At 43.0% G+C, this 144179-nt stretch overlaps 2 protein-coding genes across 3 annotated transcripts; both read left to right on the top strand.

Moving 5' to 3' along the window:
* Window positions 1–44184: 44184 nt before the first annotated feature.
* RAPGEF3 (Rap guanine nucleotide exchange factor 3) lies at window positions 44185–106835 on the top strand. Of its 2 annotated transcripts, XM_075265796.1 has the most exons (27): window positions 44185–45226; window positions 76112–76165; window positions 80069–80175; window positions 85817–85938; window positions 86353–86530; window positions 87173–87257; window positions 88193–88253; window positions 89594–89670; window positions 90096–90242; window positions 90342–90457; window positions 90550–90638; window positions 90761–90839; window positions 93542–93692; window positions 93819–93901; window positions 94672–94711; window positions 95090–95171; window positions 95627–95773; window positions 95880–95977; window positions 96295–96420; window positions 100749–100930; window positions 101395–101485; window positions 101712–101762; window positions 102328–102415; window positions 103773–103837; window positions 104093–104147; window positions 104905–104976; window positions 106206–106835. In XM_075265796.1, the coding sequence occupies exons 1-27, from the start codon at window positions 45068–45070 to the stop codon at window positions 106325–106327; spliced, it is 2727 nt and encodes a 908-aa protein (XP_075121897.1). In that variant the 5' UTR covers window positions 44185–45067; the 3' UTR covers window positions 106328–106835. The 2 variants fall into 2 exon arrangements, with proteins under 2 accessions (XP_075121897.1, XP_075121898.1); XM_075265797.1 differs by lacking the exons at window positions 44185–45226; window positions 76112–76165; window positions 80069–80175 and adding an exon at window positions 84368–84443.
* A 14354-nt stretch (window positions 106836–121189) lies between these two features.
* LOC142193900 (baculoviral IAP repeat-containing protein 5.1-like) lies at window positions 121190–126225 on the top strand. The gene is made up of 4 exons (XM_075262915.1): window positions 121190–121327; window positions 122679–122788; window positions 124318–124435; window positions 126103–126225. Exons 1-4 carry the CDS (start codon window positions 121190–121192, stop codon window positions 126223–126225), a joined length of 489 nt encoding a protein of 162 aa, XP_075119016.1.
* The last annotated feature ends 17954 nt before the right edge of the window (window positions 126226–144179 follow it).

Raw genomic sequence — 144179 nt, 5'->3', positions numbered from 1 at the left:
TTATGCTTCTATAATTGTGATATCACAGACATCCATGCAAGCAAAACTTGTTACACAAGTCTGGAATGGTGGCCTGAAAAAAGGTGAAGAAGCCAATATTGTCATAAGAACCATTGGCTCAAGTATGCAAAAAAGTACAAAAAGTGGACGGTAGAAGACTGGATATAGGTGACATGGAGAGATGAGACAAAAGTCAATAGACTGATGGGTGCATGTGGGTCTGGAAGAAATTAGGGAAAAGGGGGCTAACGGATTGAGAAATTGAGGGAATTGTCAAGTTTGATGGAGAAAGCCTGACATGGCCAATGGCATTAGATCACTTGATCAGGATCGATGGTGCTGAGCTATATGTGAGTATCATACAGCATGAGTTACTTTGTACACTGAAGTACTATGGATATGAAAAGGACAACATGGTATTCCAGCAGGACAGTGACTCGAAGCATATGTCAAGATTAGCAAGAAATGGGTCAATGACAATGAAGCAGAGGTGCTGGATTGGCTCCCACAGTCCCCAGACCTCAACCCAATCGAACACTTGTGGGTAGAGTCACAAACACGAGTTTTGCAACATTTTTATCCCAGATTTCTGGCACAAACATAATAAATTTACACCTACATGTCTTCATACAGTCCTATGAAAAAGTTTGAGCACCCCTATTAATCTTAATCATTTTTAGTTCTAAATATTTTGGTATTTGCAACAGCCATGTCAGTTTGATATATCTAATAACTGATGGACACAGTAATATTTCAGGATTGAAATGAGGTTTATTGTACTAACAGAAAATGTGCAATATGCATTAAACCAAAATTTGACCGGTGCAAAAGTATGGGCACCTCAACAGAAAAGTGACATTAATATTTAGTAGATCCTCCTTTTGCAAAGATAACAGCCTCTAGTCGCTTCCTGTAGCTTTTAATCAGTTCCTGGATCCTGGATAAAGGTATTTTGGACAAACAATTCAAGTTCAGTTAAGTTAGATGGTCGCCGAGCATGGACAGCCCGCTTCAAATCATCCCACAGATGTTCAATGATATTCAGGTCTGGGGACTGGGATGGCCATTCCAGAACATTGTAATTGTTCCTCTGCATGAATGCCTGAGGATTTGGAGCGGTGTTTTGGATCATTGTCTTGCTGAAATATCCATCCCCGGCGTAACTTCAACTTCGTCACTGATTCTTGAACATTATTCTCAAGAATCTGCTGATACTGAGTGGAATCCATGCGACTCTCAACTTTAACAAGATTCCCGATGCCGGCATTGGCCACACAGCCCCAAAGCATGATGGAACCTCCACCAAATTTTACAGTGGGTAGCATGTGTTTTTCTTGGAATGCTGTTTCTTTTTGGACGCCATGCATAACGCCTTTTTTTTATAACCAAACAACTCAATTTTTGTTTCCAAAATGAAGCTGGCTTGTCCAAATGTGCTTTTGCATACCTCAGGCAACTCTATTTGTGGCGTGCTTGCAGAAACGGCTTCTTTCTCATCACTCTCCCATATAGCTTCTATTTGTGCAAAGTGCGCTGTATAGTTGACCGATGCACAGTGACACCATCTGCAGCAAGATGATGCTGCAGCTCTTTGGAGGTGGTCTGTGGATTGTCCTTGACTGTTCTCACCATTCTTCTTCTCTGCCTTTCTGATATTTTTCTTGGCCTGCCACTTCTGGGCTTAACAAGAACTGTCCCTGTGGTCTTCCATTTCCTTACTATGTTCCTCACAGTGGAAACTGACAGGTTAAATCTCTGAGACAACGTTTTGTATCCTTCCCCTGAACAACTATGTTGAACAATCTTTGTTTTCAGATCATTTGAGAGCGGGCTGTCCATGTTCGGCGACCATCAAACTTAACTGAACTTGAATTGTTTTGTAGAAAGAAATGGTCCAAAATACCTTCATCCAGGATCCAGGAACTGATTAAAAGCTACAGGAAGCGACTAGAGGCTGTTATCTTTGCAAAAGGAGGATCTACTAAATATTAATGTCACTTTTCTGTTGAGGTGCCCATACTTTTGCACCGGTCAAATTTTGGTTTAATGCATATTGCGCATTTTCTGTTAGTACAATAAACCTCATTTCAATCCTGAAATATTACTGTGTCCATCAGTTATTAGATATATCAAACTGAAATGGCTGTTGCAAACACCAAAATATTTAGAACTAAAAATGATTAAGATTAATAGGGGTGCCCAAACTTTTTCATAGGACTGTAGTTCCTGACTACAAAGCAGTTCTATTTTATCTCATCCAATAGTCGCACTCCACATGGCCTGTATTTTTCTTTCCATTCTGACATATTCAGTATTTGTATAACACTCTCATATGCAAAGTGTAAAACCAATGTACACTATAATTTCATAATACAGAGATATATGGGTTAAGTTCAGGGCCGGCGTCAGCACGCGGCATAGTCGGGCAAGTGCCGGGGCCCACAGAGCCTCTGGGGCCCCCCGGCACTTGCCCACCCCAGCACTTGCCTGTCCCAGCACAGAACGCAGGTGCAGCGTTCTGTGCTGATGCATACCTCCCAACCGTCCCGAATTCTGCGGGACATTCAAGATTTTGGTGTCCTGTCCCACGGTCCCGGTCTGCGGGAGGTATGTCCCGATTTCAACTCAGATCTGCATTGAATACATACGCCACTAAAGCAAGGAGCTGTCACAGCTCAGCTCCTTGCTTTGTGGCGGCGGTACGACTAGTGACTGTGTAAGCGCGATGTGATGACGTCACATTGTGCCTACAACTCTGTTAGTGACACTGCGGTGATAGCGGTGGGGGAGCGTTGGAAGGTGAGATGGGGGGACATGATTCTGGGGGAAGAGATGGGGGACATGATTCTGGGGGCAGAGATGGGGGGACATGATTCTGGGGGGCAGAGATGGGGGGACATGATTCTGGGGGCAGAGATGGGGGGACATGATTTTGGGGGCAGAGATGGAGGGACATGATTCTGGAGACAGAGATGGGGGGACATGATTCTGGGGGCAGAGATGGGGGGACATAAATTTGTGGGCATAGATGGGGGGACATGAATTTGTGGGCAGAGATGAAGGGGGGACATGAAACTGTGGGCAGAGATGAAGGGGGGACATATAATCAGGGTCGGACTGGGGTGACTAGGGCCCACCAGTGGGATTATTTCCAGGGGCCCACCCTACTGCCATATGTAATATCGCCCGTCCAGTTTTTGCCATTATACATGTTTAAAGTGCATTTTCACGCACAATACAGTGTGCAAAACAGCTATGGCTACACAACTACTTCTTTCATGCAACCAAAGATCGCAGTGTCCCTTTGGGACTCTTTCACATTAGTGAATGGAGTCGCATTGGGTCCCTCAGGTTGCAATGTGACTCCATTCACTAACATGAGTGAAAGAATCACAGGGCGACACATCTTTGGTTGTATGACAGAAGTTATAGTGTAGCCATAGCCTTATGCTAGGTTCACAACAGCGGCAAGCTCTCCGTCATACAGGTCCACAATGGGACCAGAATGACGGAGAGGTGGACTATCAAAATGGCGGTTACACACAGACAGTGGCAGACCTCATTAACATAATGAGGTCTGCCAGGTGTCAGCCATTTTCAGGCATTGTCAGGCAGATAAGGGTATGTTCACACATCAGTATGCCATCCGTCCGTTTGAATTCAGTTTGACACTTCAAAACGGACTGAGGCACAAACTGATTGTATACTGACACCTTTTTATGCTGATAGCAAACGTTCTCCATCCCCTAGAGGACAGATAAGGGGATTACAAGTAGCAATTGTAAACAGAGTAGAGATCAGTATGTGTACCAGTCCGTTTTGAAGTGTCAAACTGAATTCAAACGAACGGATGGCATACTGATGTGTGAACATATCCTAAGTCCTCAGCGTTTCTGAAACTTGGATATTGTTATGCTGGAGCTCTAGAAAAGGGCACCAGCATAACAATAGAGTGGGACATTATCTATGGGGTGGGTGGACTACAACTCTCAACAGTTCCAGGGCATCTGGAGCTGCTGGGAGTTGTAGTAATTGAAAGATTTGGGGGCATCTCTCGATTGTCCACCTCAGACAGCGGGGGGATTGGGGGTGCTAGCAGTACCATTACAATAAATCACAACATTACAATAAATACAATGCAGTAATATTTTGTGCAGTAATACTCACAGGAGACGTCTTCCCACATTTCCCGTCTCTTCCCTTTGGACCGCCATGACCACTTCTTCCAGCTGTGACTTGACTCTGTAAAGTTTGAAACACAGACATCTTTGACTCCTCACTTCTCCATGTACCCAACCCATATATATGTATATAATATATACAGCCCCTGCAGCCTATATAATACCCCACAGTGGCACAATAGACTGTGGGGCATGATAGAGGTTGCAGGGGGGCCACTGTAGGGCATAATAGAGGTTACAGGGGCCACAGTGGACCCTTCAAGCTCTATTATGCCCCACAGTTGCACACCCATGAACTATTATTATACTCGGGGGTCTTTTCAGTCCCTGAGTATAATAATCGGAGCCCCAGGGGAGGTGAGGGAACATAATAAACACTGTTACTCACCTCGCCGGGATCCGATTTTACTCCTAGCAGACTATGGGCCTATATGGTAATGTGTCAGACGTCACGTGGTCTGGGATAATACCATATAGGCCCAAAGCCTGTGCTAGCAGTAACATATAGGCCCAAAGCCTGTGCTAGCAGTACCATACAGGCCCAAAGCCTGTGCTCGCAGTAACAGGTTATTACTACTACCACAGGCTTCGGGCCTATATGTTACTGCTAGAACAGGCTTCGGGCCTATATGGTAATATTCCAGCTAGGAGTAACACCGGATCCCGGAGAGGTGAGTAACACTGTTTATTATGTTCTCTCACCTCCCCTGGGGCTCCGATTATTATACTCAGGGGTCTGAAAAGACCCCCGAGTATAATATCAGCGGCAGTGGGTCACGGCCTGGCCCGGGCCTATTCACTACCGCCCGCCGCGGCATAAAGTACAAGGGGAAGCGGGGGCGGCAGTGAGCAGGTCCGGGTTGGTAATAGGCCGCTGCCTGCTGGTAGATACTCCAGCAGGCAGCGGCCTATTATACAACAAAAAAAAGTTATTATACTTACCGTCCGACCGCGCGCGGCTGCTGCTCCCGCTGCCGCATCCTCTTCTGTCAGACGTCTCTGTATCAGCGTAGGCGGTGTGATGACGCCGCCTATGCTGATATGTAGATGGCTGAACAAGCGCAAGGAGAGCAAGCTCTCCTTGCGCTGGTTCTTAGGATTAGGGCCCTAAGCGCCTCCCCTAATCCTCCTCTGACATGGGCAGGGGCCCGATTGAAATGTCAGGGGCCCGATCGGGCCCCTAACCACCCAATCCACCCCATTGATGATCGGGCCCCTGCCTATGCTAAAATGATTAGCAGTATAGTCGGGGCCCGGGGGCCCACCGGGGGATCCCCCGGTGCTCCGGCGGGCTAGTCCGACCCTGCATATAATTTATGGGTGACTGTAGGAGGATTATACTGTGTGGGGGCACATGAAAAATGAATTAGAATGGGCGGAGTCAACATAAAAGTGGGTGGAGCTAAATTTGCTGCACCGCACACTTTGTCCCTCTTTCGGTTCTTCAAAAGTTGAGAGGTATGCTGATGCCTGGCTGCCATCAGCAGCCTTCACCCCCGCTGACTCACTCATCGCTCCGGAGCGTCTTTGCCGGCCGGCTGCATAGGTGACGCCGCGCTCCTGCGTGACGTCACTCACTTCGTCCGGCTGCAGCGGCGCACAGTGTCCCGACTCCTGCCTCCTACAAGCAAGAAGGACAGGACCGGGCTCCCCTCTGGTGAGTATTCTTCAAGGGGGAGAGGGAGGAAGAGGGGGAGAGAGGCATGGGGAAGATGGGGGGGGTTATGAAATTTTCAGCTGTTTTTATTAGGGGGTCTCCGTACAGGCTGGGGAGAGCAAAATCCTCTGCTGAGACCCTTTAATAGTGTCTCATCAGAGGCTGTGCCTAAGAAAAGTAACTACTGTTAAAAATCTAGCAAAACAGCATAAAATGTTTAAAATTGTTTAGAAGTTTACAACTTACAGAGAAGCAAATTTTTCAAAAGTTTCCCTGGTATCTTGCACCTTCTCTATTTTGCACTAGTGTTTTTCTAAGTTTACATATTTTTTTTTCTAAATAAAATATTTGGGTCTCTGTGGTACCTGCTGTTTTACTGTCGCCACATGATTTGCTCCACAAGGGGCCCACTGAGGCTCTGTCGCCCAAGGGCCCATAAAAACCTGGAGCCGGCCCTGGTTAAGATACATTCACATCTGCATTGGTTAGTCCTATGATGGAGTATATGGTGATGGTTAAAGGTCCTCTTTAAAGACACAATGATATAACATAATTGAAATAATGACTTTTATTAGATATGAGCACATTGTTTTCCATGCTTCTCCAGCAACAAAGGTGTTAAGTTGTGTATATACATTCCTTTGTATGCACTACTGGCACGCTAATCCCAGCATTATTTACTCAACTGTGTATTGTCTCATCCAGTAGGGTTTGGAAAGGTTAATGGGTGATGGCGGAGGCTGTTATTTGAATAAGGAGAAGCTGCAGGCAGAGGCGGAGACGACTAACTCCCATTGTGGTGTTATTCTTAGAATTTTCCATCATCTACCCTGCCCCCCAGCTCCTTAAGGCCCTTAAGATCCTTCATGTTGGATATGACAATCTGTAAAATATATGAACCGAAAGCTACAACAGAAGAAAAGTGTGAAACAAGGAAATGTTGTGGTAAAAAGTGAAAATCCAGTTCAATCCAACAAATAACTGTTTATATGTGATACTGCCACGTGGCGATCTTGGAGCTTAGCTTGGTTGTCTTGAGCAATATATGACACTTCCAGCACATGCATGATCACAATACGTACAGCATTGGAGGAGCCAGCTCTGTGAAGGTGCTGATGGAGGTCTCTAACTTTAAAGGGAACCTGTTCGGTGGATTTTCTGCTCTAACCTGATTCTAAACAGCATCAAGTAATGATTTTCCTATAGTGCCCCTCGCTAAGATTTCTGCTACTGAAAAGTCAAGTTATAAGCTCTTAAAACCTTAGCTTGGCATATAAAAATGTACCTTAACTAGTCATAGGGGCAGGGAGAGGCTTCATCTAGTCATGTAGTCATTGCGCTAAGTCCCACCCTGTGTGGCTGGACTAACTTGACTTTCACTGTCAGACCTCAGCCCGATACCTACCTAACAGCCGGCCGTACAGGGTGGGATTTAGCACAATGTCTACGTGACTAGATAAAGCTGTTCCCCAACCCCGGGAAGCCAAGGTAAATCTGCATAAGGTTTCTGAAGTTTATAACTTGACTTTTCAGAAAAAGAAAACTTTCTTAGGAACACCATAGAGAAGGGTATTACTTGATGAGGGACATAAAAGGGTCAGTTTAGGCTGAATTAAAAAAAAAACACCTAACAGGTTCCCTAAAAGATGATTATAAGGAAAATGTTTGATCTCGTACCATGTTAGCCAGTGGGTAGGAAATATGAAAAAACCCAAAATTTTATAGTCTTCAGTAGTTGATACCTTTTTAATGGCTAACTAATAATGATGACAGATTACAATGTTTCGGAATTCTCGGCTCCTTTCTCAAGTAAATTTAAAAACCATTTCTGAAGGATGCATATTTATGTACAAAAGGACACATAGGGATAGAATTCTAGGAGGAAAGGGGGAAAGAGGGTTATTAGTAATTGGTAGAAACAATGTAAGAACAATGTAAACAATTCCAGGTTCTTATCAGTTCTCAGGGTCTCAGGTCAGTGATTTCTGTAGGATGCCATAAATCCATGTGACAGATTTAACCCCTTCTCCAGTGTTTGAAGCAGGGTCATAAATTTATACTCATAAATCCGTCACTCTTTCTTTGATTTAAAATTCCCTCTTAAAACCAAAATTTTCATGTGATCGGTGATATTATGATCCTCATTGCAGAAATGTTTTGATACGGGAAGGTGCATTCTTCATTCTCTAATTGTATGGCGATGATTAAAAGATGATTATACAAGTAACTGTCGCATGTGTACGGTAGTCAGTCCCGTTTCTGGAAACAGACATTGCTATATTCCATATAATATAGCTTTATATCTTATAGTTTATTATATATTTATTATATAAATTATATAAACATTATACACGTATTATGTCACTAAACATCTTTTCCCATTCAACAGTGGATGCACAAGCACGTCCTAACACTTGGGTCACACTAGCATTTGAGTCTCAGTATCATCCCCTTAACAAAGACATATAGAAAAGTCCTGCAAGCACCTGCAAACCCATTGAACCCATTATAGTCAGGTAACCGCTTTTTAAGAGGATAGGGTTTCAGAAACATAAGATAAGATAATCCTTTAATAGTCCCACAGTGGGGAAATTTCAGAACACTGAACATGAACACTAGTGTGAACCTATCCTAACATATATAAAGATGCCCATACTCATAACTTCATAGTCAGTTGAATATGCTGATTTTGGTGGGACCCATTTAATATAATATGTATATGGAGGTGTCCCCGTCCCTACCCCAATACCAGACAATTAATAAATTGTATACTATTCATTGGCTATTGGCCATATTGATTTCCTGGGTTGGATATTTGTGTTTCATGTATTTCTATAATAGACTTTATGTTGATTCTTTGATTAAGGCTAGGTTTACATCTCCATAGCAGACTCCACTTAAAATTGTCGGAGAGAAAAATACTACACGGAAGACTTTCTCTTTGCCAGTTTCAGAATAAGAGCAACTATAATGTCCACGGGTAACTGCTTCTTAACATCTCAGTAAATAGAGCAGGGTAGAAGAATTTATGATACTTGGACCTTCACAGGCGCTATAGAAATCACCTACCTTGCCTCCATGTTAGGTACACCGATCCATTGCTATGGTTTGTGGTGTAAGATGAAAGGTTTTGATGTAGCCCTAGCCTATTCCTTGTCTTTGCTCTGGGGCAACCAATGTAACCCATGTAGTTACACCTCATGTGTTGTCATAGATATCAGGGTCCTAGGTCCCCGAAGTTCTTCAATCCTCTTAATAAATGTATTATATAATCAAGGTAAAGACTGGTCAACACTTAGTCAATACGAGCTCTTTTCAGTACATTCATTCTGATGTGTCGGATTTGTTCTCCTTTACCTGTAGCAGTGTTTATCTAGTTGTGTAACGTACCTGGTTGACCTTGTTGGCTTGCACGATATGAAGGTGACTCATATGCACTGATCTGCCATTGCGGAGACATTGCATTCAGTTCCAGAGCATTAGACCATGAGGGTAATCATCTTATCCATGGCTCTTAGTTCTGCATCTTAAGTTTTGCTATGTTTTAGTTGCTATACACAAGGGGATACCAGCAGACCACCATCTCTATACTGTACATACCATGCTATAGAAAAGGCGTCACATCTGTTTCTTTTGCATGTTTGTAGGCCTCATTTACGCCTGTGTGGTTTGGTCACTATTTGTAATCCGAAGGGATGAGGAGAGGATCCAAAAAACAGAAGAAGTAACAATCTTCTGTTTTTTATGTTTCGGTTTGTAATAGAAGAGGTAACGTGACGGTGTGAAATTGGCAACAACTTGGATATGTTCTTAAGTAAAATAGAATTAGCCAAAGTGGGCAGAGATTTTTGTTTTTAGTTTTGGATGTACTGGGCTATGTTTATAGCAGTGGTCAGAGCCTTGGGGTTATCACTTGAACACGGGCTTATGGCTTCTTAAACAGCTATAAACATTAGCAAACAAATAACTCCTCATTCCATATTAAGGCCTTATTCACACGTCCATTTAATATGGTGTGGTTATTCAGACGTCAGTATTTTTTGGCGGACATGAAAAGTTGGTCAACCATAGACAGCACAAACCCGCAAATGAGCAGAATAGGGTGCTGACCATGGATGAGGCCTAAGACATTATAGTGAAATGAAATAAGGGACAATTATCTGTATAATATTCACGGTCCTTCCCATATTACCGTATATACTCGAGTATAAGCCAACCCAAATATAAGCTGAGGCCCCTAATTTTACCACAAAAAAACTGGGAAAACTTATTGACTCGAGAATAAGCCTGGGGGGGGGGGGAATGCAGCAGCTACTGGAAAATTTAAAAAATTAAAATGGTCGGAGTTTTTGGGTGCAGTAGTTGGTGGGTGATGGGAAAAGGGAGGGGGTGTTTTGGTTGTCTGTCTGCCCCTTCCCTGAGCTTGAGGACTGTTTTTTTTCCCCCACTTGGAATTCAGCCTGGCTGACTATAGGGTATCTGCAGGGCTCCTATTAACCCCTTTCTGACAGAACAGGAGCACTGCAGATACCCTATATTCAGTAGACCGGGCACTGTCAGACACAGGGATAACTAATGTGTATGTGTGTCACAGTAATTTTCTACTTTTGTGTCTATTCTAGGGAAAGGAGTGATTCAGAACTTTAAATTTTTTTTAAAGCTTCTTTTTTTTTTTTTTTTTTTTTCCACTGTTTTATGGCAGATTCTATACATTGATATTGGTGCTGGTCATAGACCTCCCCCCCTAAAAAAAAATATATATATATAATTTTTTTTTTTTTTTTTGCTGACTCGAGTATAAGCCAAGGGGGGATTTTTCAGCACAAAAACTATGCTGAAAAATTCAGCTTATACTTGAGTATATACGGTACTTCACCTCTCTGCTGTATAAGAACAAGCACTTAACAGGACAATAAGAAGCGAGTGTGTGCAGAAGTTCGTAGGCCTCTGTGTTTTTTCACCCTTTTATTTCACAAATGATTTGCTTGTTTATGAACCTACCAATATCCACCCAAAAATAATGCCGAATGCTACACTCTTTTTTTCTGGTAAAATTCCAAACCTCATGTCAAGCGACCCAAAGGCTCTGTGTTATTTGTCCACATCTTTTATAAAGCAAATTTGACACTTCGTTTTTATTGCTCTGCTCCTCTAATGGCCAAGAAGGTACCTGTAGTCCTGTATCGCCTTATCTTGCCTGTTTTGTATTATTATAAGCACTGCACCTTCTGATTTAAAGCTAACAACTATAACAAGTTTGGGCTTTGTATATGCCAAAGAATCCAAAGTCTTTCTTAGACCATATACCAACAGTACTGCTGACCTGTATAGATGAAAAAAATCACCGAAAATAAAACTGAAAATAGTAATACCATTTATATTATTTATAGTCAACCAAATATGAATGTGGTGACATTCTCTTTATCTCTTGTGATTATCTATATTATTGTTTGTCTTCTAAATATATCCATCTCTCTGTTACAGGGTGGACCCTGTTTCTCCATTGTGTAGCATGTAATAGCAGGAAATGCTGATTTATTTTTTTTTTTAACAATCTCTTTACAATTCTGCAAAAAAGTTCACTCTCTGAGTACTGAGTATTTCTAAGCTTTAAAATGTAAGTAAAATTGTATTCCTTTATTTTTTCTTAAATCAATAGTACAGGTAAAGGGAATAAGCATTGTAATATACCGGTATTTCACCTAAGAAAAGTGTCTGTGTCTTATTACTCCTGTCTTTACTTCTTATCTGAGTGATTTTGTCTGTACTCCATACGCAAGCAGTGTCAGCTTACAATGAAGTACATGGAGAAGAGAGAGAAGAGGGAGAGAGATACAGAATGAAATTAGCATAGTAATTCTTTATAGTAATTCCTGATAACCCAGCTGTGTTGTAAAGGAAAACTGTCTCTCTGTAGTGCAGATATCTCTCTGACTCCTCCTCCCCACTCCATAGTCTTCTATTGTATAGATTTGATCAGTGGCAGATGGAGGCACATAAGTGAAGGGACAGATACTTATCTTAAATAAAGTATATTACAAATTGTTTTGTTTTCACCTGCACTATGGATTTATGGAAAAATAAATATTCACTATTTAAACCCGTGGAAACCTGAGCAAACATGTGTATGGGGGTTTGGAAAAGATGTATTTTGAGATGCCATTGTTCAAACAATTATTGGGTGTCCCAGTAGTCAGACACTTAATACATTTTTAGGGGAATGCAGTGAAGTAACTAAAGTCTTCTGGGCACTGGTGCAAACTTTTGTCCGGGGTTTCCTACCCCTTCCCTAGAGCGAATTCTTGATAGTGGCAGTTATGGGTGCTGCAGTAATATCTCAAAAACTTGAAAAGAATACAACTTTAGTACCCACAACTGCAGTTATCAAGAATACGGTGAGTGTACCACATACTCCACAGTGGCCCCCACACAGTATTACAAGCTCCACAGTGGTCCCCACACAGAATTACATGCTCCACAGTGGCCCACACACAGTATTATGTGCTCCACAATGGCGTCCACACAGCATTTTATGCTGCACAGTGGACCCCCACACAGTATTATATGCTGAACAGAGGGCCCCCAGACACTATTATATGCCCACAGTGGGGCCCCCCTCAGAGCTGGTGCTATTATTATACTCTGGGGTCTCCTCAGACCCCAAAGTATAATAAGTAGAGGCCCAGGAGAAATGATTAAAAATAACAAACTGCTATTCTCACCTTCCATCACCTCTCCTCAGCATCCTTGCTCAGCCTGCTGCTTGCTGCAACTTCCTGCATCCTCTTCTGTTTGGCAACTGAGGTTTCGCACTCCAGACGTCTTTGCTGGGGCCTGTGATTGGGCCTCAGTGGTATCATTGAGCGCAATGACGTCATTACAGCGGCGTGCCCCATGTGACCACAGGCCCCAGCAATGAGGTCTGGAGCACATGACCTCAGTTACAGACTGGAAGAGCCCTGGAGTGGATGCTGAACCCAGGACAGGTGAGAATAATTTTTTTTTTGTCACCGTTCCTGGGCTGACATCGAATTGAAAGGGGTCTTGGTTGTCCTGAGCCCTGTCCATTTCCAGCTGGCCGCGGGCCCATACCCCTCCAGGCCCAGTTGCTGTCGCACCCCTTACGACCACAATCGTGACACCACTGGGGGAATGTATTATTTGGGTCGTTTTTGCACCTTTCTAGTTGTGTGTTCCTTTTTTAATCAGATGTATTCTGCCTAGTTTACTAAAAAGGGAAACACTGTGTAATAAAAAGTCATGAAAATAGGGGTAAAAGAAAGATGAATCCTGCCCATATGACATAATAAATTAACAAAATGGAAAGAAGAAGTAGGAAAGAGGAGAGGAATAAGAATAAGAAGAAAAGGCAGCATAAGCTTCATAAATCTCCCCACATTGAAGACATATGTTAGGAATAGTCAATCGATAACAGTGAGAAACCACTCTAAGAAATGTGAATCCTTTTTGCTTTTATTCCTTCCTGCTATGAAGAAGGGCCAATGTAATGTATAAATGTAATGTATAAATTGGAGTTAAATATTTTGCAGTATCCCTGGGAACAAAGCAATTGAAATTGCTATATGTAGATAAGTACTCATCATAGAAAAGGAAGGATGCATATAAAAGGCAGCACTCCAAAAATCTTTATATCACACAGGCAGTGTTCTAAGCTAAAAACCACATCACATTTACACGCCTGCATCTTTAAATTCTGTCCAAATGCTTTGTGTTGAGTCATAAAACACAGACTTGTACTGATCTGTTGTGCGATACATGAGTACTGTGCTAGAACTGATAAGGTGGAAAATACATTAGAAACAGGAGAGTAAACATGTCCAGCATTTTTGTCTTGAGACTGGCGTATGCTATAGGAAACACCATAAGGGTAATAGGGTTAAGGGTCTATAGCAACTAACTAAATTGTCCCTATTATCTAGAAATTATAAAGTTCCTAAAGTTGCCAAGTGCTGTTCCACAAACTTCACCATGTATATGCAAACTTTACAATTTGAAGTAAAGGTGGCCATACACCAGTAGATTGTTTTACCAACAACTATTCCTCCTGACTTCTTCAATCACGTGCATATCTTCTTGGCCAACCATGCGTGTCTTCTGAATAGGAAAAGGAGGTGAGGTGCTTCATGTAGAACAAAAAGATTGGGCATATATATAAGATTTAATGGGGGGAATTTAGTAAAGTTTTTATGCAAATTTTTTTGTCAAAAGTTTACGCCACTTTGTCCATTTTTAAAAACGTGGGAGCGTTCACAATACTAGACATGATGCATCACTTGTATGGTGGAAGAACTGCCCTCTGCCACCAAATCCTTCCAAGCCGGGTAGTGATGGCCTCCCAGCAAAGCCGGGAGGCCACCATACACCGGACCTAATAGATCTCTACAAGGAGATGGTGGTGGAGAGCAACGTCGCTGAGGGAAGGTATGATCAAGATCTTATACAAGCGGAAGGTAGAGAGATACAACCTAAAGAATTGGTGCCCCATCTCTCTGGTGAACTTGGACTTGAACTTGCCAGCATCTTAGCCAGCATCCTGGCTAAGATGCTGGCAAACAGGCTGAAGGTTCTCATCAGCCATCCAGACAAGACTTGCGGCATTCCTGGTCACAGGATTTTGGACAGCCTTGTAATGGTCCATTACATTTTAGATTGTTTTTCTGCTATTGATTCATGGGGTCTTGTGAAAATGAATATCATAGTGAATTCAGCTAGATTTTCAAATATGCCCCAGTCAGAAGTCTGATATTTGCATGTGGTTAGATGAACTTTTTATTTTGGCAGCATGAGGCCTAACAAAGGACCCCATGACCGTACAGCATCAGTTAACAAAAGGATTAAAAAGAAAGTAAATTTAATAAATAACAATTAAAAAAACTATGAGAAATAAAATAATAAACTTGAAAAAATTGCATTTTTATTAAATAAAGATTGTGGAACTAGTAAGAAAAAACATACCCTGGCACTGGTCAATAACTGAATATTCACATTGCCTAAACCTGTGATCATCAATAAGTGTTTTTTTTTTTTTTTTTTTTTTGCACAGGCCTTATTGTACACGGTGATCCAAACGGAATAGATGAGGAATGATCAGGTTGATCACAAGACAATTTGCAACCTATCTCTTGTAAATGCCCTGAATAGCATGTCTTCTAACAGATCCTTAAACTGTCTTGTAGCATCTACTACACAATCTCCACCAACCTCCTTCTAGGTGAGATCCTTCCTTACTAAACTAAGGCAGATACTTCTTTCTACCCCTCCTACCATTGAAATCCGCAACATCTCTGGAATCCTCCCTTTCTCCCGCCTGCTTCTTCCCCTGAGAGGGTATTTCTCAGTGACTGCAGCCTATATGAGATCGGATACAGGATCAATTACCAGAATCCAGGGCGTAACTTGAAGTTCCTGGGCCCTGATGCAGAATTTGTAATTGGGCCCCTACCTTGTGCCCATTAGAAGAGTTGTATATTTTATGTATTAGAGGTATCTTTAGGGCCCCTTCAGGCTCCAGGGCCTGTTAGCAACTCTTACCACTGTACCCCTTTCAGCTATGCCCCTGCCAGAATCTGTTTGCCCAGTAGCCATGGAATAACAACTTCTGATAGAACCTGACTACAGTGTGGGCTGCTTGTAGTCAGTATCCTTTAGGGCTAGTTCACATGGAGTAAAATGGTCAGGATTACATCGTCAAAATCCTGCTCAAAAAACGCCTCCCATTGAAATCAATGCGAGCCAGTCATTACCGCTCGCAGAAAAAAGAAGCGAGCTGCCCTTTCTTCAGGCAGATTCCGCGGCTGATTAAGCCGCGGACATTCGCCTCGCGACATAACCCTCCTGACTAGACCCATTCATTTGGGCCTAATCTGGAGCGGAAAGCCACGACTGTCGGAAGCCGCAACAGTTACGGCTAGCAGCGGCAGGTGCATTTTGGTCCAGATTCTGATGCGACTTCCTGCGTCAGTATCCAGACCATTTTACTCTGTGTGAACTAGCCCTTAGCTAACCTCTAAATTCTGTATACCAGCTGTGAAATTGAACAGGCTCATCTTCCCTGTATGATACAGGAGACCATCTCTGTACTCACAATGAGATTTCTGCTTTAGAAAGTGGATTTATAAAAATATATTACAGCATTAATAATGTCACACATCCTGTCAGAATATCAAAAGTGGTTTTAAAGTTTAATTACACTTTAAGACAATATGTAAATTTGCTTCATTTAATATTTTAGATGCATTGAGCAATATCATTGTGTACAAATCTGGTTGACACATTTATTAAAGATATCAATAAAAAATGGATATAGGTCATTGCCCGCACAGATTTTCTTCATGCAGTGTTTCCGTCAGTATTTGACAATTGTTACACTTGGCTATTAAAGGGGTTGTTATTTTATAGAAACAGTACTAAAATCCACTAACTAGTAATATATCTAAGCACATCCAGATTGAGCTAAATTTTTTCTTTAGCTCAAACTGGTTAGATATGTGGCATAAATGCAACAAAATGTGGCCAAATTGTTTCAAAATTTTGGCCTGAAATTATGACTCAAAGTAAACCAACTAAAAGGTGGCTTAAACTTAGACTAGATAGTCTAAAAATATGCAGTCTAAATTTACTAACTACTAACTAACTAACTAATTTACTAATTTTCTAACTACTAGTAAACTGAGGCCAATGTGGCAAATTTACTGATAAAAATACACCAGAATTTTGGCAAAATTTATGTCACGAGATTGGCGCACATGACTTCTACCACACTTGGTAATTGTTTTAGATCCTTTTTGAGCTTTGTCTTACAATAGGGCATGGACTAGAGCAGACCTGGGCAATGTGCAGGCCGCAGGCCACATCCGGCCCTCTGACTGCTTCTGTTCGGCCCGCATAGCAAGTGGAAGGTTTTTGAAGGACCTGTGAAGATGTCATCACAGCCGATCACCAGGATAGGCTATGACTCGTTAGTGGGTGGACTGTGTGCTCTCTGCAATCTGCCGGCAATGGAGGCTGCTGGATGATAAAGAGAGAAGAGACAGAATGTGTGAGCAAGAGAGAAGACTAGGGGCAGATATTAGGGGGGCAGTTAAACTTAATGCACATGTAGGGGGGGACATTAAACTAGGGGGCAGATGGAGGAGGATATTAAACCACGGGGGGTAGCTGCAGGGGGACATGTCTGCCTCTAATTGCCACCAGTTTAATGTCCCCCTCCAGCTACCCCAGTTTAATGTCCCCTCTAGTTTCTGCTGGTTTATACTGGGGCACCAGGAGAGGGACTTAATACTGTGGGACATTTGGAGGAAAACGTTATAATGTTAGGGTGACTGTAGGAGGATTTTACTTTGTGGGGCACATGGAAAAATGATTGAGAATGGGCGGAGTCAGCACAGAAGTGTGTGGAGCTAAATTTGCCGCGTGGCCCTCTAGAACCGTTACAATTTCTCATGTGACCCCATGGGAAAATTAATTGCCCACCCCTGGACTAGAGGGAAGGACTATAACCTAACAGGAAAGGTGAGTAACTTAATGGGCCATTCACACATAGGAATTTGATATTGATTTGGAGGCGGATTCTGCCCCCAAATCAATGACACATTCTGCCTCCCATTGTTTGCAATCAAAGAGGCAGAGATTGGAGCAGGGTACTGAAAAAACAAGCGTCCTGCTCGATCTTGCCGCAGAGTCTGTGGCTCCAGACTCTGTGCTGGTTAGGCCCATTCACCTGGACCTATGAAAAGTAAATTCCTCTTTATTTTCTGCCATGTGAACGGCCCCTAAGATGCAAAACTGCGTGCGCCAATAGTACTCCTCTATTTTGGTGTATTTTTTGGTGTTAGCTGAGTGGTGTAACATTAGAGCAGAAAGGCTGAAGAAGTGTCGGATTTGTTATTTAGCATCAGTCACTGTGATAAATCTGGCACATATAACTTTCAGGTCTAAGTTCACACTGTCTGACTACGAGACAGTATTAGTAAATCTGCCCTGTAGAACCTGTTAGGCCGTGTTTACATGATGGTGCGTGCTGAATTGTGAAATCCACAACCCACATTTAGCATTTAGCCCCTGGTCCCTGAAGTGGAAGCTCTCAAAGTGCTCAGTAAACTATTAACACCGCAGGCTAAAATCTACCACTAAATGTTACTGGGATATTTTGGCAAAGCTGCTAACGCTTCTCTAAAATCACGCAGTGCTACTCAGATAGGGACTGAAGCCGAAAGGGTTTTCCATTTGGATGGCCATGTTAGGTTATTGCAACTGAGTTCCTATTAACTTAAATGGGGCACGAGCTGCAATAACCAGAGAGGAACATCCATTTTGGACCTAGTTCTAACCAACAAAGAGCACATGGTTAAGGGACTACGGGTAGCAGGGACACTGGGATTCAGCGATCATGCTATACTTGAGTTTGGGGTTGCAAGAAGAAGAAGACCTGAGAAGACACAGACTTCAAGGCTCGACTTTAGCAGGGCAGACTTCAAGAGCCTGAAGGCAAGGGTTAGCAGAATTCCATGGTGCAAAATTCTTAAGCACAAAAATGCACATGAAGGGTGGGAAATCTTCCGTAGGGAAATCATTAAAGCACAGGAACTAACAATACCTAGAAGGAAGAAAAATGGGAAGCACCTAAAAATATCAGGATGGATGACCAAAAAATTACATAACCTGCTAAAAAGGAAAAAGGAAACATACAAAAAGTGGAAGATGGGAACTATACCTAAGGAAGAGTACACAGCAGTCTGCAGACTCTGCAAGACAAGCATCAAAGGAGCTAAGGCTGAACACGAATTGAAGCTTGCAAAAGAGGCAAAGAGTAAGGTAAAAGGATTTTGGGGATATGTTAAAAGCAAAAGAAAAGTGAAGGAGACCATTGGAGTCCTGAAGAATGACAAAGGAGAAACAGTTAACATGGTGGAACAGCAGGTGGAGCTAGTAAATTCATATTTTGTATCAGTCTTCTCCCAAGAAACTAATGGAAATATCAACATTAATGGTGATGTAGATGAGGGGAAGGAGGACTCCAAGCTGACTATAAGCGAAGGTCTGGTAAGAGAGCACTTAGCCAAGTTACAGGAAACCAAGTCCCCAGGACCAGATGATTTACACCCTAGAGTCCTGAAAGAGATAGCAGAAGAAATAACAGAACCCCTTGCTATAATCTTCGGTAAGTCATGGGAAACAGGAGTGGTCCCTTTAGATTGGAAAAGGGCAAATGTTGTCCCCATCTACAAAAAGGGGAAAAGGGACGATCCAGGAAATTACAGGCCGGTAAGTCTGACCTCGATAGTAGGAAAAATCTTTGAGCAAATTGTCAAGGAACATTTACTTTGGTACCTGGATGGGAAGGCATTAATTAACCAGAGCCAGCACGGCTTTAGGACCAATAAATCTTGTCAGACTAACCTGATTTCCTTCTACAACAAAATCACTGAATGGTTGGACCAAGGGAATGCCGTGGACATAGTATATCTTGACTTCAGTAAGGCATTTGATAAAGTATCACATAACCTTCTTATTGAAAAAATGATTAAGTATGGCTTTGACAAAAAATCAGTTCGGTGGATTCACAACTGGCTTAATGATCGGGCACAACGAGTAATACTAAATGGCTACACATCGAACTGGAAGAAAGTCAAAAGCGGGTGCCGCAGGGCTCTGTCCTGGGCCCAGTACTTTTTAATATCTTTATAAATGATCTGGACGATGGAATTATTGGGGAACTCATAAAATTTGCAGATGATACGAAGATAGGAGGAATAGCCAACACTAGAGAGGAGAGAGAGTGTATTCAAAAGGACTTAGACACACTGGAACAATGGGCTGAGGCGAACAAAATAGTATTTAACAGGGACAAATGCAAAGTTCTACATCTGGGTAACAGAAATGTAAAAAACATATATAGTATGGGAGGAATAGAACTAAGTGATAGCATAGGGGAAAAGGACTTGGGCATAATAGTAGATCACAAATTCAACATGAGCCAACAGTGCGGTGCTGCTGCAAAAAAGGCGAATAAAATTCTGGGATGTATTAAGACAAGCATTGAATCTAGATCAAGAGAGGTCATTATTCCGCTGTACTCTTCCCTGGTCAGACCACACCTGGAATACTGTGTACAGTTCTGGGCGCCTCAATTCAAGAAAGACATCGATATATTGGAGCAAGTCCAGAGAAGAGCAACCAAAATGGTGGAAGGTCTGCAAACCATGTCCTATGAGGAGCGGCTAAAAGAACTGGGATTGTTTAGTTTGCAGAAGAGAAGGCTGAGGGGAGATTTAATAGCAGTCTACAAATATCTGAAAGGTAGTCACAGTGCAGAAGGATCTACCCTATTCTCATTAGCACAAGGAAGTACAAGAAGCAATGGGATGAAACTAAAGGGAAAGAGATACAGATTAGACATTAGGAAAAACTTTCTGACAGTGAGGGTAGTGAGAGAGTGGAATAGGCTGCCACGGGAGGTGGTGGGCGCTCCATCAATGGAAATCTTCAAGCGGAATCTGGATAAACATATAGCTGGAATGATTTAGGAAAACCTGCACTCGCAGGGGGTTGGACCCGATGGCCCTTGAGGTCCCTTCCAACTCTACCAAAAAGTAAAGTAAAGTAAAGGAGTGGTCACTACACAGTGTACTGAGCTGCCTGCTTCTATTTCCAAATACTGCAACTTCTGGTTGTACACAATATCAGATGAATAAAGGGAGTGCTGTGAGTCTTAACCCCCACGGATCTAATACTGATATCCTATTCTCAAGATGGATCATCAGTATCTACAGTAAATCCCGGAGAGACCCTTCAGCCACAGGAACTTTCTGCTCTGCCTACCCTTGCCCACTCTGAACATACATTAATACTGGTAATATTCACCAAATACTCAGCTGTGAGGGCCGTCTACTACCAAAGACTCTCTGCCCACATCCCAGACTTCAGATCTGCAGACGAGAAGAGGAAACTCTACATCCTACTGGGAGAAGAAGAAGCCACTGTGGAGATCGCTGCCCAATACGTGTCCAGCTGTCACCAAACCAGAGGAAGATGAGACTCCATGGACTGTTATATTTATCCCAAAACACCCGCCCCGCCCCCACCTCCCCATATAGCAGTCACCAACGAAGAGGAAGACGAGACTCCACGGACTGTTATACCCCAAACCAACCGCCCTGCCCCACCCCACCTCCAACCCCCCCCCCCCCATATAGCAGTCACCAACGAAGAGGAAGATGAGACTCCATGGACTGTTATAACCCAAACCCCCCCCCATACCCACCACCCACCCAACCCAACTCCCCCCCCCACACACACACTTTACTAGCTTTGGCAATGCCAAATACCTATTCGGACGTGCCAATAAAGCATTTTTTGATTTGATTTGATTTGATTATTCAGAGCCATTTTTGAGATAATTCTATCAACTTTTTGGTCCAAATACTAAGGAAACAGTGAAATATAGCAGAAGATCCAGCAAGAGCTGAAATCACTGAACAGGTTTCACCCGACCCTGTTCTCGCAAGCTGTGGAGATCTCAGAGCTAGGGCCCACATCTATCCGGCTGTTATAGCATAACCTGCAGATCACGGGAATATCTTTTTGAAATAAAATTTACATATAATATTATTATTATTGTTTATTTATATAGCACCATTAATTCCATGGTGTTCTACATTATTATATTAATTCCATGGTGCTGTACATTATTATGTTATTTCCATGGTGCTGTATATTATTACATTAATTCCATGGTGCTGTACATTATTATATTAATTCCATTGTGCTGTACATTATTATATTAATCCCATGGCGCGGTACATTATTATATTAATTCCATGTTGCTGTACAATATTATATTAATCCCATGGTGCTGTACATTATTATATTAATTCCCTGGTGCTGTACATTATTATATTAATTCCATGGTGCTATATATTATTATATTAATTCCATGGTGCTGTACATTATTATATTAATCCCAAGGTGCTGTACATTATTATATTAATTCCATGGTTCTGTACATTGTTTCATTAATTCCATGGTGCTGTATATTATTATATTAATTCCATGGTGCTTTACATTATTATATTAATTCCATCTTGCTGTAAATTATTATATTAATCCCATGGTTGCTGTACATTATTATATTAATCCCATGGTGCTGTACATTATTACGTTAATTCCATGGTGATGTACATTATTATATTAATTCCATGGTGCTGTAGATTATTATATTAATTCCATGGTGCTTTACATTATTATATTAATTCCATCGTGCTGTATATTATTATATTAATCCCATGGTGCTGTACATTATATTAATTCCATGGTGCTGTACATTATTATATTAATTCCATGGTTCTGTACATTGTTCCATTAATTCTATGGTGCTGTACATTATTATATTAATTCCATGGTGCTTTACATTATTATATTAATTCCATGGTGTTCTGTACATTATCATATTAATTCCATGGTGCCCTATATTATAATATTAATTCCATGGTGCTGTACATTATTATATTAATTCCATCGTGCTGCACATTATTATATTAATCCCATGGTGCTGTACAATATATTAATTCCATGGTGCTTTACATTATTATATTAATTCCATGGTTCTGTACATTGTTTCATTAATTCTATGGTGCTGTACATTATTATCTTAATTCCATGGTGCTTTACATTATCATATTAATTCTATGGTGTTATACATTATTATATTAATTCCATGGTGCTGTACATTATTATATTTATTCCATGGTGCTTTACATTATTATATTAATTCCATGGTGCTTTACATTTGAGGGTTTACTTATGATACACAAAATATACTAAACAAATATAATACTAACAATGACCCAATGGCACAGTGGGATAGAGGGCCCTGCCCACAAGGGCTTGCAATCTATGAGATGTGATAATAAAGAACAATGAAATGCCTGCAATGTATCTCGAATCATGAATATTAGTATGTCTGTTTCTATAAATGAAGCAGCATTGAAATTCCTAACTGAGCCCAAAATCTGTCCCTGGATGAGACCCTAGCTGTCATTATTGACCATCTGTGTGATGCAGAGCGCTGAATCTGTTTGGAGACAGAATATACAGAAGGGATCTGTAGCTTACAGATGGTCAGTGATTCAGCTATAATACAGGAGTTATTACAATGCTCCTGTTTGTGGCAGTGGGCAAGTATGTAGCATCTATTATATTCACTGACAGAAAACAGAGAGAGGATTTGTTAGTTCTCCTGACCTGTTTTTTCTTTCAGTAAATACCTGTATTTCCAAAATTTCTTCATTGTACAATTCACCTGTTATTTCTCCTAGAAATGTATGAACAAGTTGACAACTGTTACCCTGCACACTGTCCACTCAGTGCTGCCACTGTCAAATTGTGGTGACATGGCACATTGCAGATTTATAGCATTTAGTCAGGACAGCTGGCTAGTCCTCAGTATCCCTTTAAGGATGCAGGGTAGTTTTCGCGTTAATGTTTAGCTCCTTTTTTTTTTCAATAGTAGTTTTTATTACATTTTGTACAATTTTGTAAAACAAGCACAAAATTATACACATGGATGACTATTAAAGAGAAATTCATGGCAATTATATGGCATAAAAAAAAGAAGAGAAGAGAAAACAGTGCTTGTACACAGATACTGGCGACTTTATAGTTTCCACATCCACCTTCCAAAATTCAAGTTTTTAATTTTCCATTGACATAGCTATGAGGGCTTATTTTTTGCGTGATGAGTTGTACTTTTATTTGGCACCGTTTGGGGGTACATATAGTGTTACAATGAGCTTTTATTAATATTTTTGGGGGAGCTGTGTGAAAAAAACCCACAATTCAATTATTATTTTTTTTGTATTTTTTGGCAACTTTGTATGGCAGTCCCATAGGGACTATTAAAGGGTTATCTTATCTTATTACTATTATGGTGATACAGTATATATTGGTTTTATTATCTTTTACCACTTTTACTAAATATAATGTTATTTTTCAAAAATGAATTATTTTCCCTGTGGCTATTTTTGTGGGGAGCCAAAGTCATGAAAATATATCAATTTCCATATTGCAGTATTTTTTTATTTTATTTTTTTACGGATTTCATCATATGGGATAAATAATGCTATTTTTGGATAGATTGGACTTATGCACACATGGGGATACTTAAGAGGGTAAAAAATGTTTAAAAAAAAAATGCGTGGATGCGCAGGTGAATTATCGGCAGCAGTGCGCACAGTTAGAGATGAGCGAACACTAAAATGTTCGAGGTTCGAAATTCGATTCGAACAGCCGCTCAATGTTCGTGTGTTCGAACGGGTTTCGAACCCCATTATAGTCTATGGGGAACAGATACTCGTTAAGGGGGAAACCCAAATCCGTGTCTGGAGGGTCACCAAGTCCACTATGACACCCCAGGAAATGATGCCAACACCTCTGGAATGACACTGGGACAGCAGGGGAAGCATGTCTGGGGGCATCTAACACACCAAAGACCCTCTATTACCCCAACATCACAGCCTAACAACTACACACTTTACACACTCAATACCACCTCTCTGACAGTAGGAAAACACCTTGAAACATGTGTATTTGGCACTTGCAGTGAGGAGAGCTTGTCACCAGCAGTGAATTTGGCCCTTGTAGTAAGTTGAGGTTGGCACCAACATTTGTTTTGAAAATCAGGGTGGATTGAGCCTCTAACCAGCAGAGTTTGGGCAAATTCATAGTGGAGGGAGCCTCTAAAAACCCCAGTTTGGACCAATTCATGGTGGAGGGAGCCTCTAACCAGCCCAGTTTGGGCAAATTCATGGTGGAGGGAGCCTCTAAAAAACCCAGTTTGGACCAATTCATGGTGGAGGGAGCCTCTAACCAGCCCAGTTTGGGCAAATTCATGGTGGAGGGAGCCTCTAACCAGCCCAGTTTGGACCAATTAATGGTGGAGGGAGCCTCTAACCAGCCCAGTTTGGACCAATTAATGGTGGAGGGAGCCTCTAACCACCCCAGTTTGGACCAATTCATGGTGGAGGGAGCCTCTAAACAGCCCAGTTTGGGCAAATTCATGGTGGAGGGAGCCTCTAAAAAACCCAGTTTGGACCAATTCATGGTGGAGGGAGCCTCTAACCAGCCCAGTTTGGACCAATTAATGGTGGAGGGAGCCTCTAAACAGCCAAGTTTGGACCAATTCATGGTGGAGGGAGCCTCTAAAAACCCCAGTTTGGACCAATTCATGGTGGAGGGAGCCTCTAACCAGCCCAGTTTGGGCAAATTCATGGTGGAGGGAGCCTCTAAACAGCCCAGATTGGGCAAATTCATGGTGGAGGGAGCCTCTAACCAGCCCAGTTTGGACCAATTAATGGTGGAGGGAGCCTCTAACCAGCCCAGTTTGGACCAATTAATGGTGGAGGGAGCCTCTAACCAGCCCAGTTTGGACCAATTAATGGTGGAGGGAGCCTCTAACCACCCCAGTTTGGACCAATTCATGGTGGAGGGAGCCTCTAACCAGCCCAGTTTGGACCAATTCATGGTGGAGGGAGCCTCTAAAAAACCCAGTTTGGACCAATTCATGGTGGAGGGAGCCTCTAAACAGCCCAGTTTGGGCAAATTCATGGTGGAGGGAGCCTCTAAACAGCCCAGTTTGGGCAAATTCATGGTGGAGGGAGCCTCTAACCAGCCCAGTTTGGACCAATTAATGGTGGAGGGAGCCTCTAAACAGCCAAGTTTTGGGAAATTCATGGTGGAGGGAGCCTCTAACCAGCCCAGTTTGGACCAATTCATGGTGGAGGGAGCCTCTAAACAGCCAAGTTTTGGGAAATTCATGGTGGAGGGAGCCTCTAACCAGCCCAGTTTGGACCAATTCATGGTGGAGGGAGCCTCTAAACAGCCCAGTTTGGGCAAATTCATGGTGGAGGGAGCCTCTAAAAAACCCAGTTTGGACCAATTCATGGTGGAGGGAGCCTCTAACCAGCCCAGTTTGGACCAATTAATGGTGGAGGGAGCCTCTAAACAGCCAAGTTTGGACCAATTCCTGGTGGAGGGAGCCTCTAAAAACCCCAGTTTGGACCAATTAATGGTGGAGGGAGCCTCTAACCAGCCCAGTTTGGACCAATTAATGGTGGAGGGAGCCTCTAACCAGCCCAGTTTGGACCAATTAATGGTGGAGGGAGCCTCTAACCACCCCAGTTTGGACCAATTCATGGTGGAGGGAGCCTCTAAACAGCCAAGTTTGGACCAATTCATGGTGGAGGGAGCCTCTAAAAACCCGTTTGGACCAATTCATGGTGGAGGGAGCCTCTAACCAGCCCAGTTTGGGCAAATTCATGGTGGAGGGAGCCTCTAAACAGCCCAGTTTGGGCAAATTCATGGTGGAGGGAGCCTCTAACCAGCCCAGTTTGGACCAATTAATGGTGGAGGGAGCCTCTAACCAGCCCAGTTTGGACCAATTAATGGTGGAGGGAGCCTCTAACCACCCCAGTTTGGACCAATTCATGGTGGAGGGAGCCTCTAAACAGCCAAGTTTGGACCAATTCATGGTGGAGGGAGCCTCTAAAAACCCCAGTTTGGACCAATTCATGGTGGAGGGAGCCTCTAACCAGCCCAGTTTGGGCAAATTCATGGTGGAGGGAGCCTCTAAACAGGCCAGTTTGGGCAAATTCATGGTGGAGGGAGCCTCTAACCAGCCCAGTTTGGACCAATTCATGGTGGAGGGAGCCTCTAAACAGCCAAGTTTTGGGAAATTCATGGTGGAGGGAGCCTCTAACCAGCCCAGTTTGGACCAATTCATGGTGGAGGGAGCCTCTAAACAGCCCAGTTTGGGCAAATTCATGGTGGAGGGAGCCTCTAAAAAACCCAGTTTGGACCAATTCATGGTGGAGGGAGCCTCTAACCAGCCCAGTTTGGACCAATTAATGGTGGAGGGAGCCTCTAACCAGCCCAGTTTGGACCAATTAATGGTGGAGGGAGCCTCTAACCACCCCAGTTTGGACCAATTCATGGTGGAGGGAGCCTCTAAACAGCCAAGTTTGGACCAATTCATGGTGGAGGGAGCCTCTAAAAACCCCAGTTTGGACTAATTCATGGTGGAGGGAGCCTCTAACCAGCCCAGTTTGGGCAAATTCATGGTGGAGGGAGCCTCTAAACAGCCCAGTTTGGGCAAATTCATGGTGGAGGGAGCCTCTAAAAAACCCAGTTTGGACCAATTCATGGTGGAGGGAGCCTCTAACCAGCCCAGTTTGGACCAATTAATGGTGGAGGGAGCCTCTAAACAGCCAAGTTTGGACCAATTCATGGTGGAGGGAGCCTCTAAAAACCCCAGGTTGGACCAATTCATGGTGGAGGGAGCCTCTAACCAGCCCAGTTTGGGCAAATTCATGGTGGAGGGAGCCTCTAAACAGCCCAGTTTGGGCAAATTCATGGTGGAGGGAGCCTCTAACCAGCCCAGTTTGGACCAATTAATGGTGGAGGGAGCCTCTAACCAGCCCAGTTTGGACCAATTAATGGTGGAGGGAGCCTCTAACCAGCCCAGTTTGGACCAATTAATGGTGGAGGGAGCCTCTAACCACCCCAGTTTGGACCAATTCATGGTGGAGGGAGCCTCTAACCAGCCCAGTTTGGACCAATTCATGGTGGAGGGAGCCTCTAAAAAACCCAGTTTGGACCAATTCATGGTGGAGGGAGCCTCTAAACAGCCCAGTTTGGGCAAATTCATGGTGGAGGGAGCCTCTAAACAGCCCAGTTTGGGCAAATTCATGGTGGAGGGAGCCTCTAACCAGCCCAGTTTGGACCAATTAATGGTGGAGGGAGCCTCTAACCAGCCCAGTTTGGACCAATTCATGGTGGAGGGAGCCTCTAAACAGCCCAGTTTGGGCAAATTCATGGTGGAGGGAGCCTCTAAAAAACCCAGTTTGGACCAATTCATGGTGGAGGGAGCCTCTAACCAGCCCAGTTTGGACCAATTAATGGTGGAGGGAGCCTCTAACCAGCCCAGTTTGGACCAATTAATGGTGGAGGGAGCCTCTAACCACCCCAGTTTGGACCAATTCATGGTGGAGGGAGCCTCTAAACAGCCAAGTTTGGACCAATTCATGGTGGAGGGAGCCTCTAAAAACCCCAGTTTGGACCAATTCATGGTGGAGGGAGCCTCTAACCAGCCCAGTTTGGGCAAATTCATGGTGGAGGGAGCCTCTAAACAGCCCAGTTTGGGCAAATTCATGGTGGAGGGAGCCTCTAAAAAACCCAGTTTGGACCAATTCATGGTGGAGGGAGCCTCTAACCAGCCCAGTTTGGACCAATTAATGGTGGAGGGAGCCTCTAAACAGCCAAGTTTGGACCAATTCATGGTGGAGGGAGCCTCTAAAAACCCCAGTTTGGACCAATTCATGGTGGAGGGAGCCTCTAACCAGCCCAGTTTGGGCAAATTCATGGTGGAGGGAGCCTCTAAACAGCCCAGTTTGGGCAAATTCATGGTGGAGGGAGCCTCTAACCAGCCCAGTTTGGACCAATTAATGGTGGAGGGAGCCTCTAACCAGCCCAGTTTGGACCAATTAATGGTGGAGGGAGCCTCTAACCAGCCCAGTTTGGACCAATTAATGGTGGAGGGAGCCTCTAACCACCCCAGTTTGGAGCAATTCATGGTGGAGGGAGCCTCTAACCAGCCCAGTTTGGACCAATTCATGGTGGAGGGAGCCTCTAAAAAACCCAGTTTGGACCAATTCATGGTGGAGGGAGCCTCTAAACAGCCCAGTTTGGGCAAATTCATGGTGGAGGGAGCCTCTAAACAGCCCAGTTTGGGCAAATTTATGGTGGAGGGAGCCTCTAACCAGCCCAGTTTGGACCAATTAATGGTGGAGGGAGCCTCTAACCAGCCCAGTTTGGACCAATTCATGGTGGAGGGAGCCTCTAAACAGCCCAGTTTGGGCAAATTCATGGTGGAAGGAGCCTCTAACCAGCAGAGTTGTGGGAAAGCAGGGTGGAGGGAGCCTCTAACCAGCAGAGTTGGTGGAAATCAGGGTGGAGGGAGCCTCTAACCAGCAGAGTTGGGGGAAATCATGTTGGAGGGAGCCTAGTATTAGCAGAATTGTGCAACGCTTATGGTGGATGAGTATGAGGATGCGGAGGAATTGGAGAGGTTGAGTACAGACATGGAGTTTCATGTTGGGGTGCTTTACACAGGTGGGCACAAAAATGAAGGCTCTATCCAGTGGTGGTTCATTTTTATCAAAGTGAGCTGGTCGGCACTCTCAGCTGACAGACGGGTGCGCTTGTCAGTGATGATGCCACCGGCTGCACTGAACACCCTCTCAGATAGGACGCTGGCGGCAGGACAGGACAGCACCTCCAAGGCATATAGGGCAAGTTCAAGCCACAGGTCCAACTTCGACACCCAATACGTGTAGGGCGCAGAGGGGTCGGAGAGGACAGGGCTGTGGTCGGAAAGGTATTCCCGCAACATGCGCCTATACTTCTCACGCCTGGTGACACTAGGACCCTCCGTGGCGGCACTTTGGCGAGGGGGTGCCATCAAGGTGTCCCAGACCTTAGACAGTGTGCCCCTCGTTTGTGTGGACCGGTGAGAACTTGGTTGCCTACTGGAGGAACTGCCCTCCCTGCCGCCAACGTCACATGCTGGAAACATCTCCATCATATTCTGCACCAATTGCCTGTGGCAAGCATTGATGCGATTGGCCCTCCCCTCTACCGGAATAAAAGACGAGATGTTGTTTTTATACCGGGGGTCAAGGATAGCAAAGATCCAGTACTGGTTGTCCTCCATGATTTTGACAATACGCTTGTCGGTTGTAAAGCACCCCAACATGAACTCAGCCATGTCTGCCACAGTGTTAGTTGGCATGACTCCTCTGGCCCCACCGGAAAGTTCAATCTCCATTTCCTCCTCATCCTCCATGTCTACCCATCCGCGCTGCAACAATGGGACGATTCGAAGTTGCCCGGAAGCCTCCTGTATCACCATCACATCATCGGACAACTCTTCTTCCTCCTCCTCCTCCTCCTCCTCCTCCATTAAACGCAGTGAAGCGGACAGATGTGTGGACCTACTCTCCAGCTGTGACGGATCGGATGCTATCCCTAACTCCTCTGTGTGATCTGAGTTATCCCTGATGTCAATCAGGGATTCTCTCAGAACACACAAGAGCGGGATTGTAAGGCTCACCATCGCATCCTCAGAGCTCACCCTCCTTGTGGACTCCTCAAAGACCCGTAGGATGTCACAAAGGTCTCTCATCCATGGCCACTCATGGATGTGAAACTGAGGCAGCTGACTTTGTGGCACCCTAGGGTTTTGTAGCTGGTATTCCATCAAAGGTCTCTGCTGCTCAACCACTCTATTCAACATCTGAAACGTTGAGTTCCAGCGTGTGGGGACGTCGCACAAAAGCCGGTGTTGTGGCACATGCAGGCGTTGCTGGAGAGATTTTAAGCTAGCAGCGGCTACTGTCGACTTGCGAAAGTGGGCGCACATGCGCCGCACTTTCACCAGTAGCTCTGGAACATTGAGGTAGCTCTTTAGGAAATGTTGCACCACTAGGTTGAAGACGTGGGCCAGGCATGGAACATGTTGGAGTCCGGCAAGCTCCAGAGCTGCTACCAGGTTCCGGCCGTTATCACAAACGACCATGCCTGGGCCCAGGTGCAGCGGCTCAAACCATATTGCCGTCTCATCGAGGAGGGCATCCCTCACCTCGGAGGCAGTGTGCTGTCTGTCCCCCAAGCTGATCAGCTTCAGCACAGCCTGCTGACGTCTACCGACGCCAGTGCTGCAACGTTTCCAACTCGTAGCTGGGGTCAATCTAACAGCGGAGGAGGAGGCGGTGGCGGAGGAGGAGGCGGTGGCGGAGGAGGAGGCGGTAGAGGAGGAGGAGGAGGGGGGTGTTCTTCTCGTGTCCCTGCCAGGAATGTTAGGCGGGGAGACGAGGTACACCGGGCCAGTTTGGGAAGCAGTCCCAGCCTCAACTACATTCACCCAGTGTGCCGTCAGTGAAATGTAGCGTCCCTGTCCGCATGCACTTGTCCACGCGTCGGTGGTCAAGTGGACCTTTGTGCAAAGCGCGGAACTAAGGGCCCGCCTGATGTTGAGTGACACGTGCTGGTGCAAGGCGGGGACGGCACACCGGGAGAAGTAGTGACGGCTAGGGACGGCATAGCGAGGTGCCGCAGTTGCCATCAGGTCCAGGAAGGCGGGAGTTTCAACAAGCCGGAACGCCAACATCTCCTGGGCCAGCAGTTTAGCGATGTTGGCGTTCAAGGCTTGCGCGTGTGGGTGGTTAGCAGTGTATTTCTGCCGCCGCTCCAATGTCTGAGAGATGGTGGGTTGTTGTAAAGAAACGCCTGATGGTGCCTTTGATGGTGCAGGAGAAGGAGATAAGACAGGACCAGGGGAGGATGAGGTAGAAGTCAACAAAGTGGCGGAGGCAGATGAAGTGGTGTCCTGGCTCGTCCTCTGGAGTGCATCGCCAGCACAGTCAGCAGTGGCAGTGGCAGAGGCAGAGGCAGTGGCAGAGGCAGTGGCAGTGGCGTGAACGGCAGGCGGCCTTTGTCCTGCCGTTGCTGCCTGCCACTGATTCCAGTGCTTGGATTCCAAATGACGGCGCATTGAAGTGGTGGACAGGTTGCTCTTCTCAGAGCCCCTAATCAATTTCGAGAGGCAAATTGTGCAGACAACACTATATCTGTCCTCGGCGCATTCCTTGAAAAAACTCCACACCTTCGAGAAACGTGCCCTCGAGGTGGGAGTTTTTCGGGGCTGGGTACGAACTGGAACATCTTGGGAGATTCCGGGTGTGGCCTGGCTTCGCCTAAGCTGCTGACCTCTGCCTCTGCCTCTAGCTACCCTTTTTGGTGCTGCACCTGCCTCAACATCCACACTACTTTCCCCGCTTGACATCCCCCCTGTCCAGGTCGGGTCAGTGTCCTCATCATCCACCACTTCCTCTTCCAACTCCTGTCTCATCTCCTCCTCCCGCACAATGCGCCGGTCAACTGGATGCCCTGACGGCAACTGCGTCACATCATCGTCGATGAGGGTGGGTTGCTGGTCATCCACCACCAAATCGAACGGAGATGGAGGAGACTCTAGTGTTTGAGCATCTGGACACAGATGCTCCTCTGTTAGGTTCGTGGAATCGTGACGTGGAGAGGCAGGTTGAGGGACAATGAAAGGAGCGGAGAACAGCTCTGGGGAGCAGGGACAGTTTGGGTTATTGTTCTGTAAAGCTTCGGAATTTTGGGAGGAAGGAAGACAAGACTGTTGGGTAATAGGAGGAGAGGAGGCAGAGTCTGACTGGCTGCTGGACAATGTGCTGTAAGCGTTCTCTGACAGCCATTGCAAGACCTGTTCCTGGTTCTCGGGCCTACTAAGGTTTGTACCCTGCAGTTTAGTTAATGTGGCAAGCAACCCTGGCACTGTGGAGTGGCGCAATGCTTGCTGCCCCACAGGAGTAGGCACGGGACGCCCTGTGGCTTCACTGCTACCTTGCTCCCCAGAACCATTCCCCCGACCTCGCCCACGGCCTCGTCCACGTCCCTTTCCGGGAGCCTTGCGCATTTTGAATTCCTAGTTAGAAATTGGCACTGTATACCAGTAGTAAAAATTGTGGGTGCACGTAACCCCAATATATTCTTTGAATTCCCAGTCAGACACTGGCACTATATGGCAGTAGCAAGAAATGAGGGTATTTGTATTCCCAATATACTCTTTGAATTCCCAGTCAGACAATGGCACTGTATACCAGTAGTAAAAATTGTGGGTGCACGTAACCCCAATATATTCTTTGAATTACCAGTCAGAAACTGGCACTATATGGCAGTAGCAAGAAATGAGGGTATTTATAACCCCAATATATTCTTTGAATTCCCAGTCAGACAATGGCACTGTATACCAGTAGTAAAAATTGTGGGTGCACGTAACCCCAATATATTCTTTGAATTACCAGTCAGAAACTGGCACTATATGGCAGTAGCAAGAAATGAGGGTATTTGTATTCCCAATATACTCTTTGAATTCCCAGTCAGACAATGGCACTGTATACCAGTAGTAAAAATTGTGGGTGCACGTAACCCCAATATATTCTTTGAATTACCAGTCAGAAACTGGCACTATATGGCAGTAGCAAGAAATGAGGGTATTTGTATTCCCAATATACTCTTTGAATTCCCAGTCAGACAATGGCACTGTATACCAGTAGTAAAAATTGTGGGTGCACGTAACCCCAATATATTCTTTGAATTACCAGTCAGAAACTGGCACTATATGGCAGTAGCAAGAAATGAGGGTATTTATAACCCCAATATATTCTTTGAATTCCCAGTCAGACAATGGCACTGTATACCAGTAGTAAAAATTGTGGGTGCACGTAACCCCAATATATTCTTTGAATTCCCAGTCAGAAACTGGCACTATATGGCAGTAGCAAGAAATGAGGGTATTTGTATTCCCAATATACTCTTTGAATTCCCAGTCAGACAATGGCACTGTATACCAGTAGTAAAAATTGTGGGTGCACGTAACCCCAATATATTCTTTGAATTACCAGTCAGAAACTGGCACTATATGGCAGTAGCAAGAAATGAGGGTATTTATAACCCCAATATATTCTTTGAATTCCCAGTCAGACAATGGCACTGTATACCAGTAGTAAAAATTGTGGGTGCACGTAACCCCAATATATTCTTTGAATTACCAGTCAGAAACTGGCACTATATGGCAGTAGCAAGAAATGAGGGTATTTGTATTCCCAATATACTCTTTGAATTCCCAGTCAGACAATGGCACTGTATACCAGTAGTAAAAATTGTGGGTGCACGTAACCCCAATATATTCTTTGAATTACCAGTCAGAAACTGGCACTATATGGCAGTAGCAAGAAATGAGGGTATTTATAACCCCAATATATTCTTTGAATTCCCAGTCAGACAATGGCACTGTATACCAGTAGTAAAAATTGTGGGTGCACGTAACCCCAATATATTCTTTGAATTACCAGTCAGAAACTGGCACTATATGGCAGTAGCAAGAAATGAGGGTATTTGTATTCCCAATATACTCTTTGAATTCCCAGTCAGACAATGGCACTGTATACCAGTAGTAAAAATTGTGGGTGCACGTAACCCCAATATATTCTTTGAATTACCAGTCAGAAACTGGCACTATATGGCAGTAGCAAGAAATGAGGGTATTTATAACCCCAATATATTCTTTGAATTCCCAGTCAGACAATGGCACTGTATACCAGTAGTAAAAATTGTGGGTGCACGTAACCCCAATATATTCTTTGAATTCCCAGTCAGAAACTGGCACTATATGGCAGTAGCAAGAAATGAGGGTATTTGTATTCCCAATATACTCTTTGAATTCCCAGTCAGACAATGGCACTGTATACCAGTAGTAAAAATTGTGGGTGCACGTAACCCCAATATATTCTTTGAATTACCAGTCAGAAACTGGCACTATATGGCAGTAGCAAGAAATGAGGGTATTTATAACCCCAATATATTCTTTGAATTCCCAGTCAGACAATGGCACTGTATACCAGTAGTAAAAATTGTGGGTGCACGTAACCCCAATATATTCTTTGAATTCCCAGTCAGACACTGGCACTATATGGCAGTAGCAAGAAATGAGGGTATTTGTATTCCCAATATATTCTTTGAATTCCCAGTCAGACAATGGCACTGTATACCAGTAGTAAAAATTGTGGGTGCACGTAACCCCAATATATTCTTTGAATTACCAGTCAGAAACTGGCACTATATGGCAGTAGCAAGAAATGAGGGTATTTATAACCCCAATATATTCTTTGAATTCCCAGTCAGACAATGGCACTGTATACCAGTAGTAAAAATTGTGGGTGCACGTAACCCCAATATATTCTTTGAATTACCAGTCAGAAACTGGCACTATATGGCAGTAGCAAGAAATGAGGGTATTTATAACCCCAATATATTCTTTGAATTCCCAGTCAGACAATGGCACTGTATACCAGTAGTAAAAATTGTGGGTGCACGTAACCCCAATATATTCTTTGAATTCCCAGTCAGACACTGGCACTATATGGCAGTAGCAAGAAATGAGGGTATTTGTATTCCCAATATATTCTTTGAATTCCCAGTCAGACAATGGCACTGTATACCAGTAGTAAAAATTGTGGGTGCACGTAACCCCAATATATTCTTTGAATTACCAGTCAGAAACTGGCACTATATGGCAGTAGCAAGAAATGAGGGTATTTATAACCCCAATATATTCTTTGAATTCCCAGTCAGACAATGGCACTGTATACCAGTAGTAAAAATTGTGGGTGCACGTAACCCCAATATATTCTTTGAATTCCCAGTCAGACACTGGCACTATATGGCAGTAGCAAGAAATGAGGGTATTTGTATTCCCAATATATTCTTTGAATTCCCAGTCAGACAATGGCACTGTATACCAGTAGTAAAAATTGTGGGTGCACGTAACCCCAATATATTCTTTGAATTCCCAGTCAGACACTGGCACTATATGGCAGTAGCAAGAAATGAGGGTATTTGTATTCCCAATATATTCTTTGAATTCCCAGTCAGACAATGGCACTGTATACCAGTAGTAAAAATTGTGGGTGCACGTAACCCCAATATATTCTTTGAATTCCCAGTCAGACACTGGCACTATATGGCAGTAGCAAGAAATGAGGGTATTTGTATTCCCAATATATTCTTTGAATTCCCAGTCAGACAATGGCACTGTATACCAGTAGTAAAAATTGTGGGTGCACGTAACCCCAATATATTCTTTGAATTCCCAGTCAGACACTGGCACTATATGGCAGTAGCAAGAAATGAGGGTATTTGTATTCCCAATATATTCTTTGAATTCCCAGTCAGACAATGGCACTGTATACCAGTAGTAAAAATTGTGGGTGTATATAGCCCCAATTCTATTGCTAGGGGACTTGCAGGGTATTTCTGGGGTGAAGGTGGGGGGGCACACCGTTGGAACGGGTATCGGGGTATATATCGGGTATACGGGAATACACTGACAGTGTATTCCATTCAGGATCCTGGGAAAGCTGGGTTGCGGCGATTGAGCCTGTCAGTGCCACGTTACACTGACGAGCTTCTCCCTGGAATTTAGCTCTTATAAGAGCTGTTGGTTGTCTTCTCCTTCCTATCCTAGCCTGTCCCTGCCTACCCAGAATCTAAGCCCTAGCTAGCTGGACGGAAACCTCCGTCCTCGGTGAATTGCAAGCTCAGAATGACGCGAACCTGGGCGGCGCTGTTCTTTTAAATTAGAGGTCACATGTTTTCGGCAGCCAATGGGTTTTGCCTACTTTTTTCAACGTCACCGGTGTCGTAGTTCCTGTCCCACCTACCCTGCGCTGTTATTGGAGCAAAAAAGGCGCCAGGGAAGGTGGGAGGGGAATCGAGTAATGGCGCACTTTACCACGCGGTGTTCGATTCGATTCGAACATGCCGAACAGCCTAATATCCGATCGAACATGAGTTCGATAGAACACTGTTCGCTCATCTCTACGCACAGTGCTTGGGGAAGAGCGCGCACCAAGCAGAATCAGTACAGGAGGATTAGCCGTCTTACAGGAAGTGGCATGGAGAGTAAGTATATCGGGGTGGATGGGGAAGGTGGGGGGGAGTAGTAGTGACGATTCGTTTACAACTCACATAGGTTCCCTATGTGCAGTAAGGATAGAGAGCCAAGAGGTGGAAGGGGGAAGGACGCTATCTTCCCTGAACCACCCACATGCCATGATTGTTATTATGAATCTGTATCTAAAACGATCCAGAAAATGCACCTAAGTTCACATCGTAGGGTTTTTCCAGTATTTATGCAATACACACATATATTTGCATAAATTGTATGTACTGGTTGTGTGTCTGACCTGGATTCATTGAACTTTGTACATATATATATATTTCTAATGAATAATTTACCATGTTATAACACTTTTCATATGAGTTATACTCTAAACATCTAAACATCCTTTTTATTTGTGGGCATTTACTAGGTCATTTAAATAATGCATATTGTACCTTATCCCAAGTGACTTAATTGTATATTAGTGCGTTTTATCTGACTATCTAGTGATATAGAATGTTGGAAACCGGCCCAGGCCCTGGTGACCTTGTGTTATCAATCTTGTGCAGGACCTGGAATGTGCGCAGGCCCGCTCCTGGTGCCCTAGTGCCACTGTGTCTAATGTAACCTCTTTCTATGTTTAGGTTTAGTGTACCGTTCCTATGTCATTTGCCACCCTTAAGCATTGGTACAAAAGATAGAACCCATGTACATTAGGGTTTCATTCCCTTACTGGCCTATTTTCAATGATAATGCACAAAATGATTACAGTACTAGTTGTAACAGATGGCACAATGACGGGGGATACTCACAAATACCTGCTAACACTCTCTTTACCATAGCCTTGACATGTCTTTGTGCACATTTTCCAATACAATAGTTGCATGTCCAAAGATAGTATTGGTAGTTGTTCAGGCACATTTTGCATACATTAGCTCCATTGAGGAAGTCAGAAGGCATAACCATCATACAACATACAACACGCTCCTGCTGTTTTTGCCAACTGCAGTTATATTTGTCATTAAAAGGAGACATGGTGAATGGGATCTATGCCAAGTACAACCTAGCATAGTTCAGTAAGTATCCCACGTTTTTTATGAGCATCAGCCTCAGAGCTTCCTTGGGCCCAACAGATAAAATGATTGACCCACCCTGCAAAAGTTTTTTGGAAATACACCATAGTACCCTTTACATTTGGGCATCTACAGTACTGCTGGACCATTATTGTGTTAGAGCCATGGGTTTGCAAAGTGCATAAGACAGAAACCCACAAAGTGGAGACCCGGTGCAGGTGTGAACCCGCCCTTAGTCTTAGTGTATTTTCAGTACAAAATTGGATTCATGTGCAGGTTGGACATTGACCTACATAGTAGAAGTTCTTGAGCAAAACATTATGATTTTAACAAGTCTCCATTAAGGTGAAGAGGTTGCCCACATGTTTGAAGCACCACCTTGCTATATGAAAGTACAAAGTGTTGATACATCGCAGGGAGTAGCAGCCACATAATTACTCTCAACGTGTTTCAAACTGCTTAAGATTCACTGGGAAGATGACATCCCAGCCATGATCAAACACAAGTAAACATGATGATAGAAGATTACTGGGCTTGGACTAGGCAGATAAATAGAATGTCTTAAACACCAGATCAGTACGTAATGATCTGTATATGTTAGTGGATGAAACCTCTTCAGAGACATTACAAAAAATGTTATTGTTTTTTTAATTTTTTTTGGGGGGGAAATGTCCATCTTCAGGCCTTTAATTAACATGTCCATGTCTTCCAAATGTTTATATACAATATCATACACAGTACACCAAATCAGCTCACATTTTGTGACACCACTCCTCCCCCATACAGCTATCATAAACCACCCATTCATATCACACATAGAATACAGCTTTATTACTTATCAGACGCTGTGCAAATAAAGTGTGCATTAATGAAGTGTGTATTGTATATGGCACCATGCCTTAGCATTAGTCTGAATAAACAGGCCCTATGGAAAGCCGTCAGACAACAGGATTAGTCATGACAAGAAGTTCAGAGGACAGGAGGAGGTTCCACCAAATAAGTGTATTCTTCTTTGTAAATGTAAACAACTTAAGTATTTTGTGCAAGATGTCCTCAATGACAGGAATCAGATCCTGATTGATGAACACTTGGCTGGCTAAAGACATGAGATGTTAAGCTGGCCAGACACTTTAGATACTGTAACAGTCAGCTGAGCACTTGCTTGACCGACATTGATGGCTATTCCACCCCAACATACACATACATGGTTAGTTTGGCCAAGCATGTGAGTGTTCTCAATAGGAATAAGAGGCCAACCACACACCTCTGATGGTTGCTTACTTTTCTTGAGAACAAAAGGATTGAACATCTTGATATCCAACAAGTCCCTTCTTTCCCTCAATATCTGGAGAGACTCGGGACATCGCTATATACATTACATGGTCGACCAGTCCTGCTGAAATTAGTGGGTTAGGTCAATATTCATCCAATGGTTATGGCCACCCTTAATCAGCTGACCAATTTCAGAGGGAGTACATAGACCAGTGATTGGTCAACACAACATATTATGGGGGTCTCAACTATGGTCCTTGACTCCATAACACATCACATTCTGCCTGGGATGGATCAAGGAATCAGCATGGAAAACACATACTCAAATATTTTACAATTGCTGTATCTCAATAGAAGAAAAAAGATCTCTGTTGTTTTTCTTTTTGTCTTTTTTGAAAGAACCCATACATAGATACATAGACATGTACAACATACAATGTTCATGTGGGAAAGATACCATAGTACCCTAAGAATAAAACAGAGTAACTCTACTTCTTTATGGTTGGGTAGAACAACCAATGTACAGGAGTGCTCATGTCTGAACACTATCCTGCCAAAAGTAGATAAACCATGTACATTGGCCTTCCCCTTAGAGGCAGTATATTAGACTAAGAAGGGCAAGACAATCTCATGTCTGTGGTAGCTGTATTATAGTGCCCTGATACCTGCCATCTTCAGTTCTGTATTAATAATGTTGCACTATAAGGTGACAGATTATTTTGGATCACAATCAGGCTGGATTGGATTCTATTCCAATGGTCAAATCAGGGTTAGGGGGATATCGTCACTCCTTGGGGAGAGACCACCATATAGGTGTGTGGAGACTTATTAAGACTTTAGCACTCCACTTTGCAAGGGACCATGGGAAGAATACGCAAATCTGTCTTCCATGATGTAATTAAATAAATCCTTTTTATTCTGATACATCAGCATACCTGAACTTATCTTTACTGAAGGGAGCGCGCTTTTGGTATTTTTTGGGGGTATATCCCTCAATCACTGTCCTATGATGTAATTAGGAAGTCAGGTGCCTCAGTGTTCCAAACCAATAGAGGGTGCTCACTGGAATGTGCAAGCCTGTCTTCCCTGATGTAATTAGGAAGACAGAATCTCAGTGAAATAGCCCAATAAAGGCTGCTCCCTTGATGAGCATGATGTTAAAGGGAGCAGCCTTTATTGGGCTATTTCACTGAGATTCTGTCTTTCTAATTACATCAGGCAAGACAGGCTTGCACATTCCAGTGAGCGCCCTCTATTGGTTTGCAACACTGAGGCACCTGACTTCCTAATTACATCATGGAAGACAGATTTGCATATTCTTCCAATGGTCAAATCAACATATGAGTTCAGCATATACCGTCTTCCAATGGATTATTGTGCTACTCTATGGCATTGTAATGATATCAATCTTAGGACCATCCATATTATTGGTAGTCCTCTTCTGTTTCTTCTCTCTTCAAAGTTTGAGTATAATTTTCTCCTCTAAAGAGCAGGCCCGTCTCATACTACATATCTGACCTCCGCTGCTCTTCTTCCAATGATTTCTGGGTTGTCTCTACTTTCTGGTCCTCCTTGACACACACACACGGTGCCCACTCATAAAGTCACTGGCCACACAGGTAACCTGCCTCAGTATGGACTGACAGTGGACGAGAGAGTCCATAAAGTAGAGAGCAACAGGGACTCATTTGGAACGGGAGTGTCTAGGGATCACGAGGTACCGCCCTTTATGCTGTTATGCCATGCTGACCGTAAAAAAAAAAAAACAGGCAACCCCTTTAAGTGTATTTAGTCAAGGATCAACATTTAGGATTATTTATCTTTCTTCTTGCCCTTTTAACTTTTACCTGTATACTAAGTGCCAAACTAAACATTGGTGGCTCATCCATTTCAGCTGCTGTTATCTGTGGATGATAGGGGGGTTATTGGATAGGCTGTCTGGGTTACAGGTATATTATCAGCAGTTGACTATATTTGTCTCTAGGATAACCCTCTCAATTAAGGGAGATTTACAGCTGTCAGGCTATTAATATGTTGAAGAATACGGGGAAAGGTTAAGCATCTGGCAGATGATCCACAGACTTCCAAGTATTCCCCTCACTGGTGTCAGTTTTGCCCCCTGCATCCTCTTTGGTTGGTCATTGTATTTCTTATTGTTACACTTATACTATTATTGTTTTCTTGATTCGGACCATAGCCAGCAGTTGATCCAACTGAAATGAAGTGGAGCTTGGAAGGCCAGACTTGTCATTTGAGAGTCCAGCTGGGCATACCAATTCTTGGCTAATACAGCGTGAAGAAACTTTAAGTGCCTTACAACTTCTGTGTTTGAGAATTTGTTTAATAAAGCTGCGACTGACCTCCACCCAACAAGACAATTTCCTGGAATTTATTTTATTTAATTACACTTGTTTCAGTTGCCAAAAAGTGAATATTAAGTCTGCCAGCAGTCATGAAAGGGCAGTACAGATCCATTCCAGTAAATAGGTATAGCCGCAGCAACCTGAGCAGCCAGGTGTTTGGTAGTACCAGGGTCAGAGGTGTAGCTAGGGGTTAAGCATGGGCAAACATGTCCAAGTGGGCCCCCAACTTAAGTATACCGATACTATCACTATATGATGACCGTATAGTGTTAGATACCAGCTCTACACAGGGCTTTGCAGACAATTTGGTTCAATACAATGCAGGGCAGTAACATTTAGTGACTTACAGGTAACGCCTCGTCTAATCATTCAAATTTCCATTCCATTTCTCTTCCATCTGGACCGCCATGACCACTTCTTTCAATCTCTGTAAAGTTTGCAGCACAGATATCTTTGGCTTCTTACTTTTCCAGGCACCTGACCTACATTGTCCTCCTTCCCCAAATATAAAATATATCATATAACCCCCATAATGAATAATACCACCAAGTGCATCTTTAAATTATTAACCTCCCTGTGTAACCCCTTTAAATAGGGCCCATATTAATAATGCCCCGGGTGCTTCCTGATTAAAAAGTAAAAAAAAAAAAAATAGTGAGGATCCAATACTCGAGACCCCCAAGATCAGCTGCTTGAATGAACTGTGGTACCTGAGTAAGCGCTGTGACAGCTTCTCTGTTTACAAAGTGTCATTCATCTCATAGCAGCCATGCAATGTAACTACAGCCTGGTCCTATACACGTCTATGTGACAAGACTGTAACTACATCACACAGTCACTATAAACAGACAGCGTGTGATACAAACAGGCGTCATAGCCTCTTCACACAAGTGAGCAGTGGGAAGTCGCTGATCTTCTATTGATGATCTAGGAAAGATCATCAATAAAAATGAGCTGGAAAACTCCTTTAGGCTGGGGCCCCATGGGCCGTAAACGCTGCGATTTGAACTACAGCAGCGTACTGCGTATGCTCACATAAGCGGCTACAAAAAAATGGCCGCCGACATTTGCAGTCGACTCTGCGTGAGGCCTGATGGCAGAGCCGACTGCACAGGCATCGAACTGTGACCCCAGCCAGAAGAAGACGAGTGAAGAGGCGGTTGCTGAAGAAGATGGAGGCGTCACTGGAGAGAGTTCTCTCACAGCATTGGGGACGCCCCCAGTCCTGTTTGAGTGCTGGGGTCCGCCCCCAGTGCTGCGAGGGAACTCATTTGCATACCAACAAAAACCAGGATTTTAACTGAACGGCAAGCCGAAGACGACTTCTAAAGTTAGGAGAAGAATAGCCTTTCTTAAGGCTATTCCGACATATTAACGAGAAAAAAAAGTGTTTTAATGGTAGAATCCCTTTAAAGAGTAAATTGTGCCTCCTGCTGCCAGGACACCAGGGGCAAAGAAAGTGGTCAGGTGGTGAAGCAGGGAGCGGACGGCTCCATACTACCAGAGGACACTGATGAGTTGATGCAGACTGGACTGCAAATGTACGACTGTCCCGCTTTCCAAAGAGTGCCCCCACTACCATAGAACCCGGTGCAAGTGCACCTTTGACCCTATGGTTAACCTATGGTTAAAGTGGCCCTGGGTAGTACTACTGTGTAGAAACTAGATTGGTGGGAATACCTGAGGTTGGACCCCAAGATCAGAAAGTGATGGCAAATCTTATCAATAAGCCGTGACTTTATAAGATAAATAGCTAAAATGAGCAATAGTTAAAATAATTACAAACGCTGGTGTAACTATAGAGGACGCAGGTGTTGCAGCTGCGACTCAGCCAAGAAGCAGGGGCTCCACAGGTCACTTTCAAGTTCTTTGATCTCCTTTCTGATTTCTATTGATGGCTGGCATTCTATGGGTCATAAATTTATGACCTGTGCACTATGGTGAGATGGAGGGAGAAATTGACAGTCCTTCAACAGCAAATAGTGCAGGAGGGATTCTGTGGGGGAGGCTGTGGTGCAAAAGGGAGCTTTAATTATTATGTGGGGGGCACCAACAGGAGATGGGAATGATGGGAGGCTTGGCCCAGATAGAGAAGGAAAGGGAAATGTAAATGCTGCTATAATATGCAGAGATGAAGTGTTTGTTGGTTGTGAGGGAAAGATGTGCAGAGCTAGGCTTTTGCACCAGGGACTGTGACCCTTAAAGGGGATGTCCAGGCTAAAATTACCAGTGCCTTCCTGTGCGGTCCAGTCCTGCAACTCTGTTGTTGTCTTTTAGTGGAAGTACCCACTGCATGTGACAACTGGGGGCCAATCAGCGACCTCAAGAAGGGACCCAGGGACGTCACTACCTGTGACTATCTGAGGCCACTGAAGGGAGCCAGGACGTCACAGCTGGCGAGAAATTCAAAAGCAAGAAGGCAGCCGAGCTGCAGAACATATCACCCGGGGAGGACACAGGAGCATCGGGGACAGGTATGGTTTTTTTTATTTCTCTTACTTCCCCTGGCCTAATTTAGAAAATATCTTTTAGCCCGGACAACCCCTTTAAGTTACACCCCTGATTACAAATAATAGCAACATTTCACCATACTAGAATAAATCTGTCATTTGCTGCCTTCATATGTTTGCATTCCTTTTACTAATATAATTTTTTAACCCATAAGGCGCCCAAAACAGAGACAGCTTTATATATACAGCACGGTATTCCTGAATCCAATATCTTAATTCTGCCCTGTGTAAATGAAATGGATACTGTAAATCAAGTCTCTGAACTAGCTAATATATATATATATATATATATATATAATTACAATCCGTAAGAAAAGACTGGACGCTCTACTAGAAATTCTGGGATATTCGATAGTAGCCAGTCTCTGTGTGACTTCTGCTTTTTATCTCTCTTACCTCCCACATTCTCCCTTCATTCTCCAGCACTTGTGCATTATCTCCCTCCCCGCTCTTGTCCCTCCTTCTTTTAGCTTTCTTGGGAGTGTTTATGTCTTCAGAGCGTCTTAGGTGACCTACCAAGTGTTTTTGTAGCTGTAGCAGTGAGAGGCAGTGTGTGTATGAGTACAAGACATTGCTTCCTCTGCACTGCTCTCATTGTAACATCAGCTCTGCTCTGACTTCATATCACAACCTGGACCTAGGGGATCAAGAACATTTCACACCTGTTCCTACACAAGGGACCCATCAATGCTGTGACAACCTGCCTGACTGCTTCTGTACAGGTGCCCCAGGCTTTGTTGTGGTAGGTACAAGCTTTTAAGAAGTTTGTATAGCAACACGCTGTCGTTAATCTGGAAAGTGAAAGAGTTAAAGCTTGTAGATCTGAAGGAACAATGATAACATAGATGGTAGCTGACCACTAAAGAGTCATCTATATGGATGTGGAAAGAGATATCTCACAAGGGGGTCTGGTATTTTGTTTTTAGTGCTTCCTCCTACGAGCTTCTGTGCCATAGAACAGAACACTACAAGACTTGGTTGATTAATCGGTTTGAAAGGAACAGATTCCATGAGAAGTGAGACCAGACTCTACACCAGAACATTGGACCCTTAACCCAATCTCCATAAAACACCTAATGGGAACTTGTTACTAAACCCATCTCCTAGGTTGGATATAACCATAATATAATTTCTTATAATTTACTATTACAAGACGGGCTCCAAAAACCTACGTTATGGCCATATTGTCCACTTGAGATGAAGATGATCCGATACCTTCTGCATCCTGTAGGAACGAACACTCCACTCCTTAGAGATGTTATTTTAATCTAATCGTATTGATTTAGCAGTGTCAAAGACAATTTTCTTCCCAAAGAAAACAACATTTAAAGTCAACGTGGAGTCTGCAGGAAAATGGGTGAACATTAAGGTGGTCAGATACTGAAGACTGTGAGTAACACTGTTTGTCTCATGCTTGTATTGACCATTGGGGTCTCCTCGATTCCACGTCAGATTTTACATGATATGAGGCACAGAAGCAAGATGCATTTTTTCCGGAGTTATTCCTATGAGATTCAAGTGGACCAGAGAGTTGAGGACATTGCCAGCAGCATTCAAGGGATCAGATGGGTATGTATGTTTGCCTTGAGATTTAGTGTCACTGTATAATCGGTTGTCATAATAACATGCGTGTCTACTAATAGTTAGACTTCACTGTACTGTAGCTACACCGTCATTATTTGCCTGAGCCTATATTAGGAAAGTACAATTATGATTTATATTAGAAGAATGCAATAGATAAATGTCAGGCTATGGACATGCTGCAGAGGGCAATAGGACAGCAAACCGGTTACCATCAGGCAGGATATTTGTACAGCGCAGGTTGGAAAATGAATTGTTTCCAGGAATACTGTATGATGTAACACTGTGTTTCTTGGTACACTAGGTTTTAGTTGTACTTACCTACAGCTTTGATTTGACATGAGTCAAATCATGATACAATAAAAGCTACAGTATAGTTAATGCAATAAGTGTCAGGGTAACCTGTGCTACTTGTGTAAAAGTTCAGGTGAAACAGAGATTGACCTCAATATCTCACCGACTTCCCCTTTATAAGTCCAGGAAGCTGATACACAGTATGAGCTATGTGAAGGAATTGTCCTATTAAAGACACTTATCCCTTAGGGATAGGGGATAAGTATCATACTACTGGGGATCATCCATGATGAGGAGAACAACGGACTGAACTGTAATCTCTGGCAGCCTGGTAACCCCATGGCAGTGAATGGGGTGCCAGTCATGCAAGCGCACTGGCACGTCATTCACATGGAGGAAGCATGGGGGACTTTAAGTCTCCCATTCTCTGTGTTGTTGGAGGACCAGGTGGTCTGACCTTCAGCATTGTGACACTTATCCCCTATTACTATGGATATGGGATAAATGTCTTTAATGGGACAAGCCCTTTTAAGAAGTTTAAAAAAATGTTTTTACGTTTCATTTCAATGAGTTAGACATTGGTCAGGTTCATGGATATTAGTGTTGAGCATTGATTTTCATGTTAAAGGGAGTCTGTCAGCAGGTACATTGGTTGCAATCTAAACACATAATGGTGTATGGCACTTTACAATGATAATAATGGGTCTTTTATGAGAATTTAATGCTCCCATGTTGACAATTCTTGCTTTTTTCCTTTTAATATACAAATTAATAGTTGGCCATTTCTTCTGATGTAAGTGCCCTGGCTGTCATCCTGACTCAATGCCCATTCACCACTTGTAATTTGCGCTTTCATTCTGACATCTTCACAGCCTCCAGTCCATTTAGAAATATTGTGCCATGTATACCTCTCAGAAAGAAAGTGGCTGGTTTATTTTTTTTAAAAATGTGATAACAATAAAGAAATACCCATGGACAGCTGTTGATTCCCCACCATGCCACTGGTTCACGTCCCCTTCCCCTCTAGTGTTTACATTGGCTGAAGTTGTAGTAAACTCTACCAGCACATGACCACTCCAGCCAATGGCTGATAGCAAATATCACAAGCTGTACTCATTGGCATCATCACTGCGGTCATTGACAGGAGCGGTCACGTGCCTATATGGTATGTCGCAGCTTTGGCCAATGTAAATATAGGCTGGTAGGAGACCATGGACTTCTGAGAATGAAAGCATGAGTATATTTTGTTTTATTCCTATAGTTATATAGTTATTACTAACATTATTATGGTGACCATACAGTTTAAAAAGCTGTCAGCCAGACTCCCTGTTAGGCAAGACTTATTCAGGGCCCCCCCCCACTACTGTACATTGCCCTATTTGAAAAAAAAGTCAGCTAAATTCAGTCTCTATTATGCTTTTCAGCTGTCTACTGCTTCTGTTCTGCCTATTCTTCATACTTATTCTGTGTTACACATACAGCTCTGCTAACCCACGTTCTCCCACACACAACTCTGCTACCTCCTATCAGGGGCGTAACTTGAGGGGGTGCAGAGGGTGCAGTCGCACCGGGCCCAGGAGCCTTAGGGGGCTCATAAGCACTGGCATCAGTATTCAGAGTGCAGCTTCCATCTGGCCCATAAACCAAGGAGACCCACAGATTACCCTAACCACACTAAGGGGATTAAACTCCTTAGCGTCCGTAATCATCACTATCAAGAATTCACTGTAGGGATGAGCTAAGAGGCCCTGAAAAAAAGATTGCACCGGGCCCACAAGACTTTCGTTACGCCACTGATGACCATACACCTTCAATGGCTTTTGGTCAGCAGCTATTACTCTCGATCATCTCAGCAGAGCATGCATAAATTTTTGTTGAGAGAACAAAGGTTTACAAATATTAACATTCAGTATGTCCCTTACCCTTCCACCAACCCTCTGCTGACATGAATCTGGGCACCCTCAAACACAATTGGATGCAGTCATAAAGGTTTAGAGGGTTGGGCTGAGCTTTAATTAATGTGTTATGCACCCAAGATAGTGATGTTCCACAGGGAACCCCCCCCTCCTTTGGCTTCTGAGCCAGGGAGGCCTTCCAATGACCCAGTTCACTCACTGTATTACATATAGACAGGCAGCATATACTGTAGCATCTCAGCCAGACTTTGTGTCCATATCTTATCCATTTAATAAACTGGGTAGATTATGTAAAAACAACCCAATATATTATTGTATAAATGCATAAGGTGGCTGAGAAGTCATCTAGGTGTAGAGGCAGGGCAAATAGTATCCTCCCTCCTTAGGCCCTGGCTTCTCAAAGTTCTTGCAGGGTCCCCAGTGACCAGTCATCTTGCAGTGTCTGATGCATGCAGATGTTTGGACACATATCCCCAACTCACAGAACTAAGAGGGTCCAAGCTCAGGACAAGAGCCAGTCAATGGGCTACTGACGGGTTGCCTACAACACAAACAGTCCAGGGCAAGGACCAAGCAATAATATGTTACTAATTATTAAGAAATGTATTTCTCAGCAATTTTAACAATTTGCAAACAAGTAATATTTGGCTGTAGTTATAGAGTGGGCCCCCAGGATGTATCTTACTCGTGGGCCTTAGACACCCCTGTCTGAAACTATTTGCACCTTCATTCTGCCATATATCGTAGCCACAACTGTGTTTTATTCACACATTATCAAGGCGAGGAAAATATTACAGTGAAAGTCATTTCCTGTAATTGTTTTCATTATTGTCTGGAATGCAGATTTATAAAATGTATTCATAAATCCATAAGCGTCATATAATAAGTCTAGGTAAGTGATGTATAATGACATAACGCGTTCTAGAAATACGCCACATGGTGCTACACTACCAATTCTTCTGATAGGTCAAGCACACAGGTAGGCCTTAGTGTAAAATCTCTAGCAAACTTATGATGAACAACGGAATAAGTTTTTGGATTTTCCTTTCCATACTATGTCCTGTTGTACATTGCAAGTCCTGGATTCAATCTGATAAAATAGCAGTCAGTATATTTATACAGCATATGAGGCGATATCAAAGTCACACGGGCTATGCTATGTGGCAATGTCAAATATTTAGACGAGCATATTAGGGAAAGACTGAAGAGAGTTAAGGGTGTCAGCATGGAAGGAGCGAGCCGAGTGGAAATATTTGCTCAAGGTGCTGCTGACGTTCATAGGCAAAGGAACCGTGACATAAGAGCCAAGCCAGGTAAATATTAAGCGCACAACACTTGTCTCCCTGTAACCATTAAGTCATGATAGGAGAGTGAGCAGCCTCAGTTCTATCATGTACTGTCATTCAGCATTGCCATCAATACTGGAAAACTGCTACAGGAACTCACAAGGTGATCTGGTTTACATTGGGATTGAATCATTTTGTAGTTTTCCTATCTTGGCCTTCATTTTAGTGTCTGCCAATAGTTGTCAGTCTCAGATAAGTCATCAGAAACGACAGAAATAGTACAAACGGTTCTAAGATGGAAGCAGGCTCTTGAGGACCACATGAAACCTACCTTAAACATGGATTTGACCCTAGCTCCGAAGACTGTTTGACATTGCCTGATGTTCAGCCGGCCAACAGGGCAACTTTTGCACAGGTTGATGTAAAAGTACAAGAAGAAGGAGAAATACTACTACAATCATTCCTCCTCCATACAGGTTAATTCATCCTTAGCAGAAGATTACTGTCTACATGGCTGATGTGCTACCGACAGTCGTACATAAAAGATGGCATCAGCCAACAACCGAGTGTTTGTGTGTTTGGCTGATCGGGAAGACAGTAACATGGGTCAATTATTTCTAGTATTCCCACTAACTATGTATAATCAGGTTGTGTCAAAAGGACTTTATTGGGTGCACCTTGGGACCACTAGAAGAAATGATAGGGCCCAACTTCCATCTATTATAAACGTATATACACCCTTTTCTAATTACATAGTAACATACAGTATTTAGTTATCACTACATACGCAGAACATACAGTATCATCCATTAGGTCTGAAAAACAATTTTATGAACTAGTAAATAAGAGATAAACTCTAGAGCAGGGGTCCTCAAACTTTTTAAACAGTGGACTGGAGGCTGCGCAGGTCGCACAGACATTGGGAGCGGTGCCCTCCAATAGGTAAAGTGAAGTGCGCTCCATGGCCTGGCCCCAGCTCCCCAGGAACTTCATTATAAATGCACGCCTGCCAGCGTTGTCGGCGAGGCCAGACAGAAGTGCTTGGCGGGCCGCATGTGGCCCGCGGGCCGCAGTTTGAGGACCCCTGCTCTAGAGCATGCCATTGGCTTCAAAGTAGCCTCCAAAATGGGGCCCATTATTGCAGGGGTGTAGTGAGAGAGGTGCAGAGATAGTAATAGCACCTGTGACCTGCTGCTTTCAGAGGCCCAAACTACAACACTTGATCCTGCGGAGTGCTGCTTCTTCTTGGAGTTTGGAGTCTAGCCTCTGGAAGCCTGCACCTCTTACTGAATGTACAGGTAGTGAATACTGTGCAGATGTTTTTTGTTTTTTTTTGTCAGAGCCTATAACCTCCTAATATTCTGGTAAAACAGTTCCTACCACTCAGACAATAGGTGATTATGGGGTGCCAACCAGTAATACTCCCTGAAATGAAAATGTCTAAGGGTAAGTTCCCACAGAGTTTTTTGGTCAGGGTGTTGAGGCCGTATCCGAAGATGACTCCAATTGAAATCAATGGGAGCCGCTCAGGTCTTTTTTCCGGGAGCCGTTTCTTCCGGCTCTCGGGAAAAAAAGAAGCGAGGTGCTCATTCTTCAGACCAAGTTGCCTCGTGTTTCGACCTGAAGACACTCCCTCCTCCAGACTAGGCCCATTCATTGGGCCTAATCCGGAGCAGAGTGCGCGGCTGGATGCTGGTGCAGTGCACTGGTTTTCAGCCACGGCTACTAGGTTTTGAAGCCGCCTCCACCTTAGGTTCCGATCCAAAAAACCCCTGTGAACTTACTCTAAGGGTCCCATCAGTTTATAGCTTGTGAGTTCCATCTCATGTAGTGTTCAAGATCAAAAATGTTCTTCATTTTATATACGGTAATCAGTCTTAATCGATGAGTCATAGAAACTTGTTACTGGAAAGATAAAAGAAAAAGAAAAAAAAAATGACAATTTAAAAAAGCAAGACTAATATTAGAGACTGCCAATATGACAGCACCGAATATATGCACAATGATGAGTATTATTCTGATACAATCTGACCTAATCTTAATGACCCATGCAGACCCTATACCATTTCTAGTATAATGTGAAATTATGTCAATTAAGAGAGACAGAGTGGAAAATGTCCTACTTTTTAAAAAATAGTACCTTACCTGTTCACGGGTTGTGTCTCCCCCTTACTTATATTAAAATGAGAGGAGATCAGTTGCAATACCACTCACAATCCTGTAATTCCAATATTTTATGGATTTTGCATGACTTAACCTACATTTTGGAAAATCCATCTTCAGATTGCATGGTATGTCGTTGTCATTTCCTTTTGCTGACCAGGGTCACATCAGCAAGTGGTCAGGAAACCTGTCAGATGTAGTAAGGCAGATCTTACTATTGTTAATTTATGAAGTGCGATGATTTATCATAGCTATATGTTCTACACGAAAGCGGGAACTGCTCACAAGAGCCAACACTGCTTTAGTAAGGAGGTTATATTAACAGAAATGGGTCAATAGGTTAAGTATGGAGGAACTGCTTAGGCTAATCTGAAGGCCGCATTCTTCAGTTTTGGGCAGAGTGCTTGAAGATTTGTATCTCAGTCACATACTTTATAAATTGCTGAGCCATCTTATCAAAATCATAATTAAGATTATAGAGAGACGTCAGCAAAGTACCTAGGAATGGAATAGATCAGAATTTGGAAAACAAAAGAGTCATATGTGGGATGCCTTGTCAAAAAGTCAGGTTCAAGATTCACATATGACAGAGATGAAAAAACTCAATTACAGAAACCATATTCGGCTCATTATACAGTAGACACGATACCAGTGATGGCGAACCTTTTAGAGACCAAGTGCACAAACTGCAACCCAAAGCCCACTAATTTATCACAAAGTGCCATAATAATGTGCGGATCCACAATTGCACACAATTACAGACCTGTAAAATATGGTCATATGAATGGGGCTTTATAGAGCTTTCTGCTACACTGTGACCACCCCCCACAGTTCAATCTGCTCCACAGTGACCCCCACACAGTACAATCTGCTCCACAGTGACCCCCACACAGTACAATCTGCTCCACAGTGGCCTCCACATAGTATAATCTGCTGCACAATGCTCCGCACACAGAAAAATTTGCTCCACGGTGGCCCCCACATAGTATAATCTATTCCACAGATGGGTGCCCAAAGAGACGGCTCTGAGTGCGACCTCTGGCACCTGTGCCATAGGTTCGCCATCATGGCACTATACTATGAATAGAGAATTGGCATTGGGGTTCATGAGCTTCACCTCTGTGCTCAGGGGTACATTTTTTGCAATGTTATCCCATAGTCATTGCAAAGTCACATTGGTTCTGCCGTGATTGTGGAAAACTGCAGCAAAAATCATACTTCAGTCCTGTGTGAACAGACATATAGTCAATAATAAACCTGTATGCCTAAACATAAACCAGGGAGATCCAAGGTTGAGGAGCCAAAGTCCTGTTTTCTTTAATTCCATCTCCGGCCTCGTTTATAGATAAAAGGGGTATTTGACCTTTTTAGTTCTTTTTAGTTTTACTTAAGGACAGGGCTCCAAGAAACATAACATTTATAGACTATGCAACTATATAGCAAAGTCATGCAATTGTGCTGTAAATATCAACAGATGCCTTGACAAGTTGAGTTTTGTATTTTTGCCTTGGGTGTCAAAACACCTTTAACCATCTTTTGGTGAACTCCTCAACTGAGTATTTGGGATCGAGCCAATATTTTAAATTGGATCATTATTTTTCTAGATCTGACAAAGAGATATCTAGAGGAAAAACCACATGCACAGGATTATTACAAATTCTAGTCTTTCTCTTCACGTTTACAACCATGGTGCCCAATACTGATGGGAAATTTAGTTCACTTTGGACCACTGAGCCGCAGTCCATACGTTTTTGGTGATATTCTAATTTATTGAGATGCATTAGTAAATAGACTCTCTCCCACTCACATATGAGTTTTTCTATTTTTCTAGCATTAGGACCCAAAATGCAAGTGGTAGTTTGCCAGTGAGTGAGTCTGCAGGAGGAGTTGCTGTGCTGTATTCTCCCTCTTCCATCTTGGGCTAGTGATGATCTATTCTATGCCAGGAATGTAAACTAGATGAGTTAGTTCACTATGAAGATCAGATTTTGAACTAATAGTTCATGAACTATACATCACTAGTGCCCAAATAAAGTAGTAGTAGATGCTACCAGTAAATCCTGTAAATTCAGCAGATCTTGAAATGAGGCTGCCAGGTTTTTTGTGGGCTTTACTTAGAGGTGGCTCTTCCTCATTGGTTTGTGTCTAAGGGTAAGTTCATACGGGTTTTTTTGGTCAGGATTTTAAGGCCGTATCTGCCTCAAAGTCCTGACCAAAAAGACGGCTCCCATTGAAATCAACCACTCAGGAGTTTTTTCTGGGAGCCGTTTCTTCCGGCTCCTGGAAAAAAGAAGCGAGGTGCTCATTCTTCAGGTGGATTCGCCTCGCGATTCGGCCTGAAGACACTCCCTCCTCCAGACTAGGCCCATTCATTGGGCCTAATCTGGAGTGGAGTGTACGGTGGGATTCCGGTGCAGTGCACCAGTTTTCAGTCACGGTTACCCGGTTCTTGGATCGGAACCTGAGGCGGCCTGTTACCTGGTGAAGATCTAAGTCCCTGACTAATAGTTAAGACACACTAATACAAAGCAGTAGAGGAAGGAGGAGCAGCATAGTCATGCATGAAGAGGAAACAACATAGGCCTGGTTCACATCTACGTTCGGTATTCCATTTGGAGAGTCCACTTGGGGACCCCTTAAACAGAAACCTATACACATTAAAAGTGGTTAGTTAAGAAACCACATGGACCTCATAGACTATAATAGGGTCCGTGTGGATTCCGCGCAGCGTCCGCACGAATCATGCGGAGAGAAAAGTACTGCAAGCACCACTTTTCTCCCCTCATGATTTGTGTGGAAACCTCACGGACCCCATTATTGTCTATGGGGTCAGTGTGGTTTCTTAGCTAACCGCTTTTTAATGCATATAGGATTCCGTTTAGGGGGTCCTCAAGTAGACTTCCCGAACGGAATACTGAACGCAGATATAAACCAGGCCTAAAACACATTCAATTTGTAACAAACTGTGGTTGCTATCACTGTTGCGGGAAACCAGGAATCACCTAATTTTACCACTGTTTTTGGTGGGACAGGTTGACCCTTTAATATATAACAGGGTGTGCTGACTCTCTGCAGAAGGATGGGACATTCTACCCAATACTTTTTTTCTGATGGCAGTAAACTGCCAGACTCTGTTGTCTGCCAACAATTTCTGTTTCTCCCTACTAAGAAAACGAACATGTTTGGCTGAGCCGAGTGTGCATGTGTTATGGGGGGAATTCAGAGAATAGCTCTTGGCCAACAACAGTTAACTAAGGTGTTGGCCAATATTTACAGCCAGTAATAGGACTGTGAGAATGGGGTAGGAAATGGATGATCTCCTGGGATACATAAAGAATTCTTTATACATTCAGCAGTTTAGATTTCAATAGTAGAAAAAACGGAAATATAAGAAAGGAGGAAGCGAAGGATAACATTTCTATATTAATAAACTAATTAATATATTATTAATAACTACTACTAATTTCCTCTTCAGCTGTCGCTAAAACATACCGTCCTAAATAACAAGCTTCCCAACTCATGTAATTACACGTCTAAAAATTACAAGAAGTATTTCACAAGATGGAACCGTCCAAAGCTTTATGTAAGACCTTATGTAAAACTAGAATTGTTTGTATTTAAAACAGTGGAGAAATGGATTTGCCTCGTATTAAGCTGTCATGTTATTAGAGTGATGAAGTTACAGCCTTGAGCGTTCGGTTGGCACTACTCCATAATAGGCTCTTATAGGCTACATATACACATTATGTATATAAAAATACACCGAGGCATCTGCTGGTCCATTGTGAGCGTCTGCACAATAAGATTTTCGAGCTATTTTTACCACAGTAGGAAGTGTGAGTGTATTTTAAGCTATTTAGGTGTCGTAAACTACAGGAACAGAGCTCAACCCTTCACTTAAGCCACAGATTATAATTCAGTGACATAACCTTGGCCGAGAACCAGAGCTATCAATATCAGAACCTTGTGGGAACGTATGCCATCCAGCCGTATTATGTGCCGATTGAGCTGAAATTCCTTCCTCATTACATTTGCTTGTAAAAACTCTTTCCAATGCTAATGTGGTTGTGTTCTAAAGCAAAAATAGACATGTAATTATGGTGGCCAGTAGAAATGCTAAAAATGACCCCAATGACCTGAATTTTGCATGACATCATAGACAGCGCAGACTAGTGTAGGGCCTAGGACAGGGTAAAGCCTAACCCATAAATGGTGTATACCAGGGGTAGGGAACCTTTGGCTCTCCAGCTGTTATAAAACTACAACTCCCAGCATGCATACTGGCTCTGTTAAACTTTGAACTCCCATGGAAATGAATGGAGCATGTTGAGAGTTGTAGTTTCACAGCAGCTGGAGTGCCAAAGGTTGATGAGTCCCGCTGTATACCCAAGAAGAAAGGGCTTAGATGGTGTTTTACTATTACCTTGTATTACTTCTGCATATTGCTAAAAAATGATACCAATAGAGTAGATATTGTTACAGGGAAAATATTCCACAGGGCTCGTTCACATCTGCGCCCATACTCCATTCTGCAGGTTTCCGTTTCCTGCACAAAACAGGGGCATGCAGAAGACGGAAACCTGAAAACGGAGTTCAGGCGCTGGTGTGAACCCAGCATAAGCGCGGTAACTACACCGGAATCAAGGATGTAGCTATATAGGGTGCCACTAGCACTATTGTAGACTGAGACACCACGTTGCTGAAATGCACCTTTTTTTTGTTGCAGATTTTGCTGTGGTTTTTTGAGACAAAGCCAAGAATGGCTACAAAACGAATGGGAAATATACTGTCTACCGAAAAGTATTTGGACAACTGCGGTAGAATAGAAAAACAACATTTATTCATATTCAATAGTTGGTAGATCCCAGCAGATGCTTCCTTACGGATGGTATTGATCAACACAATACTCCTGGACGCCTGGTGAAACTCCTGGTGTATGTGAGCCATCGGTTGGGTGCGGTTTCTCTGGCCAGCACTCGTCAGTCTCTATCTCCCAGTTTCAGGGGTCTGCCAACTCCGGGCACATTCCGACAATCACCGCTCACCTTGCACTTCGTAATCACATAGGCCACTGTCGATTTTGGGTAATTCAGTTCGTTGCTATGTCCCTTAAGGACCGACCATTTCTGTGGTACCCCACAATTACCCCTTTCTCTAAATCGGACAGCTCTGCACTTCGTGACATCTTACATGTGACTAATGCCAATGCTGTTTCCTATTTAACAGCGGAAGGCATGACGTACATCACGACCGCAGATATCTTCATTTGCATGAGTGTCCAAATACTTATTGGTAGACAGTGTATATAGGAAGTAATTATACTTCTTCCTTCTGCTCAATCCATTCCTGGCTCTGGCTGAAAAATATGTAGCAAAATCTGCAACAAAAAAGCTGCACTCCAGCAATGTGGGGCCTCAGTCTATAATGGTGCTAGTTGCACCCTGTGTTGCTACACCCCTGATTCCAGTGTAGTTACTGCTTTGTGGAATATTTTCCCATGTCTCTGCAACATGCGGCCTTAGCCTTACAGATTATGCATTGGGACCCCAGAGCTTCAGGTTACTCCTCTGACTAGAAGCCTTATGTAAGGACGTAATTTTAATGGGAGACATGACATTACAGCAACTTTCACATATACTAAAAAATTTTGTGACCGTTTAAGAGGTACCATCAGTAATCCTTACATCTGGCTGTTACTGTTCCTCTTGTCCCAGAAGTATGTTCCTGAACAGTCTGATACCAGCAGCATAATAATGGTAACCAGTGGCGTAACTAGGAATGGTGGGGCCCCGTGCCAAACTTTTGACATGCCCCCCCCCCCAACCGACACCAACGTCAAAGACCTCGACCGGCCCCCTATTCCTCACTCTATTATGTCCCTTAGTGGCCCCTGCACACAGTATTATGCCCCATAGTGGCCCCTGCACGCAGTATTATGTCCCATAGTGGCCCCTACACACAGTATTATCCCCCATAGTGGCCCCTGCACACAGTATTATGTCCCTTACTGGCCCTTGCACACAGCGGTAGCGGCTATCACCGGGCCCCCTAATGGCCCGGGCCCTGTGGCAGCCGCCTCCGCTGCCTCTACGGTAGTTACGCCCCTGATGGTAACACCACTAATGGTAACACCTAGTTGGCAATTTGTTCATAATTTTTTAGAATGAATGAATTGTTCTAAGACAAAAATCCTCCCGAATTTAAATTTCATTTGAAATACAATTTGTTACTAAAATAGACATGCCAAGAAACCTGAAAGATCTTCTTTAAATGGTCACTAAACCTAAGCATCATAGTAGCAGTGGATAGCATTGTTTTATATGATTTTTTTAAAAATTTTCCATGCCACTATCTATATTTTTAGAAATATACTATATCCTACAATTTTCACTCTGGGCACTAAGCCTAATAATAGACTGAAACTTGCCAATTCTGTAGAGGTTTTCTTTGCAGCAGAAACCTCATTTACATGACAGATAAGATAGACAGGATTACAACAGAAGATCACTCCTTTATAGATAAAACTACTAACCCATCTTTACATCCACTATTATAGGAGATGTCACAGTTTATCTATCCTCCTTGTAGGTAAAGTAAATCCTTCCATAAACCTCAATGAGTCAGCTCCAGTCTATTGCTTTCTATGGCCATAAGACTGCTGTAAGTATATCACTATATTACTGTTAACAGCGCATAGGAGAAGCTCAGGCAAGATGGCTATCCCCATAATAATTCACAGAAAAGGAATTAAAAACCTACAATCAGGAAAAAAAAAACCACACATGCGAAAAAGGAGCATAATAAAAAAAAAAATGGTAATACATTCCCTTTAAGTAGTTGAATAATTTTCTTATTATTTACCACTCGGTGTCTTATACCAAGCCTGAACGGAAACCCTATAAGCGGTTACCCACCGAAACTCATGGACCGCATAGACTATAAAAGGTTCTGTCGGAATGGGGGATGGAGATCCCGAAAGGGCAGCCAACGCTAGTGTGATGCATTCCAGAAACAGCATCACACCTCTCCACTGGTCATGTGTGGTATTGCACCTAAGTCCTATTAACTTCAATAAAGTCGAGCTGCAATACTACATACAATATATATATCTTCTATCTGTATATCTTCTATCCGTCTACGGATGATAGACCCCCAAGACAATGAAGAGCAGTCATTCGTATTCTAAGCCACTATATTGCCAGGGTGCTATGGGCTCCTCTGGTGCATATATATGCTGAGACGATTCTCGTATTCCTCTAGAAAGTATACATGCCCACACAGGGCAGAATAACCTGCTGAACGGCCTATTGTTGCGTGACTGGCACATATTCTACACCGTTGAGCTATTAGGTTGATGAACTTTTTTAGTCCTTTTCGTTGGAAAGCAGAGACTTTCTCTTCCAATAGCTTAAATAGAGGCTTTAGAAAACGCCAACCATTCAACCTATATTAGCATATATTATTTCAAAGGTCTGAGAAGTTTCTGGCCGAATGGTTAATAGAGCACGTCAGAGCCTGAAATGATATATAATGGGAAAAGCTTTGCAAATATTCCCTTAGAACCAAGGGCAAGGCGGGGTGCCCTAAAGTACACTGTGCATATCCATAGCAACAGCAGAGTCTTGCCAAATCCACTCGGGACCAGAGCGGTGAGGCCTGGAAGAAGGCCAAACTCCTGCCGGATGTGTCCTGTAATTCAGGATTTCTGGATCAGAATAAGGCAGGAAACCCTGTGCAATGAGAAAGGAGGAAAGGAGGGGTGCATGGCTATTGTATGGAGAAAGGAAACTCTCCTAGAGCCGTGTAGCACTTTTTTACAGTCTTTCCCTTAATATCAAGGCTCTGCACAATACTACATAGGACGTGGCAAGTATTACTTTACATTGAAATGAGTCAGCACTGGTGTAACTTTAAAGGTTGCAGTGGTTCGCCTGCAACTGGGTCCAGAAATCAGGGGGCTCCACAGGTCAGTCTCAAATTTTTAAATTTTTTTTCTGATTTCTTTTGATGACTGGCACTCTGCGGCTTGTAAATTTATGATCCTTGCCTTATGGTGAGTTGGAGTGAGAAGATTTATGATACACAGCCTTCCACTTTCAGAAAGGAGAAAATAAACTCTTTAATGGCAAAAAAAATAGCAGGTGATCAGAAGCATATAGTGAAAGAGGGATTCTGTGCAAGAGACTGGGGCACAAATGGGGAATGATTAGTATTTGGGGGACAACGAGAATGATGGAAAGCTTATGTGCACAGAGGTTTTATGAACAAGTGTTCATGCTGGTCAGGGTCCACATAGAGAAGGAAATGTAAATGCAAAAATGTACTACTGCTACTGCTGGTTGTGAAAAGAGCCCTTGAGCCTTAAGTTACACCCCTGTTCAGCTCATTTGTTGGGCCATCTTAAAGGGATCATATCATTAAAACACATTTTTTTTTTCAGTCTACCACATAGGGCCTTGGGCAGGGCCAACTACGCATGCCCACAGGCCACAAGAAAAAGGCCGCTTACTTACTGTGTAAGCGGCCATTTTCCTTGTGGCTGCAGGGATGCACAGTCGGCTCTGCCTGAGGCCTACAAGTGTGACCGCCTGCGCTGGAAGAAGACGCATGAAGAGGACGTTCCTGAAAAAGATGGAGGCATCGCTGGAGAGTTCTCTCGCAGCATTGGGGACACCCCCAGTGCTCTTTGAGTGCTGGGGCCCGTCTCCAGTGCTGCAAGAGAATTCATTTGCATCTAAAGGTAGGAGAAGAATAGCCTTTCTTAAGGTTATTCCTATGTGGTAGGCAGAAAAAAATGTGTTTTAATGATAGAATCCCTTTAACTGATTGTCAGGGCTATCGTCCTAAAGCAAATACTATGTGGCAGAACTGAATCTTATGGCCATCTTATAGATTATAGTGGCACATTAAGGTTCATGTATCAAATATACCTCTTTTCACGTTTGGTGCATGAAGAGACTAATATGGGCACCTTTTCATTTCCCAGCTCACATATTTTAATCTTGTGCTTTGTGTTGTGCCTAATTGTACACAAGTTAATTACTCTAATTAATATAACTACTAGTAAAGTAATTACCATTTCTGTGCTGTCACCTAGAAGAAATATTTGGTAATTGTCCTTCTATTTTAGATGCTTGTAAATTCTTTCTGGGTTATGTCAGACTAAGGCTCAGTTCACATCTGTGCTTGTACTCCGTACGGAAATTTCGTTCCCCTCTCTGCATGAAAAATGCGAAGAGAAAAGCTCTGCAAGCGGCATTTTCTCTCCGCATTTCTCACTTTTTTTTGGCGAAAACCAAATGGAAACCACATGGACCCCACTAGAGAGATTTGAGTCAATGTTCAACCCTTTATCGAGCTTTTAGGTGGTGCTAAATTGACCATTTTCTTTCTTCTTGAGGACAGCTACAGTACTTTTCAGATCCTATTGGCTGAATCTCTGTAATGAGAATCTGCACCTTCCAGCAGATAAAACGTAGGATACATAAAGTACCGTATACAGAAAAGCTTAATTAGAAAAAAAATATATAATAAATTTGCTGAAACTAAAAGACCCTTGAAGAAAATAATGATCAATAACCTTTCTGAAGCCAACCTAATAAATACGCTCAACGATACGATAGATTTCCATTGGTTGGATCCAGCCACAGTCCAAACCATAATGGCCACTTATCTGTAATCCCATTACTAATTCTCTCCCGTTTTATTGCACTACCTCTTTGGAGAGGTCGGAGACACTTTGTTCTGCAGAAGAAAATGTTTATGCTTAGGACATAATTGAGGATATTTTTGTGACTGTCATACTAGTACTTTACACTAAGTATTTGGTAGTTGAGCGTGGCTATAATAATGGCTAAGATGACAAGACTTCACAGAAGATAAGAAGAAAAGATGTGAATGGGTGTGAATCTGAGAACGCAATTACTGCTGAGCAAGAATTCTGTAGTGTAGGTTAAAATGAACAATTTAGCTACATTTATCTAAAAATAGGCAATAGTGACTGATGTTCCTTGTAATTCAAGGGACAAATCACCTTAAGCGGGCCACAACAAAAAAGTGTTCTGTCTAGAGATGAGCGAGTACTATTCGAAACTCCAGTTGCGAATAGCACACACCCATAGGAATGAAAGGACGTAGCCAGCACGCAAGGGGTTAAGCGGCCGGCCGCCGGCAAAGTCGCTTCCATTCATTCCTATGGGCGCGTGCTATTCGAAACGACCATTTTGAATAGTACTCACTCATCTCTAGTTCTGTGTTGGATTGGAAAATACTCTAAAGCTAAGGTCCCATGTAGCATGCCATGATGGAAAAACTATGGCGTCAACACATTGCAGTTTTTCCCGTAAAACTTTTCTCAGAAAGTTCACAGAGGTTCCTTCTGCAGACTTTCTGCATACCTTATACATATAGGGAAACGTTTCCATAGATGTAATTGACATGCTGTGGTTTACAAAAATCAACCACAATGGTTTTGGAAATCGCAGCATGTCCACTTCGTGTATATTTTTCTCCAATGTGTGGATGGGATTTTTCAGCGAGTGGTTTGTTGCCGCTCGTGGAAAAAATAAGCGACATGCCCTTTCTTCAGGCAGAATTTGCAGCTGCATCAGCCGCGGACGTCCGCAGCGCTACACTCCCTCCTGACTAGACGCATTCATTTGGGCCTAATCTGGAGCGGAATGCCGCGACTAGATGCCGGTGCACTGTATGCATTGCACTGGTATCCAGTTGCGGCTAGCCGTTTTTTGGACCAGATTCTGAGGCGGCCGCCACGTCAAAATCCGATCCAAAAAACTCCCGTGTTAATTTCCCCTTAAAGTATAAGCTCTTGTGTAAGGGAATATTGCAGGGAGTGCTAAAGTAACATTAATGTAAACACTGCTCATATAGATATGTCCATCCAGTGAAAAATTGCACCATACCCTTGATGGTTTTGTGATAACTGGTGCATATTTCTAATTCTTGGAATACAGTTTATTTCACATATTTGGCAACCTCTTGCAGGAACTACTGAGCATCTGGCAGTAACTCTTTCAATGGGAAATGCCATGGACTGTTCAGGAGTTGTAAGCTAGACCTCCAGCACTCGTAGTAGTTTTTACTGTCTACAAATATTGATCCCCAATTCAAGGCAAACCTGTCCATATGTTATATGCAATTACGGATCAGCAAAAAGACTATGGTACAGACACACAGCGGCAAAAGTCAATAGGTCTGTAACATTATCCGCAATTGTGGATCCACAAAAACTATGTTCAGGTGTATCTGCTATATATGAATATTCTGTAGTTTAGCCAGACTGGCATTTTAGTCGTTGCATAGCCCCGATAGCCATGTGGTCAGCATAAGCACCAGCAGTGGAATCGCTCACCTCCTTTTTACACATTGACAAATCACTCTCGATGCACAGTACTATCTATTATAATTTTATTCTTCCTTATGCTATATATATCAGAGTACCAAATGCAGTGAATGCACACAGACCCCATAGACTATAATGGGGTCCGAGTGTTTTCCGCGCGATGTCTTTATGAGTCATGCAGAGAGGATAGTAGTTCATGAAGTACTTTTCTCTCTGCATGTTCCGTGCGGACACCGTGCAGAAAACACATGGACCCTATTATATTCTATGGGATCTGTGTGCTGTCATTGCTCACCACTTGTCAATGCATTCGGTATTTCGTTCAGGGGGTCTCCATGTGAGGAATACCAAACACAGATGTGAACCAGGCCTGACAATGGATGCCAAAATTGCTCCAATATTCTGGTGCAAATTTCTAGTGAAACGAAGCCAATTAGTTTAGACCAGACCATATTTTCCCAAACCTTTTCTGACTCTTTGGGCCATCCCTATTGAAAAAATTTGACCAAAAAACATTCTAAGCACACAGAAAATATTGCATGATGGCAACAAAGTAACGACAAGTTTCCTAGGCACCCTTGTTGGGAATCGCTGGACTAGACAAACTAAAGATGCTCCAGATTGATCATCCAGCATCACCATAGCATCACTATGATAAATCTTCTATATTTTAGGACTGTTTGGATTAAATTGCAGCCTCACTATTGTAAATTAGACAGGATTAGGATTAGTATATCTGCTCCTTAGTCCTGGTGCCCTGAAAAACGGAGTCCTGGCATTAGTTAGAAAAGCCTTTGGCTCTCTTACTAAAGCATTTTGGTACATAAAGGATGATATTCCAGCTCTTTGATCCCACCAAGTCCCAGCTTCTTGTCCTAAATTGAACCTTAGCCTTCCCATTACATCACAGCTAGTAAAACTACTTCAGACTGACCAAACAAAACGTACATTGACAGTATTTATTGCATGCCAGCCGAAAAGCAGCAAACATGTTCAGAGATATGTATCATTCAGAATGCCACAGATCAGATTGTCCTATGACGCCACTCTGCAGTTTTAGGGTGATAGCGACAATGAAATCAGTAATAATTAACCACAAGTGCGTAGAGTATACAGCTCTGTGCCAGATGGTTGTAGATGTTGGCATAGGCCTCCTTGTGTTTCTATATATGCACCTCTTTATGAAGCTATTTAATAGGGTTTTCCCATGAACATAACAATATCTAGATATGCATACTATTAAAAATTACACATTTAAACCCCCAATTGTTCTTAAAACGGAATAGGGTCATGTAGTACTTACATAGTGATGCCACCCTACAAATGTTTCACAATACAGTATCTGCAGCATGTAAGTCTGATACTAATACCAGTACAGTTATAGAATCCATATGCAATTACTTATATGTACCAAGTAAAATTGTGCCGTACATATAAAAGTACTGGTGCAATGACCCTATAATACAACAAAATGATGTATTCCTTAGTCCTGCACTTTTTCTCATTCAGTTTATTGAATGCTATATTTTATCAGCCTCTGGTTGTATCCTTGATGATTCACAGAAGTAGTCCAGCAAAAACACTTCTCAACAGAGATGGGCGAACCTCTCAGAATTCGTTTTGGGTTCAGGCAGCTTAGGTACGAGATTTGTTTTGGATCAAACAAGTTCGGTATAAATTAAAACAAAGTACAGAACACTCTCAGGACTACTAGAAACCTATATAGCTCTCTAAGGCAAGCACAGCCCAAGTTAAGTCAACGTGAAAGTGATGGAATTATATTATGGGTCCCCTGAGTATAACAGATGGCAGCCCAGAGAAGGTGATGACTGGCTCTCTCCTGTGATGTCCTGTCCCCAGCCTCATTGGGGACATGTGTAATTGGGCCTCAGAGGTGACATGGGCACACAGTGCGACATGACATCATGATGCTTGCCACGCCTATGTGACCTCCAGTGGCCCAATCACAGGCCTCAACAGTGACCCCGCGCGTATGAAGTCATAAGAGAGCACCAGAGATCCAAAAGCGGTCATAGAAGGTCAATGTGAATGATTTTTTTTCCTTTTTGTCACCTCCCCTGCTGTCTATTCCATGATGTCTCAGCATTAGCATAGGCAAATAGAGACATTACCAGCTTTGCCAGGAGGCCGGTGTAATTATTCCATCTCTTTATATTTTCCTAGATAATCTCGAACATTCTATACAGTCGGGGGGATGAACTGTGATTTCCTTTAGTATAACTGTATGACAGGAGCCTGTCTACTCATCAGCCAAAGCTGTGATAGGAGTTTACTTGTTCAGAACTGTTAATATGACAATAAATAATGAACTTCGCTGCTGACATGACAAATTTGGCAATTAGTGGAGCTCAGAATTGGCAATATCATTAGAAGTAATTAACTTCTTCTATATGATACACTCATCAATGAATGTGACTTACAAATGGCAGTGGCATTATCACAGGAATTAGTTACTAATAACCTGTAAGGTTCACAGGTCATCTACCTCCTCCTCATGGACCATGTTCTGGCAGCTGTTTGTCAACCCCCCCCCCCCCCACCCCCCCCCCCACACACACAGTTATATTGGTTTAGTTGGAAACGACATTAGGAACCAAATCGCCCTTCTCTATGTACAAAATATTCTTTATACTTTAACAAACTGACTTGTTCTTGATATACGGCAATTGTAGGTTTTAGGGTAAGTTTGCATAGTGGAAAATGAAGAGGAATTTGAGGGTCTTTCTATTCCTGTGCTATGGAATCTGCATATTTACTAGTCCTGCGTTGGTCTATACCTAAGGGTGCTTTCACACGGAGTAACGCTCCGCTCATTCTGACACGTAAACACGTGTCAGAATGACTGCTGTAAAACAGAATCCCATTGACTTCTTACGTGCGCTACACATTGAAATCAATGGGTTAAAAAGCCTCTCATTGATTTCAATGTGTAGCATGCGTAAGAAGTCAATGGGATTCTGTTTTACAGCGGTCACTCTGACACGTGTTTACGTGTCAGAATGAGCTGAGCGTTACTCCGTGTGAAAGCACCCGAACATTGAGAAACATTGAGAAGCAGATTCTAGTTGGAATTCAGAACTGATTTTGAGGTAATTTAAGGATATATTCCCATGACATATTCCACAATGAAATTGGTATGAAATTTGCCTCCCATTGTTTTCAAAGGGAAATCCACATTGTTAATGGAGATTATTAGAAATGATTATCAATATTATTATTATTATTATTATTATTATTATTATTATTATTATTATTATTATTATTTATTTATATAGCACCATTAATTCCATGGTGCTTTACATTTGGGGGTTACATACAATACACAGAATATACAGGTAGATATAATACTAACAATGACTGACTGGCACAGTGGGGTAGAGGGCCCTGCCTGCGAGGGCTTACAATCTATGGGGGAAGAGGGGTAGAGACAGAAGGAGAGGTAACAAGTAACTTATTGAATTGGATTCTGTATGGAAATGGATGAATGTGGTTAATTTACCTGCAGAATATCAAACTGCGAAACCATGGTAGAAATCCTTATATTTTTGCTGTAAATTCTCTTGCAAACTGACCTATTTGCACAAGTGATAATGAGTTGTCTGAATACACGATGCCCTAAATGCACTTTAAGGCTGAGTTCACACAGGGTATTTTGGTCAGGATTTTGAGGCCATATCCGCCTCAAAATCCTGACCAAAAAGACGGCTCCCATTGAAATCAATAGGAGCCGGTCAGTTCCAGAACGGGCATGATCATTCATTTTGGCCTAATCCGGAGCGTTGTGCGCGACTGGATGGCGGTGCGTCCTATCATCCTGAATCAGTGGTGGAATCTGCCTGAAGAAAGGGCATGTCGCTTCTTTTTTCCGCGAGGCAGTTTTTTGAGCCGGATTTTGACGTGGATTCCACGTCAAAATCCAGACCAAAAAACCCTGTGTGAACCCAACCTTAGAGATGCCATTATATATAGGGATATTAGTTGTTTTACCGACTGTCATTCTTGCAGTCTGCGATCAGCTATTTTTCCAGCTGCAAAATGTTACATTAGTTAGACAAGAGTCAACCACGTGCTTGGCTGTAGGTTTACTAAAGCCAAGAAGCCTAGTTTTGTTGTGTTATCTAGCTGTGATGGCAGATGTTGGATTGCGATTTCATACCAACGCTATAGGGCGCACAGCATGGCTGTTATTGTTCTGCCTGTTCCGCACAGAATGTCTTTAACTATGAGCTAAAAATATTACTTTGAAAAAATCTCATGGGCGGTCATTTCTGCCTATAACTGTCCCTAATACAAAAAAAAGCCACTAACAGTACAAAGAGAGATCTCTGTATTACTAGTATTATACACAGAAGGCATATAGGGAGTGGGCAGAACAGGACGTCTCTGAGCACGGGGATGTAAAAAAAAGGGGCATCATTTTTTCCGTACACCACAGTTGGATGCACTAATTTGTTTGTGCCTGTATTTCACAGGATAGGTGGTCAGTATGTGATCTGCTGGTGTCTGCGACTGGACCCCTCATGATCAGCTGTTCCGGCAGTTTCTGGGTGCCATAAACTGCTAGGTAATGGAGAAGTGGATAGGTTATCAAGGTGAAAAATCAATTTGGGGTCTGACAACACCTTTAATGGCCCTAGGAGGTCCATTTATTGACTAAGGGTAAGTTCATACAGGGTTTTTTGGTCCGGAACCTGAGGTGGAGGCTGCCGTAGGTTCCGGACCAAAATACGGGCATCCACAACTGAAAGTCGGTGCACTGCACTGGCATCCAGCTGCACACTCCGCTCCGGATTAGGCCGAATGAATGGGTCTAGTCGGGAGGAGGGAGTGTCTTCGGGCCAAATCGCAAGGCGAATCGGCCTGAAGGATGAGCACCTCGCTTCTTTTTCCAGGAGCTGGAACAAACCGGTTCCCGGAAAAATGACCTGAGCAGCTCCCGTTGATTTCAATGGGAGCCGTCTTTTTGGTCAGGATTTTGAGGTGGATACGGCCTCAAAATCCTGACCAAAATACTCTGTGTGAACTTACCCAAAGTAAATCTGCCCAAAGATTCACATTAAGGCTAAGGCCCCCACGTACTCAGACAAACCCAAAGGGTACTACGGAAAAAGACACGGCAGAAACGCATCATGTTTTTTTCTGCAGATTTTTTTGGCAATGTGTGGATGGGATCAGCCTGTGCTGCCCTGAGCCTGAATGGATTATCAAGGTTTTCAGAAACAGCACCGCCCCTGTCCACAACTTACAAGTCATAGGCCTGATAGGCCATAAAGGCCTGACAGCCAGCCCCCGGACTGACAACCTGAAGAGATTGTCCTATACACTATACAGGGCGGAAGCAGAAAGCTTCGTATAGCGATCGGAAACAATCATTGCAGCTCACCTCCCATTGAAGTCTATTAATGACCAATGTCATACTAAATAACCATTCAGCTGCCTCTTGCAGACAGAATCATAAAGCAATATACAGTAGGTTTAAAATAAAATGTATAGGAGAAAAAGGAAAAGAAAAGTTCAATTCTGGGGGTTCAATTGCATTTCATGGTCATGGCTCTCTGTATATATTATAATAGGGTACCTATAGGCTAATATGGGACAATACTGTACACCTCTGTGACTTATAACGCTATATTCACATTGGCGTACGAGCGTTCTGCTGTTAAACCCGCATAAAATCATCAGAGAGAAAAGTCCTGCAGTGAGGAGTTTTCTTTTCGCTAGTTTACTGACAAACCCTATTATAGTCTATTGGGTCTGTGGGTTTCTCCGTGTAACCACTTTTTAAGCAGATAGGGTTTAACCAAGCAGACCTGAAGGACGGAAACTCGAATGCTAGTGTGAAACTAGAATATTTTTTTGTTATAATGAGTCAGACAAAAATTGTGACATACTGCATTGTATGTCATAGTAGGAAACACACAGTCGGACTCATGGGAGAATGGAGTGGGTGACCCCTTGCTATCTGAGACTGAACCATGTTACACATTACTCTTTGGTACATCAGCCCAGATTCTAGTGGGATCTCTCTACCTCCTTTTACTATCTACTGATTGACATTTGAAAAGGGACTAGGTGTTCATATGGAGTCCTATCTGTTTTTAATGAGGGGGGGGGGGACATAATGCCTTATTTTACCCTTTAGAAATAAAAGCTATGTTTTAGCCTGTTATCACTAGAAAGGAGGGGTACCCTTTGTGATTTTAGGAAACACACACAAAAAAAGGAAAAACCCATAAGAAGAACAAAAATGTGTTATGTGACTACAGGGTTAGATACAGCTGTAGTCTAACATGCATATATATATAATGGAGGTGCCAGCACCCTGTGGCAGTGACTTCGGCGACAGGGTGTGTTCTCAAATACCTGAGTACATGTTTGGATTGCTCTTTCCTGATTATTCCGCTGTACACCTGATTACAGCAAGTAATCGCTTACCGAATCCAAACATCTGGTACATAGATATTACCTAGTGCTGCACTACAGGCTTACAAGGGCACACCAATGGCATGCTTTGTATTGATATAGAAAGAACACCATCCATCATTTACAATATAAACAGAAATCCAAACTTATTAGGGTCCATTCACACGGAGGAAAATGGTGAGGAATTTGGTGTGGAATTTCAGCGCTGAAAAAAAAGCCTCCCACTGACTTCAATGGGTTCCTTTTTCTGCTAGCAGGGCCCTTAAAGCTAAGGTTCTGCATAGGGGCTGCAGCTAAAAAGTGTTCCGGGAAGAACCACGGCGGCCACCCATTGCGTTTTTTCCTGCAGTGCTTTTCACAGAAAGTCCACAGAGCTTCCTCTGCAAACATTATGCTTCCATACTATAGGTATAACTATAGTGAAACCGCCGCTGTTTACGTAGTGTGAGAGAGTGAAGAGTGTGGTCTAGGAAGACAGGTATGTCCCAGCCAGGCTGGGCAGGTAAAGGCCCATAGAAGGGAGGTCAGCTGGGTAATCAAGGCCTGATATTAGTCTGGGTGTGAGGACTAACAGGGTGGCACCACACTGACAGAGCTGACCTGTCCAAACCAAATCTACAGAGCAGGTACTGTGCCACCTGTTGTTGTTGCCAAGGTGGGAGACTGGTAGCCAGTCTCCTGTATAGTCAGGGAAAAGTTTCCTTATGTTTAAGTTAGTTCTCAGCCGAGAAGGGTTTTGTTTTGGTTATTTGTTCCTTTGCAATAACAATACAAGTGAATAACGCCTGAACCTGTGTGCAATCCAGTGTCTGTGTCCCTGTTTCCTGCACTGCTACAAGCATCTACCTGAGCGATTTCCCACAGAAGGTATAATTGACATACTGCAATTTCCAAAATCGCAACGGTTTTTAAAGTCACAACATGCCTGTACTGCATATTTTTCCACAAGGTTTGGATAGGATTTTCTAGAATCTCATCTATCTTGCAGTAACTGTAAACGCCACGCTTTTATCCGTTTATGCCACGTGGGGCCTGGTCTAAAGGTGATTTCCAAGCTTGTTAAAAAAACTAAACAAAAAAAAACCTATGTGGTCACATCCTAAGCTGCTCAATATTTTTGTAACTCTCATCGTCCTCCATGGAAAACAGTTTCTTCTCCATAATGATCGCTGCGGCCTGACTGCTGGGACCCACACAGGTTGGGAAAAAAGTGGTCCATTTTTTTGTGATAGGAACAGTAGTGCACACAATTCGCTTTTATGGGACTGACAGTCTTTATACATGCAGTCCTACCGAAATAAAACGGGTTCAGCTACATTTTCTCTAACATGAATGTGGTTTCTTAAGTTACTCTGCACATTTTTCAGCAGCTTTCACCAGCTAATGTACCAATTTTATGTCATTGACCATTAATGACCATGTTGTAGTCCAGAAAAAAAAAACAGCAGACGATTATCCACCTTAAGTATTTCTTCTGTCAAATAATACTTTTAGGCAGATAAACCTTCTAATCCTTTCAGTTTATGTTTACAAGAAGCTTAGGAAGCTGTTCACATAGATGTTCTTTGATGTTTTGTTGCAAATCTCAGCAAGTACAAATGTGTCCACCCGAAAGGTCCTTTCACATGGAGGAAAATGGTGAGGAATTTGGTGTGGAATATCAGTGCTGAAAAGAAAAGCCTCCCATTGACTTCAGCTAGCTAGCAGAAAAAGGAACCCATTGAAGTCAATGGGAGGCTTTTTTTCAGCGCTGAAATTCCACACCAAATTACTCACCATTTTCTTCCATGTGAATGGACCCTAGTATATCTCCAATTTGGTTAAAGAGGTATTCCCATGTCCCTTGCTGCTGCAAAGACTTCTTTCTTCCTGGTTTTCTCCAGTTTAGCTCCGCCCACCACATAGCATGATCCTACGGGACGACTGAAGGGCCTGTGATGTCATCAAAGGTCCTATAACACTTGGATTTAACTTGTTCTATGGCTAAATCCTAGTGGGCTAAGGGACCAGGTCCTTCTGCCCACTAGCTTTTAGCCGGTTCAATATAAGAAAGCTAAATCCTAGTGAGCAGAGGGACCAGGTCCTTTAGCCTACTAGGATTTAGACTGTTTTATATAAGAAAGCAGCACTCATTCCCCCCCTCCTTTATCTGAGAGCAGGAAGCTAGGTCACGTGTGGTGCAGACACAGGAACAGCTACAGACACAGGCTCGCTCCCGTGCACTTAGCCCCTCCTCCCTCCACCCTGAGAGCAGGCAGCTACTTCACTTGACATTTGAGCAGATAATACCAAGGGCCATAGAAACGCAGTGACAACAATGAAGTGAATAAATTAAGATAGTGGACAAACAAAGCAGTTTTGCTGAAGCGGTGTATTTAGGAAAAGTCTTAAATCCACATTAACAAGCAGTATAGATAGGATCCTTGTTATGGGACAACCCCTTTAAGGACTTCAATTTCTCAAGGAATCTATTCAATTTAAAATCTTGACGTGTTAGGAAGCCTTCACATGCTCTGCTCATTCGGAACATAAACTCGTTCAGACTGAGCAGCGTAAAAAACAGATCCCATTGACTTGAATGCATGCTGGCATACGCGCGTATCACATTGAAAGCAATAGGTAAAAAAGCCTCCCATTTATTTCAGTGAAGAGCGCGCGTATGCTGCCACCCATTCAAGTCAATGGGATCTGTTTTTTACGCCGCTCACTCTGAACGAGTTTACGTTCAGACTGAGCGGAGCATAAACTCCGTGTGAAGGCTCCCTTAGCAAACATCTTACAGACTGCAATTTGTAACATATCAACTGGGTGACTACAAGAACACATATGACATCTCATGTGGCTGAATTAAGACATAATTTGTTCCAAAAAAAATGGTCTGATATTCCTTGCACTTTATTTTCAAAGTGATTTAGGCATTGTTTTAGATACTTTTATGTGTGAAAGGAATGTGGCTCCCTGAAAGTGGATGCAGTCTCAGTTATGACATTATGGGCCAAAAAAAAAATTGGATCATAGTGTCAAATTTTCATGTAGTTTTCTGGTGTAAATTAAGCCCACTAATAGTAGATGTAGAGTGAGACTAGACAACTAGTAATTCGACAGATTTATCAAGCATCATTAGGCACTCAGATAAATCGGGCACAGTGTAAGACTGTCTAAATTTTAGACAGTGGTAAATCCACCCCAAAATCATATTGTCTTGAAAAGCTGATTGTCGTGTGACAGAATTATTGACATGTCCTAGCAAGATGAGGAGTTAAGGAAGGACACATGGCCACCTGACTGGGAACTCAATGAGCAGTTTGTTCCTAGAAGACCAATATCAAGTCTGGGGTAAAGCATATGAGGTTTTATTCCTCCTGTAACTAGGGCTATCGTATAAACCCCAGTTAAAAGAGAAATCAGAAAAAAGTTATCAAAGTTATTATGAGCTTATGTAGGAGAGGCACTATGTGTAAAAAAAAAAATACTAAAAAATAAAGTGGAAAAAATAGCTACCATTGCACTCACATCACAGGTTCTAACCTGGCCCCTGATGGTACAACAATAAGTGTCACTATGTAAAAATGACTGTAATAAAGAGGGAAATCTATTTTTAAAACATTTAGTAGCACTAAAAAGAATAATGTAAAACCCCCCTGATATTTCCCCTCTTTTTGCTTACATTTTGGATATTAAAATAAAGAAAAGCACATGGAAAAATAAAAACATAAAAATAAAACCTTATTTATCAGAAATACAAACAAATACAAAAATTACTTGATTAACCTAAGGGCTAATTCACACGGGACAAGAGTGGGTGGATTTTGGCTCTGAATCCTCCTCAAAATCCACCCCATCACAATAGAGGTCTATGCAGACCATTAGCATTCTTTTTTGCGCTAGTGGTTTGTTCTCACTAGCGGAACAAAGAAGCGAGCTGCCCTTTCTTCAGGCGGGTTCCGCGGATGATTCAGCCACGGTGTCCGTCTCACAACAGCACCCTCCGGACTAGGCTCATTCATTTGGGCCTAATTCGGAGCAGAAAACCATGACGGGATGCCGAAAAAATTTTACAGCCCTCAAAACCACATGTACAAAAAAAAAGGAAAAATGTGTGGAATGAAAAAGCTGCATTTCTACAATGTGGGGTGGTTTGTCCGCGGTGGAAATGTTACAGAAAAAAATGCAGCGTTTTACAGTCACGGCAATGAGGATGAGATTCTAGTGAATCACATCTCCACTTAGCGGTAAAATACACACTGCAGACATATGGCGTACTCCAAAAATGTTGTGGTTTTGGAAATTGCTGTATGTCAATTATACCTACGGAAAAGACCGCAGTTTCCCTATAGGTATAATGGAAGCAAAAAATCCACAGAAGAAACCTTTGCAAATTTTCTGTGCAAAGTGCTTCGGAAAAACCATGATGTATTGCCACTGTGGTTTTTCCCGCAGCGCTTTCATGCTGTTTGGTCCTACTGGACATTATTCATGACCTGCACAGGAGAACAGGAAACATAGGCTAGAGATTCCGGATGATACATTTTGCATAGACAGGTGGCATTATTGAAAGCAACATTTATTGGAAATAAATTGAACCGTAAGAGCTTTGTGATATCCACAATGATGAAGCAGCTACATGTTTGTTCTGCAAACACAGTCACTCAGGTAGAAGTCAATCTTCAGATGACAGCTGGTACAAGGGAAAGGGGCCTTAGTGACCTTGTAAAGGAAATAAAGGCATTACAAAGGTTGTGTCTGTACAATATCTAACACTTTACTGCTGCAATCTTGTATAATTGAAGAATTGGTGGAGTTTTATCCGGTGTATTTGTTATCAGGTGTAGAGTCACAGTCACCTATAGGATTTTCCCTGCAGCAGACCGACAACAATAAAGATTTATGACTAGAGCAATTATGTTATAGATCTACAATTCTCGATACTACTGTGTATGAATTATATTGAAGTCTTTACATAGAGTTGAACCTTATGACTTTCCCTATGTTTCCTCTTGGCTGAAAGGAATACCGGTTGACCGAACAAGCTTTTGGCTCTCAACTATGAAAAGTATACAGTCCGGTCCCATTAATGTGACCACCTGTCAAAATCCAGAATAACCACCTTTGGCAGAGCGGACCGCTGTGAGACGTGCAGGAAGAGAGGGGATGTTGTGATGATGGTCGCTGGGATGTTGAGCCATGTCCAGTGGTGTAACTAGGAATGGTGGGGCCCCTTGGCGAACTTTTGACATGGGGACCCCCCAACCGACACCGACGACCTCGACCGACCCCCTCCTCCGCACTCTATTATGTCCCTTAGTAAGCCCTGCATACAGTATTATGTCTATTAGTGGCCTCTGCACACAGTATTATGTCCCCATAGTGGCCCCTGCACATAGTATTATGTCCCCATAGTGGCCCCTGCACACAGTATTATGTCCCCATAGTGGCCCCTGCACACAGTATTATGTCCCCATAGTGGCCCCTGCACACAGTATTATGCCCCCATAGTGGCCCCTGCACACAGTATTATGTCCCCATAGTAGCCCCTGCACACAGTATTATGCCCCATAGTGGCCCCTGTACACAGAATTATCCCCCATAGTGGCCCCTGCGCACAGTATTATGTCCCACTGTGGACACTTGCCAGGATCGGCAAGTAAATAGGGCCCGTAACAGCCTATTAAAAAAAACGCAGCGGTAGCGGCTGTCACCGGGCCCCCAAATGGCCCGGACCCTGTGGCAGCCGCCTCCACTGCTTCTATGGTAGTTACGCCCCTGGCCATGTCGGCTCCAGTGCCGTGTCCAGCTGCCCTAGGTTACGCGGTTGAGCATCCATGGCGTGAACAACCTGATCGAGGTGGTCCCACAGATTCTCGATTGGGTTCAAGTCTGAGGAATTTGCTGGCCAAGGGAGTACAGTAAACTCATCCTGGTGCTCCTTGAACCACGCACGTATACTGCAAGCTTTATGACATGTCGCATTGTCCTGCTGGTAGATGCATCATCCTGAGGATAAACATTTCACATGTAGGCGTGAACATGGTCCGCAAGGATAGATGCATACTTGTGTGGATCCATCGTGCCTTCCACAATGATGAGTGCACCCAGATGGCTGATGACACGTGCCTTCTGCCATTGGTTATTTAATGTTGACGTCAAAAGTAGGCGGTGGTCACATTAATATGACTGGACTGCGTATAAGGACAGCTAAAATGAAATCTTGGGGAACCTGCACACGTAAAATTCGTTCAGAATGAGCGCGTAAAAACCGGCTCCCATTGATTTGTATGGGTGATGGCATACGTGCGCTACCCAATGAAATCAATGGGAGGCTTTTTTCCCTATTGCTTTCAATGTGATACGCGCATATCACTGGGAGCTGTTTTTTACGCGCTCATTCTGAACGAATTTTACGTTCAGAATGAGCAGAGTGTAGGCTCCCTTATATCTACATAAGGTTAAATAGAAAAAAGTCAAATATAACTCCTTCAAACAGTATAGCATGCATGAAAAGAATTATCTGTATATAATGATCGGCATTAGCACTTAGCCAACCTGGGCAGTTGTTGGGGCCTAGAACTGCTGGTGGGGCCCATTGATTGTCTGCAGTGTTAGTGCTTATTGCAATAACTCAAACAACCTATGTACAGATGTGGCGCTGTTTTTAGGAAGGAAACATATTTTTCAAATCCTGCAAATCCCTTTAGGCTAAGGCCCCACATAACGGGCAGCAGCAAAAAGGCGCTGCGTGAAAAACTGCGGTTTTTCATGCATTACTTTCTGATTCTATTATTCTATTAAACCACCAGTGTTTCCGTAGGTATAACTGACATTATACGATTTCCAAAAGTACTGCATTTGAAAGTTGCAACACATGCGCATATCTTACTGAAATGTGTTGATTGGATTTTCTCGAATCCCATCCACCTTTCAGTGACTACAAAACACAGCAGTTTCAAACGGTTTTGCCGTGGAGACCAGAAGACGCTCACGGGTGGACACTTTCCGAACCCATTCAAATGAATGAGTTTTAAAAGTGACTGCCGGGTTTCCGTCTCCTTTCCAGTTTCTCGTGCAAAAGACGGAAACCTGCAAGTGGAGACCGGGCGCAAGTGTGAACACGCCCTAAGCTAGCATGACAATGTGAATTTCATGTTTTACTGCAGCTCAGTTTTCGGTGTTCTTTTCCATTAAAATTGGGTCATGTTTTGTAATGTAAAGAGATAGTTGTTTTCTTCTACCTTTGTGCCTGTATATGTGATACAAGTTAGCTAACAATCACTTCTACTCTTAAGAACATCCCGGAGGAGATGAAACTGTTACTCTTACTCTTGAGTCCTCTTGTGCCCCCTTTTTTTAACACAGTAGTCCTTTATTTGCCTTTTCTTTAATATAATGAGGATTATTTTCTGCTTTTCAGACCCCGCTTCCTGATATTGAATCTCAAGAGGAGTACAGCCAAACCGTGAAACAGGTAACACTGAGCGCCGTACTCTACAAAGCTTGTTCTGTTTAGATAAATCTACTGTATTCTGTTAGGGGTGACTATGAGTAATGGATAGTCCTACATCCTGCTTTTATCTAAATTTGGAATTCCAGAGAAATAAAGTAGTCAGAAACAAATTAACCCGTCATTACTGCCAAGGTTCCTAGTAATAGAATGTCATGGACTGGATTTCTGCTGAGCTAGTATATTATGCATTAAATATTGCAGACTCTTTTCCTCTGACGTCTCTCTTATTCTTTTTTTTTTTTTTTAATTCAAAAAATCTCTCTTATTCTTCCACTGTCTCGTTTTGAAATGAAAAATAATTTTTCGTCCTTCATATTGTTTTTGATAGGATTTTGTGCTCCGTATTAGAAAGATCACTCTAGGACAATAATAACCAAGTGCCGTACGTCTATGTCGCCAGTTTGTGTACTTTAATCCTGCATCTTTGTACATTGAAGGGTTCCCTTACTGGCAGAGATTGGAGAGGATAGAAACTGTTTAAGTCTAAGGCCCCACATTGCAGAAACACAGCTTTTATTGTTGCAGATTTTGTTGCGTTTTGTTGAGTCAAAGCCAAGAATGGCACCGTTTTTCACAGAAAGTCTGCAGAGTTTTTCTCTGCAGACTTTCTGCCCCTATTATACCTATACAGAAAACACCAGCGTTTCCATAGATATAATTGACATTCTGCGATTTACAAAAACGTGAGCATTTTTGAAATTGCTGCATTTCCGCATGTGAGGATGGGTTTAGCGAGAATCCTATCCACTTTGCACTTTGCGTTTTCGCATCGTAGGGCCTCGGTTTAAAAACCTTCTCTTTTTCATCCTAGATACAGTGGATTGTAAAAGTATTCATACCCCTTGAACTTTTTCACATTAAATAAAATCCAGTACGCACTTCAGAAGTCACTTAATTTTCTAATAGAGTCCAGATGTGTGTAATTTAGTCTTAATATAAATACAACTGTTCTATGAAGGCCTCAGTCATTTGTTAGAGAGCACTAATGAACAAACAGCATCATGAAGACCAAGGAACTCATCATATAGGTCAGAGATAAAGTTATGGAGAATTTTAAAGCAGATTTAGGTTATAAAAACATATACCAAGCTTTGAGCATCCTAAGGAGCACTGTCAAAGTTGAACTTTTTGGCCTAAATGCAAAGTGCTATGTGTGGAAGAAAAGTAACCCTGCTCATCACCCTGAACACAACATCCCCATTGTGACACATGGTGGTGGTAGCATCATGCTGGGGGGGCTTTTATTCATCAGGGACAGGGAAGCTGGTCAGAATTGATGGGAAGATGGATGGAGCTAAATACAGAGCAATCCTGGAAGAAAACCTGTTGGAAGCTGCAAAACACTTGAGATTGAGAATGAGATTCACCTTCCAGCAAGACAATGACATCTGTCAGACGCTGCAGACGATTTAAACAGACCTATATGCACTTGAGAAAGGGCTAGTGCCCGAAACGCGTAGTGCCTTGTCAATAAAGATTCTGGAAGAATTTATGTCCAGCTGGTTTGTGCGTGCCTTACCCCACTCCTCTGCTACCCGATTGGTCTTGGACTTTGAGGGCCACCTGTACATTACCCCCCTTACGACTGACATGTAGTACACTAGCCTTAATACTCTCCCATTCCAGAGCAAGATAATCCAGAACTGCCTCTCATTATCCTGTCCATGGAGCAGACGCTGAAGTCTACACTGTAGACTCTGATTTTGTTAAAAAAAAAAAAATTATATATATATATAAATTATATATAGAGACTTTGGCCAAATATATGAGGAAATCTATCAGTATTTTGTGCCTGAAAACAACATGTCTGTTAGGGTTCATTCTTCATGACGCAGTAATGCTGAGGTCGGTCTTATGCCATTCCTCTGTTGTGCTTTCTAAAAAATCATGAATAATTTGACAATTTGGTGTCAGATAAAAGTAGTAAAATGAAATCCACATCCGTGAATATTACATATTTACATACATATTACAATGTTAAATAGAAAAAATAAGAATTCCTAAATTCACGAAAGAAAATCAGAATGGTTGCATTGTCTGCACATGGACTTGGCACAGGCAATCAGAAATGTGGGCAAACATGGGAGGAAACCAACGGCTGACATACAAATGAGGCAGACGTTTTCAGGAGCGATTGATATTCCGAAGAGAGGGAACTGGTTGACTTTAAACACTTGGCACGTTGCACAATGTTACTAACAGCAGAACATGGAGGGATGTGGTGAAGGCAGATTGTAGCAGACTTCTTCTAAACCCATTATATACAATGGAAACTCTAAAGCAAAGTGATGGTCGGGCTGCAGAGGGGGACACTTGCAGTCTTTAAGAACATTCTCATTCATCAACCATTTTCAATTGTTATTATTAAGAAAAACAATTATCTGGTAACCTACTAAAGCTCAATGCATTATTACAACATGCTAACAAAACCCTTGATAGTCCATTGATAGTCCAGGGATAGTCCAGGGATAGTCCAGGGAGTTAAACTTTCCTTGCTACAGTCATCTGTATGATTCTTCATCAATGACCCCAGGGTTCTGGCCTGGTTCTGACCCAGTGTCATGAGATCAGAATAAGTTGGTTGCTTCGTTCTCTCACTCCTCTCCTGATCTCACAGGTAATTTACCTGTGACATAGGGGATGGCTGACTATAGAAGAGACAGGAGGTGAAGCTGGGTTCTGTTTCCAATCATGTGGCACAAGGGGCCGGACCAGGTCAGAACCCCTGGGTCCATGAAGATGAATCCACCGACACAGCAACCCCTTTAAAGTTCCATCACAATCACTAGGTGGCACATATAGCATAAATAACTCCTGAGTATTGTGAAATTATGTTTTTTTAAGAGCTAGTCATCTCGTGCTACTTATCTCAGGATATGACAAGCCAAAAGGAAAGATAAGGGTATGTTCACACGGTGGAAACCTTTTCCGCCATGTTGCTTTTTCCCTTGGCTAGCCGCGAAGCCCGTCGTGGCATCCAGCTCCTGATTAGGCCCAGATGAATGGGCCTAAGCAGGAGGGTGTCTCGAGCCGTGGACGCCGCGGCTGATACAGCCGCGAAATCCTCATGAAGATATGGCCTGTTGCATTTTTTTTCTACTAAGTGAAAAAAACTGTGAGTGACTCCCATTGAGATGAATGGGAGACGTTTTTGCAGACGGATTTTGAGGCGGATTCTACGTCAAAATCCGCCTGCAAAAAACTCTGTGTGAACTTACCCTTAGGAGGGACATTTCTGTACTATGAGCAACAGTGACCCGAAGTCTCCCTGAAACCCTCCTGTGAATGAAGCGCCAGTGCGTTTGTGTTACCTTTGATTGGTTTATGGTCTTTTCTGCAGTCTCTTCCATATGTTTCTATTGCACAAGGTCTTATTCCAGCAAATTATGAGACGCAACGTAATCTAACAGCATAAAAGCATGTTTGGCTATAGTCCTACAGACACTACATTGTGCTGCAGCTAGTATATTATAATGAAGAGACTTCCTGGAGCCGGATGAGTAAAACAAAGATAGCCGCTCGTGTACATGCTCGGGAGGTTGTATAGCATGCCAAGGTGCGTATACTCAGGCGGTTCTGACCTGTTTTCCCCAAGGGGATGGGGGGGAAGAGGTGTATAGCATGCCAAGGTACTTATACTGAGGCGGTTCTGACGTGTTATCCCCAAGGCAAGAAGCCCTGCCTTCTCTGAACACAAAGCCCCATGTGCTCTATAGAGATACAGCGTAAACATTAAAAATTGTCTTTGTGTTGAATCTATTTATTTATTTATCTCTTTCATTTATTTATTTTTATTCTTTTTTTCTCAATATACGAAAAAATAAATGAAGTTAACGTTGTGGCTATTCCCTTCTGTTACTCTAGGTGGTGTCACACAAAGTTTGGAGAGCAGCTAAAGTTCTGCGTTCTTACCTCCTTACCATGTCCCCAGCATTGATGCGTGATAGAAAGCACCATTTTCGGAATCACAGGTATCGTCCTTATATGTGGTATTCCAGATTAAAACGCATGTCTTACACTAGTGTATCATTTTTTTTTTTATTTACATTTTTATTTCATATTTCTTATGTAAAGCCAACACATACCACAGTGCTGTACAAAGATTTGCATGGACAGGGTAATACAGAGCTATTCTTCCCTAGAAACATTGCTGTATCTCTCTGTATGGAGCATCGTATGGTAGCTGATGGAAAGCCTATGGTCTTTTCAGACCCCCCCCCCCCCCAAGTATAATGATTGGAGCCCCAGGGAAGGTGAGGTTAACATAAAAAACACTATTACTTACCTCTCCTGGCTCCGGAAGGCTTCAGGCCTACTTGTGTGACGTCGCAGATGTGCCGGGGCTTGCGTCATTATGCATTGCGATGCAAGCCCCGGCTCAAGTGACGTCTCTTCTATCATTGAAGGTGGCCGATATCAGCTGGGAGTGGGCCGGAGCCCAGGAGAGGTAAGTAACGTTTTTTAATGTTTGTATCCTCCCCTGGGTCTCTGATTATTATACTCTGGGGTCTGAAAGTTGACCACGAGGCCTCGCCATTCCTAGTTACACCACTGCATACAGAATACTACAATCCGGGCCAAATCTACTGCACGACCCACAACAAATCCACATATAACTGTAGATTTTTACTGAAGTTGTTGTGTATTTTTTCTGCTCAGTGCATGACCCATGTAAACGTGCCCTAAAGCTAAGACCACACACAAAGAAAATGCTGCTGAATGTCCACAGAGAAATCACTGCGACAAAAAAATAAACAAAATTTAATGTAAGGCAGGTTTAAGGCTAGGGCTACACAGTGACTTTGGCCAGGACTCTTGTCGCACGACCAAAGATGGCCTCGTCACCCTCCAACTCCTTTACCAATGTAAGTGTATGGAGTCACATTGCAATCCTGAAAGTTCTGCAGCTCTGACTTCTTGTTGCTTAAAGCTCAAGCAGTGTTTGATTATTTTGCCTCTAGAAGTTGCGGTCATACCTTCCACTAGGTCACAATCCAGGTCCATTCAGATACATTGGCAATGGAGTCTTTGAGTAACACATTGTTCTTTGATCGCACAACAGAAGTTGCAGCCAAAGTTATTGTGTAGCCTGCAGTGCAAGTTTTTTACAATGCCATCAAAACTTACAATGAGCTTTGCAGTGGCCCATGATAGAGGACATGAGAGGTCCTCTGTAATCTGCTACAGCGTGATATCTTATGAATGAAAATGAAAAAAAAAACAAAAAAAAAACCTAATGGCTTTTCATTGTTTTTTGTTGTCCTCTGTGATAAGATATGGCACTGCAGCAGTTTAGACAGTGGCAGAAGATCAGGTTAACACTTGGAAATATCTTTGCAGAATGTTGAATGCATTGGGATCATACTGTATGTGATTAAAGATACCTTGTATATAAAATACATGTATTATCTAATGCTGCATAAAAACCTTCCTGATATTCAGCTTTATTGAAGAAAGCCCTGACGGACCTAGGATGGGCATCTTTCAATGCAACATGGTGGCTCAGTGGTTAGCACTGTAGCCTTGCAGTGCTGGAGTCCTGAGTTTGAATCCCGCCAGGAACAACATCTGCAAGGAGTTTGTATGTTCTCCCTGTGTTTGCGTGGATTTTTCTCCCATTCTACAAAGACATATTGATAGGAAACAAAATGTGCATTGTGATCCCTATATGGGGCTCACAATCTACATTTAAAAAAAATAAATAAATAAAAAAATTCAAATCTGACGCTAGGTTCACAGTACCACAAGACCTATTCTGTTTAAAGGGATCCTATCTTTCAAATCTTTTTTTTTTTTCTAACTAACACATCGGAATAGCCTTTCATTGTCTTCTCCGCGCCGCCGTTCGCTTGAAATTCCTTTTTTTCTCGATATGTAAATGAGTTCTCTCGCAGCACTGAGGGTGGGCCCCAGCGCTCAAACAGCACTGGGGGGCGTCCCCAATGCTGCCAGAGAACTCTCCAGCGCTGCCTTCATCTTCTTCTGGAACGAGGTCTTCACCGCGTCTTCTTCCTGCGGTGTCTTCTAGCTTCTAGGCCTTGGGCCTAGGGCAAGCCAATTGCGCATGCTTACACAGTATTGAAAGCGGCCATTTTCTTGTGGCCGGCATAAAACGGCTAAGCGTTTCGACACCGGGCGGGTGTCTTCTTCAGGCCACTAAAATATACAGTAACAGACAAATACTAGAATTAAAATCAATAATCAAAACATGATAAAACTTAATCATAAATAAATAAATAGATACATAAATAAATAGATAGATTACTACCATGTGACTTTTTATTATGATTACTACCACTGTTTTTTCTATCTATCTATTTATTTATTTATTTATGATTACGTTTTATCATGTTTTGATTATTGATTTTAATTCTAGTATTCTATTCTATTCTAGTATTCTATTCTGTTCTAGTATTCTATTAGTTCGTGGGTTTCTGCATTTAACCTCTTTTTAGGCTAAGGTGGCTCACAGCAAAAAGTGATATGGGAAAAACCACGGCGACTTTGCCCACAGTGCTTTTCGCAGAACGTGATCTTCCTGTTTCGATTATACATATAGGGAAACCATCAGTGTTTCCATAGGTATAATTGACATGCTGCGATTGATTCCAAAACCGCAGCGCATGTGGATGGGATTCCCTATGTAGTGACTGTAAAATGCAGAGTCAATGTCCATGGGATTTCTGTCACGATGTATACCACATGGGGCCCTGGCCTTATACGGATGCGATTTCTGTTTTTAGGCCCGAAGGACTGAAACCTCATTGCTAGTGTGAACCTAAAGTGAGTTCTAGTAAACTGCAGTTGTGAAATCAATTTCCAAGAATAATGACAATGCTTTTTTAATTCTAACTAAAGATGAGACATAAGAACATTTGTTCACTAGAAAAATAAAGTCATAGTAAATCTTTAAAGATTCTCTCATACAAAATTAATGATTCAATGAAGGGTGAAAATAATCGGAGTCCCTGAACATAGGCGTCAGTAACCATTCAGCGAACGCTAATAGTCTGCAGCCTGTCATTGGTTGTGTACAGTGCCCCACCTAGTGGCAGAGGTGTGCATAAGTCATTAGATGAGCACATGTACACTACAATGCTCTGTCTGTTCTGTGTGTCATTCTGCTTGTCATATTATTGTCAGTTTTTCATTCATTTTGTCGAGTCTATATGAATCATTAAAAAATTGTACCTATCCATTTTTCACAATAAAAAAGAATAAAAAAAGTTATAAAGCAAACATTACATGTTGTGTTCTAAAAATGAAACATCTAAAATGTAAGAGTACAAAAGAGTATTAATTCACAAAATGCAGTATACATCATGTCCCCAAGGTCAGATTGAGCTATGTTGTGGAAAAGCTGCTTTTTTTGTTGCAGATTTTCTGCAGATTTTTGCGCCAAAGCCAATGCCAAAAATGGATTTAGCAGAAGGGAGAAGTATAAGGCATAGAATTAAAAGACATTTTTTTGTAAATACAAATCATTAAAAATTCTGCAGAGATATAAAAATTTTTCTAACCATCTTAGTGTTGACAGTCTGTTATCTTGATTGGTTGCTAATGTACATGACCATGAATGCAGGAACTTTCTATGGTCTGGAACTTGTCATAAACCCACCCATGATGTTACTTCTTCATCCGTTCATACTACTGTGCTGTCCTCTGGCCGCATAAACAGGTCATCAGGCTACACATGGTTGCTGGCTATTGTGTCTCTGTATTGTGTCTCTGACCTTGCTAAGTGGTTGTCTTTGCTCTTAGGCTCCGTTCCCATGGAGTAACGTGCCACTCATTTAGACATGTAAACACGTGTCAGAGCGAGACGCTTCAAAACAGATCCCATTAATTTCAAAATCAATACTGAACTCTGTTTTTGGCTTTTGACTACTCTTTTGGATCGCGATTTGGTACTGTTCTATCTCTCTAGCTTGACCGTTGGCTTGGTGACTCCTCCTCTGTGTTGTTTTGTCTTGTCCTGTTTTATGTATCACTTGATTTGTAGGAAGGGACTGTCGCCCAGTTGTCCCAGTCATTAGGACAGTGAGGCAAGTAGGCAGGGACAGGGGCTGGCTCGAGTTTAGGACTCACTGTCTCTGTCATTCCCTTCCTTCCAGGTTTCAGCAGCAGCAACTGGGGAATTGGTCAATAGAGAATTCCCTAACACATGATTTCCTTGCGGTTAGGCTGGGACAGGCAGGAAGAGACACTACACGTGTATGACCACAATAAGGAAATCATGGTTAGTCTTCTGACAGGTGCCAGACCGTAGAGAGTTCCTGTATTCATGGTTGTATCTATTGATAACAGATTAAAACAAAAAACTGTCACATTTAAGATGGTTACAGAAATCTTTAAGACGACAAAACTTTTTATAACTAAAATGTTTAACTTTTAATAGTCTACAAATTTAGATATGGTTATGTTCATGGAAAACCCCCTTTAGCCTAAGGCCCTGAGTAGGAAAACCGCACAAAAAAGCTGAGGAAAAAAAAACACAGTGGAAATGCATTGTATATTTTTTTGCATAGTTTTTCAATGCATTTTTGCTGCATTTTTCTCTGTGGTTTTTCTTCCCTTGTTAAATCTATAGGGAAAACACACGAGTTTCCACAGATATAATTGGAGTGCTGCAATTTTCCAAAACGCATTAGTTTTTGAAAGCACAACATTTTTGGGGGGCAATATGTGTATGGATGAGATTAGCCAAAATCTAATTCACTTTGCTGGTACTGTAAAACACAGCCATTTTATCCTGTTACCAAAAAGACTTCTGCATTTCCAGCCCAATGTTGTGGAAAAGCAGCTTTTTTCTGTTGCAAGTTTTTCTGCATTTTTTGAGCCAATGCCAAGCAAGGCTTCAAAAGGAATGGGAAATATATAGGAAGCTCTTATACTTCTCCCTTCTGCTCAATCTAGTCCTGGCTTTGGCTCAAAAAGCCGCAGCAACATCTGCAAAGTGGAGCCTCAGCCTCAGGCCGGGGTCCCACGTGGCATGAACACCGTGATCCGCCCGTGGTGAGATTGCTGCAGAAAAAATCGTGGCATTTTACAATCAGAGCAAAGTGGATGGAATCCCATGCCCACTATGTGGTAAAATCCGAGCTGTAGACATGCGGCGATTTCTAACGCCGTCAAGGCAGCTTATCAATTATACCTACGGAAATGCTGGTGGTTTCCCTATAGGTATAATTGAAACAGAAGTCCACAGAGGAAAACTCTGCAAATTTTCTGTCTAAAGCGCTATGGGAAGAACTGCGATGCGTTGCCGCCGGGGTTTTTCCTGCAGAGCTTTTTGCTGAGGGATGCCACATGGGGCCTTAGCCTAAAGGAAATAAGTATATTTAATTTAGCAAAGTCACATGGTAAATACAACTAGATTTCCATCTTCTTTATGCCTTTGAATATAAATTATTTTTCGCATTGATAAAGTAACGCTCTTTCTAGGTAATACCAGACTATACGTATAATTCCTCCATGGTATTTGCTTGCTGTTCATCAGCTTTCTGGTAACTGAACAATGTCTACATGACAGCAGGTTGCATCATTTGTTTTTCAGCTCAGACTGAACGTCTTGTGTTTGCTTAGGTATTATCTTGTCTCTCTTACCCATAGGCAGTGCTGTTCAGGAAAAGAGCTGGTGGACTGGTTAATTGGCATTAGCCCAGGCCTGCAGTCACGCAGCCAGGCTGTAGGAATATGGCAGGTGCTGGTGGATGAAGGGGCTCTGGTCCATGGTGAGTAACCGGATACTTCATACGCTGAATACACACTCATTGGACATCATCACGGAACAAGCTGGCTCTAAATTTCTCTGAGTAATACTCAGATTGGCACATGATATTTTACTAATCACATATCATTCATCATGTTATCTCTGCAGCACAGCGGGGAACATAAAATGCTTATAGGAAAGGCGGTCATGCTTATTACATAGCCCCCATAAACATGCATACTTAGCCAAAACCATTTATTACATGGACATATTATACAGCTGCCTTATATTCAGGATTCATTTACCTTTCTTTGTAACATTTAGATTTTGGGTCATCAAATTTGGTGGGTTTTACCAAGTTAGATGCAATTTGTATATACTGTAAATGAACATTGGTTTCAGATGGTTGTAGCTCAAATCCATCTTTTTATTGCAGTGAGGCAAGAACCAAATTTCCAGGACAAGGATTCTCAGTTTTACAGATTCTTTAAGATCGACCTATTTTTAGAGCCAACTCTCAGTGACCGGGATACAGAGGATGAGCTACAAGAATCTCTGGTGTTCCTTGCACAGCTTGGACCAGCGGCCTTACTGACAATGATTCTTCGTAAGCCGTAAGTTTACAGTACAATGACCTCTTATATAAATACCTTTAAGACTGAGGTCCCGCATGGCGTGCCGCAGCCAAAAAAGCGGTGGAAACGCATTGCCTTTATTTCCACAGCGCTTTTCACAGAAAGTCATCAGGGTTTTCCTCTATGGACTTTCTGTTACTATTACACCTACACAGAAAACACCAGCGTTTCTGTAGATATAATTGACATGCTACAATTTACAAAAACTCATTCCATCATTCAACAGGCACCGCTCCACTGATTTTGGCACAGTTGGAATTTTTTCTTTAGCCCTAACCGTTTCCAAGCATACATTTCTGTACAATTATGCTGTCAATTGTCAGGTGGGCGGTCCTGGGCTGGAGCAGACAGATAGGCACCGCCCACTTGACATCAGAGAGAATAATTGTGCTGAAATTTATAGCAATGATTGCTCGGGAACATTGGGGGATGTCCAGATTAGAAAATCATTGTTTAAAAAAATGTCATAAACTTGTAATTGGGGGCGCCAGGAGTCTAAAGAATGAAGCTGTAGGCTATACTAATGCTATAAAAATATGGGGGCTCCAACTGAAACCTGTCAGACAATAGTTGTTGTATACTCACATCTTTCCATGGGTAACTTGCTGTTGCTTTTACTAGTCCTTATCAGCGCACGGAAGAAGAGCTGGAGGTGATATTTGAAGAGTTACTACATATAAAGGCAGTTTCCCATCTTTCTAACTCGGTTAGTATTCATGTATTCACTAGTTATTTCTCAATCTAGTTTATACATTAGTGTTCTAATTCCATTCTAGTTCATGTATCATTTCATTGTTAATTCAAAGCTTTGTAACAACTGAGTTATTAATACTCAAAAAGAAATCGCCAAACAGCAGTGGATAAAATAATGGGGTTTAGGGACTGTTCACACTGCAAAAATGGAAGAGAAAATGCAGAGCAGAATTCTGCCTCCGATTCCTTGACACTTTCCGCCCCTCTGGCTTCCACTGCAGCTTTCACTCACTCATGAGGCTCAGATAAATATAATGGGAAGCAGATTCAGGGCAGAATCCCCTCAAAATCAGCGCAAAATTCCACTGTATGACTAGTAATAATGCCCATAAACAGCCATACACTTAAAGGGGTGCTGCAGTATTGGACACTTATGCCCTAGCTACAGGACAAGGACTAAGTGTCCGATCATTGTGGACCTGACTGGCGATTGCCCCCGCCATCAGGAGGATGGAGGATTGAAGACCCCCTAAAGCCTCTTTATGAATACCAGTGTGATTTGTGACCAGGGCTCCATTTACTTCTCTGGGGCTCTGAGTGCTGTTAGAGAGTCCACGGAGCCCCATAGCAGTGAATAGAGAACCGATCTTTGACAAAGTTTTAGGGGGATTTTCAGTCCCCTGTCCTGTTCAGTGGGGAATCCAGTAGTCAAGCCCCCAGCGATTGGACACTTGCCCTCTGTCCTATGGATAGGGGATAAGTGTCCATAACCGCACAACCCCTTTAATAAATAAAATACTTCTGAGTCCAGTGCACAGTAGATGAAGACACCAGTTTTGGTAAATCACCCCTATGTTCATCTTTGCAACCAATTTTTATAGTTCTAACAGATTATAAATTAAAATATGAAGCAAACTTAAAAATATTGTGCTATTTTTTCCCTTTCAGGTGAAGAAGGAGTTGGCGTCAGTGCTGGTGTTCGAATCTCATGCAAAAGCTGGGACAGTGTGTAAGTGTTATCCCATGCAGGATCATGGTGTCACTGGCTTATGCTTAGGATAGGTGATCTATATTAGATCGGTAGTTGTGTGACTTGGTAGCACTATTTATCCCCTTCTGATACACCATAGTTCCATACTTTTAGTAGTGATTGTGCCTGGGATTACTGCTCTGTACCAAGTACCTGAATGACATGAAGCTCTAAGGAGTTGTAATACCTGGCACAGCCACTACTAAAGGGTTGAGGTTTACTTGGTAAACAGTTCAAAAAGATCATTGGTGGGGGTACCAAGAGTCATCCCATCACCTTACTAGTAGTAGTTTGTCTCAAACCTTCATTTTTCAATGACTTTTCATTGTTCTTTGTTGTATTCTGTGATAATATATCACACTGCAGCAGTTTAACCAATTGCATATCTATCTATCTATCTATCTATCTATCTATCTATCTATCTATCTATCATCTATCTATCTATCTATCTATCTATCTATCTATCTATCATCTATATCTATCTATCTATCTATCTATCTATCTATCTATCTATCATCTATCTATTATCTATCTATCTATCTATCTATCTATCATCTATCTATTATCTATCTATCTATCTATCTATCTATCTATCTATCATCTATCTATTATCTATCTATCTATCTATCTATCTATCTATCATCTATCTATTATCTATCTATCTATCTATCTATCTATCTATTATCTATCATCTATCTATCTATCTATCTATCTATCTATCTATCTATCTATCATCATCATCTATCTATTATCTATCTATCTATCTATCTATTATCTATCTATCTATCTATCTATCTATCTATCTATTATCTATCTATCTATCTATTATCTATCTATCTATCTATTATCTATCTATCTATCTATCTATCTATCTATCTATCTATCTATCTATCTATTATCTATCTAGTATCTATCTATCTCCTATCTATCTATCTATCTATCTATCTATCTATCTATCTATCTATCTATTATCTATCTATCTATCTATCTATCTATCTATCTATTATCTATCTATCCATCTATCTATTTATTATCTATCTATCTATCTATCTATCTATCTATCTATCTATCTATCTATCTATCATCTGTCTGTCTGTCTATCTATCTATCTATCTATCTATTATCTATCTATCTATCTATCTATCTATCTATCTCCTATCTATCTATCTATCTATCTATCTATCTATCTATCTATCTATCCATCTATCTATTTATCATCTATCTATCTATCTATCTATCTATCTATCTATCTATCTATCATCTATCTATCTATGTATCTATCTATCTATCTTTATTTCATTGTTTCTTTTCCTCCACAGTGTTTAGCCAAGGTGATAAGGGCACTTCTTGGTACATCATCTGGAAGGGTTCTGTGAATGTCGTCACCCATGGCAAGGTCAGTAGCACTATATTATATATCTGTGACTATAGTAATGCACATCTTAGGCTTGAGCCATATTGTAGCCACTCAATTAAAATCCACATTATTCTTGTTCTATAACACAATTTATACAGTAATATTTTTTCTATCTTTGAGATGAATCATAAAGTGTGGGATCTTGCGTAGAGCATCCTTCTCTAAGATGTACAGTATGTATGCACGAATGTGCCATATGGCCATATAATTTGACATCATTATAAATCCCATGTTATGTACAGTACTTTGATTCCTAGTGGAGAAAAATACTGTTGTAGTATTGTAGTGTACTGTATATAAGCAGCAGGTGAGCAGATTTCCATCCCAATATCTGATACCCAATAGTCACTGGTTTGGTCCCATGCTGATGCTTGTCTTACAGTGATGTTTTCTATGTACATCAGGGTTTGGTCACTACTCTTCATGAAGGAGATGACTTTGGACAGCTGGCTCTTGTCAATGACGCCCCAAGAGCTGCAACCATAGTACTGAGAGAGGACAACTGCCATTTTTTACGAGTTGACAAGCATGACTTCAACCGGATTCTCAGGGTCTGTAACTCTAAAATGATGTTATATACTCATAATTTTCCAGTTATTCTTCTCAGGAAGTTCAGAATGTACTAAATATAACCATGATCCTGTCTGTAGGACGTAGAAGCTAACACAGTGCGTCTGAAGGAACATGGTAAAGTCGTCTTAGTTCTGGAGAAAAATCCTCAACTATCTGGGAATAACTTACCAACTTCGGTGCCTGGAAACCATAAGTGAGTAGCTATCATGTTTGCTTCGGGTACTGAGGATATGACGCATTGAGTATTATTTGAGTCCCTGTTAACTTTATCATGCATGTCTTAAGGTACACTGTAATGTCAGGAACGGCTGATAAAATCCTGGAGCATTTGCTGGAGACAATGAGGCTGGATTCATCTCTCAATAACCCAGAAGGTAATGTTATATTTCTTGTTATATCTCAATGACATGATATATGTGAAAGTTCATTTCTTAGGTACTGTTTGTGTTCTGACAAACTAGTATGCCAATGTAATATATTTATTTTCTTTCTCCAGACTCATTTGCTGGTGAATTCCTTCTGACACACAGCGTATTCATGCCAACAAATCTGCTATGCCAAGCATTGCTCCATCAGTATCCTTACATCATCCGGTTATCACTTGAATTTTTCTTAATAAAATCTAGGTAAGATGCTCAAATGCATCCAGTTCTGGAAACTTTGATCTAAGTGCTCCCTTATCAGAGAAGTAAGACTGGAGGATATTGGAGTATACACATCATTTTCATACATACTATTTCACATGATAAAATGTATCTCTAAGCTCTGATCATAAGGTACACTTTATATACAACTAGCTGCTACCCGCGACTTCGTCTGCGGTGATTGTAGAAGTGTGTAAATCGAGTCGCAGGTGAATTTTACGATCGGGTTTACGCGGTGTTAACGCCGCGTACATGCGACCGTAAATGCGCACCGTAAATAGAACGGCACAAACGCTCCCATAACGCCATGTGAATGGACCCTTACATGTGTATTTGTAGACGTGTATTTTCAGAAAATACATGGGCGTTTAGTGGGTGTGAAGGAGAGCAGGGGGTGCGCTGAATAATGCAATGCATTGCAATAGTAATGTATTTCAATGCATTACCTAATAGTGTGAGTGTATGCAGGCGTAATGTATAGTTTAGTTAGCAGAGGCGGGGATAGGTAATGTGTGTGTTTCACAGTATTGTTTTTTTTTAGTTTTTTATTTCAATGCTAATGAGGTTTGCAGGCTGCATCCAGCAGCTTGCAAAACAATACCATTGTACACCAGCAGGGGGTGTCCTGAACAATGCAATGCATTGCAATCGTAATGTATTGCTATGTATTGCATAATCGTGCCAGGGCTATTGCAGGCTACGTAGCATAGCCTGCAGCAGCCTGGACACACTGAGCTGTGTGGGAGGCGTGGGAGAGCTAGCGGCTGCTATAGGAACCTTCGCGGCGGCAGCCTAGCCCAGTGTAGGCGGCGGAGATGAGCAGGAGGATGCCTCCGCGCAGTGAGGGACAGATGGGAGCCGCGGGACAGGTAAGAGAAGGCGGTGGAGGACGCAAAGTTGGCAGGAACCGGAGACATGACGGGGGTAGCGCAGTGTATGCGCGATTGTGTAAGGGAAGGGCTATGGCGTACGTGAACTTACCAGTGTCGAGCTGGTGGATGGATCGTGCAGAGGAAACAGCAGGGAGGTGATAGCGGCGTTGGGTACTGTTGCGGGCTGGATGCAGGATTTTGTGTGCTGCGGCCTAAGGTGGAGGCAAAAAATGGTGGTGTGCTAGTAACACGTTGTTTATGTGTGCAAAGTGCGCATGCTCCTGTGAAGCTAGTGGAGTAGTGTGGTGGGCAGTGCCGCGGATTCTCCCAGCGGTGGGGGTCGGCAAACATGGCTGGTCCGGAGAGTAACAGAGATAGGCTCCTGCAGGATGGTGAAGGTGAGGGTGAAAGTGGGAAAGTATATGTGAATGTGAGTGTGTGGGGTTAGGGGCTAGGCTGTAGGGGGTAATGTGAAGTTTAGGGGCTTGCTATGGTCCAAAGTGTGTGAGATTGCAGAGATGGTGATGTCAGTTTGTTTTTTGTGGGGTTCGTGTGGAAAACATATGTGGGTTATTGTGCGCAAAAGTAGCCTACTGCGCAGTCGTGTGTATTAACTATGTTTGTGGAAAATTTCAGCCAAATCGGTGGAGCGGGTTTTGCATGATTGACCGCCAAACATCCAAACATCCAAAGTCACAAACCCACAAACATTTCACATTTATAATATTAATAGGATAAGCATCAATATATATGGTAGTCTCTGTGAATAAAATATTAAAATAAATATAAAATCAACTGGATTTGTAGAACTATGCGGACTTTATATACATCATCTGCCATGAGAAGCTCATATATACTCATCTGATATACTACTAATATTATAAACGTGAAAGTTTGTGTGTTTGGATGTTTTGATGTTTGTTCCACTATCACACCCAAATGGCAGAATGGATTACCCTCAAATTTGCCCACCGTGAGCACCGAAATCACGGTCGGAGTACGCTGCAGGACCTGAGATGACGTCATCTCAGGCCCTTGTGCTGCTATACGATTGGTGAGCGTCATGAAATGGGCTGCACTATCTATGTTCACTCCGGACACAGAACGAGCGGAAGAAAATGGCGTTGCATGTGCGGGCCGCCGAGTGCCAAACATGCCGCCATCCGTGGAGCCCGCCGCACGGCGTGCATCAGTGAGTCCGCAGGGGCCAGGGAGGTGTGAGGGGGTTGGGTGAAGTTGGACACATTACGCCACACCGGCGTCTGCCCGTCGCGCCACCTGCATGGCTACGGCTGCAGCGCATCGCAGTATGCTGGACATATACACACATCTACACTAGCAGCACCAGCGGGCTGGGGGTGAGTAAGGGGGGGGAGGCGGATTGCACAGGTGGAGGTTGACCGGGGTTATGGGCGGATGGTGGTGGTGGTAGGGGAGATGGAGGAGGTGACTGTAGTCCCTAAAGGGGGGGGGAGGGATAGGGGGCCCGGGGTGCGGGTGGGGAGTAAAGGGGGGACCGTGGGTGAGGGGGTACGATGGTATGGGAGGGGCCCGCGGCGGCCGCAAGGAAAGGGGTGTGGGGGGCCACGGGCCACGCTGCAGGTGGTTCGCGCAAGGGTGAGGGGGCCGCGGACGAAGTCGCGGGTATTGCTAGTAAGACTATAAATTGAATTAGACTGTGTATTGTAAAACTATTGCTTCATCCTAGAAGTCAAAGAAGTTAATTGGCCGGAAAATTAAAGCTCCTTAACAACATCTCAGATTCAATGTGAAGCCGGGTGATGAGAATGAGCCGGAGAAGGTGACATATTCTCTTCACAAGAAGCAGAATATAGTGCGGCTCATCAGTCTCTGGGTAGAGCTGTATGGTCGGCTGCTGGAGGCAGAACCAAGTGCCAAAGGTTTCTTAGAGGTAAGGCCTTAGAGTAAGTTCATGTGAATACATTATATGTGAATTACATAAATACTGAGATTTATTGAACATGGATATTTTATATATTAATTTGTTTCCATTTCTTTTCTGCTTTTTATTTCTTAGAAAATCTCAGAATATGTCAGCAGGGATCCTAGTTTGCTTACACACGTGAAGGAAAATTTTCAAGATCGAAGGAAGACAAGAACGTAATCAACTTTTAAGTCTAATATTAAATATGTTTGTTCCAAGAAGACCTAGGAATGTAAATGAATGTAATCTGCCATCTCCAAGCTTGGCAGAATCAGAGCTTTAGGTCAAACATTCGCAATAAGGCCAGGACCCCACGTGGCATAAACGTTTTACAGTCACAGCACAGTGGATATGGGATTCCAGCGATAAAACATGCAAAGTGGACATGCTGCGATTTCCCAAACCATTGCAGTTTTGGAAATCACAGCATGCCAGTTATAGCTACCGAAACTATGGCGGTTTCCCTATAGGTATAATTGAAGAAGAAAGTCTGTGGAGAAAACCATTGCGAGCTTTCTGTGCAAAGTGCTGTAGGAGGTTCCGCAATGCGTTCCGTTGCGATTTTTCCTGCAGTGCTTTTATGCTGAGGGATGCCACGTGGGACCTAAAGAGGTAGTCCACATTAGAAAATGCAAGTGGAGGTAAATGAAGAGGAATTTCTCCGTTAGGAGATTCTGAGATAATAGTGGGTTCAGGAGGTGAATCCCTTAGAAAGAGTAGAGAGTGGTTACACTGGACAACCCATGCTCAGGAGGACCTGTCCCATCCTTCATTGTGCAGGCATCCTATTGATTTCAGTAGACACTATGCAATGCTTAGTTTCAAAATGATCCAAAATCCTGATGCATCTAGTGTTGCGTGCACACAGTCACACACCAGCCCTCTGTAGATATGTACCAGCTCTTGGTGTTAAAAAAAAAAATATATATATTCTTTCTCTTTACAGACTGGAGATCACTAGTGGAAACATCTCTCCTCAAATAAAGGTATGAAAGTTTACTGTAGTCTTTTGGGTTTATCTTACTAGGTTCCATTGGGTTGGGTTTCCATTTTGCTAGTACTTCACTATGGGCAAAACATTTGATGAAGGGGGCCACACGGTGGCTCAATGGTTAGCACTGCAGCCTTGCAGCGCTGGAGTCCTTGGTTCAAATCCCACCAAGGGCAAAAAACCATCTGCAAGGAGTTTGTATGTTCTTCCCGTGTTTGCATGGATTTCCATCCCATATTCCAAAGACATACAGATAGGGAAAAATGTGCATTGTGAGCCCTATGTGGGGCTCACAATCTACATTAAAAAAAAAAAAATTGATCAATCTTACTTCACATCCTTTGTCATATACACGCGTTCTTTATTTTTCTAGATTTCCAACTATGGGAGTCTTCTGTCCGTTCAAGATGAAGAGCAGCCTGGTAATTTATACTCTATCCAGGCCCATGATAAAGGTACAATAGATAGCATCTACTGATCAGTATATAATGTGTAACCAGTATGATAGCATTTGTGTTATTATTTCCTCTATGATATTGTAAGCCGGGTTGATGCCAGTGCACGGAGGTGGGTGCCAACACCCAGATGGATTGTTTAGTGACTCACTACCTGTCAGTGTCTGGGAAACATCTGCTGTTTATAGTCATCCTGTTAAAGGCACATTGAGAACTTTGTACAAGCCTTTAGTCCACATATTACACATTTTTGAGTATTCTTTTTGCTGAAACAATGCCACACTTCTTCATGGTCTGTGTCTGCTATTGCAGCTCAGCTCAATTCTGCGCCAGGACTGATCTGCATTGACATAGACAACCCCTGTCCTGTTCTGTGCATGCTTTTACTACTTATTCCAGTAAACTCTATAGTTATTTTTAGAATCAGATCTTGAATATACAATTTCCTCTTCCAGTGCCTTACGACATATATCTGCCAGACCATTCTTGCATCACCTCTATGTTTGCGGTAAATGCTACCGTTCAAGACGTGATATCCTCACTCGCCACAAAGAATGGCGGCCACAAAGACCTGGTTCTTGTTAAAGTGAACTCTTGTGGAGGTGAGTGTATTTCATCTTACACTATTGTCGCCACACTTTTTGGGATACATTTGGTGACAATTGTGAATTAGATTTATTATATCATCTATTCTTTTTTCGTTGGCAGAAAAAGTATGTCTGAAACACGAGGACATTGGTGCCTACACTTCTCTAGGAGTAAATGAGCGACTTTTTATCTGTAGTTCCCAAGACATGACCACTCTGGTGAGTATGTCCTACACGTATGTCTTACACATTACGACTACTTGTGCTTTTGAAAATGACTTGAATTTGGTATGTTCAGTTTTGGAGGCCTGTTACTAGTTTCAAAAAATTTTTTCACATACGCATATGTAATAGATTAAAATGGTTTTGTACTATGGGATGACATTGGAGTAGAACAATGAAACCTGAAATCAATGCTATATTCCTATTATTAATAAGATGCAATGCTAAACATTCATCCATCATACATTTAGAATTCCCATTTTTGCTAGTTGCATAGTATATAAACATGTTTCTTGTGTGTCCTATTCTTTAAGACTCCTTTGCCTGAGCAAATGGGACCAAGCAGCAGTAGCTATGATATCCTAGACCTCATCAGCTCCAAGGACCTTGCCCATCACATGACGGAAAATGACTGGAACCTTTTTAAGAGTGTTCACCAGGTACTGTGTACATCCATTGTGTGTGACTGGATTTCATACAGTAATTCTAATTAAGGCTCGATTCATATCTGCGCTCGGGATTCCGTTCAGGGGTCTGCTGTGGACCCCCCAAACAGAAACCTAGTCCATATAAAAAAGCAGTTACCTTAGGAAACCCACGCACTCCAAAGACTAAATGGGGTCCATGTGGTTTTCGTTCGATTTCCACACAAAAAGGGCAAAAAATAAAGAGAGAAAAGCGCTGTTTGCAGGGTTTTTCTCTATGTATTTTTCATGCAGAGAGGGGAACCGAATCCTTGTATGGAGACTGGGCGCAGATGTGAACCGAGCCTTACAGATAACTGTTGTCATAAATAGAAATGTTTTAATAATATTGGCTAAATCTGTTAGGTGTAAGTTATGGACAATGTGATCCAACAATCACAGTGGATCTGACCACTGTGTCCCTCAGTCATCACAAGATTGGGAGTCTTGTATACTAAGTGTTTATATGGAGTGGTAGTGCTCATCAGGGCCGGCGTCAGCGCACTATAGTCAGGCAAGTGTCGGGGCCCACAGAGCCTCTGGGGGCCCCCCGGCACTTGCCTGTCACGATTTCAGCTCATCGGCGTCCGTCCGCCGATGAGCTGGAATACATACGCGATTAAAGCAGGAGCTGTGAGTTCAGCTCCTACTTTAAAGCTCCGGCCCGGCTTGCGTGTGTAGGCGCGATGACGTCATCACGCCTACACATGCAAGCCGGGCCGCAGCTAAGCAGGAGCTGAACTCACAGCTCCTGCTTTAATCGCGTATGTGACTGGAGAGAGGAGCGTTCCCCTGGAGAGGGGATCGATGGAAGGTGAGTGATGGAAGGTGAGTGTAAGTGTTTGTTTTGTATTAAATATAAAGGTGGAACATAATGAAGGGGGCCCATGAAACTGGGGGGCAAATGAAGGGGAGGGGGGGAACGGCATGACACTGGGGAAGATGAAGGGGGTGGGGAGAGAACGGCATGAAACTGGGGACAGAGATGGAGGGGGCCCAATGAAACTGGGGGACAAATGAAGGGGAGGGGGGAACGCATGACACTGGGGCAGATGGAGGGGGGTAGAACAGCATGACACTGGGGCAGATGGAGGGGGTGGGGAGAGAACAGCATGACACTGGGGCAGAGACGGGGGACATGAAACTGTGGGCAGATGAAGGGGGAGAACGTGATGAAACTGGGGACAGAGATGGAGGGGGGGACATGAAACTGGGGGCAAAGGAAGGGTGTATATGAAACTGGGGGAGAGATGGAGGGGGGGCATATAATTTACGGGTGACTGTAGGAGGATTGTACTGTGTGGGAGCACATGATAAATGAATGAGAATGGGTGGAATCAACAAAAGTGGGTGGAGCCAAATTTGCAGCGGCGCGCAGAGCCGCACATTTTGCTCCTCTTTCTTCTCTTTTAAAATTGTGAGGTATGGCGTTGGTGACGCCACACTCCTGCATGACGTCACTCGCTTCATCTGCGACGCACAGTGTCTCGACTCCCCCGCCTCCTTTACAAGGGGGCCCACTGAGGCTCTGTCGCCCAAGGGCCCATAAAAACCTGGAGCCGGCCCTGGTGCTCATGTATGACCATCAAACATGTATGACCACCACTCCATTCTGTTGCACTTAGTTGAGTGCAGTCCCCTAGAAGTAAATGGGCAGTAATGCTTCCTGGACCAGGTGAATTCAGACTTTTCATGAAGTGTTTTCTTTACAAAAACTGTACCTACTACAGTGGGCAATGAGGGTATAATACTAGCATCTGAACAAAAACTGTACCTACTATAGTGGGCACTGAGGGTATAATACTAGTGTCTGAACAAAAACTGTACCTACTATAGTGGGCACTGAGGGTATAATACTAGTGTCTGAACAAAAACTGCACCTACTATAGTGGGCACTGAGGGCATAATACTAGTGTCTGAACAAAAACTGCATCTACTATAGTGGGCACTGAGGGCATAATACTAGTGTCTGAACAAAAACTGCACCTACTATAGTGGGCACTGAGGGCATAATACTAGTGTCTGAACAAAAACTGCATCTACTATAGTGGGCACCGAGGGCATAATACTAGTGTCTGAACAAAAACTGCATCTACTATAGTGGGCACTGAGGGCATAATACTAGTGTCTGAACAAAAACTGCATCTACTATAGTGGGCACCGAGGGCATAATACTAGTGTCTGAACAAAAACTGCATCTACTATAGTGGGCACTGAGGGCATAATACTAGTGTCTGAACAAAAACTGTACCTACTATAGTGGGCACTGAGGGCATAATACTAGTGTCTGAACAAAAACTGCACCTACTATAGTGAACACTGAGGGCATAATACTAGTGTCTGAACAAAAACTGCACCTACTACAGTGGGCACCGAGGGCATAATACTAGTGTCTGAACAAAAACTGCACCTACTATAGTGGGCACTGAGGGCATAATACTAGTGTCTGAACAAAAACTGCACCTACTATAGTGAACACTGAGGGTATAATACTAGTGTCTGAACAAAAACTGCATCTACTATAGTGGGCACTGAGGGCATAATACTAGTGTCTGAACAAAAACTGCACCTACTATAGTGGGCACTGAGGGCATAATACTAGTGTCTGAACAAAAACTGCACCTACTATAGTGGGCACTGAGGGCATAATACTAGTGTCTGAACAAAAACTGCATCTACAATAGTGGGCACTGAGGGCATAATACTAGTGTCTGAACAAAAACTGCACCTACTATAGTGGGCACTGAGGGCTTATGCCCTACTAGTGTCTGAACAAAAACTGCATCTACTATAGTGGGCACCGAGGGCATAATACTAGTGTCTGAACAAAAACTGCACCTACTATAGTGAACACTGAGGGTATAATACTAGTGTCTGAACAAAAACTGCACCTACTATAGTGGGCACTGAGGGCTTATGCCCTACTAGTGTCTGAACAAAAACTGCATCTACTATAGTGGGCACTGAGGGCTTATGCCCTACTAGTGTCTGAACAAAAACTGCATCTACTATAGTGGGCACCGAGGGCATAATACTAGTGTCTGAACAAAAACTGCACCTACTATAGTGAACACTGAGGGTATAATACTAGTGTCTGAACAAAAACTGCACCTACTATAGTGGGCACTGAGGGCTTATGCCCTACTAGTGTCTGAACAAAAACTGCATCTACTATAGTGGGCACCGAGGGCATAATACTAGTGTCTGAACAAAAACTGCACCTACTATAGTGAACACTGAGGGTATAATACTAGTGTCTGAACAAAAACTGCACCTACTATAGTGGGCACTGAGGGCTTATGCCCTACTAGTGTCTGAACAAAAACTGCATCTACTATAGTGGGCACCGAGGGCATAATACTAGTGTCTGAACAAAAACTGCACCTACTATAGTGGGCACTGAGGGCATAATACTAGTGTCTGAACAAAAACTGCACCTACTATAGTGGGCACCGAGGGCATAATACTAGTGTCTGAACAAAAACTGCATCTACTATAGTGGGCACCGAGGGCATAATACTAGTGTCTGAACAAAAACTGCACCTACTATAGTGAACACTGAGGGTATAATACTAGTGTCTGAACAAAAACTGCATCTACTATAGTGGGCACTGAGGGCATAATACTAGTGTCTGAACAAAAACTGCATCTACTATAGTGGGCACTGAGGGCATAATACTAGTGTCTGAACAAAAACTGTACCTACTATAGTGGGCAATGAGGGTATACTACTAGCCAAAAACAAAGAGCGAAAGTAGACGGCACTGCTCGCTTCAATAATCACGGCAAAGAATAGTTATCCACTGTAAACAATAAGTCCTTTTAGATCGGCTACTCTTCTGACATACAGTGGTGCTCACAACCCTTAGAAAAACAGTAATAAAAATAGAAAAATAGAGAAGTATGGGTGGGCACTCACCAATCAGTAGACGGCACTTTTCTTCTTTATATAAAAAAATGCTTTATTTGAAATAAGTAAAACAAATCCTCAGGGAGGGAGAGATGACATAGTTTGGCAGAAAAAACAGGTATACTACTAGCGTTTGAACTTTGCTTTCGAGAGGTTCATCAGATCAGAATCTCATGATAGTGCCCTTGTGCCCTTCACTTGACCGCCGAGTACAGACCTCCTGTGGATATTGTTTACTCCGTTCCTTGAGGTCCATTATTCTACACTGCCTCATTTACATCTCAGATAATTCTCTCCCCATGAGTCTCCTCTCTGTACCGCCGGCTTCATGTACTTAGCCGTATCCCAGATGTGTAGTGAGCTCATTGTACTGTAATGTAACTTATTTACTTAGGTGGAGCTGCTTTATCACACATTCGGGAAACAACGCTTCCGTAACAGCACGACAGCTAATCTGGAGAGGTTTATAAGACGATTTAATGAGGTGCAGTTCTGGGTGGCGACCGAAGTCTGTCTGTGCCAAGATGATGAGAGGAGAGCGCTGCTTTTGCGCAAATTTATCAAGCTGGCAGCACAGTAAGTCTCTATTTCCTTCAGTCTAATAAAGGGCTTGTACTCTTACAGTCTCTTACCTCTGAACCAAGTATTATTGTGAGGAGTTGTAACATACCGTTTCTGCTGTATGGCCTAATGCACATTGCAAAGTGGGAGATTTCTGGCCAGATTTCTGGGGGACTTGATGGGACTGGGCCTTTGGTTTGACAGATTTACCATCATTATCCCAGTTTCCTGCTGTAACTAAAATCTATGCCATAAACCAGCTAGCATAGGTTTCAGACAAGGCGTACAACACTGATGGTACACCCATGTACTGCATGGACCGCAAGTCCTATATCACCATTCTGTCAATGGGATGACATTTTCAGATGTTCTTTAATATGTATGCCCACCCTTGCTACTGACAATGATGAATCCTTTCCTATCAGTTTCTTAGCTCAGATTACAATTCTTTGAAATTTGTTATTCCTTGTTTGTTGCAGGCTCAAAGAGCTGAAAAATCTGAATTCTTTCTTTGCGGTTATGTTTGGCCTCAGTAACACAGCGGTGAGCCGAATGTCCAGGACATGGCAGGTAACTCACTGTCATAAAGACATTGACCATGCAAAGTTACTTTATTGTACATTTATCTCCATATATTTATTCATTGACCATGGGAAGAGCAGTTATGGCAAAGAACAATTTGTTATATAAGGGTTCTTTTTTTTTACTATGGGGAAAGAGTTGAGTTGACATTTTACATGTGATATCTAGTTATTTACAATAACAAAAATTATTTTTTTTTTTTTTTTTACTTTAGCGGTTGCCTAATAAAACCAGAAAGTTGTATTCAATCTTTGAAAGACTCATGGTAAGTATCACCATTTTACCCAGAATTAATGTAGAAATGAAAGAGCCAATTCGGCTTTATAATATATAAGTATATAATTAAACACAATTTTAATCATTTTTTAAGTTTTTTTTTAACTTCCCATGTTACTATCTGTATTTAAAAAAAAAAAAAGTACTATACTTGCAATTTTAACTCTGACCCCTAAGCTTAGTGATAGTTTATTTTCCCACACAGTTTAGTTAATATTTTAACAAAATTTAATAGTTGACATCTATACCTAAGATATACTAACATATCCCAGCAACAGAGGCCAGCATATACATCACATGTAGTCTTCAAATGTGATGTGAGCATAACCTTAGTTCTGTGTAGACATTTAACCAATAAATACTAGGAGAGTTGAGCTCTGCAGCCTGTAGAATGGTGAATGCAGCTCTAAACTATAATACATGTAGAATTACAGAATGCATTTTAGCTTGCAGTTATCACATTATGTAGATGAATTTTATGAACAATTACATAAAATGCTCGACTGTATAATATGAAGCTTGTATAAATACTGTATATTTCTTTATTGTTGCAGGACCCCTCTTGGAATCACAGAGCCTATAGGCTTGCGGTAGCCAAACTCAGCTCTCCTCTCATCCCATTCCTTCCTCTTATTCTAAAAGGTATCAGCAGGAATAACATAATAATGATAGAGATACAGCAAGTGTGGTCGCTCACCCAACAATTTATAAATCTAATTTAGTTGGTCAAAAAGACGCGCGTTATACAAACATGCCATTGAACTCAATGGCTAACTACATTTTACACGTGTATTTTTACACGCGTAAAATGTACAGAATACACTGAGCATACACAGAATACACGGAGCATAAACTCCGTGTGAAGGGGCCCTAATTGTGATAGCAACAATGGGTTTTTTTGCATACTTACCAATATTTACATTGCTAAATCAGGGACATTTAAGTCCTGTGTCCAGAACTGCATCAAGCTAAGTGCCCCTTCCCATTTTTGAGAGAGATTTTGTCCTGGCCACTTTCAGAAGCATAACCTGTAGACTGAGCAACCAGATACAGAACACAGTCCAGTCATATTAATGTGACCACGTGTCAAAATCCAGAATAACCACCTTTGGCAGAGCGGACCGCTGCGAGACGTGCAGGAAGAGAGGAGATGTTGTGATGATGGTCACTGGGATGTTGAGCCATGCCGACTCCAGTGCCGTGGCCAGCTGCGCTAGGTTACGTGGTTGAGCATCCATGGCGCAAACAATCTGATTGAGGTGGTCCCACAGATTCTCGATTGCGTTCAAGTCCGGGGAATTTGCTGGCCAAGGAAGTACGGTAAACTCATCCTGGTGCCCCTCGAACCACGCACGTACACTGCGAGCTTTATGACATGTTGCATTGTCCTGCTGGCAGATGCCATCATCCTGAGGAAAAACAATTCACATGTAGATGTGAACATGGTCTGCAAGGATAGATGCATACTTGTGTTGATCCATCGTGCCTTCCACAATGATGAGTGCACCCAGATGGCTGATGACACGTGCCTTCTGTGATTGGTTATTTAACGTTGATGTCAAAAGTAGGCGGTGGTCACATTAATATGACTGGCATGTGTATAATTGGGTTCACATTGACCCTGAATGCTCAGCCTTTCTATTGTAGTATACATGCTGGCAATAAACTCTATTCAATTTCATCTATGCTCTGTCTTATACTAGATTTTGTGTCCCCCTAAAGTATTCTTTGAGTGGGCCTCAGCAAACGAAAGACTGTGCAAACCGAGTCTGTTCTGTTGGAGGGGAGGGGCTATGTTCCTTTTCGATGATTACATAGCAGATCCTGTCCTGCTATGTGGCACCAAAATGGAACCCCCATTGAAGTCGCTGGTTGATGGATGTCACTCCAATGGCATTCTGATGTCATCCCCTATGAAATTGGTCCTTCCTCGAGTTGTACACTCGGTCATGTGCATGTAGCCTTACACTGACCACGAGTTTTGTTAATTATTTTACAGACCTCACTTTTATCCATGAAGGCAATAGAAGTACATTGGAAAACCTGGTCAACTTTGAGAAAATGGTAAGTTAATAGTCAAGTCTAGAAAATACACATATATACAGGACATGTAGATTTTGGAGTCACACTGCATTCAAATGTCCTTGGAAAATGATCCCAAATTTGTCTACAATAGTTTTAGTACTTGGGTTAATCCTAATAGCTGAATAAATAATGATGGGATTTTGTGAAAAATGCTACACAGTATAATGTTTAATAAACAGAACTCAGCGGTGTTTTTATATGAATATTCTGATCTATTGATTTTTATGTTTACAGCGAATGATTGCAAAGACTATCCAGATGTTTCACAATTATCGCAGTCAGAGCTACAGTACGTCCATTTCTTTCTATGCTATTTACTATCCGTAGATAAATATCTGTTCATGTGGAACATGTTTATGCTCAATTATTTACTCTGAAGTCTTTGCTATGAATAGATTATATGCAGAAATATTTGGACTTGACACCATAACTCTATTCAAATGGATATAATGGATATTTAATTGTGGACATTTTTTGCAAAAAATCTGCCCAAAAACTTTACCCCCCCCCAGTTTTTCTCTTTTTTAATTTAGAATATAATCAGTAGATTATTTTATCTCATCACAAAGCTAATGAGATAACATTATAAGGCTGAGTTTACGCCAGCGTTGGCTTTCCAGCGTTGGGGATTCCATTCCCCACGTGCTTGAAAAATGTGGAGAGAAAAGTGCTGCTTTGCCATTGGGTGGAAACCGAGCAGAAACCACGCGGACAACATTACAATTTATGGGGTCCGTGGGTTTCCGTGGGTAACCGATTTTTTTTAAACGGATTAGGTTTCCATTTGGGGTGGGTCCTCAAGAACAGAAACACGAATGCAGATGGGAACTTAGCCTAAGTGTGATGCATGCTTCTATGTATCCTGGTATTATAATAATGGTACTGGTATGATATTATATGGTGGGTTATAACAGCAGATATGCCTAAAAATGCATTGGTCTATGTCTGAACATATCAGATTTCCATCAGTTAGTAATGGTAGACACAATGAAGTATATATGATTTCTTTGTGAATAATTTCTCACGTTAATGGTTACTCTCTACAGTTCCTCTTTCTCCACTGCGGTCACGACCACTGCATATCCTTGAGGAAGCCACTCATGTTCGGATGTCCACATGTGAGTCGTCTTCTACTTCTGATGGCCATTGTAGAATATCTCTGGAAATGTAGAGTCTATTTATTGCTGCTTTCTTCTGTGAATGCTGGTGCAGTCCTGAGGGGGCTTGTAGAGTGTCTGACAGTAGTAGTGTTCCTTCAGGGCATGTCCAAAGCATAACCCTACCCTGATCCTGATGGCGGTTGGGGTGCCCATGGTGGTTTGCAAATAAGGTAACTCAGGGTTTTCAGCAAAGCAGGAATGTGTAAATCCAAACAGCTTGGAGACACCTGAAGTACAGAACTTAGGAGGCGTTCTCTGGAACTGGAGCTAAACTTTTTTAGTGTACAATGATGGTACTTCTTCTGTGTCTCCATTGTTAGAGCAGTCTTCCTCTCTAACAGTCTGCTATTTTCTCCAAATCCACAAAATGTGTCTGCAATGCCCAGTCTGCAGGGTGCACATCTAAATAGGGCGTCCTATCTGATCTGAGGCTACAAGTAGGGTCACAGCTGTGAAGTCAGTATAACATTACCCCTATAGACATATTTTGTTCACAAAATGAATAGGAATAATTCCCATCTCCTGACTGCAGAACCACCTGATTGTCCTTGAGATAACCTATACCAGCCTAACCAAAGGCTCTAAGTCAGTCTCTAAACTATTTTCTGCTTCCTGTTGGAAGACTAAACCCCTTCCTTGCCTAAGGTTAAGTTCAGATGGGGTTTTTTGGTCCGGAACCTGAGGCACAGGCCACTTCTGGTTCCGGGCCAAAACCCAGGTAGCTGCAACTGCACTGCACCGGCATCTAGCCGCACACTCTCCTCCGGATTAGGCCCAATGAATGGGCCTAGTACGCAGGACGGAGTGTCTTCAGGCCGAATTGCAAGGCGAAATGGCCTGAAAAATGAGCACCTCGCTTCTTTTTCTGGGAGCCGGAACAAGCCAGCTCCCGGAAAAAACTCCTGAGCGGTTCCCATTGATTCCATTGGGAGCCGTCTTTTTGGTCAGGATTTTGAGGTGGATACGGCCTCAAAATCCTGACCAAAATATTCCGTGTGAACTTACCCTAAAGATTCTTAAGTCAGGGTCGTACCAAGAGTTCAGCCTTCAGCTCCAATGGTTTGCTACCATGAACGAAACACCCAATAATCATGGCCAACTCTGTTTAATGAATATTCTCTCACGAGTGATTTTAAAAAATGTAATTGATGTAAAAATTCTAAAAAGAAATATTTTTCTGTTATTAGGTTCAGAATATTCAGTGAATTTCAGAAGTCCAGCAGCCACTTGGGCTTATATCCAGAATATGAAGGTGATCGACAATCAAAAGAGACTAATGGAGTTGTCACGGAGCTTAGAGCCTTCCTGATACATCTAAACTATTAACATGGAACTAATGAACATGTCCTGTATGTGGAGGAATTACAGATTGGTCAGAGATTTAATCCCTGCATCAGGGACGAGGCCTTGCACAGACTGCAGCCAGTCCAATATTTGGACTCTTCACTTGCAGAATATGTATGCTGACTTCTCGCCTACCAACTGCTCCCCTGATATTGTAGTTGATATTTCATTCTCTCAACGCTAAGATTTTTGAACTATTATATGATAGAAGAATATCATAAGACTTTATACGGTTCATAGGTCGGGGAACGAAACGATGACGGACTTATTATGTGTGGTCAATATTGTGTTTTGGCCAAACTGTATTTTATTGTATTTTTTAAAATATTTTATCTTGGCAACTTAAAATCTTTTCTGAGCTTCTGCTCTGCTTCACACGTTAATGTATATAAAGGAAAATTGTCTATACTAATCTTCAAGATGTAAGAAATACTGTATGCAATAAGCAGAGAATGCTGATCTACAGCAAAGGGAAGACAACTAGAGATGAGCGAGTATATTTGATCGAATACCTCCCCTGCATAGATATTGGTGTAAAAAAAAAGCGCCAGGGAAGGTGGGCGGGGCATATAATTTTTACTGCCCCTCCCACCTTTCTTGGCGCTTTTTTACACCAATATCTATGCATGGAAGGTATTCGATCGAATATGCTCGCTCATCTCTAAAGACAACCATAAAAAAATGTATATTAGCCCATATGAAAAGGCATCCTTTAAACCAGGGGTAGGGAACCTTTGGCTCTCCAGCTGCTGTGAAACTACAACTCCCAGCAGGCTCCATTCACTTCCATGGGAATTCCAAGCACAGCAGAGCAAGTATGCATGCTGGGAGTTGTAGTTTTGCAACAGCTGGAGAGCCATACGTTCCCTACCCCTGCTTTAAACCCTCTCTTCTCAACATAGCCCTACCACAAACGAGAAAAACCTATGGGGTTGTATGAGATCAGAAAAGCATGATCAGTTTCTGGATAGATAGAATTGAATCCGCCTTACCAGATACAGTACATACAATAGTGCAAATCAATACCAATAAGAGTGAATGGGTCTATATACATGTCTGTTGTTTTGATGAGATGTTTTTTTTCCACGGCCATCAAAATAACTGACATGCCCTGTCTTCGGCCATTTTAATAGAGACACGGACCTAATACAAATCAACTACCCATTCTTAATGGATGAAATACAGTTTGACATCTGGTTTACATTTGTTAAAAATGGATCAATGGTTGGGGTCAAAAAGGAAAGACCAGTAAAAATCATTGTTTTCTTTAACGGCCCATTAAAGGGGTTTTCTGGGCACATCAGGGTTTTGCATCAGGATATGTAAGGCAGAACTCCGTAGATACTACACGGGGATCGTATTATGGAAAGATTTGCACCTAGTAGACTTCTAGTAGAGCAGGGCTTACCGTGACCCCCGTACTTTGGCTGCCCACTAGCTACATCAGTCTTCACCCTAAATATGTCTCCTTTTGTGTCTGTGACTGGTGCACTACAGGACAGCCTGCTCTTTATCTAGTCCCTTCCTGCGTCTCCTGGTGAGACCCTTTCACAACAGGAGCATAACTAGGGGGTGCAGAGGAGAAAATGACTACCTGGTCTTGAAGCCTGAGGAGACCCAAAGACATAAGAAGACACCAGTATTATAGATAGCACATGGAAGTAGGGTCCAGGAACTTCAAGTTTCACCTCTGTTTCCTGATGGGGGATAAAATAATATAATTAAAGTAGAGCAGAGTTGCGTATCAGATGGTGTAACCATGCTGTTGGAGTCAATAAATAACTTTACTTGGGAGTTATAGGACATCTTTACCGACACTGGTCCAGTATATCTATTGGCTTACTAAATAGTGCTTCTTTAGTGTGTTTGTGTGATATTAGAAAAATACGGCTTGAAGTAAATTGGGTGAGATTTATTAAGCTGAATGTGTCAGAATTCTGGCTTAGTTTGTGCCAAAAACTAAACAAAATTATATGCCCAGAGAGAAAAGTCAGATGGAGATGGCTGCAAAATTGGCCACATAGTTATGTCTCAGGCATATGATTATAGGTGTGGTCTGATTAGACATTGCGCCTTGCCACTAGAGGGAGTAAACCTGCTTCTTCTGCTGCCTCAGAGTTAGGTCAGTTGCAGACAACCGGGTACAACCGGCCTGCCGTGAATTAAAAGAGCAGCATATGGGGGACACGCGGATATCCCCTGTGTGCCGCCCATGCTTCCACGGCTCCTTTCATTAAATGAAAAGGAGCCACGGAAGCAAGGAACAAAAAAATATGGCAGGAATAAGACCTGCTCTATATTTTGTGGCCCACACTGTCAGGCCCACACACAGGACCGTGAAATTCATGGTCGTGTGTACAGGCCCATAGAAAAGAATGAGTTAGTGTGCTATCCATGAAATACACAGGTAGCACATTGAACACAGTCGTCTGCAACCGGCCTTAATTTTGAGTATTGTACCTCTCAGAGAGAGTTCATTGTCTGTTTCTAGACATACTTCTACAATGCACTCAAAGACATTTTGCCCAGTGGACTTTGAAAAGAAGCACATCATTAGACTGAGAGAAGCAGAAGAGTCAATTCAAAGAACCACCCACCATCTTAGCCATTAGGCCTCGTTCACATCTGCGTCAGTAATAGAGACGTGAACCAGGACTTAGAAGATGGGAGCATTGCTTATGTGAATGCACGCACACATGGCAAACAGGCTCTGGCTCTCCCAGACAGACCACTAGTAGAGAGGATTGCCTGATAAGTCGACAAGAATAAGCAACTCCCACAGATTCCTTGTCCATCATCCAAAGATGGCTGCTTTATTATACATCCATCTCTGGCCCTTTAAAGCACTGAACTGAAGGAAATTTGGTGTCAGTATAGACATTGCATTTCCTTCCATTTACAGCCAGTCATGACTGCCTTCATTTGCAAATGTGCCCCATAATTCCATATGAAACGTCTGCAATTTCTCAGAAGGTGAGGGGCGCCCCTGGGCTTTTGGAGGGAAAAGTCATTTTCAGTTGCCGTGACACATTTGCAGCGCAGTGAGCAGTACCAAGAAGTCACCTCATTTGGAAACTGCACCCCTCAAAAAAATTTATCAAGGGTTTTATAGTTCGTTTGACTCAGAAATGCTTTACAAGAAGAAATACGCAGCAGATGGTGCAAAATTAAAATTGAAATTTTCTGAGATGCTAATTCAGTGCCCACTATCTTATGTCCAGCTTATGGCAGTGTGAATGGTCAGCTCTCCAGTTGGTATGCTGTTTCCTGATTTAGGCCCCAACGGATGTCCCAAAGCAATAAAGCGCTACAGGAAAAACCGTGGACGGTTCTTCCCGCAGTGCTTCCATCCACTTTGCCTGTACTTTAAAATGTGGCGATTTTCCTGCGGTATTTCCATCCTGTGGGGCTCCATTCCATTACCTAAAAAATAAAAAGTTCCCAGAGTGAAAGAACACTGTGTATTTGAGGCTTAATTTGGTTATTTACACTGCATTGATAGCAATTGCAGAGACCCTGAGGTAACATTTTAAAAAATAAATAATTTGACTCCAATATACAACCTCATTTTAGATGCTACACCCCTCAACGAATTATCAATTGATAGTGAATATTTTAAGTCAAAGACCGCTTCCCAGAAAATATTATACAAAGCGAAAGATTTTTATTTTTTAAAAAGAAATATGCCATTTCCGTGCCCATTTTGTGTCAACAGACAAGCACTCCTAAAACTTCCCTATGCCGGGGGCCCATGTCGCCTAAACACTGATTTGGCTGAGGTGAAACACTATGTCAATAACAGCAGCATTTTACAGTCACTGCAAATCCCATTCACACTTTACAGAAAAATATGTGCAGCAAAAACACTGCGATTTCGAGAACTGCAACGGTTTTGGAAATCGCAGTGTTTTTGCTGCACGTATTTGCAGTTGCAGTTCTGGAAATCGCAGCATGTCAATTATACCTATGGAAATGCTGGTAGTTTCCCTACCATTATAACGGAAGCAGAAAGTCCACAGAGGAAATCTGTTATGGAGTCTTCTCCATTGTTAAACTGTAAACCTGGAGTGTAGTAGGATATTTGCTCACACGTTTCCCTTCCTGCCACAGCCAGTTTTGCCATAAAAGTTTTTTTTTTTGTCACACTGTACAAAGTATACATTTTTTTTTCTGGTAAGTTAGCCTAATGAGGGCTTGTTTTTTGTTGGATGAGATGCATTTTTAAATTACATTTCGGGTTGCTGTTCTCCCTACAGCATAAGTAACATGTTATTGTTATTCTATGCGGTCAGTAATATTACATTGATACATAACTTGTTGGTTTTCTTATGTTTGACTAATTTTTCTGAATAAAAACTTATTTTAATAAAAAAAAATATATATATATTTTTTTGCATCGCTACAATCAGATGTGACATTCTTATTTTTCTGCCTATGGAGCGGATTGAGTTTTTTTTTGTGGGATAACAGGCACTTATGGGTATATACCATTTTTTGATCACTGGTTTCATTTTTTTTTGAGCAATCGTTTCTGGAGGTTTTTATTTAGTTTTTTTTCCTTACAGCGTTTATCATGCAGGTTAAATAATGCTTTATTTTAATTCTATCGGTCGTGTGATGCCCAATAATTATTTTTTTATATTGTAAAAGATTTTTGTATGACAAAGTTCAGATATTTAAGTGTTTTTTGTTTTTATTTTTTTTTAAATTATGCTGTGACATGATCAGACGATTGTAAGAGGATGGCAGACCTGGGATGACCGAAGAGACCCCGGGCTGCTTAAAGAAAACTATAGTTTGTTCTGGAGGTCATGCAGGAGGGAGGGGCTTAATGAGGCAAGGGATGTCCCCGAGAACGTGTTAGATGCTGCGGTCATCACTGACCATGGCATCTAAGGTGTCAGCACTGCAATTCATGGTGCCTGTTCAGTTTCAAAACAGGTGACATGTCTATGATGTAATAGGATGGCATGATATGCTAATTAGCAGCTTTCCATGCCATATTATATCATGAATCGACAATGGGATTCAAAGTGGTTTTCCAGGACTATAATATTGATAATCAATATTAGACTGTTAAAGCCTGGCACTTAGGACCCCTGCTGATTTGAAGAGCCTGGGTGAGCTCCACTTCTTCTCAGGCCAGTGCTGCCACATCCATTGGTCACCTGGCCATCCATGTACTAAGTTTTATTCAAATGAATAGGGTTGACCTGCAATACTAAGCACAGCCACTGGATAAAGTACAGAGATATACCCTGTATCCAGTGAAGAGGCCACAGCACCTTCAATCAGCTGATCAGTAGAGGTGCAGGGTCTAGGTTCCCCACCGTTCTAATAGTTAGAACATATCTCAGTGACAGGTGATCTATATCATAGTTTGCAAAAAACATAGTTCTGTAGCATTGCCCCTCATCACTCTCAGATTTATTTTTTTTTTTTTAACAGAATTAATCTTCCAAGTGTGATCTACTTCACTTTTACAGTAACCGCAGGTCCTACAACCATTTCATTAAAATAAAACGTCTAAAAATTTTTAGGAATTAAAATTTATTATCATAATTAAGAATCCAAAGACAGAAAGCATACTATTACAAGTAATTGTAAATGAAATAATATATCACTACAGCAAAGCATTAACCACATGTATCCACCGTCTTATAAATATAGACTTATCTGTAGTGTCCTTTATCTTAAGGAGATATGTACATCAAAATTGACACCAAAAACACCAAAAAACAAACACTTAATAAATATGTGTTAGTCAGTTTTTAAAATGTATAAAGATAAAAAAAAACTCAGTAGATTGAACCCAAAAATGTACTAAAAAGATGGTACAAAAACTTATTCATCAGTTTGAGTTATAAGATTCATAAGCTACAAAAGTCTGCGTGAACTGAAGTTTTACATTAGAAAGGCTATATGTAATATAACCCTAGTTAACGCCTATTAATGGCCGCTCTTCCCTTCTTTCCCATAGGCTTCTACCAGGATATCCTGAATTTAGTTTTCTAGCTGCCTCTTGATGAGTAATATACAGTTTGCTGCCATCTTCTCGTGTCTCCTCTTCCTCCTGCACATCGTCTCTACTACTATTTGCCTTGGTACTGCTGAGTGGAATATAGGTTGCAGATCCCTGTGTTGGTAATACTTTAGGCATGGTATTGAGGCCACCAGATCCAGGTCTCAGTAGAAGCTCTGTAGTATCCACCCCAGAATCTAGACTTGTCACATTGTTAAGTTCTTTCTTTTCAAGTTTAGCTCCATCTGATACCGGTCTATTTCCAATAGGTACAAACCAGGACTTTGGCTCTAGACAGTCAGAATATGGTACTTGAACCAGTTCCTTTGTAACAGACTTGTCTTCAGTATTGTATGGTTCTTTTTCTATGGCACTAGGAACCAAACTTGGATCTTTTTGAGTTATGTTCTCACTTTGAGTGGACAAACAAGCAGTATTCCATGTAAATTGCTGATCACACGAATCCTCACAAAGTAGGGTACTGCTCCTGCTTAGGTTTGGTGGCAAAGTCGCCGCTTGAAATGCATTGGCGGAGGAAACATGCACCGGAGACTCCAGAGGGACCATCAATACTTCTCCATCAATGCCACTTTTTAGGGAAGAACTACGCCTCTTACTCTTCAGGCTGAACAATGAACTCTTTTCCAATACACTGCCCAGAAATGAAGCTCCTGAAGACAACATATACTTAAAAGCCGAGTACTGTCCTGAGGAGTCACTTTTCTTTCTCCCAGATTTGCTATCCAGACTTGAACCCAGAGTACCTTCATCTTCATCACTTATACATAATATATGACTGTCAAGGGATAGGGAAGGTGTTATCTTGTGTATATCTACAGCGATTGAAATTGTATGAGGATTATTGTAGATGGGGACTTTGGAGTCCATATAATTCCAAGCAAAACTGGTCATGGAAGTTGATTGATCTCTCATGGAAGATATTCTTTTAGATTTAGTAAAGCCTTTCCTCCTGTAATACAGAAAGGGTGTAAAGTAATAAAAAATAATTTGACATAATATCACAACTGTTGGTAGTCGTACAGATGAATAAATGGGATAAAACAGCTTAAGGCTGGGGCCCCATGGGACACAAACACCGCAACTTGCCCACAGCATCTGCAGGAAAAATTGCAATTTAAAGTGCAAGCAAAGGGGATGGGATTCATGCGAATCCCATGCCCACTTTACAGAAGAAATCGCAGCACAGACACACTGCGATTTGCAAAGCCGTTGCGGCTTTGCAAATCGCAACATTTCAATTATATCTACATAAACACCGGCGGCTTTCCCGTAGATATAATGTTAAGAGAAAGTCCTCAGAGGAAAACTCTGAACTTTCTCTTAAAAGCGCTGCAGAAAGAACCGCAGTACATTCACACCGCGGTTCTTTCCGCATCACTTTAGCACTGCGATTACACCCAGTGGGGCCTTAGCCTTAACAACAGAACCAATACAAGTCCATGCGTCCATTTAACCTTAACTGTATCTGTTTAGGTTCGTTTACATGATGCCAACAAGCATCATACAATTAAATCTATCACTGAATAATGGGTCACTTTCTAGAATTTTCTTTATTCACATATAGTCTGCTTACTATTCTCACCCGTAACTTTGACATCTAAACCTGTCACACACAGTGGGTACGAAACTTAGATAAGGACTTCTCACTCTTGCCAAAATATATTGCCTTAGGCTAAGGCCCCACAAGATGTTCCATAGCAAAAAACGCGGTGGCAACGCATTGTGGTTCTTCCCACGGTGCTTTTAAGGTTTCCTCTGCAGACTTACTGTTTAAATTATACCTATGGGGAAACCACCGACGTTTCTGTAGATATAATTGACATGCTGCAATTTCCAAAACCACACCGGTTTTGGAACTCGCCGCACTTCTCTCTCTGCATGGTTCGTGGAGACACCACATGGAAAACACACGGACCCCATTATAGTCTATGGAGGCCTGTGTAGTTTCTTAGCTAACCGCTTTTTAATGTGTATAGGTTTCCATTCAGGGGGTTCCCAAGCAGACTCCCCGAACGCAATTCGGAATGCAGATGTGAACCGGACCTAAGATTACAGCATGTGCTTAAAGTTACTCTCTTGGACCAATGTGACAAGCCTTCCATATTTCCTACTTCCAGCTTACCTCAAGTAGCACATGAGTATTGCGAATGCAGCAAGAAGCAGCAGGAGGATGCAGATGAGAATGGCCAGCAGGTATGCGCTGTGATGTCCTGGGTCCATTTGTAGGGTTCCTGACTAGTATTTTTCCTGCATAGACAGTAAAATGAGGATCACTGCAATATTGAATAAAACTAGAAACCATTATATTACCAAGTAGAAAGAAAATGCCGGAAATAGATTTAGAAAACAGCAAGGAATTGTTACAGAAGTAAGAATTGTAAGATGATTGTAAGCTCTTGCGAGAAGGGCCCTCAGTCCCATTGTGTCAAATAATTTTCTTTGTAATGCATCTTCCGGTCTGTATTTGAACCCTACAAATTGTATAGCGCTGCGGAATATGTTGGCGCTATATAAATAAAATTTTTTATTATTATTATTATTATTACTACAGAAGTTATATTGGAAAATTGTAGAACTTCTCATTAATCAAACAATATAAGTCATTTTGAAGAATTTTAAAGATCTTCTCTAGAGATGAGCGAGTAGTATTCGATCTAATACCTCGCCGCCATAGGAATGCGTGTAAGTGGCCGGACACCGAGGGGTTAAATGCATTGAATATTCGATGCGCTTAACCCCTTGGTGTTTGGCCGCTTACACGCATTCCTATGGCGGCGAGGTATTAGATCGAATACTACTCGCTCATCTCTAATCTTCTCCAACCATCTTAGTGGTGACAACTGTTGTCTTCACTGGTTGCCAATGGATGCGACCATGAATGCAGGGATTTTCTATGGTCTGGCACTTGTCAGAAACTCAGCTACGATCTCCTTATTCCTCACACAGATGCAGAAAGGGACGCTACATGCAGAGAGAAAAACCTGGCCTAATAAAGAAAATCAGTGACAGACCAAAGTTCTTGAATTGTTGGTCGTGTCCAAAGACAACTGGTAAAAATAACAGACAGGTTAAAGAAAATCTGTAAAACGCTGAAACATTTGTAATTAGATCTGCAAAGATGTTTAACTAATAATTAACATGTTTGTGCGAAAGCATGCTTGTCAAAAGAGGTGCCATTAAGATTTCTTGAAGATCAGGATGTTTTAGGGGAAAAAGTGTGAAGCTAAAAGGAGGCCGAGGGCAGCTTTTACATTGTTTTATTTTTATTTTTTCACTAAAATCAAAGATATAAGCGAAAAGCGATATGGGTATATTCAGATGTGGCAGTAAAGTTATTACCAGTAATAACCATACCAAAAAACCCCAGCATTCGAAGTTGGCATGTGACTTTATAACAAAGCGATTTGCTGCACAGTTTTTACAGATGAAACATTTCCATTACACCTGCTTCACCCAGAAATACTGCAGCAAATTATCAACTCCACCTTATATGTATCCTTAGGGTATATTTATACCCAACAGATTTGTTTCAGAAATTTAGGTACAACAGACTAGTTTTATGAATTTTTAAAGTTCTATGAAAGTCTGCAGAGAAATTCAGCGGCATTCTGCACTGTAAAAATCACCATGGAAAAAAAAGACAACCCCAAAATACACTGTGACTAAGGCCCCATGTTGTGGAAACACAGCTTTTTTGTTGCAGATTTTGCTGCGGTTTTGGACCCAAAGCCAGGAGTGGATTGAGCAGAATGTATGCTCAATCTGAAGGTATGCTCTCCTTCTGTCTCTACCCCCCTTCCCTCATAGATTGTAAGCCCTCGCGGGCCAGTCGGTCATTGTTAGTTTTATATCTACCTGTATATTCTGTGTACTGTATGTAACCCCCAAATGTAAAGCACCATTGAATTAATGGTGTTATATAAATAATAATGTAGAAGTATAAGAACTTCCTATATATTCCCAATTCCTTTTGTAGCCAGTCTCGACTCAACTGCAAAAAAAATATAAAAATCTGCGTCGGTAATCCGTTCAAGGGTGTCCGCATGGGGACCCTCCTGAAAGGACTACCAAACGCATTAGCAAGCAGTGTAAGCACACAGACCCCATAGACTATAAAGCTGAAAAAAAAAAAAAAAAAAAGCCTCCCATTGACTTCAATGGGAGGCTTTATTTTTCAGCGCTGAAATTCCACACCAAATTCCTCACCATTTTCCTCCGTGTGAATGGATCCTTACACTGAACATGTTAGTGCAGGAACAATATCTAGGCAAAAATCAATCCTAATAATAAAATAACTGAACTAGATCAGTCACACTAATCTATCTGAGCTGAATGTGATGCGGCACATCTCGTAGTATCCCATTCGTGTGAGATTACATATTTCTCTAACACAAAGTATATAGTAAATCCTCATGAGATCACAGTGAATCACCTATCCATACACACACATACATACCTGCACCTCCGCTCACACTGCGAGCACCGGCTCATCTGCTACTTTTCCTGCCACAATTAAGCTGAATTAATTAACTGAAGTAGGAGGTAAAATCAGCCATGGATAAGATCTGACCTGGACTTCTGGACTGGCCCTAGGGGCTCTGTAATAATATAAGGGTAAGTTCACACAGGGTTTTTTGGACCGGATGTTGATGCAGAGGCTGCCTCAGAATCCGGTCCAAAAAAAGGCTAGCCTCGATCGGATGCAGATGCAGTGCTCTGACATCCAGTCACGGCATTCCGCTCCGGATTAGGCCCAAAAAAAAATGGGCTTAGTTGGGAGGGAGTGTCACGCCGCGTTGGATTCAGCCACGGAATCCACGTTAAGATACGGCAGCTTGCTTCTTCTTTCCGCGAGCGGTAAAAGACTGCTCGCGGAAAAAAGAAGTGAACGGCTTCCATTGAAGTCAATGGGAGATGTTTTTTGGAGCCCGATTCTGAGGTGGATTCCACTTCAAAATCCGGAACAAAAAACCCTGTTAACAAGGTATACATATTTTATGGTTTTCACATAGTCATAGCGATCACAAACCATCAGTTTCAGATGAGTCGTCCAGTAAGATGGTTTGATTTCTTAAGATTATAGGAGCACAGTACTGAATGAACATGGGTTATCGTAGATGACAGAGGATTTCTGGAACATAAATATTAACCTCTTTCCAACACAGCAATTTTTTTACATTTTCTTTTTTTTAATTCCTGTCTGACATTTTTTTTTTTTGCATTTTTTTTTTGTTGCAGATTTTGTTGCCTTTTCTTGGAGCCAAAACCAGGAATGGATTGAGCCGAAGGTTTAATAGCTTCCAATATTTTTCTCATTCCTTCTGTATCTACTTCTGGCTTTGGCTCAAAGAAGAAAAACGCAACAAAATCTGCAACATAAAAAGCTGTGTTTCCATAATATGGGGCTTAATGTTTGTGGGGCAAATTGTACTTTGTAATGGTACTATTTAATATTCTGTACAATGTATCGGAAATCTGGGAAAAAAATTCCCAATAGGCTTTTATTAGAGAAAAACTACATTTGGCAACTTTTTTTTACAGGTTTATGGCGCTCACTGTACAGCCAAAATGACATGTCACCTGTATTCTGTGGATGGTACAATTACAGTGACAACAAATTTATAGTTTTTTATTTTTTTTATTTTAACCTTTTTTTTTTTTTTAATAATTCTTTTAAGGTTTTTTTTTTTTTATATAGTTTCGTGTGTATGGATACATAAAGTGTCTTTTTTGTAGGGTGTACTTTTTATTTATACCATTTTGATGTTTTTTTTTATTGTTTTGATCTTTTTTAATCCAATTTATCGTTCAAATTTTTTTCTCACTTTAGCGTTCTGAAATTTCCCCAATGTGGGACTATTAAATGATTATCTTATCTTATCTTAATATATGGGAAAAATATTTTTATAAGCTTTGTATAAGCTTGTAGACATGGTATGTTTATATAAAATACCTGGTTACTTTGATCCCCAATGGGTCCGATCACTAATACAATGCTAATGTATTGCAAAATCTCTAGACCGTCATGACAAATGGATCTCACTTCGAGGGCTGCTAGCAGAAAACGGAACCCATTGAAGTCAATGGGAGGATTTTTTTCAGCGCTGAAATTCCACACCAAATTCCTCACCATTTTCCTCCGTGTGAATGCACCCTGACATGAAATTGCATGCATAAAAGAGATATGATGTTGTACATTATCACTACTAATATTAACCCACTCTATGGCAAGAGTATGGAATCACGTCCTGTTTCTTGCACAAAACTCCAACAATGCTTGATTTAAAGGGGAAGTGATCTTTCACAACCTTGTTTTCTTCAGATATAGATACACAGCGAGTAAACATATGTAACCTACAGCCATACATTCAGATTCATCTGTTAAATACAGTATACAGTACAGGACAAGACACACTTGTATATATCATGATAACAGAAGCCTATTGATGCTGTACAGCCTATGCCCCTGCATACAGTTTTGTGGTACATTGAAGAGAAGTGCTTACCATTGTCCATCACATATTTATTCCTTCCCTTCCTTGGAATCTCAGGTTAAGTCCGCTGATCTCCTGTATAAAATATTTCAGAAGTAATAAATAATACCATATAATATTTGTTAGAGCATTCTCAAGAGCAGCATACAAAACCTGAGAGATCTCCCGGACTAGGAGCTGCAGATTGTCTGGCAGTACATGACATATGTCTGACCACACTGGTCACAGTGGGAAGGGCACAATGATGACATTAGGCCTGGGGGCTCCATTGCATTCCAGATGGCTCCATTTAGGCTCATGTTACCATTACTTTACCCTCTTAACATAGGAAAGGCAAAAAGCTACACCGATTAGAATAACCCTTGTTTTGCCTTAGGATTGACATAAATGGATTGGACACCTGATGACAAAATTACTTTTTCATCAGATCAAATGTGTAAATCCCAACATCTGAATACCAAATAAAAAGGTATTTTAGCCTCTTCCCTGGAAACTACATCAACATTTCTGATTTTATGTACATTTATATATATCTCAACCACACTTCTTTTTGCAAGTAAGTTCAGGGCACAGTCCTGCAAAAACAGGAAAGTTAATGGTTAAATCTACATGGCTATATTGTCACATTATAAAATCCTGTCTGCTTTCTGTACGCATTGGTCTCCATAAATCTGGATAGTGATGCCTACAGGAATGAGGCAGCCAGAATTTTATGAGGGAGGGGGGGATTTATTTATTTCGATTACTTATATGGTACCATCATATTCCACGTCACTTCACAGATATCATTACATTTGTGGGAGAAAACCAGGAAATGTCAGGAAAGTCCCAGAAACACAGGGAGAACATCCAAACTCTATGCAGATGCCTAGGAGACAACAGGTCTAACTACTGGGACACCATGGTACCACAGCAAGTCCTCCGATGGCATGAGATGCTCAAGCCTCCTAATAATTTGGTCACATCTTGGGAGGTCCTGTGCACCAGAACTGAAATCTGTAGTAATGTCCCATGGGATTAAGGCCTCGTTCGCATCTGCATTTGTATTCCGTTTGGGGAGCCTGCATGAGGACCCCCCCCCCGAATGGAATGCCGAATGCAACTGCAAGCGGTGTGCAGTGAAAGCATATGGACCCCATAGACTATAATGGGGTCCGTGTGCTTGCTGCCAGATTTCCACAGGTATCATGCGGACAGGAAAGTAGTTCACAATCTACTTTGCTACCCGCATGATTCATGCAAGCAGCGCGCGGTAGGCACACGGACCCCATTATAGTTTATAGGGTCCGTGTGCTTTCAACTGCACACCGCTTGCAGTTGCGTTTGGTATTCTGTTCGGGGGTCCCCATGCGGACTCCCCAAACAGAACACCAAACGCAGATGTGAACGAAGGGTAAGCGGTATGCCTCATGTAAATGTATCTCTAGCTGCTTTTGTCCACCATTTTGGATTTTTGAAGATAACTATTAAAAAAAAATCAATACCATTGACATTGATATAATGGGGGAATTTATGAAGACCAGTGTTTTCTATTGTTGGTGTGAGCTATAATAAATTTGCTGGGTTAGGATTAGAGATGAGCGAGTACTGTTCGGATCAGTCGATCCGAACAGCACGCACGCATTGAAATGAATGGACGTAGCAGGCACGTGGGGGGTTAAGCGGCCGGCCGGCGTCAAAGCGGAAATACCAGGTGCATCCATTAATTTCAATGCGTGCGTGCTGTTCGGATCGGCTGATCCGAACAGTACTCGCTCATCTCTAGTTAGGACATCTCTGCTTAAGCCCACCCAACTAAAGTCCTGCTCCACCTAATTTCACAAAAAGTGTTGAACAAAGTACAGACTGAAAGATATGGTGTGTCTTTGGCGCAAGAAAAGGTTGTGTATTAAAAATGTGCTAACATCCATCCACGCCAGTAAGCTGGTGGAGATGGGTTAGTAAATCCCCCCTTAGCTGAAATGTTTGCCAAAAGTTATGAGGGACTTCAATCTGATTTTTGCAATAATGGTAAAAAAAAAAACCTCTTAAGACTGCTGCATTTAGTATAGTTGCAGTATCGCCAACACATCACATCACACATATACACGTTATGGCGTGCAATACAATGCCAACATCCCTTGAGACATTGCTATGCCATCTAGTGTTTGCACGCCATGGAGCCCCTGGCTGTAATTATTAGCTGTGTGAGAGCCAGCATAAGGGTTAATTGACAGCTGCTTTAATTGAGGTGTGTCACATGACCAAGTCTATAAAATCTATGCAGACAAGGTAGAGGGTCACTAAAAACATGCATGGGGCAAAGAAAAGGTTTATGCAAGTGCTGCAGCATCTAAAGGACTTTAGAATAATGTATGACTATAACAAACGCTTGAGCACATTTACAGAGTGGCCCTTCACGGAAAACTGCAAGTGCACCCCTGAGAATGTAAGCGAGGGCCTGGGGGACGGTGGTTTGTAGATGTTCGTGGATTATGGGGAAAGTATATCATCTATGTATATATATCCAAAAAGAACGGTGGGAAAAACTGTTGCGGCAATGCTTCATGGTTTTTCCTGCAGCACATTTCAGAAAGTCTGTAGAGGTTTTCTCTGTGGGTTTTCTCCTTCCATTATACCTATAGGGAAGCTGCCAGTGTTTCTGTAGGTATAATTGACATGCTGCGATTTCCAAAACCACAATGGTTTTGGAATTTGCAGTGTGGTTGCCTTGTGTATTTTTCTGCAATGTGTGCATGGAATTCTCTAGTAAAGTGCTGTGGTTTTATACTTTATTTGAAATCCTTTCATAAAATGTGACCAAGGCTGGTAATAGGGCTGGACTAGCCATGTAGCAAATATTGTCACATGTCGTCTCTCCAGTCACCCCATAGTATTTTGCTTTGTTATACTCTGAAGTGTTGTGCCCCACCCATTCGGGACCTGCGTTGTAAGAGGGTTTTACACTACGTGTGACTCTTGTGGCTGTATTATGGCCCAAGACCTCCCATGGTTCATCGTAACAGACTGAGCACACCATAGGCTGAATAACTAGAGATCTGTGTTTTGCACTTAGAATGCCTCTTACATAACACCACCTATTACACCAGCCTGAAAGTCGCAGTCTTGAGTGTTCCTTAACACGGGGTAAATACAGATCAAAGGTTTTGTTCCAACGTCTGAAATGGTAATGGACTGCAGAAAGGATATAGACCCTTCTTCATACATTTTGAGACAGGAAATGTGTATACATAGAGTAACTTTTTTTTATTTTTTTCTCTCTAGTCCCCCTCCGTTCTTGAACAAGAAGTGCTGATAGTTTTGGTGTCCAATATGCCATGTATACTGTCAGGTGGGCGGTGTCAGGTAGGAGCAGACGAGGGGTGTGATTCTGAGCTCTTACACTACCCACCTCAGATTGGTGCTGAGTCTCACCCCCTCGCCTGCTCCTGCCTGACACTGCCCATATGACAGTACAGAGCCTGAGTCCCATAGGCAGCACCAAAACTAACTGCATTGATTGCTCAGAAATGGAGGGAGATAAAACAAATTCCAACTGTGCTGAGCTCAGTAGAATGACATATATTAATAGATGCTAAGAACTGTGCACTTGGTAGAAAAGTGGTTGAAAAGTCCTCCAAGCTGGAACACACAGACTGAAATGTGGCAATGAATGGTTTTAACAGGGTGTAAAATTGGCTTCAAATGTCAGATGCTTTATCCTATACCAAAAAGGGTGTACAAATAAGGTGCAGAATAGCTGCTTTCTTTTAACCCTGTGGCTTTATATATCTGTTTAGATGGCCAAAGCCGGCTTTGTGCACTGTCCAACTGAGAACGAGCCTGATGTTGCTTGCTGTTTCTTCTGCCTGAAGGAGCTGGAGGGCTGGGAGCCAGACGATGACCCTTTGTGAGTTTCATTTAATAATGGATTCCCCCCCCCCCCCTTGGGGTGATGAGAATGGGCAGGCATGGAATCTTCAGTTGACATGTATTATCTGATATTGCTTTACGGAATGCGCAGCTTGGTATTTACCAGGTGTAAGGTCACTCCCACTTAGTATTGAATATGTTTGAATTTCTTTATAAGTGAAAACCAGGATTGGAACAGACTGAGAAATTAGAATGGATTCATGTGCATTTTCCCCTGGTTTTGGCTTACAAATGCTGCACTAAATGTTTCCTTTATAATAGTAGTGTAAAGCTGTCAGAAGTCTTGGCTACCCTTCAGGGAGTCCTGGTTATCCTGCCCATACAGTGACAGTTTTTGCTGTTTACTATCTATTCCAGGAGCGGGGTCTAGGCTGTCCACTTGGGTGGCAAGAGCTGCTATAGGAGCAGTTTCAAATGGAATGGTTTTTTCCCAGCCATGTTCTCACCCCTCAGGACTGGATCCCTACAGTAGGGATTCTCAATGGTATGTAGCACTCAATCTCCTTCCCATAATCCATGTATGGAGAATGTACAGCCTCCCAACGTTTAGAGAACAGAAAGAGGGTCAAAATATGCAGCACCTGTAGCGTGCTGTGACAAATGTAGCTTCACCCACTTCTAAATTAAATCCACGCATTCCCATCCATTTCTTTGTGCTCCCCACACAGTATAGTGCTTCTAGAGTCACCCTAATATTATATACTCCCACCTTATGTTCTCCTCAAATTGACCCCACAGTATAAAGTCTCTCTCCTGGTGCACACACAGTTTAGTGTCCCCCTCCAGCTGCCCAGTTTATACTGGGGCCAACTATAGGGATGCATTAAACTGAGGCAGCTGGATAGGGAGCTTAAACTGTGGGGTTAGCTGGTGAGGGACATTAAATGGGGGGAAATAAGCTGAGGACATTGCACTGGGGGCAACCAGAGCAAGTTATTAATGTACCTCCTCTAGTTGTCCCCAGTTTAATGCCCCCCCCCCCAAAAAAAAAAAATAAATAAAAAAAAATAAAATAAAAATCTGCCCACAGGTTAATGCCCTTCATCTGCCAAAGTTTAACATAAAAAAACAATGATACACTCCTTTCCTCACTCACCTGCTGCGCACTCTGCAGTCTCTTGCCCTGGGGTGTTCAGGGAACTACAGGTGAAATGTGAGTGACATCATCACATAGCGTCTACAGCTCCCAGAGCCGGAGCAGAAAGGGGACACAGTCTGCTCCTTCAACACTGTGTTCAACTCATCTGTGGAATATGGGACTGTCCTGCGGAATCCGAGATGGTTGGTAGGTATGCAGTTAAACATGACTCCTGCTCAGGAGCTAAGTGCGTACTATATAGCTGCCGACACTCTTTACACAGCAAGGACCCAGGAGATGACCATATCCAAGACATCTATGGGTGGCATTTGACCACAGGCATCTGAGTTGGTTTTTTTTAAACTTTCTTTATAAATATGGATTTTCTTACAAACCAGACAATAATGTAATATATTTGGTCTCTATAGGACTGAACACTCCAAACGTTCTGTCACCTGTGGCTTCCTCTCCCTGAATAAGAACACCGATGACCTGACGATGGAAGAATTTCTACGGCTGGAAGTTTTTCGCATTAAGACGTTTTATGTAAGGACTTGTATACACAGCTATACTATGAGTGCAAGTTGTACAAATCCATAATCTACGGGTGTCCATTGTACCTCCCTGTGCTACTGACTTCATATGGCATTTTCCATGCACTAGATGCAGTTTGTCCCTTTTTAATGCTGTCTGAGTCTGACCAACAGGCCTTTTTACACTGTCCATGTAGTTAAACCACTTACCACATCAGCCTTACTCTTAAGGAAGGTGCTGTATCTTTAAAGATGGTGACCGCCATAGCCACCAGGTCTCCACTGTACTGATTCTGATCAGGCCCCTAAATAGATTTTAAGTTTGCACTCTTATTGTCTAACCAATATTAAAATTTAGCCACTGTAGAGTGCCCTAAGTTAGAGGTGCTTTCCAGGCAAAATTTTTCAGAAGGTCAGTTAGTGCTATTAATAGGTTAAGAAGTTCACCCAAATATCTTTAGCATTGTTTTGAGGGGTTTCTGGGTTTCTCTGTGAGGTCCTGGCATCTTCTGCATTTGTTTATATGGGCATTTTCCTGTTCTGTATGTCCCTACAACTACCAGTGAAGCCCAAGGCATCATCAGAGCTGACTCAAACTATATCTCTCCCTCCTGGTTTCTCTAGCTAGCCCACCCACTACTAGCCCTTCCAAACTAACTCAACCCCTTCCCCCCAACCAATCATACTTTACTGTCTTCTGGTCCGAAACTTCTGGGCTGCACAATAGTACCAGAGTGCTGGCATGTGCTCTAGAGTGTGCGTTACCCTGTGTATTGTATGCCAACTGCTCGCTCTACTGCGCATTCCGGCTCTATTGGTCAGGCAGGGGTGGCCAGTAGACGTTAAGAGGACGTGTTGGCCACCCAGAAGAAGTGATGCCCTGTGCTCAGAAGATCTGGACCAGTAGACAGGCAAGTGTGATTGGGGTTGAGGGCGGGATGAGTTAGGTGATGTTAAATTTTTGGAAGGGGAACTAAAAGCTCCCCCTAACATCACCAGAAAATGTGCCTGGGACGGTCATATGACCACCCTGGAGATCTAAGTGTTACAAAAATCTGTATTTACCAAGTAATTTAAAGGTAGAGGAAGGGTTTAGATTATAAATATCCTGGAAAACCCATTTAGGCTGAAGACCCACATTGCGGAAACGCAGCTTCTTTTGGTGCAGATTTTGCTGTGTTTTTTGAGCCAAACAAAGGAGTGGCTACAAAAGGAATCGGAAATATATAGGAAGTTCTTATACTACTACCCTCTGCTCAATCCACTTCTGACTTTGGCTCAAAAAAAAGTGCAACAAAAAAAGCTGAGTTTCCACACCATGGGGTCTCAGCCTTAACTTTGTTAGGTGTATAACTACCCCTGTAGTGTGTGTGTGTGTGTGTGTGTGTGTGTGTGTGTGTGTGTGTGTGTGTGTGTGTGTGTGTGTGTGTGTGTGTGTGTGTGTGTGTGTGTGTGTGTGTGTGTGTGTGTGTGTGTGTGTGTGTGTGTGTGTGTGTGTGTGTGTGTGTGTGTGTGTGTGTGTGTGTGTGTGTGTGTGTGTGTGTGTGTGTGTGTGTGTGTGTGTGTGTGTGTGTGTGTGTGTGTGTGTGTGTGTGTGTACAAGAGAACTGCCATTTCATGTAGCCCCAATGATGTGTCTAAATCTATAAGGAGTCTCTGTGTATTCTTGGTTTCTTCTAGCGCAAGTTTACCACAGTTGTTGCAGAGTATCTAGATGAGGAGATGACTGCTACGACCAGAAGACTGCTAGAATACTTTGCCAACCAACATAACTGCTCTCTAGAAATGGATCTGGAGCGCTGACTATTTTATTCCAGGAGATGACTTTGTTTCTGGCTATTCTCTTTTTAAAATCTTCGTTCTTTCTTGATCCAATTCTAAATCAGTTCTTATTGCAGTAACTTATAAACAAAAGCATATTAATAAACATATTTTATACACTTTGGTTTTTTCATATTTAGTCTTGCAGGATTTAATCCACGGATAGGTCTGGCCTCTGGTGGCAGGGAGTGCTATACACGGAATCACTGTACTTGCCTCCTTGTGATGGTGACTGTAGTTGCTTGCAGCCACCATTAGGGGGAGCCTAACTCCACGTTTTACAACCTACCGTAGTATTATAACTGGAAACAAAAATTACTGTCTTGTAAGTAAAGGTCCAGTGTGGTTCTGAAGAATAACCAGGTCGATGGTCTCTTCTAGAAAACTGAACATCTGCATAAGGCTGGATTCAGAGCAGATTCAGTTTCCGTTCAGGGATTCTGTCCCCCATTCCACTTGAAAAATTCACTTTTCTCCCTACACTTCTGGGTGGAAAGCAGGTGGACCCCATTAGTCTAAATAAAAATCATGACATCAAGGGAAAATAATAGAAAAAGAATATACCATATTCCCTCTGCAAAGGTCACTGTGTAGAGATTATGCTCCTAAATCCAAAAGTTACTAGAAAACTCTGAGAAAGTGGATAGGAGTACTAGGTATAACATTAACATACCTCCCAACCGTCCCGATTTCCGCGGGACAGTCCCGATTTGGGTGACATGTCCCGCGGTCCCGGTTGGAGGGAGATATGTCCCGATTTCAACTCAGATCTGCGTCCAGAGGACGCAGATCTGAGTTGAACACATATGCGGCTGAAGCAAGGAGCTGACACAGGTCAGCTCCTCGCTTCGCCGCTGCCCGCCTGTCTCCCTGACACACGTGGCTGAAGCTGCTCGCGTGCTCGCTTCGCCGCTGCGTCTCTCTCTCTCGCTGACACATGCGGCTGAAGCGAGGAGCTGACCTGTGTCAGCTCCTCGCTTAGCTGCTGCCGACGGCTCCTGGCTTGTAGACGCGATGTACAAGCCAGGAGCCGGCGGCAGCAGCGAAGCGAGAAGCTGACACAGGTCAGCTCCTCGCTTCAGCCGCATGTGTCAGCGAGAGAGAGACGCAGCGGCGAAGCGAGCACGCGAGCAGCTTCAGCCGCGTGTGTCAGGGAGAGAGGCGGACAGAGAGCGGGGAGGGAGCGGAGGAGAAGGTAAGTTTAATGGGGAGGTGGAACGTGAATCTGGGGCCAGATGGAGAGGACGGCATGACACTGGGGGCAGAGATGGAGAGGACATGAATCTGGGGGCAAAGATGGGGGACAGGAATCTGGGGGCAGAAATGGAGTGGACATGAATCTGGGGGCAGAGATGGAGGGGACATGAATCTGGGGGCAGAGATGGAGGGGACATGAATCTGGGGGCAGAGATGGAGGGGACATGAATCTGGGGGCAGAGATGGAGGGGACATGAATCTGGGGGCAGAGATGTGGGGACATGAAACTGGGGGCAGAGATGGGGGACATGAATCTGGGGGCAGAGATGTGGAGACATGAATCTGGGGGCAGAGATGGAGAGGACATGAATCTCAGGGCAGAGATGGGGGACATGAATCTGGGGGCAGAGATGGAGGGGACATGAATCTGGGGGCAGAGATGTGGGACATGAATCTGGGGGCAGAGATGGAGAGGACATGAATCTGGGGGCAGAGATGGAGGGACATGAATCTGGGGGCAGAGCTGGAAGAGGGACATGAAACTGGGGGCAGATGAAGGGTGTATATGAAACTGGGGGAGAGATAGAGGGGGGACATATAATTTACGGGTGACTGTAGGAGGATTATACTGTGTGCGGGCACATGAAAAAATTAACGAGTGGGCGGGGTCAACACAAAAGTGGGCGGGGCTAAATTTGCCTGGGGGCAGAGATGTGGGGACATGAAACTGGGGGCAGAGATGGGGGACATGAATCTGGGGGCAGAGATGGAGGAGACATGAATCTGGGGGCAGATATGGAGGGACATGAATCTGGGGGCAGAAATGGAGTGGACATGAAACTGGGGCAGAGATGGGGGGACATGAATCTGGGGGCAGAAATGGAGAGGACATGAATCTGGGGGCAGAGATGGAGGGGACATGAATCTGGGGGCAGAGATGTGGGGACATGAAACTGGGGGCAGAGATGGGGGACATGAATCTGGGGGCAGAGATGGAGGGGACATGAATCTGGGGGCAGAGATGTGGGGACATGAAACTGGGGGCAGAGATGGGGGACATGAATCTGGGGGCAGAGATGGAGAGGACATGAATCTGAGGGCAGAGATGGGGGACATGAATTTGGGGGCAGAGATGGAGAGGACATGAATCTGAGGGCAGAGATGGGGGACATGAATCTGGGGGCAGAGATGGAGAGGACATGAATCTGGAGGCAGAGATGGAGGGACATGAATCTGGGGGCAGAGATGGAGGGACATGAATCTGGGACAGATGTGGGACATGAATCTGGGGGCAGAGATGGAGAGGACATGAATCTGGGGGCAGAGATGGAGGGACATGAATCTGGGGGCAGAGCTGGAAGAGGGACATGAAACTGGGGGCAGATGAAGGGTGTATATGAAACTGGGGGAGAGATAGAGGGGGGACATATAATTTACGGGTGACTGTAGGAGGATTATACTGTGTGCGGGCACATGAAAAAATTAACGAGTGGGCGGGGTCAACACAAAAGTGGGCGGGGCTAAATTTGCCTGGGGGCAGAGATGTGGGGACATGAAACTGGGGGCAGAGATGGGGGACATGAATCTGGGGGCAGAGATGGAGGAGACATGAATCTGGGGGCAGATATGGAGGGACATGAATCTGGGGGCAGAAATGGAGTGGACATGAAACTGGGGCAGAGATGGGGGACATGAATCTGGGGGCAGAAATGGAGAGGACATGAATCTGGGGGCAGAGATGGAGGGGACATGAATCTGGGGGCAGAGATGTGGGGACATGAAACTGGGGGCAGAGATGGGGGACATGAATCTGGGGGCAGAGATGGAGGGGACATGAATCTGGGGGCAGAGATGTGGGGACATGAAACTGGGGGCAGAGATGGGGGACATGAATCTGGGGGCAGAGATGGAGAGGACATGAATCTGAGGGCAGAGATGGAGAGGACATGAATCTGAGGGCAGAGATGGAGGGACAGGAATCTGGGGGCAGAAATGGAGTGGACATGAAACTGGGGCAGAGATGGAGGGGACATGAATCTGGGGGCAGAGATGGAGGGGACATGAATCTGGGGGCAGAGATGGAGGGGACATGAATCTGGGGGCAGAGATGGAGGGGACATGAATCTGGGGGCAGAGATGTGGGGACATGAAACTGGGGGCAGAGATGGGGGACATGAATCTGGGGGCAGAGATGGAGGAGACATGAATCTGGGGGCAGAGATGGAGAGGACATGAATCTGAGGGCAGAGATGGGGGACATGAATCTGGGGGCAGAGATGGAGGGGACATGAATCTGGGGGCAGAGATGTGGGGACATGAAACTGGGGGCAGAGATGGGGGACATGAATCTGGGGGCAGAGATGGAGGGGACATGAATCTGGGGGCAGAGATGTGGGGACATGAAACTGGGGGCAGAGATGGGGGACATGAATCTGGGGGCAGAGATGGAGGAGACATGAATCTGGGGGCAGATATGGAGGGACATGAATCTGGGGGCAGAAATGGAGTGGACATGAAACTGGGGCAGAGATGGGGGGACATGAATCTGGGGGCAGAAATGGAGAGGACATGAATCTGGGGACAGAGATGGAGGGGACATGAATCTGGAGGCAGAGATGGGGGACATGAATCTGGGGGCAGAGATGGAGGGGACATGAATCTGGGGGCAGAGATGTGGGGACATGAAACTGGGGGCAGAGATGGGGGACATGAATCTGGGGGCAGAGATGGAGGGGACATGAATCTGGGGGCAGAGATGTGGGGACATGAAACTGGGGGCAGAGATGGGGGACATGAATCTGGGGGCAGAGATGGAGAGGACATGAATCTGAGAGCAGAGATGGGGGACATGAATCTGGGGGCAGAGATGGAGAGGACATGAATCTGAGGGCAGAGATGGGGGACATGAATCTGGGGGCAGAGATGGAGAGGACATGAATCTGGAGGCAGAGATGGAGGGACATGAATCTGGGGGCAGAGATGGAGGGACATGAATCTGGGACAGAGATGTGGGACATGAATCTGGGGGCAGAGATGGAGAGGACATGAATCTGGGGGCAGAGATGGAGGGACATGAATCTGGGGGCAGAGCTGGAAGAGGGACATGAAACTGGGGGCAGATGAAGGGTGTATATGAAACTGGGGGAGAGATAGAGGGGGGACATATAATTTACGGGTGACTGTAGGAGGATTATACTGTGTGCGGGCACATGAAAAAATTAACGAGTGGGCGGGGGTCAACACAAAAGTGGGCGGGGCTAAATTTGCCTGGGGGCAGAGATGTGGGGACATGAAACTGGGGACAGAGATGGGGGACATGAATCTGGGGGCAGAGATGGAGGAGACATGAATCTGGGGGCAGATATGGAGGGACATGAATCTGGGGGCAGAAATGGAGTGGACATGAAACTGGGGCAGAGATGGGGGGACATGAATCTGGGGGCAGAAATGGAGAGGACATGAATCTGGGGGCAGAGATGGAGGGGACATGAATCTGGGGGCAGAGATGTGGGGACATGAAACTGGGGGCAGAGATGGGGGACATGAATCTGGGGGCAGAGATGGAGGGGACATGAATCTGGGGGCAGAGATGTGGGGACATGAAACTGGGGGCAGAGATGGGGGACATGAATCTGGGGGCAGAGATGGAGAGGACATGAATCTGAGGGCAGAGATGGGGGACATGAATCTGGGGGCAGAGATGGAGAGGACATGAATCTGAGGGCAGAGATGGGGGACATGAATCTGGGGGCAGAGATGGAGGGACATGAATCTGGGGGCAGAGATGGAGAGGACATGAATCTGGAGGCAGAGATGGAGGGACATGAATCTGGGGGCAGAGATGGAGGGACATGAATCTGGGACAGAGATGTGGGACATGAATCTGGGGGCAGAGATGGAGAGGACATGAATCTGGGGGCAGAGCTGGAAGAGGGACATGAAACTGGGGGCAGATGAAGGGTGTATATGAAACTGGGGGAGAGATAGAGGGGGGACATATAATTTACGGGTGACTGTAGGAGGATTATACTGTGTGCGGGCACATGAAAAAATTAACGAGTGGGCGGGGTCAACACAAAAGTGGGCGGGGCTAAATTTGCCTGGGGGCAGAGATGTGGGGACATGAAACTGGGGGCAGAGATGGGGGACATGAATCTGGGGGCAGAGATGGAGGGGACATGAATCTGGGGGCAGAGATGTGGGGACATGAAACTGGGGGCAGAGATGGGGGACATGAATCTGGGGGCAGAGATGGAGAGGACATGAATCTGAGGGCAGAGATGGGGGACATGAATCTGGGGGCAGAGATGGAGAGGACATGAATCTGAGGGCAGAGATGGGGGACATGAATCTGGGGGCAGAGATGGAGGGACATGAATCTGGGACAGAGATGTGGGACATGAATCTGGGGGCAGAGATGGGGGGACATGAATCTGGGGGCAGAGATGTGGAGACATGAATCTGGGGGCAGAGATGGAGGGACATGAATCTGGGGGCAGAGATGGAGAGGACATGAATCTGGAGGCAGAGATGGAGGGACATGAATCTGGGGGCAGAGATGGAGGGACATGAATCTGGGACAGAGATGTGGGACATGAATCTGGGGGCAGAGATGGAGAGGACATGAATCTGGGGGCAGAGATGGAGGGACATGAATCTGGGGGCAGAGCTGGAAGAGGGACATGAAACTGGGGGCAGATGAAGGGTGTATATGAAACTGGGGGAGAGATAGAGGGGGGACATATAATTTACGGGTGACTGTAGGAGGATTATACTGTGTGCGGGCACATGAAAAAATTAACGAGTGGGCGGGGTCAACACAAAAGTGGGCGGGGCTAAATTTGCCGCACATTTTGTCCCTCTTTCGGTTCTTCAAAAGTTGGGAGGTATGCATTAATTTTTATTAAATATCATTAAAATAGGGAAGGATGATTACCAACAAAAACAGGGAAGTAATCCCCTCACAGGAAAGATACGTAATAGCATATGTAGCAACATGTAATGGTAGAACAGTATAGTATCACCAAATAGGTATGCTCAAAATTTAAGAAAATTACTCCATAATCATAGCATAGGCCTATAGAGAAGTTGATCATTAAATAAGTATATGAAATATTGTGAAGTCATATAATGGTGAAATGATTAACAAAGGTGGAAAAATATAGAACAATGACATGTGTAACTAAATACCATTAAGCCTCAGATGTAGCACAGCATACAGGAAGTGTACGGATAGAGTGAAGGTCACAAGTGTGACAGTGAAATTATAACATAAGAGTCAGAGCATCCACAATAAAGGTAGCAGGACAATCCTGTCTCAATGCAGAAACAAGAGTAAAACGGCCAGAGCAAAGTAACAAGTATGCAGTAAAGAGATATGTACATACCCATAGAAAGAATAAGAATGAACCTGGGGTCAGGGTGGATATCCCCTCCAGGTTCATTCTTATTCTTTCTATGGGTATGTACATATCTCTTTACTGCATACTTGTTACTTTGCTCTGGCCGTTCTACCTATTCCTTCATTGAGGCAGGATTATCCTGCTAACTTTATTGTGGATGCTCTGACTCTGTTATGTTATAATTTCACTGTCACATGTGAACGCCACTATTCGTACACTTCCTGTATGCTGCGCTGCATCTGAGGCTAAGGGCTCGTTCACATCTGCGCCCGTACTCCGTTCTGCAGGTTTCCGTTTCCTGCACAAAACAGAACAGGAGACGGAAAGCTGCAGGCATCTCTCAAGCCCATTCATTTGAATGGGCTTGAAAAGTGTCCGGCCGTGAGCACCGGTGAGCATTTTATGCTCTACGCAGCAAAACCTTTTTATTTATTTATTTATTTTTTTTTAAACCGGACACAGTCGGATATGCAGTACGGTGTCCGGTTTAAAAAAAAAACAAAAAAAAAATGTTTTGCTGCGGAGAGCTCAAAATGCTCACCGGTGCTCACGGCTGGACTCGGCATGACAGGTTTCCGTCTTCTGCATAAAGACAGAAACCTGATAATGGAGTCCAGATGCTGGTGTGAACCCAGCGTTAATGGTATTTAGTTATACACATGTCATTGTTCTATATTTTTCCACCTTTGTTAGTCATTTCACTATTGTATGACTTCACTATATTTCATATACTTTTTATTATTTATTGATCGACTTCTCTATAGGCCTTTGCTATGTTGAGTAATTTTTTTTAAATTTTGAGCATACCTATATAGGTGATACTATACTGTTCTACCCATTACATGTTGCTACATATGAGATTATGTATTTTTCCTGTGAGGGGATTATTTCCCTGTTTTTGTTGGTAATCACCCTTCCCTATTTTAATGATATTTAATAAAAATTAATGTTATACCTAGTACTCCCATCCGCTTTCTCAGTGTTTTACCATTGTAGTTTATGGGGTCTGCAGGCTTCCACAGATAACTGCTTTTGAAACAGACTGGGTTTCCGCTTTTCCCAAGTGAACCCAAATAACAGAAACCCGAGCACAAGTGTGAACCTAGTGTAAAGTTATTAAAGTGTATATTTCAGAAGTAACAAAGTCCAGAAAGACTAGATGTTGTTGGCTGTAATGGGAATGCTAATATTGTATGGTCCAGTACAGATTATTAATACAGCCTTAGCACTTATTCACACGTGCAATTCTTTAAAAAAAAAAAAACTTGGAAGGCTCTACTGTAGTTGTATCTAATGCTGGGCAAAGGAATGTACAGGAATTTCTGAGACCTACCACATATGAACATAGAAAAACTAGAAAATATTACACTATAAAAACATGTCAACAGAATGGAGAAACTTGGTAAACTCAGCGTATGACTTAACCAGATTTCAGAATATTCATGTGAATTTTGTTGCAATATATAATCTTTTACGGCTACAGGAGAACGTTTAGTATGAATTTGTATGGAAAATGCTGAGCCAACATAGAATGTTACAATAGTTTCTCAAAGGATTGCATTTCTTTACTATTTACATCATATCCACTAGATGTCGCTGTAACTCTAATCCTTGAGTAGGTGCTAAGTGGCAAAGTATCTGCAGAGTTAATCTGTCAAGGAAATTGTGCAGAATGAAAGATTTCACGAAAACTGTGAGAAATCAGTGCAGTTTCTGCAAGGAATCTGTATTGTGCCCTGAAAAAGCTGACTATTAGAGATGAGCGAACACTAAAATGTTCGAGGTTCGAAATTCGATTCGAACAGCCGCTCACTGTTCGAGTGTTCGAATGGGTTTCGAACCCCATTATAGTCTATGGGGAACATAAACTCGTTAAGGGGGAAACCCAAATTCGTGTCTGGAGGGTCACCAAGTCCACTATGACACCCCAGGAAATGATACCAACACCCTGGAATGACACTGGGACAGCAGGGGAAGCATGTCTGGGGGCATAAAAGTCACTTTATTTCATGGAAATCCCTGTCAGTTTGCGATTTTCGCAAGCTAACTTTTCCCCATAGAAATGCATTGGCCAGTGCTGATTGGCCAGAGTACGGAACTCGACCAATCAGCGCTGGCTCTGCTGGAGGAGGCGGAGTCTAAGATCGCTCCACACCAGTCTCCATTCAGGTCCGACCTTAGACTCCGCCTCCTCCGGCAGAGCCAGCGCTGATTGGCCGAAGGCTGGCCAATGCATTCCTATGCGAATGCAGAGACTTAGCAGTGCTGAGTCAGTTTTGCTCAACTACACATCTGATGCACACTCGGCACTGCTACATCAGATGTAGCAATCTGATGTAGCAGAGCCGAGGGTGCACTAGAACCCCTGTGCAAACTCAGTTCACGCTAATAGAATGCATTGGCCAGCGCTGATTGGCCAATGCATTCTATTAGCCCGATGAAGTAGAGCTGAATATGTGTGCTAAGCACACACATTCAGCACTGCTTCATCACGCCAATACAATGCATTAGCCAGTGCTGATTGGCCAGAGTACGGAATTCGGCCAATCAGCGCTGGCCAATGCATTCTATTAGCCCGATGAAGTAGAGCTGAATGTGTGTGCTAAGCACACACATTCAGCACTGCTTCATCACGCCAATACAATGCATTAGCCAGTGCTGATTGGCCAGAGTACGGAATTCGGCCAATCAGCGCTGGCTCTGCTGGAGGAGGCGGAGTCTAAGATCGCTCCACACCAGTCTCCATTCAGGTCCGACCTTAGACTCCGCCTCCTCCAGCAGAGCCAGCGCTGATTGGCCGAATTCCGTACTCTGGCCAATCAGCACTGGCTAATGCATTGTATTGGCGTGATGAAGCAGTGCTGAATGTGTGTGCTTAGCACACACATTCAGCTCTACTTCATCAGGCTAATAGAATACATTGGCCAATCAGCGCTGGCCAATGCATTCTATTAGCTTGATGAAGCAGAGTGTGCACAAGGGTTCAAGCGCACCCTCGGCTCTGATGTAGCAGAGCTGAGGGTGCACAAGGGTTCAAGTGCACCCTCGGCTCTCCTACATCAGAGCCGAGGGTGTGCTTGAACCCTTGTGCAGCCTCGGCTCTGCTACATCAGAGCCGAGGGTGCGCTTGAACCCTTGTGCACACTCTGCTTCATCAAGCTAATAGAATGCATTGGCCAGCACTGATTGGCCAGAGTACGGAATTCAGCCAATCAGCGCTGGCCAATGCATCCCTATGGGAAAAAGTTTATCTCACAAAAATCATAATTACACACCCGATAGAGCCCCAAAAAGTTATTTTTAATAACATTCCCCCCTAAATAAAGGTTATCCCTAGCTATCCCTGCCTGTACAGCTATCCCTGTCTCATAGTCACAAAGTTCACATTCTCATATGACCCGGATTTGAAATCCACTATTCGTCTAAAATGGAGGTCACCTGATTTCGGCAGCCAATGACTTTTTCCAATTTTTTTCAATGCCCCCGGTGTCGTAGTTCCTGTCCCACCTCCCCTGCGCTGTTATTGGTGCAAAAAAGGCGCCAGGGAAGGTGGGAGGGGAATCGAATTTTGGCGCACTTTACCACGCGGTGTTCGATTCGATTCGAACATGGCGAACACCCTGATATCCGATCGAACATGTGTTCGATAGAACACTGTTCGCTCATCTCTACTGACTATAGTACAGACACCTTATCTACACACAGACCTCTATCTATACTCCAGTAATGTTATTCACATTGCACTGTATGTGGACCCTTTAGGTCAAATGTATGTCTGCTATGTACAGAGGATGAAACAAGTATGTAATATAGAATCTGGGACCTCTTGGGTCACATGATCTGATATCACTATAATAGGGCTCTTTGACCTCTTTCAGGGGTGCTTATTCTACACAAATTCTGTCTGGGTCCTGAAGCTCCTGCAGGGGGATCTGAAGGAAAGTTCCTGATTCTGGGGGTTGAATTTCTGGGATACATTTCTTATTCTCTTCTGGAGGCTAGTCTTGGGTCAGTATTATGAGAGTTTGGTCTAGTCTATAGCTATTTTAGGGATTTTTTTTTTTTTGGGGGGGGGGGCATATTTTGTGGTCTGTACTTATTTGTGAGGGGTCTGTATTAGGTTTTCTGAAATCTGTAGTTATTTGGGAGGTCTGTTTATTCTGGATTTGGCCTGAGGTCTTGTATTCGTTCTGTGATGGAGGAGGTTTATGCTACTTGTGTTTGGCGCACGGTAGAATAGCGATTGAATAATGACTTCTCTTTTTGGTATCTGATCCAGTTCCTGCTCAAAATGGTCTGTCCATATAGAAAATCCCTGCACTCAGGTCTTACCAGCCTACTTGGGAACTAGCACAAGTAGTACTTAAAATTGAGGCAGTGAATAATCACCAGACTGAAAAAAAATAAAAAAATTGCCACCTGCACACTAGAGAGAGTGCCATTTATTATACGGGGTCCTAGGAAATTGGCACTGATTGTAACCAAAGAAAACTGGCTTAGGGCATCTATGCTCACTGTAGAGGGCAAAACCATTCCCTCTATACAGTCCTCATTATAAGGAAATATTCTGGAAAAAAACCTTTATATTCTGGCAAACCTTGAACCCCAATACGAGCTGTGCCTCCTGATAGACCACCATCTGTTTTCCTAGAAAATTTAATTCCAATGTTGGCGACTATGACATTGAAACCTAGTAATGATAAGCTTGACCCAGCCATTGTAAAACAAGCTTGAGGATAAGATGAGGCTCCTGAGCTAAAATCAGAAGGCATAGAAGACATCTGTCCGTGGGGCCGAGGAGACTTCTGGAATTTCATCACAGGGCTGTGCCATATGTGTCTTGGGGGACTGAATGCATGGCTAAACTCCTATGGAGACCCTTCCCCAGAGCAACTGGGCTTACAATGCATCGGGATCATTCTATGAAATACTTCTCCTTGGAGTTGAATAAAGTTGTCTGTGTAACTTGTGTGAGGAAGGACAGAAAAATAGTCAGGTTATTTAATAGATCTTTATTGAACATATTAAGACCGACACTAGTCAATAATTGGATTTTTATTTTCAGCTGCTTGGCCTGTACAAGAGGAGTCTCCATCATGTTGTGGAAAAGACAACTTGACGTTCTGGTGGTAGTCCGGGAAAAATAGTCAAGTCACTCACGTCGATGACTGCACGCTTCATGTTCTTATGATGGCTGCCTTCCCTTGTATGGCCGACTTCAAGATCTTGTTAAGCTGTCTCTGTTGTTGGTACTGCTGTGACTAAACTTGCTTCCTAGGTAAGAGCATGGTGCGCTCTCCCAGTCGCTAGGAACTCTGAACCCCAAGTAGAAGAGTAGAAATACTGTACACCAGGCATTGCTCTTTGGTGATGTAGCACCTCCATCCGCTTTACGGCCTGTTTGGTAACTGAATGTGTGCTTCTCTGATGGTGGTATAAAAAAAAAAAATCCTTCCTATATTCCAGCACCTGCCTGACTGCTGAAACTTGTGAGACCACCACCCTCTAGCTCTAACATCTTTTCCCCCAGCTTAAGAGTTATGATCCAGTTGACCTCAGGATTCATTATGCATTCTTCACATCTAGTACATTTTCCAAAGTTGGCTGGAAATGGTTCTTTGAAGTTTCTTTGAAGATACTTGCACTCCCTTCTGTGGAATCCCCTTTATTCCCCAAAGGTGCATCCATGGGCACTGCAGCAGGGAAAACTGATCACCATTCATCATCAGGACTGATTATCTCGACCGTAGGCACTGAGCTAATCTCCAGCTCAGGAGGCCTAGTCTTGAAGATGCATGGTCGAGGGCGTAGCACCACCACATAGTGGACAGTCTCCAACTTCCACAGTAGCTTTCTAGCCCTTTTTACAGTTTGACACCACACCAGCACCTGATTACCCATATGTAGTGGCAACTTCCTTAATCGTTGATAATGTATGTAAGGCCATTTGGCGGTGGACCAGATTTTACAATGCCTATATTCTTCTGCAGTGCTTCCCCATCATCTCTGGGGCCTCCAGGTTTTCTGTTCCTTGTCTATGGGTATCATCATGTCAGATGGGCACCCCCTGTTCTGTCCAAACAGGAAGTGTGAGAATTATAATAAGAAAAATTCCAACAGCTCACCACTATGTAGCAATGGATAAATGTAGGTGCGGGACACTAAGCCAAGACTCGAAGGTAGAAGACATGAAGAAAACGATGATTCCCGCACCAAATCAAGATGAAAATCTTCTTGGAAATTAAGACATAACTTGTAATACAGAAACACATGATGTGTTTGTAATTCTCCATTAAAAGTTATGTCTAAATTGACAACAAGATTTTCATCGTGATTTGGTGCTGGAATCATCGTTTTCTTCTAGAAGTGTGAGAACGCAGTAATGGCATAGACCATATTGATGTATACACACAAAAGGTCTGTAACATAGTTCAGTCACTTCTGTTCCTCAAGGATGTACACCTGCAGATGATACTGCCTGACATTGTGGCTTCAGTAAAATTTTGGTATAGATAATCTACTGCTAGTCAACAGCCTCCAGTTTGTCATGTCTAAGTAGACCGATGAATTGTTGGCAAACCCAGGATGTTAGCAAATCCCTGTCACTGCCCATATCATAGCTAGTAGCTCCACCTTAAAGGAACTATCGTTGTCTGGGTTTATCTGTGCTGCCCCCAACCCCTTTAGATTTATTTCTGTCTTCAGAATGAAACGCTTGGTGAAGTCCTTGTTGCAAAACGGGAGCACTGATCAACAACCTCTTCAGTTCTCTGAAAGCATTGAATTCTCTTCAGTTCTCTGCCTCCATACTCAAAAGAAACAGTAAACAGTCTTCTCTTGGTACGTCCCAGTCAAAAGTGTGCATAGAGGAATGACCACCTCAATAAATTCCTTGATGAGCCTGTGTTAGTAGTTTACCAGTCCCAGTAAGGACTGCAGCTCACTGCTGTACTGCCTGGATCTTTGAGTCCATGAGCTGGATCCATTCTTTGGTTGCCCTGTGTTCCATTAGCCAAGGCTCTTGTGAAGGAGATGGTGAATACTCTATAGGGCTTCTTCAGTCTTTGTTCCTCAAGGTGTATAAGGACCTGGTTCAGTCGCTCTAGGTGCTTTTCAAACTTTAACAACAATATAATGACATCATCAAGGCCAATAAGCAAGCACATGCGATTCAGCTCTCCCAGGCATGGCATTGTTGATTTTGAAGGGCATTCTCAAAAACTCCAATAGTCCCATCAGGGTGATAAAGGCTCGCCCGTGTTTTTTTTTTTTTCCTCAGGCATAGACACTTGCCAGTATCCACCCAACACAAACTGCCAGGTCTTATGTAGGACAGCCAAAGAATCATCAATGAATCATTAGTTCTGTTTTAGGAGCACCTTGACTTCCTAGTATAGGGCTGAAGAGACCTGTCAATACCACTGCCAGATAGGCTGAGTTTTACTATTCAAATTCAGGTTCTTTCCACAAGAAGGCATTACAGTATGAACTGAGTACCTGGGCCAGCCCCGCTGGTTATCAGAAACTAGTTTCACACCCTCCTTTACTGGACAGGTCATAATGGTGGCTTTGGTAGTATTGGTGAACTCTACATAAGTCCCTCAGGATCTTGCACTTTCTGTACCAGGTACACTTCACCCTCTCAAGGGACAAAGGTGACGTTAAGTTAATCAATGTTCATGATCCCTACCCAAATTTGTCCATCTTGTATAGCACACAGAGTCCACCCCATCACCACACCCTCCTTCTGCAGCATGGGTTCCAGCATGACAGTGGCACCCTGTAGTTGAATGCTAGTGTCCATGGCCAAGGGCACAAGGACTTCATGACCTGCTTGTATTTACAAGGGTACAAATGCAGGGGCCAGTCATCCTTCTCAGGTTAGTGAGAACTGCCTGGTCTTGGCAGTTACAACATACTTTGGACAACTACCTGTGGGGGTTTCTGGTCTGGGACCCCAACTCTCTGGCCATCACTTTGTCCAGCTCCTTTAGCTGGCACATACCTAGGAGATCACTGGAAAATTGGGGTCCATCATGTCTTCTACCACCTCTACACCTTTCTTCTTCAGTGTCCACTCCCATATCTCAATATCAGTACAAATTACCCCAGCTTTCTGGATAGGGTGGTTGTTGGCTGATTTAAGTTTCTATCACTGGGAGCTCACCAGACATACAATCGAGAAGAACGATGCTTCAAAAGTAGGGTGGCTCATGGTATTGGCCTGCAATCTGGTGCCGAGAGTTATATTTTATCTATTCTGGCCCACACCACTAGGCTTTCCTCCACTAAGTCCACAGCTTCAACATTGGAGCAGCCTATTGTACTCCCTGTGATTTGTCACAAAACATTAGTTTATCCAGCAGGGTATCAGTCCTTGGAGGGGGTTATCATAGGCCAGTTCTACTCCTGATAGCATGCCCATTCAGCTCCCAGTCTGCGCTGGCTCAGGCCGTTTTCTTTTTTTTTTTTTTGCAGCACCAAGAAAATAAGAACTCCTTAAACATGTGTTCTATCGAGGTCTGTCTACACTACTCTTAGGCTGTCATAAAAACGTCTCTCTTACTGTCAAAATATCTCCATAAATATCATCCAGCAAGTCCAGGATTTGGTCAAATATCTTTTTGCAGTCAACAAGTTGCAGCATCTCTGTCTTCTTGGGCTCTCCCATTTGACTTACTCAGGGCTAGCTCTGCTTCCAGGTCGGCAGCCATGTAGTGCAATCTTGTCGCTGACTTTCCTCCCAATTCTTTAATCTCCTTCACTACAGCTCATGTTGTCACACTCTGTAGTCGAGTTGATATTTGAAGTTGAGCTAGTGCTTGGGATTAGGAGGTGCCGTCAGTGTCTCACTCTAGGAGGGCCACACTCCGTCTGGAGGTCAAACAGGAACAGTATTCAAAAAGTTCAATATCAGGATCCCCATCTTCAACAGCCTAGCCCATGTAAGCAGAGATTCCCTCTCTCTAACATATAAAGTTGGAGCTGAAAACTTGTTCCTCTTGGTTGTATTTGGGGAAAAAATTCACTTGTGGCTCCAACTGATGGCTGCACTAACTGGTTCCTAGTATGGTTGTTTTGCATGGTCACTAGAGATGAGCGAACACTAAAATGTTCGAGGTTCGAAATCCGATTCGAACAGCCGCACACTGTTCGACAGTTCGAACGGGTTTCGAACCCCATTATAGTCTATGGGGGGAAATGCTCGTTTCAGGGGTACGCAATATTCGATCAAATTCTACTTACCAAGTCCATGAGTGAGGGTCGGGCTGGATTCTTCACCCTGCGCAGCGTCCCCGCGTCCTCTTCCGGCTTTGCATTCACTCTGCTAGGCATCGGGCCTAGGCAGAGCCGACTGCGCATGCGCAGACATCCGCAGTCGGCTCTGCCCAGGCCCGATGCCTAAGCAGTGAATGCAGAGCCGGAAGAGGACGTGGGGACGCTGCGCAGGGAGAAGACTTGTAAAGGTAAGAGAAGAACCAGCGTTGATTGGCAATGTATAGCATTCTGCCAATCAACGCTGGTTCTGCATCGAATCTTAACTTTGAACAGCTAGTAGTATTCGATCGAGTACGAGTATTTCGAATACCGTAGTATTCGATCGAACACCTACTCGATCGAGTACTACTTGCTCATCTCTAATGGTCACCCTTTGCTGAAGCTGGCTCCATCTTCCCAGCTGGCACTGCTGAACACGAACCTGCTTCCCGGGCAAAAGCCTCCCTGCCCTGGCTCCATAGCCACACAGCACGTCTTTCTTCTCTGCTGCCCGAGTAGGAACTGAACTCGTGTATCTCTGATGGTTATGTGGAGACCTCCACTGGTCTGGTCTTCCTTGAGTCCCAACACTTGCCTGACCACTGAGACTTATAAGACCAGGGGCCCCTTTATGTATGTTAAGTGCTCTACATCTGCTTGTTTTTGTAATAACATATGGAAACCTATGGAACAGAGGAGTCACAAGATTCTATAGTAGTATTTTGGTTTAGAAACCAAAGCCATTTCCCGTTTTTGACACTTATACAATCGCCCCATATATTTGTAGGGTATACTCATATTGGGGAATATTGCTACACTGTTACCGCATCACAATAATTTTCACATGTTCAGTAGAAAGACTAGTTATTGTATAGTGTTATCGGATAAGACTACAAAAATCATAAGGGTCTGGAGTGTAATGTGATCTGGATCTGCTAGGCTGTGATCCTGGAGAGTCATCAAAGAGTCACTATATGTTATAAAATAAAATCAACTTCTGGCATTTACACTCCAACTTTCCCCTGCCCAGAACCTAGCCCCCAGTCACCTGTGCCTCCTCTCTGACAGATGGCAGGGAGCCCACCCCCCTCTCAAACTGTTGCAGCTAAGCCATCTGTTCTGTGTGTCCTGTTAGGGCTGCTGGGCTCGAAGGGGATGAGATAGTCAAGAGGTGCAGAAACTAATCATTTTTCCCATATAACTAATATATTAGTATTAAAGCTTGTTTTGTGGATAATAGAATAATATATGAAGAACATCATTTGATCTTGCTTATATAGTTTTTCATTGTAAAAGATGACAATAAAATCCATAACTTACACCTCTCACTGATATCGGAAAGAAATGTAAGTAAATATATTTAATATATTAATATATTACTAATATCAATCAAATAGGTTGACAGAGACTTAAAAACAATTCTGCAAATCTGACTGTGAATTGGTGAAATACATGGGAAAATTCATCATTCCCTCTACACCAGAAAAGTGGCATAGAGGGATGATATTGAGTTGTATGTTTGGCACAAGGTTCTTTCTTGCGCCAAACATGCGCCTCAAGCCTTTATGCCTTGTCCTGACAGATATATTATAACTCATGACAGTTTTTACCTGAGGCAGGGATGGGAGGCAGATTCATGAAGAGACGTCAGAAGTTTGATACATTTCTTGGTCCCTGCGTCAATTGTGCCGTTTATTAAGACTGGCATACGATACGCCAGTCTTAATAAATTTGCCCCACTTATTTATGATTTGAAACAATAATAATTTCTTCCTTGTTTTTTTTTTTTTTTTTGTAGCTATTATTGTTGCTGTATCATACCAAAAAAGCCACTAGACTGACACGTACATACATGAGGCTCACTTGTTTCTTCCCTATCCACACGAAGATCTCTTTTTTCTCTGACTACTGGGTATCTCAGTGCTGAGAGTTCCCTGAGTGTAACATGTAGATTCAGTATTGATGTGCATGTGTTGCCAATACTCCAAGTATTTCAATGAAACTTCCGGCATAGAGATTGCTGTCACTCCCATCAAAGTAAATAGAAAGATGGTAGATCATGTACTACACGTCCTCTCC

This window comes from Leptodactylus fuscus, chromosome 2 (assembly GCF_031893055.1).
Source record: "Leptodactylus fuscus isolate aLepFus1 chromosome 2, aLepFus1.hap2, whole genome shotgun sequence".
Taxonomy (NCBI): domain Eukaryota; kingdom Metazoa; phylum Chordata; class Amphibia; order Anura; family Leptodactylidae; genus Leptodactylus; species Leptodactylus fuscus.
Note: the sequence above shows the minus strand (reverse complement) of the source record. Positions and strands in the feature narration are given on the sequence as shown.

Bases quoted from the DNA above. Each gene is read 5' to 3' on its own strand.
- LOC142193900 (XM_075262915.1), top strand. From the start codon at position 121,190: ATGCATGGGGCAAAGAAAAGGTTTATGCAAGTGCTGCAGCATCTAAAG. The intron at 121,328-122,678 runs GTAAGCGAGGGC...ATATCTGTTTAG, and splicing joins GCAAGTGCACCCCTGAGAAT to ATGGCCAAAGCCGGCTTTGT. The intron at 124,436-126,102 runs GTAAGGACTTGT...GGTTTCTTCTAG, and splicing joins TTCGCATTAAGACGTTTTAT to CGCAAGTTTACCACAGTTGT.
- RAPGEF3 (XM_075265796.1), top strand. From the start codon at position 45,068: ATGCTTGTATTGACCATTGGGGTCTCCTCGATTCCACGTCAGATTTTA. The intron at 95,172-95,626 runs GTACAATAGATA...TTCCTCTTCCAG, and splicing joins TATCCAGGCCCATGATAAAG to TGCCTTACGACATATATCTG. The intron at 95,978-96,294 runs GTGAGTATGTCC...CTATTCTTTAAG, and splicing joins CCCAAGACATGACCACTCTG to ACTCCTTTGCCTGAGCAAAT.